Consider the following 134,055-nt stretch of genomic DNA (forward strand, 5'->3'; position numbering starts at 1 on the left):
TGAGCCGAGATTTCACCACTGCACTCCAGCCTGGGCAACAGAGTGAAAACCTGTCTCAAAAAAATTATATATATATTCTCAGGATGAATGAAAAAATGGAGAGGGAGAGAAAGAGAAAAAACATACATACAGTTGATTCTTTTTTTTTTTTTGAGATGGAGTCTTGCTCTGTTGCCCAGGCTGGAGTGCAGTGGCTGGATCTCAGCTCACTGCAAGCTCCGCCTCCCGGGTTCACGCCATTCTCCTGCCTCAGCCTCCCGAGTAGCTGGGACTACAGGCGCCCGCCACCTCGCCCGGCTAGTTTTTGTATTTTTAGTAGAGACGGGGTTTCACCGTGTTAGCCAGGATGGTCTCGATCTCCTGACCTCGTGATCTGCCCGTCTCGGCCTCCCAAAGTGCTGGGATTACAGGCTTGAGCCACCGCGCCCGGCCATACAGTTGATTCTTATTGTTTGTGGATTTAATATTTGCAAATTCACCTACTTCCTAAAATTTATTTATAACTTTAAAATCAGTATTTGTGGCCATTTGCAGACATGAGCAAACTGGTGAAAAATCTGAGTCATCCAACGCACACATTCACCACTGAGGTTTGACAAGGCAGTGCTCTGCCTTCTAGTTTTCTATTTTCAATCTACTTAATGACATGTTTTTCATAGTTTTAAGGTTTTTGTTGATTTTGCTGATTAAAATGTGCCCCCCAGACCAGGCGCAGTGGCTCACACCTGTAATCCCAGCACTTTGGGAGGCCGAGGTGGGTGGATCACCTGAGGTCAGGAGTTCAAGACCAGCCTGACCAACATGGTGAAACCCCGTCTCTACAAAACAAAAAAACAAAAAAAACAACAAAAAAACAAAATTAGCTGGGTGTGGTGGCGCATGCCTGTAATCCCAGCTAGTCGGGAGGCTGAGGCAGGAGACTTGCTTGAACCCAGGAGGCAGAGGTTGCAGTGAGCCAAGATCGCGCCATCGCACTCCAGCCTGGGCAATAAAAGTGAAACTCCATCTCAAAAAAAAAGAATGAGAGAAAAATTTGCAAAAATGATTAAGAACCTCAAAAATCTGTGGGGGTAAAATCAAAAAGTCTAGTAGGCATGCTACTGAATTCTCAGAAGGAAAGAATAGGACAGAAAAAAAATTTGAAAGAATGTCTAAAAACTTCCCAAATATGCTAGAAGACAATTATACAGAATCAAAAAATCTCAGGGAAACCCAAACAGGATAAATGAGAAAACTATGCCTGGGCACACGGTGATGGTTAATGTTATGCGTCAACTTGACTGAGTTAAGGAACGCCCAGAGAGCTGGAAAAACATTGTTTCTGGGTGTGTCGGGGAGAGTTGTTTCTTGAAGAGATCGGCATTTGAATCGGTAGACTGAGTAAGGTTCTCTTGCACCAGTGTAGTTGTGTATTGTCCAATCAAGTGAGGGCTTGGAAAGAACAAAAAGGTTAAGAGGAAGGGTGAGTCCTCTTCTTGAGTTCAGACATCCAACTTCTCCTGCCTTTGGACCTAGGAGCTCCCGATTCTTGGGTCTTTAGACTCTAGGACTTACACCAGCACCACCACTGCCACTGCCACCACTACCACCACCACCCCACCTCCAGTTCTCAGGCCTTTGGACTCAGACTGAATTACACCACCAGCTTCCTGGTTCTCCAGATTACAGATGGTAGATTGTGAAACTTCTTGGTCCCTGTAATCGTTTGAGCCAATTCCCATGACAAAACCCCTCATTTTTGCTGTGGGGAAGCTCAATAGAAAAAACAAAAACATATGTATATATATAATCACATATAAAAGTAATGTGATTATTTGCACAGAAGAGACGTATCTGTCTCCCCCCGTGGTTCTGCTTCTCTGGAGAACTCCAATACCAAAGCCAAACTGTCAAAAACCAAAGAACCAAAGATAAAAAGAAAATCTTGAAAGCATTTAGAGAAAAATAACAGGAAATAATGATCCCAAAGACTGTGAACTTCTCACTAGAAACTGTGAGGGCCGGAAGATAGGACATCTTAGGGACTTCCCTTTCAGAAGCCCCTCTCCCACAAGGAAGAGAGCTGTTCTCCTTTATCTTTTGCATATTAAACCTCTGCTCCTAAACTTAAAAAAAAATTTTTTTTAAGTGCTAAAAGAAAAAAATAAACCTGTCACACCAGAAGCTTATCTCCAGCGAACATATTCTTTAGGAATGAAGGCAAAATAGACATTTCCAGACAAAAAGAAAACTAAGATCATTTATCACCAGCAATGCTGCTCTATAAGAAATACTGAAAGTTCTTGAGGCAGAAGGGGAATGATGTCACGGGGAAGGCTAAATAGGCCAGGTGCAGTGGCTCACGCCTGTAATCCCAGAACTTTGGGAGGCCGAGGTGGGCGGTTCACCCCAAATCAGGAGTTTGAGACCAGCCTGGCCAACAGGGTGAAATCTCATCTCTATTAAAAATGCAAAAAGTAGCTGGGCATGGTGGTGGGCGCCTGTAATCCCAACTACTTGGGAGGCTGAGGTAGAATTGCTTGAACCTGGGAGGCAGAGGTTGCAGTGTGCCGAGACTGCGCCATTGCACTCCAGCCTGGGCAACAGAGCAAGACTCTGTCTCAAAAATAAATAAAATAAAAATACCTAAAATAAACCAGCAATGACTTGCAGAAAATGTAGAACATTGATACCCACATTAAGGTGCTAATGAAAGGGGAAAAAATGGCCAGCTAAAACAGCGTATTACCCCCAAATCCTTTAACTTCAGCTTCTGTATTACAGCATCTGTATCATCTTTTCATTCTTGGTTTGAGGCCAAAATAAAAGTACATTTTGGTTCATTTGTTAGTGACTCAAGAATTAAGTGTAGGAAAAAATACCAAAAGAAAGTATGCCTCCTAGTGGTGGGATTAAGGGTGATCATTTTTCTCCCTCTGCATTATACCTTTCTATACTTTTCCAAATTATTTATGACAATCAGTAAAACAGGTTGAAAAGCTGTTATAGCTAATATCACCTTAATGCAGGACAAGAGCTGCATCTGTTGTGACTACAACAAACTCAGCATAGAGCAGGGGCTGTGCGCAGGCTCAGTGACTGGAAGGTCCCCTCCCCTTAACAGATAAGCAGCAGCCCAGGCAGAAGGCACGAGGCAGGAGGCAGGGCCTGTGGGTCCCCTGAATCCCAACGAAACACTCCATGGTCATACTTTTGGTCAAAATTAGTAAACTTTATTTAAACTTCAAAAAAATAAAATAACAGACAAAAGGCAGCTTTAGCTTTGTTCTTCTCGAGGATCAGCTGTAACCACTCAGAGCAGGAACTACCCCTACGTTAAAATGCCCTTTACCCGCCCCCACATCAAGTCACTCACAGGCAAGGAAGGATCTTCAATTTGGGGACAGGCAGGGGGTGGGTGGGGTAGGAATGAGAACACCACTGGGCCAGTGGGTTCTGACAGCATGAGTGGAGAACGAGACGAGTCTGCATCAGAAACGGGATCCAGAAGTTCACCAACAGCTCTGCCACAAGGCGTTTATGTACAAGGGAGCTGGGCTGGGGGTGACACCCCACGAGGGAAGCAAGAACTGCACAGCAGCATGGGCAAGTTGCCCTGGACCCTAGCCTGCTGCCGCATCCCACGAGCCTTCAGTTCTCCTCATCACTGTCATCCGGGCTGATGGCCGGGCTGGTGAGGCTGTAGGTGGGGCTGGTGGGCGAGTAACCAGGGGAAGTGGGAGAGTAAGTCGAGCCTTTGGGAGAGGTGGGCGAGTAGGTGGGGCTGGTGGGTGAGTACTTGGGAGAAGTGGGCGAGTAAGTGGGACTAGTAGGTGAGTACTTGGGAGAGGTTGGGGTGTAGACTGGAGAGGTTGGGGAATAAGTAGGGGATGTTGGGGAGTATTTCGGGGTGGTGGGTGAATAGGTGGGACTGGTAGGAGAGTACTTGGGAGAGGTGGGTGAATATTTGGGACTGGTAGGTGAGTACTTGGGGGAGGTTGGGGTATACTCTGGGGAGCTGGGACTGTAGGAAGGACTGGTTGGGGTGTACTTGGGTGAGGTTGGGCTGTAGCTGGGCGAGCTGGGGCTGTAGCTGGGTGAGCTTGGGGTATAGGTTGGAGACTGTGGTGTGTATCGTGGGCTGGAAGGGGAGTAACTTGGTGAGGTCGGGGAATAACTGGGTGATGTTGGAGAGTAGCTTGGAGAGGTTGGGCTGTAGTTAGGGCTGGTAGGCGTGTAGTTGGGACTAGTAGGTGAATAGCTGGGTGATGTTGGGCTGTAGCTGGGTGACGTTGGGGTGTAATTGGGACTGGTTGGAGAATAGTTCGGGCTGGTGGGTGAGTAACTTGGGGAAGTGGGTGAGTAGCTGGGGGAGGTGGGTGAATAGCTTGGAGAGGTTGGTGAGTAGCTGGGGGAAGTGGGAGAATAGCTGGGTGAAGTTGGCGAGTAGCTGGGAGATGTCGGTGAGTAGCTGGGAGACGTCGGCGAGTAGCTGGGAGAGGTGGGCGAGTAGCTAGGGGAAGTGGGCGAGTAGCTGGGAGAGGTGGGCGAGTAGCTGGGAGAGGTGGGTGAGTAGCTGGGAGAGGTGGGTGAGTAGCTGGGAGAGGTGGGCGAGTAGCTGGGAGAGGTCGGTGAGTAGCTGGGTGATGTGGGACTATAGTTGGGACTGGTTGGAGAATATGATGGAGAGGTAGGGGAGTAGGAGGGTGAAGTGGGGGAATAAGAGGGACTCTGGGGTGTGTAGCCCCCAGGAGAGCGGGGCTCATAGGCAGGCGACGTTGGCGAGTAGCTGGGAGACATGGCACCACCTGTGGGGAAACAGCCAACAAAGGAGATGAGCCACGGACAGCTCACCCAGAACCGAGGAGAAAGCAAAGCTGGCCCGACAGATGGCGGCAACTCACCTGGTGAAGGAATGTAAGGGCTGGAGGGACCCGGGGACCCCGGAGAGCCCGGTGTGGGAGACCAGGCAGGGGAGTAACCTGGGCTGAAGCCACTGGCATCTGATGCAGCACTGGGAGAGAAGCCAGCTGCCCCTGGGGTCATTCCACTCCCTACAGAGTGGGAAAAGCAAGTTAAGGCCAGAGTTGAAGATCAAATGCCTCCAATTCTTCCTGCCCACCTTTCACCAGCCCTCTGCGGCCTTCAGGAGTTCCAACAACGGCTGCCGCTCACGATCCCAGCTCACCCACCTCTGAACCACCTGGAGGGCTCTCTTCCTGGATCAGGTTACTCACCAACGCTGGGGGACCAGGCGCCGTAGGCAGGGGTTGCACCCTGGTTCCAAGGCGTCATGGCAGGAGAGATTCCACCCATGGGACTGGGTGCTGAGCCAAAGAACATGCCGGTGGCTGCAAAGAGGCACACAGGAAATCGTGAGGAGCAAGAACAGCAACAACAGACTAGCGACACCCTCCCACCCACAGCCTGCCCCACTGCTTCGCCAACGCAGGCAGGTACCGGGCAGCCAGGGCCTCCTACTCACGTCCAGCAGCCCCCAGGCCGGGGATATTGGTGGGGATCTCCATGCCATACTTGCACTTCTCTGCATCAAGCAGTAGGTCAAAGCAACCAGTGCCGGCTGGAGCCAGCTGGCCCAGCATGATATTCTCAGAGACCCCCTTCATGGGGTCGCTCTCGCCATGTGCAGCTGCTTCCATAAGCACGTCCACCTGAACAGAGCAGACAGGCCCCATGAGACCCCCACCACACACAGCACCTGGCTGTCCCATCACCACAGCCCAGCCGCCCAAAGTGGGTGCCCTTCTTCCCACACTGCTCCCTCCTTCTGCCCTATTCAGAAATTCCACTGTTACCGTTTCCTCAAAGGAACACTTCATGAGTGGTCCTGTGTCCTGGCGGTTGACTCCATGTCGGGTGATGGCCATTAAATGGCCACGACAGGTCATGGTATCACACAAGAGAGCCAAGTGTCGGTAATTGACATAGGAGCCATCAAACGAGATGACGTGGTACAGCTCCCGCTCCAGGGCCTTCCGCACAGCTTCAATGCCCAGCACCTGGCACAGGGGAGGGAAGCAGAGGGGAGGGTCAGGACTGAGCAACTCTGCTCTCTTTCCTGTTTCTGCCACCACCCAGATCCAGGGAGGGGGTCAGCAGCCAGGACATCCCACACTCAGAAATGGATTCAGGCAGAAAAAGTCTGAGCCTGAGGAAATCCTGTGAGTGGACAGCACAGAATGAGAGGCCTGAGAGCCAGAGATCCATGAAAAGCCGCTGGGCAGCATACTAGGGCTCACCGTGAAGATCTCCACGATGTCATTGGACGTGGTGCGCACGGGGTCCACATCCTTCTCACTCAGCACCCGCATCAAGCTCACGCCGTCTGTCTCCAGGATCCACTCCTGCAGGGCCTTAAATTCCCCATCCTCCGTGATGATGATTTTCTTCTTGTTGTCTGTCTGTGGCAAGTGCATGTACACCTGTGGGAAAGACAGCATGCTCAGGGTGGGCAGGGCGGGGAGTTGGGGAGCAGGAGGAGGAAGGCGGTGGCGGAGGGGACAGCTGACCTTGCTGATCTGCTCAATGCCCTGCAGGGTCATATCTGTCAGCATGTTGGACTCAATGCAGCGCAGGAAGACATCATCATCCATCTTATCCACCACCTCTTCCTCCTGCAGCGAGAGTGAGGTCAGCACTCGGCATCCTCTGGTCTCTTCCCCGGCTCTCACCTCCAACTACAGCCTCCTTGAGGGCCTAACAAGTCAGTCACCAAGCTCTGCCCCTCACCGTTCCAGTGAGACAGGTTTTTTTTTTTTTTTTGAGACAGAGTCTCGCTGTTATCAGCCTGGGCTGGAGTGCAATGGCATGATCTCGGCTCACTACAACCTCTACCTCCCAGGTTCCAGCAATTCTCCAGTGAGACTTTTTATCCTGATTTTACAATATTAAAAGCAGCCTAAGGAAAGGCACCCAAATCCCACCAACCTATACAACTTCCACTCTGGTGCAGTCCTGCCTAGCGAGAGGCGGGCTCCATGAAAGTGTCAAGTCCTCCAACCGCTGTACCCAAACACACACCATTCCCTGCTCTAGCACTTAACCGCGTGTTCACCTAGGCTGCCGCTGGCATGACAGTGATCTCTCTTAATGGCCATATACTGTATTCCATCAAGACCTATCAATGCTTCTATAACTGTTTTCTGACAGCAGTTCAGTAGTGAGTGAGTTCTTCCGTTTTTTTTTTTTTTTTTTGAGATGGAGTCTCACTCTTGTTGCCCAGGCTGGAGTGCAATGGTGCCATCTTGCCTCACTGCAACCTCCGCCTCCCAGGTTCAAGCAGTTCTCCTGCCTCAGCCCCCCGAGTAGCTGGGATTACAGGCATGCGTTTCCACACCCGGCTAATTTTGTATTTTCAGTAGAGACAGGGTTTCTCCATGTCCATCAAGCTGGTCTCCAACTCCTGACCTCAGGTAATCTGCCCGCCTCGGCCTCCCAAAGTGCTGGGATTACAAGTCTGAGCCACCACGCCCGGCCTGAGTTCTTCAGTTTTTATTGCTAAAGCACCAGGCACCAACATGTGCTAAACAAGTATCTCAGGAGCCATGCCCAGGAGTGAAGTCACTGATCCAGCCTTTTCATGAGTCTTGTTATGCCTGTCACACAACTTCCCCTAGGACATAGCAATTCCTACTATGCAACCTGCCCCCAAGTCTGGCCCCTGCCTCAGGGCTGGGGTTTGTATTCCCTAAGCAAAGCAAGCTGCAGGAGGCTCGGGGGAGGAAAGCCAGGTGACAGGGCAACAGGGAGGCACTCCTATCTCCTATTTCAACACCATCTGTTTTATCTACTCAGCCGGTGCTGTGGGTTTTGAAAATCGTTGCTCATCACCATTCCCTATCCCGAAATTAGGTGGGTACGATCCATCCCTCAATGTCTATCGTTTGAGACGGAGTTTCACTCTTGTTGCCCACGCTGGAGTGCAATGGCATGATCTTGGCTCACCTCAACCTCCGCCTCCCGGGTTCAAGCCATTCTCCTGCCTCAGTCTCCCGAGTAGCTGGGATTACAGGCACGCACCACCATGGCTAATTTTGTATTTTTAGTAACACGAGATGGGATTTCTCCGTGTCGGTCAGGCTGGTCTTGAACTCCTGACCTCAGGTGATCCGCCCGCCTCAGCCTCCCACAGTACTGGGATTACAGGCCTGGGCCCCGTGCCCAGCCGACCCTCAGTGCTGGGATTACAGGCCCGGGGTCCCGCGCCCAGTCCCACTCAGTGCTGGGATTACAGGCCTGGCCCCTGCACCCGGCCCCCCTCAATGCTGGGATTACAGGCCTGGCCCCCGCGCCCAGCCCCCGTCAGTGCTGACTGCATCTTCTTTTCTTTGGTCCCTAACATGATTCATGAGTTTGTTTTACACACTTGACACATCAACTTCTTCCTGGATCCCTATTACCTCCTGCATCTTGTTCTCATCGCTGTTCATGATGCGAATACGGAGCACCAGCTTCTCTGCGTTGTCATCATTAAAGATGCAATTCAAGTCATCACCAAAACCTGGTGGGGCAAGGAACCATGAGAAAGGCTGCAGCTAACAGGACTGGCCCCAGGCACTGTCCATTCCCAGCTCCCTCTGAGCAAGGCTCTTTTGGCTCCCCACTCCTCCTCACAGAAACTTCCTCTTTTTTTTTTTTTTTTTTTTTGAGGCGGAGTCTCGCTCTGTCGCCCGGACTGGAGTGTAGTGGCCGGATCTCAGCTCACTGCAAGCTCCGCCTCCCGGGTTTACGTCATTCCCCTGCCTCAGCCTCCCGAGTAGCTGGGACTACAGGTGCCCGCTACCTCGCCCGGCTAGTTTTTTTGTATTTTTAGTAGAGACGGGGTTTCACCGTGTTAGCCAGGATGGTCTCGATCTCCTGACCTCGTGATCCGCCCGTCTCGGCCTCCCAAAGTGCTGGGATTACAGGCTTGAGCCACTGCGCCCGGCCTGAAACTTCCTTTTTCATAGAACCCCTCGGAAAGAGGAAGGGGGAACACTGAGAAGAGAAAGGGAGTGCAGAGGGGACCTGGAGAGTTGGAGGATGCCTTGGATGGGTGGAACTGGTACGTGGATGGGGTGAGGGTGGGTAGCTCTAGCTCTTCAGGGGCTCAAGTGCAGTGAACACGACAGGTGGTAGCACAGACAGTGGGGCTCCTGAGCGAGGCCTGCCCTCCTAGGCTTACCAGCATTGATCTTTTCAGCAATCTGCTCCATGGTCAGCTTCCGATCAGTCATGTGCTTCCGATCCAGCTCCACCCGCAAGAGCCAGGGGGAGATTCGGGCCACATCAAAGTCAGGCATTTCATAGTAGACATTCACCCACTCCTGATCCTCTGCCACCACCGTGCTCTGGGGGTTGGGGTCATAGTAGATGGCTGTGTTGGCAGTCACCTTCCTCAACGTTGTATGCTCCAGGCGGCACAGAATGTCCTGGGAACAGACAAAAGTCCAAGTCCATGACACAGGGACCCGGTAGCTCTCAAGGCCTCTTCTAACTCTCCTTACTTATCAAGGGAATCCAAAACCCTTTCTTCAACGGGAAGAGTTCTCCTTTTGTTTTTTTTTTTGAGATGGAGTCTCACTCTTGTCCAGGCTAGAGGGCAGTGGCACAATCTCAGCTCACTGCAACCTCTGCCTCCCAGGTTCAAGCGATCCTCCTGCCTCAGCCCCTACTAGAAGCTGGGATGACAGGCACGTGCCACCATGCCCAGCTAATTTTTGTATTTTTAGTAGAGACGGGGTTTCACCACATTGGCCAGGTTGGTCTTGAACTCCTGACCTCAGGTGATCCACCCGCCTTGGCCTCCCAAAGTGCTGGGATGACAGGCATGAGCCACCGTGCCCAGTTGAGTTGTTCTTTTCTTCCTGCCAAGAAGCCCAGCACCCCTGGATCCCCACCTTGGCTCTCTCAGCATCTCGAGCAGACTGGCCCAACAAGAAGACAGTAAGTGAAGGGGTCTTTGGCTTCTTGGAAATGTTGATGAGCTCCTTAAGTCGGGGCACACCCAGCGTCACATTCTTGGCAGACACACCAGCATAGTGGAAGGTATTCAAGGTCATCTGGGTGGCAGGTTCTCCAAGGGACTGTGCAGCCAGAGCTCCCACCATTTCCCCAGGATGGGCCTAAGGAAAAGAGGAAAAGCTAGCATCAGACAAAGCCAACGCCTCTCTTTCGGTTAATGAGAGCAGGATGTGGATCCGCATCTGGCTTATCACAGTCAGGGATAGAACTGTAACCTTAAAGGACATGGGTAGATGAGTTTGGAAAAGGCAGACAAACTCTAAAAGAAAAAAAAGAAACTCCTATTTGATCACCCCCTTCCTCACACAAGAGGTTCCATTTATAGGATACCATTTGGCACCTGGTATGCAGCACATCCAAAGAAAGCTACTATACCATCTGAGATCCAAATTTCTTTTTTTTTTTTTTTTTCCCTGAGATGGAGTCTCACCCTGTCCCCCAGGCTGGAGTGCAATGGCGCAATCTTGGCTCACTGCAACTTCTGCCTCCCAGGTTCAAGCAATTCTCCTGCCTCAGCCTCCCAAGTAGCTGGGATTACAGGTGTGTGCCACCACACCCAGCTAATATTTTTTTGTATCTTTAGTAGAGACAGGGTTTCACCATGTTGGTCAGGCTGGTCTCAAACTCCCGACCTCAAGTGATCCACCTGCCCGGCCTCCCAAAGTGCTAGGATTACAGGTGTGAGCCTCTGCACCTGGCCAAGATCCAAATTTCTAAACCTATATTAAAATTACTGGGTAAATATTCATTCTATAACAGCTAAATAGGAAGCTCCCCATATGTTTTATGAGATAGTCACATATGAAATTTAACTGTAATCACACAGTATCTTTTTCAGACTTCTTCCACTAAGTAAATATACATTTAAGGTTCATCACTGGTAGAAATAAGATTTCGTTAATGTTGCCCAGGCTGGTCTCCAACTCCTGGGCTCTGGTGAACCTCCTGCCTCGGCCTCCCAAAGTGTTAAGATTATAGTTACGAGCCACCGCATCTGGCTTATCACTGTCTTTCTGTGGCTTGACAGCTCATTACTTTTTTTTTCTTAGAGTCTCACTCTGTTGCCCAGGCTGAAGTACAGTAGCATGATCTCAGCTCACTAATGCAGCCTCAACCTCCTGGCCTCAGGTGATCCTCCCACCTCAGCCTCCCAAGTAGCTCTGATTACAGGTGCACTCCACCACACCTGGCTAAATTTTTTTGTAGAGATGGCGTTTTGCCATGTTGCCCAAGGGTGGTCTTGAACTTTTGGTCTCAAGCAATCTTCCTACCTCAGCCTCCCAAAGAGCTAGGATTATAGACATCAGCCACTGTGCTTGGCTGTTATTTTTTTTTTTTGAGATGGTCTCCCTCTGTTGCCCAGGCTGGAGTACAGTGATGCAATCTCACTCAGCTCACTGCAACCTCTGCTGCCCAGGTTCAAGTGATCCTCCTGCCTTAGCCTCCCAAGTAGCTGGGATAACAAGCGTGTACCACCACACCTGGCTAATTTTCCTATTTTTGGTAGAGATGAGGTTTCACCACGTTGGGCAGGCTGTTCTGGAACTCCTGACCTCAAGTGATCTGCCTGCCTCGGCCTCCCAAAGTGCTGGGATTACAGGCGTGAGCCACCACATCCAGCCTGTTCATTACTTTTTATTGCTGAATGATGTTCCCTTGAATGGATATACGATCTACCACATTTTACTTATACATTCATCAGTGGACACTTAAGTTGTTTTCACTGCTTAACTACAGTAACACTGATATGAACATTTGTGTATAAATGTTTGTGTGGCCATATGCTTTCTGTTCTCTTGAGAGAGAGAGAGAGAATGTGTGTGTGTGTGTATATATATATATATATCTAGGAATGAAACTGCTGGGCCATATGGTAACTCTATGTTTAACTTCCTAAAGCAGTTGTCCCTTTTCTACTAGCAATGTATGAGGGTTCTAATTTTTCCACATCCTTGCCAACACTTGTTATTATCTGTGTGTGGATTACAGTCACCCTAGTGGATGTGAAGCGGCACATCGCTCTGGTTTCATGTGCATTATCCCTGATGGCTAATGATGCTGAAGATCTTTTCAGGCACTTACTGATCATTTACATTAAGTAGTACTCTTCTTCGGGGAAACATGTTTTTAAATTTTATTATTATATTATTATTTTTTTGAGACAGAGTCTTGCTCTGTCGCCCAGGCTGGAGTGCAGTGGCGCGGTCTCGGCTCACTGCAACTTCCGCCTCCTGGGTTCACACCATTCTCCTGCCTCAGCCTCCCGAGTAGCTGGGACTACAGGCACCTGCCACCACGCCCGGCTAATTTTTTGTATTTTTCTTTTAGTAGAGACGGGGTTTCACCATGTTAACCAGGATGGTCTCTTATCTCCTGACCTCGTGGATCCACCCCCTTTGGCCTCCCAAAGCTGGGATTACAGGCGTGAGCCACCGTGCCTGGCCTTTTATTATTATTATTATTATTTTTTGAGACGGAGTCTCGCTCTGTCACCCAAGCTGGAGTGCACTGGCCAGATCTCAGCTCACTGCAAGCTCCGCCTCCCGGGTTCACGCCATTCTCCTGCCTCAGCCTTCTGAGTAGCTGGGACTACAGGCGCCCGCCACCTCGCCCGGCTAGTTTTTTGTATTTTTTAGTAGAGACGGGGTTTCACTGTGTTAGCCAGGATGGTCTCGATCTCCTGACCTTGTGATCCGCCCGCCTCGGCCTCCCAAAGTGCTGGGATTACAGGCTTGAGCGCCCGGCCTATTATTTTTGAGATGAAGTCTCACTCTTTTTTTTTTTTTTTTTTTTTTTTGAGGCGGAGTCTCGCTCTGCCACCCAGGCTGGAGTGCAGTGGCCGGATCTCAGCTCACTGCAAGCTCCGCCTCCCGGGTTCACGCCATTCTCCTGCCTCAGCCTCCCGAGTAGCTGGGACTACAGGCGCCCACCACCTCGCCCGGCTAGTTTTTTGTATTTTTTAGTAGAGACGGGGTTTCACTGTGTTCGCCAGGATGGTCTCGATCTCCTGACCTTGTGATCCGCCCGTCTCGGCCTCCCAAAGTGCTGGGATTACAGGCTTGAGCCACCGCGCCCGGCCGAAGTCTCACTCTTGTTGCCCAGGCTGGAGTGCAATAGCACCATCTTGGCTGACCGCAACCTCCACCTCCCAGGTTCAAGCAATTCTCCTGCCTCAGCCTCCTGAGTAACTCGGATGACAGGCATGCGCCACCATGCCCGGCTAATTTTGTATTTTTAGTAGAGATGGGGTTTCTCCATGTTGGTCAGGCTGGTCTCAAACTCCCGACCTCAGGTGATCCACCCGCCTCAGCCTCCCAAAGTACTGGGATTACAGGCATGAGCCACCACGCCCACCCAGGAAACAAGTATTGAAATCCATTGAGACTTTTTATTGTTGACTTGCTATATAGTCCTTTACATATTATGTATGTATGGCCCTTATCAGATGACTTCCAAGTATTTTCTCCCATTCTCTGTTATCTTTTTACTTTCTTGATAGTGTACTATGAACCATGAAGTTTTCAATTTTGATGAAGTCCAATTCATCTATTTTTTCCTTTGGATGCTTATGCTTTTGGTGTCATACCTAAGAATTCACTGCCTAAGCCACAGTCATGAAGACTTATTCAAGTTTCCTTTTAAGAGTTTTATAGTGTCAGCTCTTGAATTTAGGCATTTTGAGAGAGCTTTTGTACATGGTATGAGGTAGGAATCCAACTTCATTCTTCTGCATGTGGATATCTAGTTGCCCTAGCAGCATTTGCTAAAAAGAGTATTCTTACCCCATTTAATTAAATTGGGACTCTTGCAAAAAATCAAGTGACCATAAATGTGAGGGTTTATTTCTGGACTCTCAATTCTACTCTATCAGTCTTTATATGTATCTTGATGACAGAAGCACGCTGTCTTGCGTACTGTAGCTCTGTTGTAAGTTTTGAAATCAGGGAATGTGAGTTGTCCAACTTTTGTTACTTTTAAATATTGTCTTGGCTATACTATATCCTTTGCATTTCCATATGATTTTTAACATCCAGTTGTAAATGTCTGTGAAAAAAACCAGTTGGAATTTTGATAGGGATTATATTGAATGTATACAGCTCGCTTTGGGAAGTAATGCTATTCAACAATATTAAGTCTTCCAATCCATGAACACGAGAGGTCTTTCATTTAGGGTTTTTTTTTTTTTTTTTTTTTTTTTAAATACAGCCTCACTCTTGTTGCCCAGGCTGGAGTGCAATGGCGCAATCTTGGGTCACTGCAACCTCCACCCCCAGGTTCAGGTGATTCTCCTGTCTCAGCCTCCCGAGCAGCTGGGATTACAGGCATATGCCACCACTCCCAGCTAATTTTGTATTTTTAGTAAAGGTGGGGTTTCTTCCTGTTGGTCAGGCTGTTTCGAATTCCTGACCTCAGGTGATCTGCCCACCTCAGTCTCCCAAAATGCTGGGATTACAGGAGTAGGCCACCGCACCCAGCTTCATTTAGGTCTTTTTAAATTTCTTTTAGCCATGTTCTATGGTGTTCCCTAATACATGTTCAGAGGTACACCTATGACAGTGCTTTACCCTCTTATTATCCTATAAAATCCTTAAAGCCAGTGAAAGCATATTCCAATATCTATAAATCTTTTTTTCTATTTATTCCTTTTTTTTTTTTTTTTGAGATGGATTCTCGCTCTGTTGCCCAGGCTGGAGTGCAAAGACGCAATCTTGGCTCACTGCAACCTCCACCTCCTGGGTTCAAGCGATTCTCCTGCCTCAGCGTCCCGAGTAGCTGGGATTACAGGTGCGTGCCACCACACCTGGCTCATTTTTGTATTTCACCATGTTTGTATTTCACCATTGTCTCACCATGTTGGTTAGGCTGGTCTCGAACTCCTGACCCGCCCACCTCGGCCTCCCAAAGTGCTGGGATTATGGGCGTGAGCCATTACACCCAGCCCTAATTTCCTATCTTTATCTAAATTATCTAATTATCTAATTTATCTAAATTAGACTCTGCACACAGCAAGGAGTGTAGGGAAGAAAAAAAATAAAATTCTATGTCATATCCCAGTCACGCCACTTACTTCCTATATGACCATCATACAATCCAGTCTCTCTCTCCAAGCCTCAGTTTTTTTTTTTTTTTTTTTGACGGAGCCTTGCTCTGTCACCAGCGGAGTGCAGTGGCATGATCTCAGCTCACTGCAACCTCCGCCTCCAAGAGTTCAAGTGATTCTCCTGCCTCAGCCTCCCGAGAGTAGCTGGGACTACAGGCGCACACCACTACACCCAGCTAATTTTTTCTATTTTTAGTAGAGATGGGGTTTCACCATATTGGCCAGGATGGTCTCCATCTCTTGACTTTGCGATCCGCCCACCTCAGCCTCCCAAAGTGCTGGGATTACAGGCGTGAGCCACCGCGTCCAGCCCAAGTCTCAGTTTTTCTCTGCAACGTGGGACTAACAAACCCTCCCCCGCTAGGGGTGTTTTAAAGCCATGATGGTACAAAGGGATAATGGCCCAAACACAGGACTTGGTAAGGTACACAGTAGTCTCTCCATAAATGACAACTATCATTACATGATTGTGGACAAAGTGGGCTCTTCTTGGAAACCACAGAAGTCAACAAGTAAAAGGAGGAAAACAACACTCACAATAGCTTGGTTGAACTTGGACTCAATCTCCCCAAGCAGCCAGTCGAAGGCCTCCCCACTGAGCCGAAACTCCTCCGCCATGCGGCGGGAACACAACGTGGACCGCAGGTGGATGTTGAAGAGCAGCGTGGCATTTTCCTGGGCCTGCCGACTTAGTGGGTCATCCCCATTCACAATCACCAGCTTCTTGCTCAATTCCTTGACTCCTGGGGACCAATTAGAGGCGAGGAGATCATCAGACCAGGGCCCAGCAGTCTCCTATCCCCTAGCCTGGCTGGGAGACCCCTAAGCAGGTACTCACCCTCCACCACTTTGATGGGGTGCAGGTCAGAGGGAAGGCGTGGGTTGATGTGGAAGATTTTCTGAGCGTTCCAGATCATTCGCAGCAGGTTACAGGGGAGGACAACCTGAGGGAGGAGGGAATGGAGGGAGGGTTGTGTCTGGGGACAGCCATCCAGGGAGGCACATCGCTAGTGTTAGCACTTCCCACCCACACGCACCTTGCTATCTCCAGTTGGGAAGATGACCCTGAGCACCTCCCGATCCTCCCGCATCCGCTCAAATTCCCGCTCCAACTCGTTCTGTATGTGTGCGTTGCTCAGCACGTCTTTCACCAGGTCCTCCTGCAGAGTGCGCCGCAGGGCTCTCTCATTGGTATAATCAAAGCGGAACCTGGAAGTGCAAGGGGTAGCCAGTGGGCAGGTAGGCTCTGGGACTTTGGTCCCCACAAAACGCGCTCTAAGGTTCCCAAACGTGCACAGCCGACCAGGTACAGTAGTTTGGAGGTAAGAATCTTGGACAGAGAAAAATTCAGGCCCAAGGACTGCCAGCGGGACCTGAGTACAGGCCCACCCCTCTGCATCTTCTTTATAATATCGGCAGGGACAAAATGGGGACTGATCTTAAATCCACCTCCATCTACCTCCTCCCCTGTGTCACACAGCTGTTTCAGATAGGTGGGAAAAGGACGCTGAAAGGTAAGCTCTAGTGCAAGACACATACCAGGCTATCTCTCTGGAATAGGTATGGGAATCCTACTACTCAGGCCTGAGCCCCAGGGGCGAGAACCACCCGCCTGCCCGCCTCCTCACTTCTTCTCAAAAGCCTTATTGGAAGGTTTCAGCGTAGCCAGGTTCTGGAACTCAACGCTCTCGCCTGCCAGGCCGTCTTCGCCGTAGCGCAGCTGCACCACCTGGTTGATGGAGTTCCGCACAGTTGCATCATACTTCACCATCACTGACTCCATGGACTTGATCAGTCGCCGCTGGATGTATCCTGGAGGGAAGTAATCAGTTGCAGGACCCAAGGCAAAAAGGGGATGACAAAGCCCAAAGACCCAGGCTGGGGCCGTAACCTACCTGATTCTCTAAAGAGTCAGCTAGTACTCCCTTGTTTAAGGCCTTTGAATGAAAACTCAGTGTCTACCACTAGATGGACAAAAAGCCCAGCAGGGACCACCCCCATGGGACAGGCCAGCAGAGCCCCGGAAAGCTCTATCCCTGTACTGCGCAATGCTGAACAGCAATCCAAACAAGGGTGTTTGCCTACTCTTGCGTCTCTACTCTTTCCACAAGGGCCAGAATCATACCCTGGGAATAGGAGCCTGAGCATTTCCACTCCCCACCTATCGGGTTTCTCAGCCTGCAGCAGTCCCTGGTAACAGCCCAAGGAAAACCCCTAAGGAAAGCCTCACCAGTCTCAGCAGTCTTGACAGCCGTGTCAATGAGCCCCTCACGACCCCCCATGGCATGGAAAAAGAACTCGGTGGGTGTGAGGCCGGCTAGGTAGGAGTTCTCCACAAAGCCACGGCTCTCGGGCCCGTAGTCATCCTTGATGAAGTGAGGCAGAGTCCGGTGCTTGAAGCCAAATGGAATCCGCTTGCCCTCCACGTTCTGCTGCCCGACGACAGCAATGACCTGGGAACAGAAAGTTGGGGTGTACTGAATTCCCTCTGCCTTAAGAATAACAGTTCCCAAGATTTCTTCCCAACTCCCGTGATCCTCCTGACTCTAATACATGCAAACACCTTCCTTCCTCCTCCCGAACTTCAGTGTGGCCCCGTACGTGGAAAGACAATGCTCCTCACCTGGGAGATGTTAATCTTGGAACCTTTAGCTCCAGACACGACCATAGACTTGAAGTTGTTGTATTCAGACAGGGATTTCTGAGCAGAGGAGCCAGTCTTGTCTCGGGCATCATTAAGAATGCGGTTCACCTGATTCTCAAAGGTCTGCCGCAGAGTGTTCCCTGGGGTGGGCTCCAGCTCGTTGTTGTGTGCCTTCTCGATGACCTGGAGGCAGAGCTCTTGGTGAGACATCTATCCCTACTCCCCGCCCCTTCCCTCTCACTTTACACTCCCTTTGCTCTTGAGGATGCTAACTTCAAAGTCCCTGGAAACCCCTTATTCCGTCTCTGGTGGCCTTCCCTCTCACCTCTATTACATCCTGCTTAGCCTTCTTAATAGTGTTCTGAATGTCCTGGTAAGTCTTAGAATCAGCAATGGAGTCCCCAATGCCAATGGTATGACCTAGAGACAGGGAAAGGCATCAGCAAACCCCTTTGGACCTCTAAGAAACATGGAATGGAATTATAGCCAACAGTAGAAGCAGGGGACACCAAATCCAAGGAGGAAAGAAAGGGATGGAAGGACAGTAAGAAGTTAAGAGAATTCACAGAAAGGTCCTGGTACTCCATGCTCCATGCTCACCCTCGATGAGGAGCCAGTTGTTAATGACAGTCTGAATGTTGGAGTAGAAGAGGCGAGTGATGTCATGGCCCATCTCCAGGTAGGATATGTGGACCAGGGAGCCAGCTGACGTGCCCAGAGACTTCTTACACAGGATGCCCATGATCAGCTCCCCGTTCTCCACCACCACCTAAGGACAAGGCACCCACTCAGGTCCCCCGCTCTGGTGCTGGCTCCCGTGTCCAGATTCTGTCCTCACACAGCCACAAGCCAGGCCCTACCTTGGTGTCCCCAGGAGAGATGTGCTTGTAAGGGCCACTGTCTTCATCATCGGGATGGGTGCTGTGGGTACGGATACAATTGATGTGACCAGGTATGATGAGGGAGAAGATCTGCTTGCCTGTCCACAGGGGCCGGGGCTTCAGGATGGCCGGCTGTGGCACCTTCCCATCCCACGTTGACAGGAACATCAGGAGGTTCATCACTTCACCCTGTGAGACAAACAGTAACGCAGACAGGAAGTCAGACTGCAGGCTCCACATCTCAGGGATGAGAGAGAAATGTTGGGGAGGTTTTCCTGCCCAAGGGAGAAAGCCAGATTTTGGAGGCAAAAATGACAGAAGTTTTTTCCAAACTTTTATTTTTTTTGAGACAGGGTCTTGCACTCTGTTGCCCAGGCTGGAGGGCAATGGTGCAATCAGGTCTCACTGCAACCTCCGCCTCCTGGGGTCACGCAATTCTCCTGCCACAGCCTCTCGAGTAGCTGGGGTTACAGGCACCTGCCACCAGTCCGGCTAATTTTTGTATTGTTGGTAGAGATGAGGTTTCTCCATGTTGGTCAGGGCTGTCTCCAACTCCTGGCCTCAAATGATGTGCCTGCCTTGGCCTCCCAAAGTGCTAGAATTACAGGTGTGAGTCGCCCAGTTGCAAAAACTTTTAGTTAAAAATTCATTGTAATAGTGAAATTTTTGTTTTTGTTCTTTAACAATAAGCATAAATTTCTTTTAATAATTAGAAAATAAGTGAAAGTTACAATAGAAAAATAAAATTTTAACAAGGTCCTACTTATTTTTCCATTTACCTTTCCTTTACAGACAATACCAGGTATTACATGAAATTTTAAAGAATTAGCCAGGCGCAGTAGCTCATGCCCATAATCCCAGCACTTTGGGAGGCCGAGGCAGGCGGATCACGAGGTCAGGAGATCGAGACCATCCTGGCTAACACGGTGAAACCCCCGTCTCCGCTAAAAAATACAGAAAATTAGCCGGGCGTGGTGGCGGGCACCTGTAGTCCCAGCTACTCGGGAGGCTGAGGCAGGAGAATGGCGGGAACCCAGGAGATGGAGCCTGCAGTGAGCTGAGATCGCGCCACTGCACTCCAGCCTGGGCAACAGAGCAAGACTCTGTCTCAAAAAAAAAAAAAAAAAAAAAAAAAAGAAAAGAAAAAGAAATTTTAAGGAATTAAATGGGGGAATTAATGCCTTACACCTTTTTGGCCTCTGAGTTTTCCTAACCCAGAGGTTCGCCCATCAGAAAAGGCAATCTCACAGACCACTGCTGGGTAAGTCAGAAAAAAAAACACAGCTCTTCCTCCCAGCCTCCACCTTGCATCCAGGAGCCCCACCGCCCACTTGAGCCAGGTTTCCATCTGGACCACACACCCGCTCCAGGAAGACGTCTCTCTTGGTGAATTTGCGCACTGCTGTGAGTGTGTCCTGCACGATACCCATGACAGGCCGGTTGCTCTGGGGGGTGACAATCATGCGAGGAACCATGGCCAGCTCCTGGATCTCTGCCCGCGTCTCCAGAGACTGTGGGAGGTGCAAGTTCATCTCATCCCCATCAAAGTCTGCATTGTACGGAGTTGTCACACTACAGTGAAAGAGAAAAGTCAGGGTTGGGAAGATGTCTGCAGCAAAACCTCGAGGAGCCACCCGGCCTGGCACCCCCCACCGGCCTCCCCCCAGTTCCAACCTGCTTCCCTCAGCCAGAGACTGACCTCAGATTCAAGCGAAAGGTAGACCAGGGGAGGATGCGGACCCGATGCCCCATCATGGACATTTTGTGCAGAGTTGGCTGCCGGTTGAAGATAACAATGTCCCCATCACACATGTGCCGTTCCACCTAGGGAGGTGAGGTAAGGAAAAAGTCTCAGTGAAGGAGGTATCTAAGAATGAAAGGACAATGGACCTAAAATACTTTGCAGGTCAGGCGCGGTGGTTCACGCCTATAATCCAAGCACTCTGGCCCTTGAGGCAGGCACGTCACTTAAAATCAGGAGTTTGAGACCAGCCTGGTCAACATGGTAAAACCCCGTCTCCACTAAAAATACAAAAACTAGCTGGGCGTGGTGGCACGCGCCTGTAATCCCAGCTACTCGGGAGGCTGGGGCAGGAGAATCGCTGGAGCCTGGGAGGTGGAGGTTGTAGTGAGCCAAGATCACAGCACCGCACTCTGCACTCCAACCTGGGTGATAGAGCGAGGCTGTCTTCTTCTTAAATAAATAAAGTCCCTTGCAAACTGAGAGATGACACCATGGTGCTAATTCACTTGAAACACTTAATAACACTCCTCTGGACAAGGCCCCGGGCCAAACACCAGGTTATCAGGGATGAATGATACACAGCATCCACCAATCTCAAGGAACTCAGTCGGGGAAAAAAGACATTTCGAACATAAAGCCTTCTGCACTGTTGCTCCACAGATCCCTCTTCCCTGCCATGTGCACGCTGCCCCTGGGTTTATGCCACCCCCACCCTGAATGCCAGAGGCCAGCAGCTCCCTGTACACCTAGGCAGCAGTAGCCTTTAACAAGACAGTCAGGCTGGGCACGGTGGCTCAAGCCTGTAATCCCAGCACTTTGGGAGGCTGAGACGGGCGGATCACAAGGTCAGGAGATCGAGACCATCCTGGCTAACACGGTGAAACCCCATCTCTATTAAAAAATACAAAAAACTAGCCGGGCGAGGTGATGGGCGCCTGTAGTCCCAGCTACTCCGGAGGCTGAGGCAGGAGAATGGCGTGAACCCGGGAGGCGGAGCTTGCAGTGAGCTGAGATCCAGCCACTGCACTCCAGCCTGGGCGACAGAGCGAGACTCCGTCTCCAAAAACCAAAACCAAAAAAAAAACCAAAAAAAAAAACAAGACAGTCAAGTCTGGATCCCAATGAACAAGACAGACTCAGATGGCCTATCCCAGCCTGCCCCATTTCGAAAAGCTTTCTGTTCAGGTGGCTGAGAGAGGCCCTGGCCTGCTACGTGCCTTATAGCCGGTCTGCAGGTGAAGATCACTAGGCTTGGGGTGGAAACGCAAGTCAATGCGATCGCCATTGTCTCGGATGATGTACTTGGCCCCTGGGTACTGGCTGTTCCCCCTGCGCACTAGTTCTTGAAGTCTAGGAAGGAAAGAGGTGCAATGAACTCAATGCTTCCTAAAAAGCCCCTGCAGCCACCCTCACCCCAGAGCCCTGAGTGAAAGTTAAACTTCAGAACTTCAACTCCTCCTCGTTCCAAGCCCACGCCCGAGGTAGGATGAGCAGACTCTCGAAGCCTTGCCACTGAGGCCATGTCTTCCCTAGCCATTCTGGGAAGGGCTTTCCAACGGAGACACACCTGTCAATGTTGAAAGGGGTGACAATCTCCGCAAAGGTCATGTTGGCGGCAATGGAGCGGGGCACGCCGACCTGGTCAATGGAGAGGTTGGGGTCGGGGGTGATGACAGTGCGGGCCGAGAAGTCCACTCGTTTGCCCATCAGGTTCCCTCGCACACGGCCTTCCTTGCCCTTCAACCGCTGTTTCAGGGACTTGAGGGGACGCCCAGACTTCTGCATGGCCTGTGAGGAAAAAACACAGGGTGGGGGCAACCCAGAAAGTCAGCACTGGGCCCGCTTCCAGAGCTCTGAGGCCTCATGCTAGCCCCCACCCTGGCTCCAACCCACAGAGGGGTGGGGAGCATGCTGACTCACACGGGGCAAGCCAGGCAGCTCATTGTCCACCATGGTGGCCACATGGAACTGGAGGAGCTTCACATCCTCTGCGATGACATGGGCCGCAGCGCCGTTCTGCTCATTGCGCCGTAGCTGATTGTTGATCTTCACGATGTCAGCCAGTTTGTGAGTCAGGTCATCCTGAGGCAGGAAGTCAGAATCATCATGGTCCAGCCACCACTGCCAGCGCTTGGCAGGCATGTGCCAGGCACACAGCACAGCTCTCATCCTCACATGCCCCGGGAGGCAGGACTGCCCACTATCATTTATAGACTCAGAAACACCTTTGTGGCCTTTAACCACGTGAAGGGATTCATTAAAGATCATACAGCTAGTAAGTGGCAGGGGATTTTCAAACCCAGGTCCATCCATCCATCCCCCAGGCACACCCCAGCCCCACCTACAGCGCTTCCTCCCTTTAGACCTCTCACCCTCCAGCTAACAGGTAGAGCCCTGGAGCCACTGACCTGGTTACGGGCAGAGCCCTGCATCACAACAGCAGGCCGCACGGAGAGTGGGGGCACAGGCAGCACTGTGACAATCATCCACTCTGGCCGTGCATAGCGGGGCTCCATGCCCAGCACAAAACACTCCTCATCTGAGATGCGTTTGAAGATCTCATGCACTCGCTCTGGACTCAGCAGGATCTTCTTCTCCTGAGAGTCCTCATTAACGTGCTTCCATTCCGCATACAGCTCTAGGCCAGAACGCCGGATCCTGGGCTGGTACCGCCCACAGCCACCATGGCCCTTCCAAGGAGAGACAGGGACCATCAGAGTCCAGAGCTTGGGTCATTTCCCTCCACACCAGGCCAGCCCCTCCTGTTCCGCCGCATCCTTCCCTTCCAGTTTCCTCCCTCCGGGCCTCGGACCCCTCCTTCCCAAAAGTCTCTGCCAGTCCCAGCCACCTTTTCTTTGGTCAGATCCTCGTCACCCTCAGGTTGTTCCACACCAAACTTGTTATCCATCTCCTCCCCACCCTCGCAGATGTTTTTGCCCTTGCAAAGGTCGTAGACATGTGTGAGCCGCTTCTTGGGCTGTCCCTTGGACTTAGACAGGATGTCCTTGATCTTTGGGTTGTTCTGGGGACAGGGCAGAGCAGGGTCAGTTGAAGCTGTCCCCCCTGCCCCCTACCAAGCAGCCCCCCACCCAGACCAGAGCCTGTTCCCCACTCACAGAGTCCACAAGCAGTTTGGAGCAGAAGAAGCAGACACAGCGCAAAACTTTCATTGTCTTCACCAGGAAGCCCACGTGAAACACAGGCTTGGCCAGTTCAATGTGGCCAAAGTGGCCAGGACACTCTGTCATGTTTCCTGTGGGACACACACCCAGTGCTTTCCTCCCAGCTCCCACTCATCTCAGAGGCCTCCAGGTGTTGACCCTAGTTTTCTTTGAGGACCCAACCCACCTCCCCTCTGGGATCCCACCCAGTCCCCAGCACTTACCTGCACATGTCTGACAGCGGCCAGTCCGCTCAATCACCCCTTGCCTCGGGTCCATCAGCCCCCCAAGCTTGGGGCGGCCTCCCTCAGTCGTCTCTGGGTATTTGATGCCACCCTCCGTCACAGACATTCGCTTCTGCAAACAAAGAAAGGCCAACAATTAACAGCGTTCCTAGTTTCTAGCCTTTGTGGTTGGGGAGCTCTGGACTAAGGTCTGGGAAAACCCTGAACTACTTACAGAAGAACTAAGTTTAGCCTGGAGTGAGGGGAATGGGGGATTGGTGTGTATACACTTCTGAAAAGGCCAAAGTTGAATATTCCAAGTCAGAGGCTTATTCCAGTCACTGAGGCAGGAAAAGCACTCCTACTAGATAATGGTCGACCCAGGGTTCCACACAAATCACCTGCCACTAGGACATGAACCCCAGACTTCAATCTGGGTTGAATTCTAGGTCTCTGACATTCACAGGATTTAGCCACAAAAAGAAATAAAAGTTTTTCAGGGAAAACAAAAAAAAAAAACAATGCTTTATTTGTTCCTCCCAAGTAGAAATCAAGCTCATGAATCTGAGATCCTGGCAGGAGCCTCTCTGTACCTGTATCCTTGCCATGACAGCCCAGGTGTTCTGCACCAACACATGCCCCACCAACTCAAGCCCCTGATAAGAAATGAGGCACTCAGAGATGCAGTCCTGTCTCTTTACCCTCATCTTTGTCATGCCCTCCTTCTCAAGGCCAGACCTGCTTGAACCTTTTCGTGTCCAAATGGAGATTTTATTTGTTTTGAGATGGAGTCTCGCTCTGTCGCCAGGCTGGAGTGCAGTGGCTCAATCTCTGCTCACTGCAACCTCCGACTCCGGGGTTCAAGCAACTCTCCTGCCTCAGCCTCCCAAGTAGCTGGGATTACAGGTGAACGTCACCACATCCAGCCAATTTTCGTATTTTTAGCAGAGATAGGGTTTCACCAGGTTGGTCAGGATGGTCTCTTGACTTTGTGATCCGCCTGCTTCCGCCTCCCAAAGTGCTAGGATTACACACGTGAGCCACCATGCCTGGCCGGAGATTTTATTAAAAGACTGGAGAAACAGGTGCTAGTCTTTTGAAGACAGGTTGGTGGAAATGATTCGAAGCAAAAGTGAATAGCTGGAATCCCAAGAAAGGTAGAGCCAGGACTTGATGGGGACATTTCAGTGGAGGAAACAGAAGAACTCAGAAGCAGATACACTGGGTGTGGCAGCTCACACCCATAATCCCAGCCCTCTGGGAGGCTGAGACGGGTGGATCACCTGAGGTCAGGAGTTCAAGACCAGCCTGGCCAACATAGTGAAACCCCATCTCTACTAAAAATACAAAAAAATTAGCCGGGCGTGGTGGTGGGCACCTGTAATCCCAGCTACTAGGGAGGCTGAGGCAGGAGAATCGCTTGAACCCGGGAAGCAGAGGTTACAGTGAGCCAAGATCACGCCACTGCATTCCAGCCTGGGTGACAGAGCAAGACTCTGTCTCAAACAAACAAACAAAAAAAGGTGTAACGTTATCGCACACTTACACTTAGTAAACTACAGCACAGTATAAACATAACTTATATGCACAGGGCAACCAAAAAACTTCATGTGACTTGCTTCATCGCGGTGGGCTGGACCCAAACTCACAGTATCTCCAACGTATACTTAGATACTCATTCTCAACTCTCTAACTCCAGCCAGGCCTCACTTTTCTTCTGGACTTTGGGTTCACATATTTAACTACCTACTGAACTCCCTGCAAACATTCCACCAAAAAATCAAATTAAACATGTCTAAAAGCAAACTCCCTTTTCCACAAAAGCCTCTCTTTCAGTCTCCACCCCAGATTCAGAAACCTATGCTCACTTTTCCTTACCTTCAAGCATAAAACAGTTCAAAGAACATGGACTTAGCTCTCAGGGACCCTTGGTTTGGAATTCTGACTCTACTACTTATTAACTATGTAACCATTAAGGACTTAATTAGCTAGCTTAAGTCCAGGATGTAATTGGTGCTTTTTGAATGGACATTATTATTATTCAGTCATTCACCAGGTACTGGTCACTTTTACCTCCTTTATTTATTTATTTATTTATTTTTGAGAAGTCTCGCTCTGTCACCCAGGCTGGAGTACAGTGGCGGGATTTTAGCTGGGATTACACACTTAAGCCATCACGCCTGGCCTCCTAAGTGTTTCTTGAATCTTGCCTCTCTTCTCCATCCCCACCACCACTGCCCTAGTTCAGGCCTTTCCTTTGTAGTCTACAACAGAGCGTTCGTATAGGTCACCAGCCTGTCTCTCTCCAGTCCTTCTATACGACAACTGGGGTGCTCATTCTAAAATGAAAATGTGTGCCAAAAATAAATAAAATAAAAATAAATAATAAAATAAAATAAAAATGTAATCATGCATACCCTTTTGTCCTCAGACTGACACCCAAACTCAGCAGGGCAGCTTACCAAAGGATTTTATGACGTTCTCAACCTTCATTTCCCTGATGCTCCACACCTTCCTGTTCACTCCTCAGTACCAATCCCTTGGAGTTCCCTATCACCCAGCACAACCCATGCTGCACTCCTCTGGGTTTTTTGGTTTTTTTTTTGACAGAATCTCGCTCTGTCGCCCAGGCTGGAGTGCAGTGGCACGATTTCGGCTCACTGCAAGCTCCGCCTCCTGGGTTCATGCCATTCTGCTGCCTCAGCCTCTGGAGTAACTGGGACTACAGGCGCCTGCCACCACGCCCAGCTAATTTTTTGTATTTTTTAGTAGAGACAGGGTTTCACCGTGTTAGCCAGGACAGTCTTGATCTCCTGACCTCATGATCCACCCGCCTCGGCCTCCCAAAGTGCTGGGATTACAGGCTTGAGCCACCGCGCCCGGCCTCCTCTGGGGTTTTCATACCCTAGCGCCTCTCTCTGCTTGGAATGCTTTTCCCACTGCAAAACTCCTATTTCAAGACTTGGCTCAGGCACTGCTTCCTCCAGGAAGCCTTTCCACAGCCTCCCCAAAATAGACAGGCACCCCTCCTCTGTGCTTCCACAGCCCCTCTGTCACTGTACATACAACAATGCAATAAAATGACCTATAGGTGTCTGTCTTTCCTATAACTATAAGCACCTCTCCAGCAGGCAGAATCCCTCAACCTGAAACATGGCAGGCTCCTGATAAATGTCTGTTAAATTGACCTGCTGCTTAGGACTCCCCACTGCAGGGAGCTACCCTCAAAAAACCTGGAAAAAGAGAGGTTACCTTCTGACAGTCAAACCAGTAATCCCCTCATATCAGATCTGATTGGCCACTGCTGGGTAGAAACCAAAATGGTCTACAGATGCAAAGCTGAAGAAGTTCTGAACACCTCTCAGCCTCAGACAGGTTCAAAACTCTCATCAACATGACCTGACGAAATCTCAGGGAGACGTCCTCGTGTATGACATTTGCAAAGCTGGAACCTCATCAGCTGCTTTGTGTCTGGTGAGAAACATGAAGGGGATTGCTCACCTTGAATGAGAGACCAAAAGAAAAAAAAAAAAAAAAAAGCAGGTACAAATCTGGCCTCCAGAACAGACACAGCAAAGGGGCCTAAGAGAAATCACACTCAACATTTTCAACCTCTGTCTGCTCAAAGTCTAGGCCGACCAAGCCAACCACCCTTCTAATAACTAATTCTGCTTCCAGGCTTTCTGAGACTGGGTCAGGGGGTGACAGCAGACACGCATATCCTGGTTAACGAGAAGAGCTATCCTTCCACCACCAAGTTCATGAACTCTCATTTATTTATTTATTTATTTTTGAGAGAGGGTCTTGCTCTGTCACCCCGGCTGGAGTGCAGTGGCGCAATCTCGGCTCACTGAAACCTCTGACTCTCAGGTTAAGTGATTCTTGTGCCTCAGCCTCCCAAGTAGCTGGGATTACAGGTGCCCACCACCACGCCTGGCTAATTTTTGTATTTTTAGTAGAGATAGGGTTTCACCATGTTGGCCAGGATAGTCTCAAACTCCTGGCCTCAAGTGATCCACTCACCTTAGCCTCCCAAAGTGCTGGGATTACAGTCGTGAGCCACTGCACCTAGTCTCAAACTGTCATTTTAAATTATATACGAACTGCTTTAGCCCCTTATCCTTCAGCCAACACTGGTTCTCACTGCCTACAGGATAAAGGCTAAACACTTGAGGGGGTGGCCAGTCAGGCTGGGTTCTCTTTGGGTTCTGCCCCTGAGGTCACAGAACAAAAGGGCTGTCATTGAATCTCGGTAAATACTCATTCTCTTTCCTCTGCCTTTAGCAAAGCTAACAAGGTCCTTATTATAACTTGGCTTCAAGTCTCTTTTACAGCTTTACTTGGTACCACATTCTCCTACCCACCTCCCACATTTATGTTCTAAATACAATAGATTTCTCAAAATTCCTTTTGCTTCACACGCCCCCTTGGGAGTAAACTTCCATTTATTCTTTAAGACCCAGTTCAGAGGCCACCTCCTTATGAGTCTTCTCTAACTCTGCCTGGCCTTATGCACACCCCAGCAAGGTTCTCAGCCCAATTTTAATTACTTGGTGACACATCTGTCTCTCCCATTGGACTGTAATCCTTGAGGGCAAGGGTCATGTTTTCTCTTCATATCCTCAGCACCTAGCACAGTAACCAACATACGGTGAGGGCTCAGCAACTATTTGCTGCATACACAGGAAATCCCTCACAAGAAATAATTTGAACACAAGGATCATCTTCTGACTCATCAATGTAGCCCACACTCTACCTAAAAGAATACATTACTGGCCAGGCGCAGTGGCTCAAGCCTATAATCCCAGCACTGTGGGAGGCCAATGCAGGCAGATCACCTGAGGTCAGGAGTTCGAGACCAGCCTGGCCAACATGGTAAAACCCTGTCTCTAATAAAAATACAAACATCAGGCCGGGTCCAGTGGCTCACGCCTGTAATCCCAGCACTTTGGGAGGCCAAGACAGGCGGATCACGAGGTCAGGAGTTCGAGACCAGTCTGGACAACACGGTAAAATTCCATCTCTACTAAAAATACAAAAAAAAAAAAAAAAAACAAAATTAGCTGGGTGTGGTGGCACACTCCTGTAGTCCCTGCTACTCGGGAGGCTGAGGCAGAAGAATCGTTTGAGTCTGGGAGGCAGAGGTTGCAGTGTGCAGAGACTGTGCCACTGTATTCCAGCCTGGGCAACAGAGCTACACTCCATATCAAAAAAAAAAAAAAAAAAGGAAAAAGAATACTGCTTTAAATCCTTACTTAAATAAGTCAGGATATAAATCAGTTATGCATTCCATGGTAGACAGCCGTTTTTATTTATTTTATTTATTATTTTTTTGAGACGGAGTCTGGCTCTGTCGCCCAGGCTGCTCCAGTGGTGCGATCTTGGCTCACTGCAAGCTCCGCCTCCTGGGTTCACGCCTTTCTCCTGCATCAGCCTCCTGAGTAGCTGGGGCTACAGGCGCTCTCCACAGCGCCTGGCTAATTTTTTGTATTTTTAGTAGAGCCGGGGTTTCACCATATCAGCCAGAATGGTCTCTATCTCCTGACATTGTGATCTGCCCGCCTCAGCCTCCCAAAGTGCTGGGATTATAGGCGTGAGCCACCGCGCCTGGCCAGACAGTTGTTTTTAATAAATAGGGGTCAACTACTGTGAATGAAATCCAGCACCGTCTTTTAACAAAATTTTGTGCACAGCTGTACAAAGCTCTAGTACCTCCTTGCAACCTTACCCTCACCTAGCAACATCTAAATCCATCTTCTAATAGCAAGGACAACAGCTCTATCTCAAAGCCAATTCAAAGAGCCCTCTGTACCTCCACATACTCTGACCCCCAAGACTTCTGTAAAACATTTTAGCCTAAAATACCACCTATTTCACAACAGGAGGCCCCTTACTCACCCTCACCCATCCTTCTAAAATGCCACCTGTTTCACAACAGGAGGCCCCTCACTCACCCTCACCCATCCTTCTACCCAAAACTGAACCATCTGTTGGTCCCTCAAAATACAGACATCATATGAACCACAGACATGCAGAGCACTATCAAAGCCCAACAATCCTACACCCCAGAAATGACTCTGGTAGACCTTCGTCAACAGTGTCCCATACTTTTATTTGTCATTATTCAATCTCGGGTCAGTACAACCTCTGCCTACCAGGTTTCAGTGGTTCATATGCCTCAGCCTCCCAAGTAGCTGGGATTACAGGTGCCCGCCACTACACCCAGCGAATTTTTGTTATTTTTAGTAGAGATGGGGTTTCACTATGCTGGACAGGATGGTCTTGAACTCCTGACCCTCAGGGATCTGCCCACCTTGGTCTCCCGAAGATTACAGGTATGAGCCACTGTGCTCAGCTCATTTGTTATCATTATTTTTTAATTGAGATAGGGTCTTGCTCTGTTGCCCGGGCTGGTCTTGAACTCCAGACCTCAAGTGATCCTCCTGCTTCAGGCTCCCAAAGTGCTAGGATTATAGGCACGAGTCACAGCACCCATTTTTTTTCCACGCTTTAAAAAAAATGTAAATATGTTCCCATTTTTACATAAGGCCTTCACTCTGCACACTCTTGAGTAACTTTTTCATTTATCCATAGATTCCCTAACATGATCAGCCCACAGTGCCCTTCCATTTCAGTAACTCTCACAGCACTCACTAGGTCAAACGAGAGCCACGGCCAAGTGTGGTGGCTCACGCCTGTAATCCCAGCACTTTGGGAGGCCAAGGTGGGCAGTTCACTTGAGGTCAGAAGTTTGAGACTGGTGTGGCCAATGTGGCAAAACCCTATCTCTACCAAAAATACAAAAATTGCCGGGTGCCTGTGATCCCAGCTGCTTGAGAGGCTAAGGCAGGAGAATAGCTTGAATCCAGAAGGCAGAGGTTATAGTGAGCTGAGATCTCACCTCTGCACTCCAGCCTAGGCAACAGAGCAAGACTCCGTCTCAAAGAAAAGACAGCTACTTATTAAGCACCTAGGCACAAACAACTTAAGCATTTATGTCCTAGAAACTTAATTAGCCACAAAAAATTAGCCAGGCGTGGTGACAGGCGCCTATAGTCCCAACTACTCAGGAGGCTGAAGCAGGAGAATGGCATGAAACCAGGAGGCGGAGCTTGCAGTGAGCCGAGATCATGCCACTGCCTGGGCGAGAGAGCCAGACTCCATCTCAAAAACAAACAAACAAACAAAAAAAGAAACTAGCCACTTCAAAAAATACACATAAGTTGAAAATACCATTTTAATATATTAAAACAATGTAACATTTTTCTTTCTTTCCCAAATAACCATCTCACTCACTTATGGCGACTGTTAGGCAGTGCACCTCTCAAACCTTGGAATCGGACTAAACAGCACCACCTTTATTTCTTCTACAAACTGATTTTTGCCTGTACTTAGCAGCTGCTAAAAACTCAGCTTCACAAAAATATGACATCATAGAAAGGGATTTGGCACCATCTAATGTTGAAATGGAACTACCAGGAACTAGGAGTTCCAGGGTATCTGACAAATGTACCTGTGCTTCTCTTGGAAATTTAAAATACTTCACTGTACCCACTGTGAACATGTGCCACAGTGTCTCAGGGCATCAGCACGGTGTGGGACCCTATTGGGAAGTTCTTCTCTTACATGGTAATAATACATCCTAAGTTATTCACCAAGATTCCTATTAGTAGGGCCGGGCGCGGTGGCTCAAGCCTGTAATCCCAGCACTTTGGGAGGCCGAGACAGGCGGATCACGAGGTCAGGAGATCGAGACCATCCTGGCTAACACGGTGAAACCCCATCTCTACTAAAAAATGCAAAAAACTAGCAGGGCGAGGTGGCGGGCGCCTGTAGTCCCAGCTACTCGAGAGGCTGAGGCAGGAGAATGGCGTAAACCCGGGAAGCGGAGCTTGCAGTGAGCTAAGATCCGGCCACTGCACTCCAGCCTGGGCGACAGAGCGAGACTCCGTATCAAAAAAAAAAAAAGGCCGGGCGCGGTGGCTCAAGCCTGTAATCCCAGCACTTTGGGAGGCCGAGACGGGTGGATCACGAGGTCAGGAGATCGAGACCATCCTGGCTAACACAGTGAAACCCCGTCTCTACTAAAAATACAAAAACTAGCCGGGCGAGGTGGCGGGCGCCTGTAGTCCCAGCTACTCGGGAGGCTGAGGCAGGAGAATGGCGTAAACCCGGGAGGCGGAGCTTGCAGTGAGCTGAGATCCGGCCACTGCACTCCAGTCCGGGCGACAGAGCGAGACTCCGTCTCAAAAAAAAAAAAAAAAAAAAAAAAAAAAAGATTCCTATTAGTAAATACTGATTTATAATTGTCACTTTCAAACAATGTTGCAGTAAAATTCCTTCTACGTTATCTATGCATATTTGTCCCATTATTTCATTCACTTGTTTATTCAACTCATTTTTATTACATGTCTATGTGCCAGGCACTACTTGAGATACTGACGGAACATGAATAACACAGACAAAGTCCCTCATGAAATCCATTCTCTAGCAAGGAAGCAAAAAACAGAAAAACGAATCCTTTCTGAAGTGACAGGCTGTGAAGGAAAATATAGCAGAGAATGATCAGAGAAAGCAAGGGCAGGGCAGGGGATGCTATTTAAACAGAGTGGTCAGGGAAGCGCTCCTAAAGATATGACATCAGCCAGGCACAGTGGCTCATTCCTGGAATCCCAGCACTTTGGGAGGCCAAGCAGGGGGATCACTTGAGCCCAGTTCACCAGCCTAGCTAACACAGTGAGAACCCATCTCTACAACAAATTTAAAAATTAGACAGGCATGGGGGTACAAGCCTATAGTCCCAGCTACTGAGATGGGGCTTGGGGGTCTGAGGTGGGAGCATCTTTTTTTTTGAGACCAAGTCTCACCCTGTCGCCCAGGCTGGAGTGCAATGGCACGGCCTCGGCTCACTGCAACCTCCGCCTCCCAGGTTAAAGCGATTCTCCTGCCTCAGCCTCCTGAGTAGCTGGGATTACAGGGGTGTGCCAACACACCCAGCTAATTTTTGTATTTTTAGTAAAGACAGAGTTTCACTATTTTGGCCAGGCTGGTCTCAAACTCCTGACCTCGTGATCTGCCCACCTCGGCCTCCCAAAGTGCTGGGGTTACAGACGTGAGCCACTGTACCTGGCCTGGGAGCATCTATTGAGCCCAAGACCAAGAGGCTGCAGTGAGCTGTGATCGAGCCACTGCACTGCAGCCTGGGGGACAGAGGGAGACCCTGTGTCAAAAAAAAAAAAAAATTCCATTTCAACAGAGAACAGACATAAAGGAACAGGCATGCAGAGCAGTGGTCTGAGCAAGGAGGTTCCAAGCAGGAGGAATAGTGAATAATAAAGTCCTTGAGGTGGGAATAAGCTTGCAGTGTTAGAGGAGCAAGCAGTCAGCGTGGTTCAAGAAAAGCAAAGAGGAGACTAGTAATGAGATGGAGAGGCAAGCAGGAGCCAGATAAAACAGCACTTTATAGGTCAGAATAAGGAGTCCTGAAACCTCTGGAGAAGATTCCATGCAGGGAAGGGAAGGGAAGGGATGAAGAGCTCTCTCTAGCCTGCTCTAGCTGTTCTTGGAAACTGCAGGAAGACCAGCTAGGGCTACTATAGCACTCCACAGGAAAGACGACAGTAGGGTGGAACATGGTGGGACACAGTGGTGGAGATGGTCCTAAATGGCTGGATTCCAGGCATATTTTGAAAAGTAGAACTGACACTCTGGCAGATGGACTAAGTGGAGATTGTGAGAAAGAGAATCAAAGATGGCTTTTAGGTTTTTGGCCTGAGCAAATGGATGGAGAAACATTTACTAAACTATGCAAAACTGGGAAAGGGAGAATTAATCTTTTTTAACCTAAGGATGAATTTTTATAAGTGGTAATGCTTGATCAAACGATTCATATATTAAAAGGTTGATGAGGCCAGGCGCGGTGGCTCAAGCCTGTAATCCCAGCACTTTGGGAGGCCGAGACGGGCGGATCACGAGGTCAGGAGATCGAGACCAGCCTGGCTAACACAGTGAAACCCCGTCTCTACTAAAAATACAAAAACTAGCCGGGCGAGGTGGCGGGCGCCTGTAGTCCCAGCTACTTGAGAGGCTGAGGCAGGAGAATGGCGTAAACCCGGGAGGCGGAGCTTGCAGTGAGCTAAGATCCGGCCACTGCACTCCAGCCTGGGCGACAGAGCGAGACTCCGTATCAAAAAAAAAAAAGGCCGGGCGCGGTGGCTCAAGCCTGTAATCCCAGCACTTTGGGAGGCCGAGACGGGCGGATCACGAGGTCAGGAGATCGAGACCATCCTGGCTAACACAGTGAAACCCCGTCTCTACTAAAAATACAAAAACTAGCCGGGCGAGGTGGCGGGCGCCTGTAGTCCCAGCTACTCGGGAGGCTGAGGCAGGAGAATGGCGTAAACCCGGGAGGCGGAGCTTGCAGTGAGCTGAGATCCGGCCACTGCACTCCAGCCTGGGTGGCAGGGGGAGACTCCGTCTCAAAAAAAAAAAAAAAAAAAAAAAAAGTTGATGAAATTGTCAGACCAGAGGCTGGGCATGTTGGCTTAAGCCTGTAATCCCAGCACTTTGGGAGGCCAAGGTGGGCGGGTCCCCTGAGGTCAGGAGTTCAAGACCAGCCTGGGTAACATGATTTCCCATTCCAGAGTTACCGACGTTAAAGGCGATCAGACGAATCCTAGGGAGTCTTTACAAGTTTGGTTAAGAAGCCAAACCCCGGATAGCTACTAAATACAAAATACAAAATACAAAAATACAAAAACACAAAATACAAAAAATAGACGTCGTGGCACACACCTGTAATCCCAGCTAATAGGGAGGCTGAGGCAGGAGACTCTCTTGAACCCAGGAGGTGGAGGTTGCAGTGAGCCAAGATTGTGTCACTGCACTCCAGCCTGGGTGACAAGAGTGAGATTCCGTCTCAGGAAAAAAAAAAAAAGATTGTCAGACCATCCTCCAAAAAGGTTTTACCAATCTATCTTTCTACCAACAATGTATAAGCATGTCTATTTCCCAATATTTTTGCAGCAGGGAAAAAAAGTTGGATAAGAGAAATTATTTTAATCTGGATTTTTTTTATTAGAAAGCCAACTCTTTGTTGGCCATTTGCACTACTTCTCTGAACTGCCTATTCATCTCCTTTACCCCTTTTTCTAGTAGACAGGTACTTTCCTTACTGATTTGTAAGTGTTCTTGTACATCGATAAATTTAACCTTGTCTGCATAACTGCAAGTATTGTTTCCTGATCTGTTTTTCAGCTTTGCCACAGTGCCTCTATAAACAGAAGTGGCTCTTATTTTTACGTAGTGAAATCTGCCTTGGTCTTCCTTATATATAACGTTTAGCTCATTTTAGGCATTCCATAAAACTTACCTATAATTAACTACTATTAAGGGCTTCTGTCTCTGGTATGAGCCCTGCAAAAGCCTTCTATTTTTTTCTAGTATTTTATGGGTTTTTTTAGATTTAAGTCTTAACTTCATCTGGAACTGATTCTGTGGTATGGTGTGAGGTCAGGACGTTCTGACGCCTGACATAGCTGAATTCTCTTCCAGCAAAATGGTCTCCATCCACAAACAGCCACTTAACTCCATTCTTCCCAGCCAGTGGGCTCCCTCTACTTAGCTCCACAAGGGAAGAAGTCCAAATCACCAATAGCTCTCCCCTAGGACTGCCCTCCTCTCTCTGGTCTCTCCACCTCCTGTATCAGTTCTTCATAGAGCAACTACAACAGTATTTTTTCCAATGCGAGTTTGCTGTCACTCTCCTGTTTATAACTGTCCAAGGACTAGCTACTGAAAATAGAATTAAGTCCTGACTCCTTAACATAATATACAATATCCCATGCTTCTCCAGACAATTTCTGTAACACTCTTCTTCTCTCATCCACTAAACCTCAGCCACACCGGCCGCCTTTCATCCTCTAGGACAAGCCCAAGTTCATTTCTCCCTCAGGCCCTTTGCACTTGCTATTTCCTGTGCCGGAAAAGCTCTCGCCATAGAAAAACTACGGCTTCGATGACTGGCTGCCTCTCATCATTCGGGTGCAATCTTCTCAGACAGGCCTTCCCAGACCCTGACACCATCCCATCTGAAGTAGCCCCACCTAGGCTGGGCGAGGTGGTTCACGCCTGTAATCCCAGCACTTTAAGAGGCCGAGGCGGGTGGTTCACCTGAAGTCAGGAGTTCAGCCACTGCACTCCGGCCTGGGAAACAAGAGTGAAACTCCGTCTCAAAAAGACAAAAAACCAAAAACAAAAAACAAAAAAAGGGGGGGGGGGGATCACCTGAGGGCAGGCGTTCGAAACCCCTCCTCTACTAAAAATACAACAATTAACGGGGCATGGTGGCGCATGCCTGTAATCCCAGCTAGTCAGGAGGCTGAGGCAGGAGAATCGCTTGAACCCGGGAGGCGGAGGTTGCAGTGAGCCGAGATTGTGCCATTGCACTCCAGCCTGGGCGACAGAGCAAGACCCAGTCTCAAAGAAATAAAACAATATAAAAATAAAAAAATAAAGTAGCCCCAGCTCAGTGACTCTCCATGGCATTACCCCGTTTCACTCTATTCGAGACAATTGCCATTAACTGAATTATCTTGTTCATTTATTGTATTCGTGTTTACTGCCTGCCCTTTCCCACAGACAGTGCTCTTTAAGGTCCTGGTCTGTCGTGTTCACCTCTGTAACCCCAGAGTCTCTTCTGTCCACAACAGAACAGGCACTCAATATTTGTATTACAGAAGAGGAGGAAGCTATCCAGGGTTTGGCTTCTTAACCAAACTTGTAAAGACTCCCTAGGATTCGTCTGATCGCCTTTAACGTCGGTAACTCTGGAGTGGGAAATCAGTCACCCTTCTCTCTCTCCTTACCCTCCAGCCAGGCCCCCTGTCTCGGACAAAGCGCTAAGTTTGCTCAACTCTGCAAAATATAACTCTGGGAGGCCCGAGACTGGCGCCTGCACAGCCTTGGCGCGCTGAGCCATGCTCCTGGCCCGTCACCCACAGGCAGCGAGAAAGCGCCAAGTTTCCGCAGCCCCCGTTCGGCCCCGCCCGCCAGGGAAGGAGGGAGGAAGGGGAGGGCAGAGCCGCTTACCAGTTCATCCGGACTCAAGACTCCGAACTGGACTCTCTTGATGGTGCGCAGCGGGCATGCGCTGTCCCCCGAAGGGGGGCCACCCCCGTGCATGGCGGAGGCAGGCGCGCTGCGCAGGCGCAAACCTCACTACAAAAAGCCTGCGCCGCCTCCGCCTAGGTGCTCAGACCTCGTCAGGGCGGCCACCGGGAAGGACCTCCCCGAGTTGGGAGGAAAAAGCCGGAGGAGGGGAAGGTGGGGGAGGGAAGGAGGCGGGGAAATAAGGAGCGAAAGGAGCCCTTCTTTCCCTTACCGGAAATTGTTCAGCTCCCAAAAAGGAAAAAAAAAAAGAAGGGGGAAAGGAAAAGGTTTTTGGGGGAGGAAGAAGAAAAAGGGTAACGAATAAATAAGTAACCGGGCTCCTGAACGGCAGAGGTTACGGCAGTTTGTCTCTCCCCCTTCCGGGAGCCGCCTTCTTCTCCAACCGTCCCGGCCGCGCTCTCGGCGCTTCTGAGCAGCGAACTCGCCGAACGACGCCTCTTATAGATTCGCCCTCCCGTCCCCGCCCCTTCCTTTCCCGCCCTCCCTTGCGCTACGGGGTCGCCTGCGCAGGCCCGCACGGGGTGCGAGCCAGAGTCGTGGGTCCTCCCCCTGCTCGCTGGTTGGGAGACGTTTTGAAGTGACTGGGAGAGAGGAATTTTTTTCTGTAATCCCACCGCCTCTCCTCGCTGCCCCCTTCTGCACTGAGATTTAAGGTTTGAAGACTCGAGGGTAAAATTGGGCCGCTTTCATTCTAGTTTGGACAACGGTTTCATCTTCAGCAAAAGCCTCTCATTCGTAGCACCCCCCCAGCTGGAAAATGGTCTGCTCTGCGAATCGGTAATGGAGGCGGGGCAGGGCGGGTCCTCCCGAGTGAGCTCCCGGGGGAGGGCGGTTTCTCATGAATATGCAGTTCTCTTGCTGAATATGCATGACAAGCCAAGATGGCGGGACCAGTGGCTTGTCCGGAAGTAGCCGATGTTGGTCAAACGGCCCCCAGAGACGGGTGGGCATCTCCTGGCCTCTAATGCCGCGCCGTACCGAGCCATGGTCCTAGATCCATGGCCTGAGCCGCTCGAAGAGACTTCAGCTCCGAGGCCTGCTCTGGAAGGAGCCTGGCCACTGTCCGGGAGAGATCACGGGACCGCGACAATCCGAGAAAAGCAGATTAGCCATGGGGCGGGCCACGAAAGTCCTGGGGGATTTGGGGTCAAGGCATCTGAACATTAGGAAATCCTTCACTTTGTAGAATATTTCAGGAATAAAATGGGGGGGCGGGGATCCCAAGGGATTCTCCAATGAGAACGGTCTTAGGACTTCCACTCTCCCTCCAAAGCAGAGACGACACCACTGCACAGCCACATTCAGAGTAATCCTTGTTTGATGTCAATGTCACGTCACCACCCCAAGGAGGGGGCACAAGCACGAGAAAAGGAAACCTTAGCCGTGAGGGGAGGGGTGGGGAGGCACGCTCCCCTCCCCCAGCGCAGCTGCTGGCTCTGTCTTTGCGGGAACACTCCAGCCCCAATGCTCTTCTCTTTGCTGCTGAGTGAAGTCCTCCCCGTGGCCCACGGCCTGCCTGCCTCTGCCCCTTGGATCTGCTCCTCAGACTTTACCCCTTAGTTATGCCCTGATTCCCAGGACCCAGCTTGGACTCCACATCCCTTGGTCCCAGGCTGGCTCCAGGTCTTGTAGGTAGTCACTCTCCACCAAGTCCCCAAGTCACTCTTGACTCTGAGAGGTATCCCTCTCCCACACCAGTTCTTTTCCAGTCACTTGTCCTCCCATGTTCGTCTTCAGTCTTTGCCTCTTTTTACCCCTGCCCCTCCCAACCCCCAGGCTCCCAAGTTCTATGTCACTCCTCCACCTTCCCTTCCCTCTCACAGCTGAGGTTCCGGGCTGTGATGATGGCAATGCTGCCCAGCACAACCCCTGCCCCCATGATGTCAGAAGGTGCCACAGTCTCATGGAGCATATAATACTGCAGTATAAGGGCCACCACCACCTCAGAATTCAGGACAGCGCACACCAGGGCAGGGTGGGCCTTGGTGACCGCATAGCTCACACATGTGAAGGAGACCAAGGCGAGGATCCCCACTGCCCCCACACAACTCCAACTCAGGAGGTCACTGGGCAGCACGGGGGTCTGCAGCACAAAGAGGCCTGGCACAGAGCCCAGCAGCCCCACCAAGCCAAATAGGAAGGCCACTGTTGGGAGGCAGGAGGGAAAGTGCAGAGAACAATAGACCCGAAGCCCCAGGGACAGCATCAGGCCTCCCAGGAAAGCCAGCACATAACCTACGGCGGTGTAGAGACCTGTGGTCCCCTCCTGCAGTGTCTGTAGTCCAGGTCCTACAATGATTATTAATCCTAGGATGCTGCCCAACAGTCCACACCAGTCGTAGCCACTGAGACCCTGGCTCTCAAGGCAGAGGGCGAGGAGGGCAGAGCAGACGGTGGAAGAACCTTTGCGAACAGTGGCAGCGTTGCCAGTGGGCACCATCTGAAACGCAGTGTAGGCACATCCAATGCTGAAGACGTTGAGCACGGCATGGAGGCAGGCCCGGCCTCGGATGTCAGGAGGTCCCAGAAGTGGGTCGCCACGCAGTTTAAGTAGCAGGGCAATAGGGAGGTGGAAGAGACATCGATAGACGAGCAGCTCCAGCGAGGGCAGGTTTGAAGCCTGGTAAGCCATACGAGAAAGGGGGCCCACAAAGCCAGCAGGCAGGCCCCCACCCAGCAGGGCCACCAGCAGACCCTTGGTGGCATCAGAGGGCTGGCAGCGCTGGTGTGAGGGGAGGCTGGGTGGAGTGGAGGGCGGCGATGGCTGCGTGAAGTCGGGCAGGTTGAAGTAGGGGTGACTGCCAGCCTGTTAGGGAGAAAGGAGCTCAGGGTAGACAGCAGCCACAGCCCGGGTGACCTGGGGCAGGGCAGATGCGAGGATGGGGTCTGGGAGGAACTCTTGGGAGTTAGAAAGGGCCTAAAAGATGAGTGAGATGGTATAATGTGGGCCTGCAGCAGGAAGCAAGGAATGAGCAGTCCTGGAGTATCATTTCCTTAGGTAAGTTGTTCCTGGGAGGAGAAAAAGGAACCAGGATGCCCTCTTGGATTGAGGAAGGGGAGGAAGCCTCAGATGCGATGCATCTGTGTGATGCCACAAGTTCCAGAGACACCTGGGTACACTATTATGAATTCTATTTGTGGGTATCTCTGAGACAGCTAAGTTTTAGGAAAGGAGGGGAAATGGAGCAACCAGGAGCTATAGGGAGGGAGTATTGGGCCCCTGGCCCCCATACTCACCATCTTTCCTTGGACTTTCTCCTCTCTCCTCCTGGCTCAGGGAGCCTGGGCCCCTCAGAGCTCCAGCCATTGTGACCTGGTTGGAGTGGGGGTGGGGTTCTTCCCTGGAACCCTCCTGAGGTGGTAGTGCGCCTATTTTCCCACTGAGTCTAACTCTGCTTCTTTTCTTTTTTTGTTTGAAATGAAGTTTCCACTCTTGTTGCCCAGGCTGGAGTGCAATGGTGTGATCTCATCTCACTGCAACCTCCACCTCTCAGATTCAAGCGATTCTCCTGCCTCAGCCTCCCAAGTAGCTGGGATTACAAGCGTGCGCCACCACACCTGGCTAATTTTTCTTTTTTTTTTTTTTGAGATGGAGTTTCGCTCTTGTTGCCCAGGCTGGGGTGCAGTGGTGCGATCTTGGCTCACCACAACCTCCGCCTCCCAGGTTCAAGCAATTCTACCTCATCCTCCCAAGTAGTTGGGATTACAGGCATGCACCACCACACCCGGCTAATTTTTTATTTTTAGTAGAGATGGTGTTTCTCCATGTTGGCCAGGCTGGTCTTGAACTCCTGACCTCAGGTGATCCGCCCACCTGGGCCTCTCAAAGTGCTGGGATTACAGGCGTGAGCCACTGCGCCCAGCTAATTTTGTTTTTTGTTGTTTGTTTTTTTTTTGATAGGGATGGGGTTTCACCATGTTGGTCAAGCTGTTCAGGAACTCCTGACCTCAAGTGAGCCACCCCGCCTCAGCCTCCCAAAGTGATGGGATTACAGGCATGAGCCACCCTGCCCAGCCCAGGCTGGAGTGCAATGGCACCATCTCGCCATCTCGGCTCACTGCAAGCTCTGCCTCCTGCCTCAGCCTCCCAAGTAGCTGGGATTACAGGCGCCTGCCACCACGCCCGGCTAATTTTTTTGTATTTTTAGTACAGACGGGTTTCACCGTGTTAGTCAGGATGGTCTCGATTTCCTGACCTAGTGATCTGCCCGCCTCTGCCTCCCAAAGTGCTGGGATTACAGGCGTGAGCCACCGCACCCGGCCTCAGAGAGGTTTTAAGGCAAGGAGCTCTGAAGCCTGGCTCCTCCATCTCCTTAGTTTTTAATTTTCCAGAACCAGGGAGGAGTTCTTGGGATTGTCCCTGTGGAGTTTCAGGAATGTGTTTTTTTCTGTGTGTGCTTCCACCTGGTGTTTTGTTGATGCTGTCCCCAGAGGCGGACACCAAGGCTTCTGCATTTATGTTCAAGGATACAGATGTGGATCTATCTGCTGGTGGGGACAAAGTACCCAGCCAGCTTCGTGTGTTCATTTGCGCTGGTGGTCGTTAATGTGTGCCCCGTGTGCATGGCCAGGGCCTTCCTTTTCCGCGGCCTGCTGAGCGTTCCTGCGCATTCCTGGAGAGGGTGTGTGTGTGTTTGTGTCCAGGGCTGGCCCTCTTTGAGTGTGCTGACCCTGAGTCTGTGGGTCCCACTGGGCCTGATTATGAGTCTGCCATGTCATGTCTGCACCCTGAGAGCCTGTGTGTTAAATGCTTTCAGGCAGTGTGCACCGCTGAGTGAAGGGCGTGCAGGGGGAAGGGCGGAGGGGAGCCCTTTCCCTGGGGGTCGGTGGTGTTGCGTCCCTGCCGGGGTGCTGCAATCCGGCCCGCGCCCGGCTCGGTGTCCACCCGCCCGGTGGCCCAGCGCGGCGCGGTGTCCTGCCGCGGGGATCAGTCCCGGGGAAGGCCGTCGGGCGCTCGGAGCTTTGTGTCGGTGTCGGCTGCGCTGCGCCGGCCTCCTCTCGGCGGCGACGGCGGCGGCGCTGGGGGGGGACTGTTTCCGGGGGTGGGGGTGGGGGTAGGACCGGGGCGGGGGGAGCCGATGATGTCAGCGGCGGCGGCGGCGGCGGCGGCAGCGGGGCCGGGCCGGGGCCAGGCACTGGGGGGGCCGGGGCCGGAGCCGGAGCCGGAGCCGGAGCTGGAGGCGGGCGAAACCGGAGCGGCCGGGGGCGGCCACGGTGATGAGCCGGGCCTGGCGGACGCGGCGCCATCACAGTCAGGTGGGCCCCGGGGCGAACTGGGCAGGGCCAGGGCGGACCGGAGCCAACTGCCGGGCCCCCTCTCCGCTGCCCGGCGCCGCGGAGCCCCGGCCGCGCCCCGCGCCCAGACCGCTCTCCTTTGGGGTTGACCTGGGGGCGCAGGGGTCGGGGGCTGAGCCTGGCCCCGCCCCCGGGCGCACACGACGCTGGGGGGCGACTAAGGGGGCCCTGGTATGGCGTCCGAGCGAGCGGCGGCCGGGGAAAGCGATCGTCTGGGGCCGTGGAAGGGGCGGCGCTCACTCCCCCTTTGAAGGGTTAATTCTGCAGCCTAATGTCCCCCTCCCCCCGTGGGGCAGGTTGGGGGTGGGGTGGGGCGGGTGTGAGCCCGGGCAAGCGCTGCAAGCTGCTGGGAGGGCGATGGCGTAGGAGCCAGGCAGAGAGGGGGAGGGGTGGGCCGCCGAGCGCCCCAGAGTTGGGGTGTGCGGGGTGCGCAGGGCGAGCTGGGGCCCCGGAACCGCCGCGCCGTCGGGGCAGGGTTGTGGCTGTGAGTCTTGGAGATCGTGTGTCTCCTGCTGTGTGGTGGGGCAAGGTAAACCTCTCCTGGGCACCACCGTTTGCTGGCAGCCAGGGGTCTGGGTAGGGCCCTCCCTGGGCCATGGAGGTAGAAAGCCAGAAGGGGTGTCCAGTGTTGTGGGGCAGAGTTACAAGACGAGCCCTGTGGCTTTGGGTGACAGATGGGCATTCTGAGCAGGGCACAGCATGCTGGGTGCAGAGTTTGTTCGATGTGGGGCTGTGTGTTTTCTACAGCATGTGTTTTCTCGCATGTACGTCTTGTGCTGCACCTATGACCTGTTTATGAACTGTTTTCTGCAGAGCTGGCATGCTGTATGTGTTGCGGAGGGTGCCAGGATGCAGTGTATGTGCCCTTTTGGAGGGGGCGGTTGTGGGCCTTTTAGTCAGAAGGCGTCACGTCTGGGTCCCATTTCTGTTGCTCTGCTGAGGTGTGGTCCAGTGGTAAAGAGGGCGATGGATGGGTTTGCGTGTCCGTGATGAGCGTGTTGCATGGGGGCTGCGCGTCTAGAACTCAGATCCGGAAGATCTGGAGTGAGGAACCCCAGGGTGTGTCTCGGGCCTGTGGGTCAGCTGGCACTGGTGTGAGGGGTTCGGGGTGGAATGCGCCACTTGTGTTTGTGGGATCATGGGCAGCCAAGCAAGGGGAAGGTTGTGCGTTTGCAACATTCTCCACAGGATTCTTTTGTGACGTTGTTTGTAGGAGCCTGTCGGGGCTGCTGGGCTGGGAGGCAAGCTGGTCAGAAAACACATGTGGGGAGGGAGGTGGCGTGACAAGGGTAGTGTGGGCCTCAGACCCAAGAGGCCAGCCGCAAGCAGGCTGTGTATGCGTGCCTGCCGTCTGTGTGCTTAAGTGGTGGTGGGGCTGTGGAGGGGATTTGGTATGAGGAAGGCGGGAGATAAATGCAGGGTAGCGCATGGCGGCCGGCGGGAGGCATGGGTGTTGTCAGGCGGCCCAGCTAATCTTTGCAGGGTCTGTGTGTTTGCCCCTCATCAGCCTGCCCAGCATATCAGGGTCACCCGGAGGAGAGGCTGGGCGGCCACAAGGGAAGTAAGCTTAGACAGAGCGGCTCCTTGGCCATGTTTATGTAAAGGCTGGGTGTGACTCTTGTCACTAAAATGGAAAAAAGAAACGTGAAGTTTTCAGCCTCCTCCTGCTTCACCCTCTCCCTCTCTCTGCCCCCCTTGTGGGTATCTCTGACGCACACTGGGCCCCACTCCTGCGACAGTGGAAGGGCCTCGGAACGGAATTCGCTCACTAGGCAGATTCCTCAGAACAGGTTTTCCTCACCTTTGGGGCCTGGGCCCCTCTACGGGTGTGTGTGCAAGTGCATTCCAAGCCTGCACACCACTGTCTACTGTGCCTGGCCCCACTGGAAGGATGTGTGTAGGTAGGGGAAGGGAGGGTGCTGCGGACAGGCCCTCCGGCATGGGGGGCTGGGAGGGGTGGCCGCCTGGGGGAGCCTGCACAACAGGTGCACAGTGACAGCCTGGTGAAGAGAAAGGAGCCATGACCCAGGGCTGAGGAGCTCTGGCGTCTTTACCATTCCCTCACTGGCACTTGATCTGAAGGAAGCTCAGTTCTTCATCTGCGGAATGGGGCTGATTGCCTGCCCTGCATATCTTCCGAAAGCACGTGGGAGACGGACCCGAAAGTGGCTGCAGTCTGGGGGCTGTGCCTGTGCCAGCCCCTGTCAGCCCTCCGTCAGGACTGGGAATTCCCTTCTCGGGGCTTGGCTGATAATAATGGCAGCACACACTTGCTTAGTACTGACCGTGCACCAGCCACTGTCTTCAGGGCGCTTATGTGTGGCCACTCAGTCCTCCGACCAACACCGTGAAGTAGGCCCTGTAATTACCTCCCTTTTTCAAGTGAGGCAGCTGAGGGCCAGAGAAGTTAAGTAATTTGTCCAAAGTCACTTAGCTAGTGAGAGGTGAAGCTGTATTTGAACCTGAGCAATCAGGTTGCAGATCTTGTGCTCTTAACTACTGTACTCTGCTACCTTCTGGAACATTCAGTGGGTGGTCCTTTCTGTGCAATTGCCTCCAACACTCTTCTCCCCAGCTCCTGCAGAATTTAGCATCTGTGCAGCAGTCCATTTCAGAAGACCCAGATGCTCAGGGAGCCCCCGCTGAGAACATGAGAACCTGAGTCTCTGCTGCTGTATAAGGTGGATGGTGGCCATAGGGGCACAAAAGGTTGATGAGTCAGAGGAAGGAGAGATTGTCCTCATCCTGTCGGTCAGGGAGGGCCAAGAAGGAGGTGGCTTTGGAGTTAGATCTTAATGTTTTGGAGGGATTTTGGCAAGCTTGGGGAAAGAGCATTTCTGGCAGGACAAGCCAGCACAGGCAAAGGCGTGCAGGTGTGGGTCATGCAGAAGCTGGAGGGCACACTGGGTGTCTGGGGTTTCATTCATTTGTTTAGAGATGGGGTCTCACTATGTTGCCCAGGCTGGACTCAAACTCCTGGGCTCAAGCAGTCCTCTAGCCTCAGCCTGCTGAGTAGCTGGGACTATGGGTACGTGCCACCACGCCCGGCTCACACTGATTACTGTGTGTTTGAAGAGGATAACAAGGCAAGATTAAAAAGGAAGATTGGAGCTAGACTAGAGCCCTTGACTGCCTGGTAGAAGAATTTGAATTTTATTCTAGAGTCAGTGAGGACCAGTGGAGGTTTTGAGCCCAGGAGTGATATTCCTGAACTGTGGTTAGGGATGTTGACCCTCACTGGGAGGCGGGCTGGGTGGAGGAAGGTAAGCCTGGAGGCCAGGGGATAGCTAGGAGGCTATAGCCTTGGACCATGTGAGTGTTAACAAGGACCTGAGCTGTCGAAGGGAAGATTTCCAGAGCCATTCCCAAGCTCGGCCGCGGTTTCAGCCACACTTGATGACTGCTGGATGTGGGAGCGAGGGAAAGGGTGGAGTCAGACATGACACATTTAGCACTTAGCACGTGAGACCTTGTGCAGTGGTTTATGTAACCAGCTGGCGGGCCATAGGCCCCTTCAGGGCCAGGTCTAGCAGTATGGCAGAGGGAAAGACTGAACATCTGGGGTCAGCCGGGCCTGGATTCGAATCTTGACTGCTATTTACAAGCCATGCGATCTCGAGCAAGGTATATCCCTCTCTGAGCCTTGGTTTCCTCTTCTGTAAAATTAGAATAATATGACCGGGCGCGGTGGCACATGCCTGTAATCCCAGCACTTTGGGAAGCCAAGGCAGGGGGATCACCTGAGGTCAAGAGTTCAAGACCAGCCTGGCCAACATGGAGAAACCCTGTCTCTACTAAAAATACAAAAACTAGCTGGGCATGGAATCCCCGCTACTCTGGAGGCTGAGGTGGAGAATTGCTTAAACCCGGGAGACGGAGGTTGCAGTGAGCCGAGATCATGCCACTGCACTCCAACCTGGGCAACAGGATAATATAAATACCTACTGTGGGTGGCTGTACTGAGAATATCATTAAATGAGTCAGTGTGTGTGAGGTCCCAAGAAGAGTATGGGGCAAATTGTGAGGACTTCAGAGTGGTCAACTTATTTATGGTTTTTTAAAATTTTTTTTGTTTTGTTTTTGAGACGAAATTTTGCTCTTGTTGCCCAGGCTGGAGTGTAATGGCATGATCTCGGCTCACTGCACCCTCCACCTTCCAGGTTCAGGTGATTCTCCTGCTTCAGCCTCCCAGGTAGCTGGGATTACAGGCGCCCACCACCACGCCTAGCTAATTTTTTATTTTCGGTAGAGACCAAGTTTCACCATGTTGGCCAGGCTGGTCTCACCATGTTGGCCAGACAGGTGGTCAGTCTCTGACCTCAGGTGATCCACCTGCCTTGGCCTCCCAAAGTGCTGGGATTACAGGCGTGACCTGACCATGCCCGGCCTATATTTTTTTTTTTTTTTTTTTTTGAGGCAGAGTCTCACTCTGTCACCCAGGCTGGAATGCAGTGGCGCAATCTCTGGCTCACTGCAACCACCACCTCCCCAGTTCAAGCAATTCTCCTGCCTCAGCCACCTGAGTAGCTGGGATTACAGGCGTGCACCACCACACCCCGCTAATTTTTGTATTTTTAGTACAAACGGCGTTTCATCATGTTGGCCAGGCTGGTCTGGAACTCCTGACCTCAAGTGATCTGCCCGCTTCAGCCTCCCAAAGTACTGGGATTACAGGCATGCGCCACTGTGCCTGGCCCAGAAGTGGTCAAGTTATAATTGTCATCCCTATCTCTGGGCCAACTTAGTCCGTCATGGTTAATGGCTTCCTTCCTGGAGGATGGACTTTGAGGACAGGTTCATTCATTTACCTGTTTTTTTGTTTTGTTTTTAACCACCCATTATGTGCTAGGCCCTATTCTAAGGACTTGAGATACTGTAGTGAACAAAGCAGACAAAATTCCCTACCCTTGGCTGGGTGCTGTGGCTCACACCTGTAATTCCAACACTTTGGGTGTCCAAGGTGGTGAATTGCTTGATTCCAGGAGTTCAAGACCAACCTAGGCAACATGGTGAAACACTATCTCTACTAAAAATACAAAAAATTTGCTGGGCGGTGGCACATGCCCGTAGTCCCAGCTACTTGAGAGGCTGAAATGAGAGAATCACCTGAGCCTGGGGGAGGTGGAGGCTGCAGGGAGCTGTGGTAACACCACTGCACTCCAGCCTGGGTAACAAAGCAAGACCTCATGTCAAAAAAAAAGAAAAAGGGCTGACCACGGTGACTCACGCCTGTAATTCCAGCACTTTGGGAGGCTGAGGCAGGTGGATCACCTGAGGTCAGGAGTTCGAGACCAGCCTGGCTAACATGGTGAAACCCTGTCTCTACTACAAATACAAAAATTAGCCGGGTGTGGTAGCAGATGCCTAGATTCCAGGTTTTTGGGAAGCTGAGGTAGGACAATTGCTTGAACCCAGGAGGCGGAGGTTGCAGTGAGCCGAGAGAATTCACACCACTGCACTCCAGCTTGGGCAACAGATAGAGACACCATCTCAAAAACAAAACAAAACCCCAAAAAATCCTACCTTTTACCCCTTGGAGCTTACATTCCAGAGATAAATAAGAAATAGGAGCTGGGCGCAGTGGCTCTTCACTATAATCCCAGCACTTTGGGAGGCTGAGCTGGGCGGATTGCTTGAGCCCAGGAATTCAAGACCAGCCCTGGGGAACATGGTGAAACCTCATCTCTACAAAAAATACAAAAAGTAGCTGGGCATGGTGGCAGGTACCTGTAGTCCCAGCTACTCAGAAGGCTGAGAGGTAAAGGATCACTGGAGCCCAGGAGGTCAAGGCTGCAGTGAGCCTCAATCCCCCCACTGTACTCCAGCCTGGGCAACAGAGCAAGATCCAGTCTCAAAAAAAGATAAACAGTTGGCCGGGCTCTGTAATCCCAGGACTTTGGGAGGCCGAGGCAGACAGATCATCTGAGGTCAGGAGTTCGAGACCAGTCAGGCCAACATGGTGAAACCCCATCTCTACTAAAAATACAAAAATTAGCCAGGCCTGGCTGGGTATGGTGGCTCACGCCTGTAATCCCAGCCCTTTGGGAGGCCGAAGCGGGAGGATCATGAGGTCAGGAGTTCGAGACCATCCTGGCTAACATAGTGAAACCCTGTCTCTACTAAAAATACAAAAAAAAAAATTAGCTGGGAGTGGTCCCACTCCCAGGTAAAATTAGCTGGGCGCCTGTAGTCCCAGTTACTCGGGTGGCTGAAGCAGAATGGCGTGAACCCAGGAGGCGGAGCTTGCAGTGAGCTGAGATCATGCCACTGCACTCCGGCCTGGGTGACAGAGCAAAACTCCGTCTCAAAAAAAAAAAAAAATGTGGTGGCGGGCGCCTGTAGTCCCAGTGACTTGAGAGGTTGAAGCAGGAGAATCCCTTGAACCCAGGAAGCGGAGGTTGCAGTGAGCCGAGATCGTGCCACTGCACTCCAGCCTGGGCAACAGAGCTAGACTGTGTCCCTGCTGAAAAAAAAAAAGGGAGAGAAGCAGCTGGGCCAGTTTCAGTGGCTCACGCATGTCATCCCAGCACTTTGGGAGGCTGAGGCAGAAGGATCACTTGAGCCCAGGAGTTCAAGAAAAGCCTGGCCAACATAGGGAGATCCAGTCTGTACTAAAAATAAAAAATAAATTAACTGGGCATTGTGGTGTGCACCTGTGGTGCCAGCTACTAGGGACACTGAGGTGGGAGGTCACGAGAGCCTGGGAGGTTGAGGCTGCAATGAACCGTGATTGTGCCACTGTGCTCCAGCGTGGGCAACGGAGTGAGACCTCGTCTCAAAAAAAAAAAAAAGAATGGCCAGGTGCAGTGGCTCATGCCTATAATCCTAGCACTTGGAGAGGCAGAAGAGGTGGGCATATCACTTGAGGTCAGGAGTTCAAAACCAGCCTGACCAACATGGTGAAATCCCACCTTTACTAAAAATACGAAAAAATTAGCCAGGCTGGGCGCAGTGGCTCACGCCTATAATCCCAGAACTTTGGGAGGCCAAGGCGGGTGGATCACGAGGTCAGGAGTTCAAGACCAGCCTGGCCAAGATGGTGAAACCCCATCTCTACTAAAAATACAAAAATTAGCCGGGTATGGTGGCGGGTCTGTAATCCCAGCTACTCAGGAGGCTGAGGCAAAGAATTGGTTGAACTGGGGAGGCAGAGGCTGCAGTGAGCGGAGATTGTGCCGCTGCACTCCAGCCTGGGCGACAGAGTGAGACTGTGTCTCTAAAAAAAAGAAAAAATTAACCAGGTGTGGTGTTGGGCGCCTGTAATCCCAGCTACTCGGGAGGCTGAGGCGGGAGAATTGCTGGAACCTGGGAGGAGGAGGTTGCAGTGAGCCCAGATCACACCACTGCACTCCAGCCTGGGTGACAGAACTGGACTCTGTCTCAAAAAAAAAGTGTTACTAAGTGCTAAGGAGTAAAATAAAGTAGGGTAGGGAGATAGGAAGTTTTAGGAGGTGGGGAGTGGCCAGGGAAGGCCTCAGGGGAAGGTGGCTTCTAAGTCAAGGCTTAAAGGAAGTTGGGCTTCACTGCTTGAGGTTATCTGGAGGAAAGAACATTCCAGCCAGAGGGAACCACAAGACGCAGGGCGTGTCTGGTGTCCATGCTCAGATCCCCACCTCAGTGGCACCTCTGAAGTCACACAGGCATTGAAGAGTAGAAATGGTAAGAACAAACAAAAAACTTGAAAACCACAGAGCCACCAAACCTACCATGAAGCCCAATTTATGCCTTTTTTTCTTCACCACTTCTCCCCACCATTTTCCAGGACTGAGTTCTACGAACTAGATATTGCCACTTGTTGGCTCGCTTAATCTTTATGACAACCCCACAAGGTAGGAACTATTAATCGTCCCCACCATACGGACAAGGAAACAGATACAGAGAGGTTAAGTAACCTGCCTGAGGTCACATATCTAGTCTTTTCCACTTCCTATAAGGCCTTGCAGGGCAGTAGCCAGTCACAGGGCAGTTGAACTCAAGCTGCGTCCAAACGCTGGGTTGGCTAGCAATAAAATCTGAGGCAGATAACCCCATCACTACTTTCCCTCTACCTCAAAGGGAGGAGTTTAGAGTATTTGATTTCTCTAAGCCTGTTGCCTCACTGTGGCCATTTTGAGTGTTGAAATGAGATGACACAGATAATATGCTTAGCATTATACTTTGCACATGGTAAGTATTTCAAGCCTGGGCAACACGGCAAGACCCCATCTCTACAAAAGTAAATAAATAAATTAGCCACGCATTATGTCGTATGCCTATGGTCCCAGATACTCAGGAGGCTGAGGCAGGAGGATCATTTGATTCCAGGAGGTTGAGGCTGCAGTGAGCCATGTTCACACCACTGCACTCCAGCTTGGGCAACAGAATGAGACCCTGTCTCAAAAAAAAAAAAAATTCACAAATGGCAGCTACAGAGACCATGATGACGATGATTGTGTGTGACCCCTAAGGGCCAGTCCAGCATTGGGTGTCTCTGGTTCTTAGAAGCCCTGACAGGTCTTGTCCGAGTACTGTGGCAGTCAGCACACAGTCACACATGCATAGGCTCCAAGCCCACTAATACGGTTGTGCAGGTTGGCAGGCCCAGCCAATGGGGTGAATGAGGACTGGAGGCAAACCTTGACTTTGCTCACCTACACAGGGCTGCTGCCTCCTGGAGGAAAGAACCTTGCTTCTAATTTTCGGAAAGGCACCCAGGTAGGCTATTTGAGCCCTGGTGGGTGCCATAAACACGTCCTTCATTAATGTGTGGTGAAGTCGTGAAGTCATCAGGAACATAGGCTTTGGAGCCAAACTTCCTGGGATCAGATCCCAGCCCTGCTACTAGCTGCTTCTATGTCCTTGGGCCAGCTACCTAACATCTATAAGCCATAATCTGACATTTATTTTATTTATATATTTATTTTGAGACGAAGTTTCATTCTTGTTGCCCAAGCTGGAGTGCAATGGCACGATCTCAGCTCACTGCAACCTTCGCTTCCTGGGTTTGAGTGATTCTCCTGCCTCAGCCTCCTGAGTAGCTGCGATTACAGGTGCCTGCCTCCATGCCCTACTAATTTTTTATATTTTAAGTAGAGACGGGATTTCACCATGTTGACCAGGCTGGTCTCGAGCTTCTGAACTTCAGGTGATCCACCCACCTCGGCCTCCCAAAGTGCTGGGATTCCAGGCATGAGCCACCACGCCCAGCCTATTTTATTTTTTTGAGACAGGGTGTGGTTCCGTCACTCAGGCTGGAGTGCAGTGGCACAATCATAGCTCACTGCAGCTTTGAACTGCTGGGCTTAAGGGATGCTCCCACCTCAGCCTCCTGATTAGATGGGACTGCAGGCACACGCCACCACACCTGGCTACTTTTTGTATTTTTTGTAGAGACCAGGTTTCTCCATCTTGCCCAAGCTGGTCTCGAACTCCTGAGCTCAAGAGATCCACCTGCCTCAGCCTTCCAAAGTGCTGGGATTACAAGTGTGAGCCACTGCACCCAGCCCATAGTCTGTCATTTTATTTATTTATTTTATTTTTTGAGACAAAGTCTCGCTCTGTCACCAGGCTGGAGTGCAGTGACTCAATCTAGGCTCACTGCAACCTCCGCCTCCTGGATTCAAGTGATTCTCCTGCCTCAGCCTCCCCAGTAGCTGGGACTACAGGTGCCTGCCACCGTGTCCGGCTAATTTTTGTATTTTTAGTGGAGATGGGGTTTCACCATGTTGGCCAGGATGGTCGCAATCTCTTGACCTTGTGATCCACCCGCCTCGGCCTCCCAAACTGCTAGGATTACAGGCGTGAGCCACCATGCCCGGCCTGTTTTTTATTTATTTTTATTTTTATTTTTATTGTTTGAGACAGAGTCTCACTCTGTCACCCAGGCTGGATCAATCTCCATCCAGAGCGATCTCGGCTCACTGCAGCCTCTACTTCCCGGGTTCAAGCAATTCTCCTGCCTCAGCCTCCCAAGTATTTGGGATTAGAGGCACGCACCACCATGCCTGTCTAATTTTTTTTTTAAATTTCTAGTAGAGATGGGGTTTCTCCACATTGGCCAGGCTGGTCTGGAACTCCTGACCTCAGATGATCCACCCACCTCGGCCTCCCAAGGCGTTGGGATTACAGGTGTGAGCCACAGTGTCTGGCCTTAAGGAGGGATAGTGGCCGGGTGTGGTGGCTCATGCCCGTAATCCCAATACTTTGGGAGGCCTAGGCGAGCGGGTCACAAGATCAGGAGATCGAGATTACCCTGGCTAACAGGGTGAAACCCTGTCTCTACTAAAAATACGAAAAATTAGCCAGGCATGGTGGTGAGTGCCTGTAATCCCAGCTACTCAGGAGGCTGAGGCCAGAGAATCGCTTGAACCCGGGAGGCAGAGATTGCAGTGAGCTGAGATTGTGCCACTGCACTCCAGCCTGGGTGCAGAGCGAGGTTCCATCTCAAAATAAATAAATAAAAATTTAAAAAGCAGGAAAGCTAACTGCTACCTTTCAGGGTAGTGATAAGGAACAAATGAGGTAATTCAAATAAAACACTGACTCTTGGGGTCCCAGTGGGCCAGTGGTTATCATGGAAGTGAGTGGCAGGCCTGAGCACTAGCCCACGAATGCAGTGAGGCCCTTTCCTCGGGATGCCTGACCTATCTGAAATCTACCAATTGACAGGGTAACACTTGACCTAGAACCTGATCTGTCCCTGGCAGACAGGGTTGTTAAAACTTTGGACTATCATCCCTGTTTACCATCTTCCTTCTTCCCATCCAGGAGAAGTGTCAGGAAAATATTTTGGGGAATGCGAAATGGGGTATATGTGGGGAAAAGGCCTTTGAGTCCAGATAGTATGAGTGATAAATGGGAAAGAACATTTTTCAGAGGATGGGAATTGTATGAGGAACTCCTGATGCCGAACGCCTCTGAAGACACGTGTGGCCCATGGCATATGGAAGGACACCCTCAAAGATGGGTGACGGCTCCCAGGCTTTGTGGAGGGCAGAGGAGAGGGTCTGGAGAGCTCTGCTCTCAATTCTGCAGGCCTGGATCTCTAAATAGGTGCCACCTGTCATTGTCAACGCTGTGTGACTTTGGAGAAGTCTGGCTTTCAAACTCAAACCTTCAACTGAAAAGAGTCCTCAAGGCCCTGATGGTGCCTGCAGGGGAAAGTGGCTGTGCGGTACTTTTTTTTTTTTTTGAGACGGAGTTTTGCTCTTGTTGCCCAGGCTGGAGTGCAGTGGCGTGACCTCGTCTCACTGCAACCTCCACTTCCCAGGTTCAAGCGATTCTCCTGCCTCAGCCTCCCAAGCAGCTGGGATTACAGGCACGCACCACCACGCCCGGCTAATTTTTTGTATTTTTAGTGGAGATGGGGTTTCACCGTGTTAGCCAGGGGTTTCATCCTGTTAGCCAGGATGGTCTCGATCTCCTGAACTCGTGATCTGCTCACCTCCGCCTCCCAAAGTGCTGGGATTACAGGCATGAGCCACCGTGCCTGGCCTTGATTATGCTGCTTTTTCAGCCCAAATCCCTAGGGCATCAGGTCTCTGAGTGAGCTGTGGGACCAGGCCTCCTGGTCCTGTGGCCTTTCCAGTGCCCTCCAGAGACTGGAGCGAGCTGGCAGTTGTGTAGGGGTCAGTGGGCTTCAATGGTTGCCTGGCAGCTGGGCCAGAAACCCCCTCTGAGATTTATGGGGCTGGGAGGATATGAGGAGGTCCTCTCCTCATTTGAATATCTACCAGCTTAGGTCCCATTTTTTAAAACTCACACATTATTTTGACATGTAAATGAGACCATCGTGATAAATGACAACATGCAAATCTTTGACTTCCTCTGAGCCCTGGAAATTGGGCCAAAGGGACTTGAGAGTGCTGTGACAGGCTTCCCTGAACTATGGGCTGGACCTGTGCTACTATATTGTTTGGAGGTGAATTGGGAATATGCAAATTATCTTGTCACTGTACTTCTCTGGGCCTGCAGAACAAGGCTCTGTAATAACCTGCGTGGCCTCCCAGGTTTGACCGGACGCAGCTAAACAAATAACCTGGCAGAGGCTCCGGGGAGGGGTCCGGGCTCACCCAGATGTCCTCTCTGGCCACAGTCCTGCACCCCTCCCCACTTCCTGGGAGCTTTTCCTCCCACTTCCCTCCCTGAGGACCCTCTCCTGCTCCTCCTCTAGGTTCCCCTGACATGGTTTCTGTTTCTCCACAGAAGGAAGAGGCCCAGCAGAAGGGACTCGCTGAGCCACCCCCCGCCCCACTCCATGTTGGCTGTGCTCTCAGGTGAGAAGGTACCCAGAGGTCTACAGTGAGGGAAAAGTAGACCCAAGGCAGCAGGCCAGCGGGGGCGGCCATTTTGTCTAGGCTGGGGAGTTCTGTGAAATGGCTATCAGGAGTTGTGGCGCTTCCTCCTTCTTCCCATGAGAGAGGTTTCCCTCGCTTACCTCTCTAGTCTGTGACTTCAGAGATCATGACCCCTTGACCTTCACCATGACCTGAGGTATCGCTGGCCTTTTCCAGCCACAGAAGTGAGTTAGACATACTGGTCTTGGATACTGGCCAGACTTGGGTGGCTAAGGGCCAAGCCCTGGCTTCTGTGGCCTGAAGTGATTCAGCCTTCCACTGGCTTCTGACCAGCAGCTCCTGACCCTCTCTTTGCCTGACCTGAGAAGCCTCTGCCCTCTGCCCAGCCTCCGAGACTCTACCTGGCCTCCTCTCCCACTGTCTAGGCTGGCACCATGCCCCCCCCTGCAGAGGTGACGGACCCGTCTCATGCCCCCGCCGTCCTGCGCCAGCTCAATGAACAGCGGCTCCGTGGCCTCTTCTGTGACGTCACCCTCATAGCCGGAGACACCAAGTTCCCTGCTCACCGCAGCGTCCTGGCTGCTTCGAGTCCCTTCTTCAGAGAGGCCCTGCTCACTTCGGCCCCACTGCCCCTCCCGCCAGCTACAGGGGGCTCCGCACCCAACCCTGCCACCACCACAGCTGCCTCTTCCTCCTCCTCCTCTTCCTCGTCTTCTTCCTCTTCCTCCTCCTCTGCTTCCTCTTCTTCCTCCTCTTCCTCTTCCTCTCCCCCTCCAGCCTCTCCCCCTGCTTCTTCCCCGCCCCGGGTCCTGGAGTTGCCAGGGGTCCCAGCAGCTGCGTTTTCTGATGTCCTCAACTTCATCTATAGCGCCCGGCTCGCACTGCCTGGTGGTGGAGGGGACGGGGCAGCTGTAGCAGAGATTGGAGCTTTGGGGCGCCGTCTGGGCATCTCCCGCCTTCAGGGCCTGGGAGAGGGAGGTGATGCCTGGGTACCTCCTACCCCAGCCCCCATGGCCACCTCGCAGCCTGAAGAGGACAGCTTCGGGCCCCGGCCCAGGCCAGCTGGGGAGTGGGAGGGTGACAGGGCTGAGGCCCAGGCCCCTGACTTGCAGTGCTCCCTACCCCGGCGGCCCCTCCCCTGCCCCCAATGTGGAAAAAGCTTCATCCATCCTAAACGGCTGCAGACCCATGAGGCCCAGTGCCGACGAGGGGCCAGCACTCGGGGGTCTACAGGGCTGGGAGCCGGGGGCGCTGGCCCTGGTGGTCCTGCAGGGGTGGACGCCTCAGCCCTGCCTCCACCGGCGGGCTTCCGAGGAGGCCCCGAGCACGTGGTGAAGGTGGTGGGCGGCCACGTGCTGTATGTGTGCGCAGCTTGTGAGCGTTCCTATGTGACCCTGTCCAGTCTGAAGAGACACAGCAATGTACACTCGTGGCGGAGGAAGTACCCCTGCCGCTATTGCGAGAAAGTGTTCGCCCTGGCGGAGTACCGCACGAAGCATGAGGTGTGGCACACGGGGGAGCGCAGGTGAGTGGTCCAGGCTGGCAGGGGGAGCGGCCGGAGGCCAGCACTCAGAGATCACAGGGACAAGGGCAGCAATGGGTGGGGCTTGGGGCCTAGAAAGTTATCCTGAGACTAGGCTAGCTGCAGTAATCCCAGCACTTTGTGGGGCTGAGGTGGGAGGATCCATTGAGGCCAGGAGTTTGAGACGAGCCTGGACAACATAGAGACCCCATCTCTACAATTTATTTTTATTTTTTTCTTTCTTTTTTTTTTTTTTTTTTGAGATAGAGTCTTCCTCTATAGCCCAGGCTGGAGTGCAGTGGTGTGATGTCGGCTCACTGCCACCTCCGCCTCCCAGGTCCCAGTTTAAGCAATTCTGCCTCAGCTTCCCGAGTAGCTGGGATTACAGGCATGCGTCACCATGCCCAGCTAATTTTTTTTTATTGTATTTTTAGTAGAGTCGGGGTTTCACCATGTTGGTCAGGATGGTCTTGAACTCCTGACCTCGTGATCTGCCTGCCTTGGCCTCCCAAAGTTCTGGGATACAGGCGTGAGCCACCACACCTGGCTTTTTTTTTCTTTTTTTTTTTTTTGAGGCGGAGTCTCGCTCTGTCGCCCGGACTGGAGTGCAGTGGCCAAATCTCAGTTCTCCTGCCTCAGCCTCCCGAGTAGCTGGGACTACAGGCGCCCGCCACCTCGCCCGGCTAGTTTTTTTTTTTTGTATTTTTAGTAGAGACGGGGTTTCACCGTATTAGCCAGGATGGTCTCGATCTCCTGACCTCGTGATCCGCCCGTCTCGGCCTCCCAAAGTGCTGGGATTACAGGCTTGAGCCACCGCGCCCGGCCTTTTTTTCTTTTTTTTTAAGACTGAGTCTCGCTCTGTCCCCCAGGCTGGAGTGCAGTGGTTCAATCTCAGCTCACTGCAACCTTTGCCTCCTGGGTTCAAGTGATTCTCCTGCCTCAGCTTTGTGAGTATCTGGGATTACAGGTGCACACCACCATGCCCAGCTAATTTTTGTATTTTTGGTAGAGACAAGGTTTCACCATGTTGGCCAGGCTGTTCTCGAACTCCTGACCTCAGGTGATCCGCCAACCTCGGCCTCCCAAAGTGCTGGGAGTACAGGGATGAGCCACTGCACCCAGCCTCTACAAATAATTTGAAAAGAAAAAAAAAAAGCCATCCTGAGGCCCCTGCTCACCACCACTCACCTGTCTGCCTCCCTCCAGCCCCAGTTCCTTCAGCTGAGGTTTTTTTTTGATTTTTGTTTTTTTGAGACGGAGTCTTGCTCTGTCACCCAGGCGAGAGTGCAGTGGAGCAATCTTGGCTCACTGCAGCCTCGCCTCCAGGGTTCATCAGCTGAGGTTTATTAAGTCTCTTTGTGCCATGTCCTGGCTTGCTGCTCTGGGGAAGGGCTAGAGGGAAAGAGAAAGCTCCCTTCACCGGAAAGGACTGCGGCGGCACAGGCATGTCCAGGAATCATTACACTATTCTGAGCAGGGCCTTGTGTTTCCACGCGGTGTCCCTGTTCATAAATCGTTTCCCCATTCTGTCATCCGGACTTGAGAAGAAGGCTCTGTGAGTTAGGCTGGGTCCCAAGTGGAACAGCCGAGGCCTAGAGTCTCACAGCCGGTGGGGGCACTGAGCTCAGATGGGCGCCCCGCCCTGAGGCTGGCTGGGTGAGGGAGGCAGCGCAAGGCGGCGGGAGTCACAGGTTTGAGTGCAGGGTGCAGGAGGACCTGGGAGACTTCCGGGCCCTCGACTCAAGTGGCTGTGTTCCTGCCCTATTCCCTGCTATGCTGACCCAGGTACCAGTGCATCTTCTGCTGGGAGACCTTTGTCACTTATTATAACCTGAAGACCCACCAGCGAGCCTTCCACGGCATTAGCCCGGGCCTCCTCGCCAGTGAGAAGACACCCAATGGAGGCTACAAGCCCAAACTCAATACACTCAAGCTCTACCGCCTGCTCCCCATGCGGGCAGCCAAGCGGCCCTACAAGACCTACAGCCAGGGAGCCCCAGAGGCCCCCCTTTCTCCAAGCCTCAACACACCGGCCTCTGTGGCCATGCCAGCCAGCCCGCCGCCTGGGCCCCCACCTGCCCCAGAGCCTGGCCCTCCACCCTCTGTCATCACTTTTGCCCACCCAGCCCCCTCTGTCATTGTCCATGGGGGCAGTAGCAGTGGTGGAGGGGGGAGTGGGACGGCCAGCACAGGAGGGTCCCAAGCCGCCTCGGTTATCACTTACACTGCTCCCCCGAGGCCACCCAAGAAACGAGAATACCCACCTCCTCCCCCTGAGCCTGCAGCCACACCCACCAGCCCAGCCACAGCAGCCAGCCCAGCCACCGCTGCAGGGCCAGCCACGGCCACCACCACGGAGGAGGCCAAGGGCCGGAATCCACGGGCCGGAAGGACTCTGACTTACACGGCCAAGCCAGTGGGCGGGATTGGTGGAGGTGGGGGTGCTCCCGCAGGGGCTGGCCGGGGTCCCTCTCAGCTGCAGGCTCCACCTCCACTGTGTCAGATCACTGTGCGAATCGGGGAGGAGGCCATTGTCAAGCGCCGCATCTCAGAGACTGACCTGCGTCCTGGGGAGCTGAGCGGAGAGGAGATGGAGGAGAGTGAGGATGATGATGAGGAGGAGGACGAAGAGGAGGAGGAGGAGGAGGAGGAATCAAAGGCTGGTGGGGAGGACCAGCTCTGGAGGCCCTACTACTCCTACAAGCCTAAACGCAAGGCTGGAGCTGCTGGAGGTGCCAGTGTGGGGGGCAGTGGGCCGCCCCGAGGCCGCCGGCCACCACGCTGGAGGCAGAAGCTGGAACGGAGGAGCTGGGAGGAAACCCCAGCAGCCGAGAGCCCAGCGGGACGTGCCCGCACAGAGCGGAGGCACCGCTGTGGGGACTGTGCCCAGACCTTTGCCACCCTGAGAAAGCTGCGAAAGCACCAAGAGGCCCATGGTGGGGGCTCCCACAGCTCCCGGGCCGGACGGAGGCCCTCCACCCGCTTTACCTGCCCCCAGTGCGCCAAGGTGTGCAAGACCGCAGCTGCCCTGAGCCGTCACGGGCAGAGGCATGCTGCTGAGCGGCCCGGGGGCACCCCGACTCCTGTCATTGCCTATTCCAAGGGCAGCGCTGGCACCCGGCCCGGGGATGTCAAGGAGGAAGCCCCCCAAGAGATGCAAGTCTCCTCATCCAGCGGTGAGGCAGGCGGCGGGAGCACTGCTGCTGAGGAAGCTTCCGAGACCGCCTCACTCCAGGACCCTGTCATCTCAGGGGGTGAGGAACCCCCAGTGGTGGCAGGCGGGGGCAGCTATGCATATCCACCTGTGCAGGAATTTCCACTGGCCCTGATTGGGGGCGGCCGGGAACCTGGTGGTGGCAGGGGAAAATCTGGGAGTGAAGGGCCAGTGGGAGCTGGTGAGGGGGACCGGATGGAGGGGATAGGGGCTGCCAAAGTCACTTTCTACCCTGAGCCCTACCCGCTCGTCTACGGCCCCCAGCTCCTTGCCGCCTACCCTTACAACTTCAGTAACTTGGCCGCTCTCCCAGTTGCTCTCAACATGGTCCTACCTGATGAGAAGGGTGGGGGGGCCCTTCCCTTCCTACCAGGGGTCTTTGGCTACGCAGTGAATCCTCAAGCAGCACCCCCTACCCCGCCAACACCACCTCCCCCAACTCTTCCTCCACCAATTCCCCCTAAGGGAGAAGGGGAAAGGGCAGGGGTTGAGAGAACCCAGAAGGGTGATGTGGGGTGAACCTTGGGGCTCAATCCCCCTTTCACCAGATGCCACCCTCCCTGAACCCCCCACCACTACCAGCTCCCTGGCCTCCCTGCCCCTTGGGAGCCCCTCCACACTCTTGTGCAGGGACTTGGGGGCCCCTGGAGCTCAGGGGTCAGGCTGCTTTGTGTGAGATTGTAGTTTTCCCATCTCCTGGGAAGGGATCTTTCGAGGTTCCCCTCTCAATCTTCCTCCAGGGAATGGCCTCCATGAGGGGCAGGGCCAGCTTCCATCCCTTCTCCAGCCCTTGGGGCAACTGAGCAATATACTTAACCTGAATCTCTACTCACGGCCCCCACCAGCTCTGAATGTCTAACCTGCTCCCCTGATTCGTAAACCTAGGGGGAAACCATCTCTCTCTCCTAATGACCCCCCTTGTTCTGAAGCTTTCTCTAAGCCCTTCCCAGATGCTTCCTAGCACATTCCATTCATTGTGGCCCAGGGCCTGGACCAGACCATTGTGATACCTGACCCCACCCGCCTGGGAGTGTGGCTTTGGGTTCCATCCTTCCCAAGCGTGGGTCTCTACGTCCCTGTTTCCCTTGCATCAAGACGCCTTCCTTGGTTTCCATGCCTTTGGATCTTCCATGTTCCTCCCCATATTCCTGGACTTCGGAGATGGCCTCTCCCAAGCCAGGTCAAGGAGGTTTGGGGGAGGGCTGCCCCTCTGTTCTGTGGCTGAGCACGTTCCCAGTCCAGGGCAGGGAAGTATTGGCCCTATCTTGACCCCCAAATCCAGTGAGCTCCAGATTCTTCCAAGGCAAAAGAGGTGAGCAGATCACACCTCTTTCTGCCTCTACATACGGCCTATTCTGGGCTAAACCAGATTTGGGGGCCAGGAGGGAAGAACTCCAAATGGGATGGAGAAGGGAATCTACTTTCTCCCTGTTTTTTTTCCTGATGGTTTCTCCCAGACTAGACCAAATAGCCAGAAAAATGATAGGGGTGGGATGGGTGGGTAAGCCCAGGATTTGCACATGACCTTCCATCCTTACCTGTATTCCCATCTCCCCAGTGTCACTCCCCTCACCAGTCACTCCAGATGGTTTTGGGGGAACCATTCTACTCTTCTGGTGGGCTTTGGGGTATCCCCACCAGCTTTCCCTTCAAAATAGCACCTTACACCCCATCTTTGACTCAGTTCCCCTCACCCAAAGATCCCAGCCTAGGGATGGGGTACAGGGACTTTAAATAGTCCCTAATCCCTAATTTGCACTAGTTAACCCTGGTCAGGGGTCCCTGTATTTCCTTCCAGTGGGGGAGATGAAGAAATGTTTGCTCCTAATTCTCTTTGAAAACTGGGCCTCCCTGCTCTGTGATTGAATAAACGTTTCCCATCCCACCCACCTCCCCCCAGAAAATAGCTCACAAGGGGAGAGCCAGTTTGGGGGAGCAAATTTGACAAATGGGAATTAGAGGAGTGCAGTTTTAAAAGGAAAAGTTGTTGTCATCAAAATGGCAGCCTTTTCCCCAGCTACTGTTTTTGGGGCCAAGATGGCTGCCCTAGCAGCAATCACTGCCAAGGGCAAGATCATGGCTTTTGGAGGGAGGTGAGTTTAGGGAGGGCCAGGACCATCCTCCTACCCCTCATACCCTCCCAGCATATATAAAGGGGGAGGTTTTAGACAGGCTCCCTGAATGTTAACCATAGAGGAGTCACTCCTTCATTCCTCCTCTGTCTCTTTGCACTTTTCTTGGTCTTGGCCACAGCCTGAGTGATGAATTTCCTACTGAATGTACCAAGTTCCAATTTTTAAGAGGGGGGAGTTTCAAATGGGGAAAAAATGCAAAAAAAAAAAAAAAAAATCACTAAAAATTCCACAAATCTTGTTTCTGGCACTTTAGAAAAACTGCAAAAAAATACATAATAAAGAATACATATATATATCTACACACAAATTATATATCTATCTATCTATACAGCGGAACCACAAGAGAGACTGAGGAAGGCCTGGAGGCAAGGGCAGAGGTTATGACAGTGCCCCTATATCCTTAACCCGTACTCCTCTGAGCAAACAGGCATGGGAAAATGGAAGGGTTGAGGATGGACCGGAGAATTGGAACTTCAGAATAGGTCAAAATTCCAAAACCATGGACTTTTTTTTGGGAGAATTGAGATTGTAGACATTTATTTTTTTTTAAATATGATTAAGGAAAATAGCTTCCAGAATGTGGTGGTTCTGGGCAACAAATGAGATTGTGGCGACGTGGAGATTAAAATATATGTATTTGAACTGGGGAATTTGAATATTGTGAGTTTCAGATGTTGGAAATTTGGGATTTTGCAGTTTTGTCTTTTGAAAATGATCAAGTCTTGTTAGTTCGTGCCCTCTTTCCCCATGTTCCCTGGAAAGAAGGGTGGTGGCAGAGTGGGAAGGCCACTGGTTCTGTGCCACAGCACGCAAGATTTAGAATTCTACAGACTCTAGCTCTCTACGTAGTGAGGACCCAGATTTAGAGAAACTGACCAATATTTATCTCCGCATTTGTGTGTGTGTCCAACTCTGTAGGCCAATAAACCAACAAGACAAATGAACTGTGCTCCACAGTGGGATGCCAGGTGCAATTATTTGCGTGGCTGGTGGGTCTGGGGAAAAGGAACATGCTAACTTTGTCCCACAGGGATCCCTGCGAGTTGTGGCCCAATGCTCTCTCTTTGGACAACAACTTCCAGCAATTGAATAGTTGAGGGGGAGGGCTTGTTGACTGTTAGCTCAAGCTGACTTTGGCCCAACCTCCAGCCAGAAATGTTAACAGTCTAGTTCATACAACCTGCTGAGCGCAAGATCTCTATGTCCAAAATGGCCCTGACTTAAACCAGGTCTAACCTTCCTTCCACATTGAAAGAAAACTGAGGCACAAAATGTGTGATGCCCATAAGAGACACAACCTTTCTTTTTCCACTGGTAGCTTCCCCGCTTCAACTCCTTGCCCCCTATATCTTTTCTAGTGTTATGGAAGAATGGGCAGGTAAACTAAGTGACGTCGGTCAGGCGTATAGGGGCTTTGAGGAACTGTGGTATGAATAACTTGACCAGACAGAGTGGGCAGCCACTAAGCTCTAGCCAAGTTGTTGCCAACAGGGGAATCAGGCCTGGTGTTACTATATTTATTTATTTATTTATTTTTGAGACACAGTCTTGCTCTGTTGGCCAGGCTGGAGTGCAGTGGCGCAATCTCGGTTCACTGCAACCTCTACCTCCTGGGTTCAAGCGATTCTCCTGCCTCAGGCTCCTGAGTAGCTGGGATTACAGGTGCATGCCACCAAGTCCAGCTGATGTTTGTATTTTTAGTAGAGACGAGGTTTCGGTATGTTGGTCAGGCTGGTCTCGAACTCCTGACTTTGTGATCTGCCCACCTCAGCCTCCTAAAATGCTGGGATTACAGGAGTGAGCCACTGTGCCTGGCTTACTATAGTTTTTAAAATTATTTTTGGGCCTGGGTGTGATGGCTCACACCTGTAATCCCAGCATTTTGGGAGGCCGAGGCAGGTGGATCACTTGAGCACAGAAGTTCAAGACCAGCCTGGGCAACATAGTGAGATCCTGTCTCTATAGTTTTTTTTTTTTTTTCATAAAATTATTTTCAAGAGAAGACAGGAAGTCAAATTTCTCATGAAATAGCCACATTTTAAAAGCTGCCGGGCATGGTGGCTCACGCCTGTAATCCCAGCACTTTGGGAGGCTGAGGCAAGCGGATCACCTGAGGTTCGGAGTTCCAGACCAGCCTGACCAACATAGAGAAACCCTGTGTCTACTAAAAATACAAAATTAGCTGGGTGTGGTGGCGCATGCCTGTAATCCCAGCTACTTGGGAGGCTGAGGCAGGAGAATTGCTTGAACCCGGGCGGGGGCGGAGGTTGCAGTGAGCAGAGGTCGTGCCATTGCACTCCAGCCTGGGCAACGAGCGAAACTCCCATCTCCAATATATAAATAAATAAATAAATGGCGGTGAACTAGTGGCTGGACGCGGTGGCTCACGCTTGTAATCCCAGCATTTTGGGAGGCCGAGGCAGGCAGATCACGAGGTCAGGAGTTCGAGACCAGCCTGGCCAACATAGTGAACCCCCATCTCTACTAAAAATACAAAAATTAGCTGGGCATGGTGGTGTGTGTCTGTAGTCCCAGGTACACGGGAGGCTGAGCCAGAAGAATCACTTGAACCCGGGAGGTGGAGGTTGGGGTGAGCCGAAATTGCACCACTGCACTCAGCCTGGGCAACAGAGCGAGACTCTGTCTCAAAAATAAAAAATAAAATCAGTGAACTAGTGCAAATTTAAGACTCTGCAGGCCAAACAAAAAACACACCGTTGCAACCTCTGATACACACCGCATAGTGCTTTTTTCCCATCTTCTCATGTGATCCCCAGACAGTCCTATAGGGCATATGCTATCATTAGTTTCATTTTACAGATGTGGAAACAAGTACAGAGCAGTCTAGTGGCTTGTGTGAGCACCAAGGCTGGAACTTGAATGAAGGTCTTTAAAATGCTTCTTTTTCTCATTACCAATGCATGCTTGTAGAAATAACTTTTTTTTTATCCTAAAGATAGTACACATTACAAAACATAATAAATTACAGAAAGTTAAAAAGGAAATGACCACAAGACCCAACATGCAAACAATAAGCTACTTTATTTCTATTTTTATTTTTTTAGAGACAGAGTCTCACTATGTTGCCCAGGCTGGTCTCCAACTGTGGGGTTCAAGTAATCCTCCCACCTCAGCCTCCCAAGTCACTGGGATTACTGGCCTGAGCAACCATGCCCAGCTTATAAACATTACTAATTGCTGTATTTACTTCCAGAAATTTATTTCCCCTATTCAACAAATGTTAAGCACTTACCTATGTTACAGTGAGCAAGACACATTTCTTGACCTCATAAGGCTTACAATCTAGTTCCTGTTCTTTGTTCTATTTCACTGGCAACCTAGGTGTTGATACCCAAAAGAGCTTCTTCAAGATCCCAAAGAGTAAATCAGATGATAGTGCATTTCAGGTGGGTCCAAGACACCTGCCTATCCAGCCCTCAGTCCAGTGCAGTCCCCAGAAACGAAATTAAGAAGCCCGGATTCCTAGTGAAGGAGTTAAGAGGCAGAGAAGGATATGGCATGACAGTATCACCAGACTCTCACTTCAGCTGGTAGAGGGCCTGGGTCTCGACCCTCCAGTCTTCAAGGAAAGGGATCTGGAGGGGGCAAGTGGTATGTGGCGTCCAGGAAAATGACTAGGGTTCCAACGCTGGTGAAGATGATGAAAGTCCACAGGAAGAGGCGGTCCACTACCATGGCCACAAACTGCCAGTCCTCCTTCAGCTGTGGGTAGGCAAAGGAAAGTTCCTGAGCTCTGGGCCCAGACCCCGAGGGAAACCCTCCCATTTCCCCAACCGGTACCCGCCTGGGTCCTCCTACCATCGGTTTGAGGCAAGAGCCAGCAGAGCAATAGCGGAGCAAGACTGCAGGCAATGCATGGGCATAAAGAACCAGTAGGTAAGCAGGGGGTGGGACCAAATTAGGAAGATGTCCAATCAGAAACGAAAGCAAGGCCGGGCGCGGTGGCTCACGCCTGTAATCCCAGCACTTTGGGAGGCCTAGGCGGGCGGATCATGAGGTCAGGAGATGGAGACCATCCTTGCTAACACAGTGAAACCCCGCCTCTACTAAAATAGCAAAAAAAAAAAAAAAAAAAATAGCCAGGCGTGGTGGCGGGCGCCTGTAGTCCCAGCTACTCGGGAGGCTGAAGCAGGAGAATGGCGTGAACCCGGCAGGAGGAGCTTGCCGTAAGCCGAGATCGCACCACTACACTCCAGCCTGGGTGACAGAGCGAGACTGTCTAAAAAAAAAAAAAATTAGCCGGGCGTGGTGGCGCGCGCCTGTGTCCTAGCTACTCGGGAGGCTGAGGCAGGATAATCCGCTTGAACCCGAAAGGCGGAGGTTGCAGTGAGCCGAGACCGCGCCACTGCACTCCAGTCTGGGCGACAGAGTGAGAGTGTCTTAAAAAAAAAAAAAAAAAAAAACCACACACGACAGAAACGAAAGCGAGTGCTGATGCGGAATTTGGGGGTGGGGCCAAGGTCGCCTACGCCTGGCCCTGTTCCACTCCCGTTGGACATACCGCATCGTGGTCCTCCTGTTCCTGCAGCTGTCGAGCGATGTAGCTGATAGAGGAGACGACCTCCCGTAGCTCCGGAGGCAGGCCCACAGGCCGGTTTGGACCATCGATAAATCGCCGCAGATCAGGGACAGACAGTTCAGGCTGGAACCTGGAAGAGGAGTGACTGGCCACGCCCAGATGCAAAGACAGCCAATGCCAGCGACCCAGGCCCCGCTCCAGCTACCTCCAACAACTTGCCAGTTCTCAAAACCCGAGAGTGCCCTTCACGCTGTCCCCGACAGCAGTGATCTCTCTAACCTTGTGCAACTTCTTCCACCGCCTCCGTTTTAGTTCCCACCTCCCCTCAATGTGAGCAGCAGGGGTACTACAACTCCCATGATGCTCAACCACAGCATCTTCCGGGAGCATGAGCCGCTTCTTCCGCACATTCTTCTGGGAACTGTAGTTCTCCCTCTCCCTTTTATGTGGGTAATGGGCGTGGTCCTACCTGTTGGGTTTGGGGAAGAGAAAATCACTTGGCGGCTTCCGGATGAAATATTCATCTGTTCCTCGACCCCAGCCACTTCCTGGAGAAGAACAGTGAGGGGGCTCCGGCATCAGTTCTCTCTCGGGCTTGGGCCTTTTTAAACCCAGGTACGGCGGCAGTTTGTGAATGAATATCTGCAGAATAGAAGAGGCGTATTGGTGGGGGCTTTCATGCTTTCAGACCAGAAGGAAAACAGCCAACCACGCCACTCCACATGCCCATTCCCGCGCGTATGTGCGTGCACCTTCTTCCACAAACGAGCTACGCAAAGAAATGCAGCCTTACAGACCTAAGAGCTCTTTAGTGGGTTGGGCCAGTCGCGGCGGCTCACGCCTGCAATCCCAGCACTTTGGGAGGCTGAGGCGGGAGGATCACCTGAGGTCAGGAGTTCGAGACCAGCCTGGCCAACATGGTGCCACCCTCTCTCTACTAAAAATACAAAAATTAGCTTGGCGTGGTGGCGGGTGCCTATAATCCCAGCTACTTGGGAAGCTCAGAAGCTCAGGCAGGAGAATCAATTGAACCTGGGAGGTGAAGGTTGCAGTGAGCTGAGATTATGCCATTGCGTTCGAGCCTGGGCAACAACAGCAAAACTCCATCTCAAAAAAAAAAAAAAAAATAAGCTCTTCAGTGGGTTGGGAGGTAACCCAACTGAAAACAGTGGGCTTCCAATCTGATAGTACCTAACCCTAAGAATATTTCCCTGGGACCCGAGATGAGCAGTACTGATGAAGAGAGGAAGGGATCTGTGAAATGATAATGATGGGGGCCAGCTTAACTGTGCAACATTTCAACACCTAACAGGCTTGGGCACTTCAACACTCTACCACATAGCTATAGTTCTCCCTATGGTCTGTAAAAGGAAAGTTGGGGTTGGAGGAGGAGATCTTTCTTACCTGACGGACCCAAAGGGGCATTTGGTGGGTGTGGGGTGAGCGGTGGTGCAGGTTGAGAACCACGACACTAAGGATGACTGAGAAGGTGACGAGGACCATGGTAAACATGAGGTACTTGATAATAATTGGTACCGACAGGGAGGTCTCAGGTACTTTGTCAGCCAGTAGCAGCAGGAACACAGTAAGGGTCAGCAGGGCAAAGATTGAGAGCCCCATCTTCTCTCCTTGGAGGGCAGAGAGGAAGAGAGAAGGATTAGACTTTGCCAGAAGGAAAGCTCTATGGTATAATCAGTGACCATGTTTCCAGGCCATTCAAAGACAGGTTTCTGCAGCCAGGCATAGTGGTTCACACCTGTAGTCCTGGCACTTTGGGAGGCCAAGGTGGGAGGAGGGATTGCTTGAGCCCAGGAGTTTCAAACCAGCCTGAGCAACACAGGGAGAACTCATCTCTGCAAAAACAAATTTGAGGCTGGGTCTTGCTCTGTCACCCAGGCTGGAGTGCAGTGGCATGATAATGGCTCATCAAAACCTCCACCTCCCAGGCTCGAGTGGTCTTCCCACCTCAGCCTCCTGAGTAGCTGGGACTACAGGTGCACACCACCATGCCCAGCTAATTTTTGTACTTTTTTTTTTTTTTTTTTTAAACGGAGTCTCGCTCTGTCGCCCAGGCTGGAGTGCAGTGGCCGGATCTCACTCAGCTCACTGCAAGCTCCGCCTCCTGGGTTCACGCCATTCTCCTGCCTCAGCCTCCTGAGTAGCTGGGACTACAGGCACCCGCCACTTCGCCCGGCTAGTTTTTTTTTTGTATTTTTTAGTAGAGACGGGGTTTCACCGTGTTGGCCAGGATGGTCTCGATTTCCTGACCTCATGATCCGCCCATCTCGGCCTCCCAAAGTGCTGGGATTACAGGCTTGAGCCCCCGCGCCCGGCCACACTTTTTGTACTTTTTGTAGAGACAGGATTTCACCATGTTGCCCAGGCTGGTCTCGAACTCCTGAGCCCAAGTGACCCACTCACCTTGGCCTCCCAAAGTGTTGGAATTACAGACGTGAGCCACTGTGCCCAGTCTCTACAAAAAGAAAAAATAAAATAAAATTAGCCAGGCACAATGGCGCATGCTTGTGGTCCCAACTGTTTGGGAGGCTGAGTTGGGAGGACTGTTTGAGCATGGAAGAGGGAGGCTGCAGTGAGCTGTGATTGCACCACTGCATTCCAGCCTGAGCAACAGAGCAAAACTCCGTCGGAAAAAAAAAAAAAGAAAGAAACAAGCTTTTGAAAGAGCCATCTGCGTGCAAATCATTCCTACATTTGTATGTCCGCCCTGGAGTTCCCCCCTGAATGCCAGATGTATATCCATCTGCCTACTCAACCTCGCCTGGATACTTGGATGTCTAATAAATATTTCGAGCTTAACATGTCCAAAACTGAGCCGGACACAATGGCTCACACCTGTAAGCCCAGCACTTTGGGAGTCCGAGGCGGTTGGATCACCTGAGGTCAGGGGTTCGAGACCAGCCTGGCCAACATAGTGAAACCCCGTCTCTACTAAAAATACAAAAAATACAAAAAATCAGCTGGGCATAGTCATGGGCACCTGTAATCCCAGCTACTAGGGTGGGTGAGGCAGGAGAATCACTTGAACCTGGGAGGCAGAGGTTGCAGTGAGTCGAGATTGTACCATTGCACTCCAGCCTGGGCATCAAGAGTGAAACTCTGTCTCAAAAAACAAAAATAAAAACAAAATAAAACAAAATTACCAAAACTAAATTCTCTTACTACCAAAGCTACTCCTCCCATAGTCTTCCCTATCTCTTATTTATTTATTTTTAGACAGAGTCTCACTCTGTCACCCAGGCTGGAGTGCAGTAGCGTGATCGTGGCTCACTGCAACCTCTGCCTCTTGGGTTCAAACAATTCTCCTGTCTCAGCCTCCCGAGTAGCTGGTATTACAGGTGCATGCCACCACGCCTGGCTAATTTTTTTGTATTTTTAGTAGAGACAGAGTTTCACCATGTTGGCCAAGTTGGTCTTGAACTCCTGACCTTAAGGGATCTGCCCGCCTAAGACTCCCAAAGTGCTGGGATTACAGGCGTGAACCACCACGCCTGGCCTATACCTACTTTTAATTGCATGCAGATTAAGCAACGGATTAGGCAGAACTTTCTAGGGAAAGGGTAGTAACTTCTGTGTCATCGGTTGATTGCCATGGAAAGGGGTGGTAACTCCAGGTGTTCCCATGGCAATGGTAAACTGACATGGCACACTCGTGGGTATGTCTTATGGAAAGCTGCATCTTCCCTGTTCCTGTTCTAGCTAGTCCTCAGTTTGGTCTGGAGTCGAGTCCCACCTCCTACATCACCACCTTGCTCCAAAGCACATTACCTTAGGTCTGAATTATTGTAAAGCCCTCCTAACTGGTGTCTTTGCTTCATCCTTTTCTCCCATGCTGACTGTTCTCAACCGAGCAGCCAGACTGATTTTGTTAAAATATAAATCAAGCTGGGCATGGTGGCTCACGCCTGTAATCCTAGCACTTTGGGAGGCTGAGGTGGGCAGATCACCTGAGGTCAGAAGTTCGAGACCAGTCCAGTCAACATGGCAAAACCCCATCTCTACTTAAAGTACAAAAAATTTAGCGGGGCATAGTGGTGTGTGACTGGAATCCCAGCTACTCAGGAGGCTGAGGCAGAAGAATCACTTGAACCCAGGAGGCGGAGGTTGCAGCGAGCCAAGATCGCGCCACTGCACTCCAGCCTGGGCGACAGATCGGGACTACGTCTAAAAAAAGACAGAAATATAATCAGATCATATTACTCCTCTTTCCAGAACCTTCCAGTGGCTCCCCATCTCCTGCATGAAAGCAAAGGCCTTATTAGGGTCTATAGGTCCTTCCCATGAGCTCCTGGACTTCATCTCCTACTGCTTTCCCCTCTGCTTACTTCATTCAGTTCCACTGGCCTCCTCTCTGTTTCTTGAGTACTCCTGACCTCAAGTGATCCGCCAGCCCCAGCCTCCCAAAGTCCTGGGATTACAGGTGTGAGCCACCATGCCCGGCCCACTCTCCTTCTTTAGACAAAGGATTTGATGGCAGAGAGGAGGAAAACATGTTTTGAATACTAGAGTTAAGGATATCAGGTCTCTGAATCAGACTGCCACTGACCCAGGTTGGAACTGCAACACTTTCCCTCTCTGTGTAATGATTTCAGGCAAATGACTTAAACTCTTTCAGCCTTTTTATCCTCCACTGTAAAATGAGAATGACAATCTGTTACTTACCTCACAGGATTGTTGTAAAGATTAGAATTAGTACATGTACCATGTTAAATGAATTACCTTATAGCAACTGTTCAAAAAAGAAAAACAAAAAACAACCCAAAACCCAATGCTTACATAGAACTTACTGGGTGCCAGGCGGAGTTCTACTAACTCAGTCAATCCTCAAAATAATTCTATGCAGTAGGGACAATGGTTGGCCCCCTTCCAGATCAGGAAACTGAGACACATAGAGATTAAGGAATTTGGCCAGGTGTGGTGGCTCACGCCTATATCCCAGTACTTTGGGAGGCCGAGGCAGGTGGATCACCTGAGGTCAGGAGTTCAAGACCAGCCTGGCCAACATGGTGAAACCCCGCCTCTACTAAAACTACAAAAATTAGGCGGGCATGGTGGTGGGCATCTGTAATCCCAGCGACTCAGGAGGCTGAAGCAGGAGAATCGCTTGAACCCAGGAGGTGGAGGTTGCAGTGAGCCGAGATCACGCCACTGCACTCCAGCCTGGGCAACAGGGCGAAACTCTGTCTCAAAAAAAAAAAAAAAAAGATTAAGGAATTTGCCAAAAGTTATCCTATTATGCTGCCTCCTAAAGAAACGTTGGCTATTACTATTATATATTTCCCAGGGAGATAGGAGGTTAAAGGACTAGTGGGAGCCGGGCGCGGTGGCTCATGCCTATAAGCCCAGTACGTTGGGAGGCTGAGGAGGACAGATCACTTGAGTTCAGGAGTTGCAGACTGGGCTGGGAAACATGGTGAAACCCCTTCTCTACCAAAAATACAAAAAAATCAGCTGGGCATGATTGTGGGCGCCTGTGGTCTCAGCTACACAGGAGGCTGAAGTGGGAGGATTGTTTGAGGCTGTAGCAAGCTATGATCACCCCACTGCACTCCAACCTGGGCAACAGAGCAAGACCCTGTCTCAAAAAAAAAAAAAAAAAAGATCGGGCGCACGCCTATAATCCCAGCACTTTGGGAGGCCGAGGCGGGTGGATCATGAGGTCAGGAGATCGAGACCATCCTGGCTAACATGGTGAAACCCCGTCTCTACTAAAAATACAAAAAATTAGCCGGGTGTGGTGGCGGGCACCTGTAATCCCAGCTACTCGGGAGGCTGAGGCAGAAGAATGGCGTGAACCCGGGAGGCAGAGCTTGCAGTGAGCCGAGATGGCGCCACTGCACTCCAGCCTGGGCGACAGAGCGAGACTCCATCTCAAAAAAAAAAAAAAAAAAAAAAGGCGAGGAAAAAAATAAAGGAGTAGTGGGGTTCTGACAGTGGGCAGGGGATGTTAGGAATAGGGAAAGGCAATGGAGAGTTATCTAAGCCTGGAGGTTTGTGGTTCAGAGGAGTAAACGCTTTATGGATTAGAGGCTAGGACTCCTATTGGGAAAGAATTCCAGTTTCACTGAGCGGAGGAAAGGTGGCAGTCAATGGGAGGCAGAGCCTGGGTGGGATTGCTGGAGCCCAATCTATGATGCTTAGGATTGGCAGGAAAACCTTGCCTGGATTAAGGGTGAAGAGGAAGAAGCTGAGCCAATGACAAAAGGGTAGGAACCCTTCCCCCATTACCTGCATCTGGTGGCAGGTAGAAGACGAAGATGGCCAGAAGAGTGATGAGGATGCATGGGGCGATGACGTTGACCAGGTAGAAGAGAGGCTTCCGGCGGATGATGAGGTAGAAGATGACTTCCTGGCGCTGTCCTTCCCTCCCTTCCCTAGGATCACCTGGAGGCTGGATTAGCCGAGACGGCTTGTGGATAATCTCCCACTGGCCATTCTCTGGGGAGGAGGAGAAGGAGGGGGACACAGATATGGGAGCTGTCCTCGTTAGTGCCAAGTATGGCTTGCTCTGCCACAGCCTAGATCTGAGAGGGTTGACTTGATGAGACTAGCTGTGGACACTGGGCTGAGTAGCCCATCTCAAATAAACTTGGGCAAGTCTCAATTTCTATATTTTTATTTATTTATTTTGAGACAGAGTTTCGCTCTTGTTGCCCAGGTTGAAATGCAGTGACGCAATCTCGGCTCACTGCAACCTCTGCCTCGCAGGTTCAAGTGATTCTCCTGCCTCAGCCACCCAGGTAGCTGGGATTACAGGCGTCCACCACCACACCCAGCTAATTTTTTGTATTTTTAGTAGCGGTGGGGTTTCACTATGTTGGCCAAGGTGGTCTCAAACTCCTGACCTCAGGTGGTCCTCCCACCTCGGCCTCCCAAAATGCTGAGATTAAGGTGTGAGCCACTGTGCCAGGCCTATTTTGTTTTTTAATTTTTTTTTTTTTTTTTTGTGAGACGGAGTCTCGCTCTGTCGCCCAGGCTGGAGTGCAGTGGCACCATCTCGGCTCACTGAAAGCTCCGCCTCCCGGGTTCACGCCATTCTCCTGCCTCAGCCTCCCGAGTAGCTGGGACTACAGGCGCCCGCCACCACGCCTGGCTAATTTTTTGTATTTTTAGTAGAGACGGGGTTTCACTATGTTAGCCAGGATGGTCTCGATTTCCTGACCTCGTGATCTGCCCGCCTCGGCCTCCCAAAGTGCTGGGATTACAGGCGCGAGCCACCGCACCCCGCCTTTTTAAAATCTTTTTGAGATGAACTTTCACTCTGTCACCCAAGCTGGAGTGCATCTCAGCTCACTGCAGCCTCCGCCTCCCCGGTTCAAGCAATTCTCCTGCCTCAGCCTCCCGAGTAACTGGGATTACAGGCGTCTGCCACCATGCACGGCTAATTTTTTGTGTTTTTAGTAGAGACAGGGTTTCACCATGTTAGTCAGGGTGGTCTTGAACTCCAGACCTCAAATGATCCGCCCGCCTCGGCTTCCCGAAGTACTGGGATTGCAGGCGTAAGTCACCTCCCCCGGCAATTTCCATACTTTTAAAATGTAGATAGCCATACCCATCTTGCTGACCCCACAGGGCTGTATTGGGCGTCCCTGACAGGATATTTATGAGCCTGTTAGAAGCTGGAAATCATAGAGCCCATGGATGTAGGAGCCATGCCCACTCACCAATGAAAGTCCCTTCATGAATGTGGATTTCCTGCTGCTCTTGCCCGTCAGGACCCAGGCCTGTCTGCAGGCTGACCTCCGAGCTGTCGTAGCTGTAGGAACTGAACACCATAGTGCAGTTCTGCCAGTCGAAGGGGAAGTAGGTGACCTGGACGGAGGGGAGAGTCACTAGAGCTGCCAGAGAATCAGTCAGCGCTGATGGAGTTTGGGAGGCCTTTGGGGAGGGCACAGGGAAGGGGAATCATGGAGGAATTGGAGGGTTATGAAGGGAATCCATAGAGAAAATGGGGGTGGGGAGAGAGGTCACTGAGTAAGACTAGAAGCCAAAGAAAGTGTACAGAACACTCAGTGGAAAACCAGGAGGGTAGACAAGAGGTGAGGGTCATGGGGATTAGATAACGGGGGAAGGATGAAGGATGGGAGTCGCTGGAGAGTCAGGATGTCTATGGAAAGGGAGGGTTTCTAAAAACTCCTTCAGCTTCCAATGTAGAGCCGGGAAACCTGGATGCTGCAGCTGCTGCGGTAGATGCCCGGGGGTTGCCAACGCACGGAGCCGTCGGAGGACGCCACGACGTTAATGTCCAGAGCCACGTCAAAATTCCCATCATTGCTGCAGAGAAGAGATCTCATCTGGGATCAGGCCCCGCGCCCGGAGGCCCCGCCCTGCGAGGCCCCGCGCCACCTCCCGGGCTTTGGAAGGTCTCCTACTTGTTCAGTAGCACCAAGTCAGGGAGCCACACGGATTCCGCCGTGATGCGGAGCAAATCGATGCCGTCGTGCTCCGCAGGGTCCCAGCTCAGCCTGTAGTCAGTCCACTCCTAGTGAAGCAGAGGCTGAGGGGCTGTCCCGGGTTGGAGGCCGGGAGGGGAGGAGGGATTTCCAAAGGAAGCCCAGGAAGGGAGTGCAAGGAAAGGGAGCAGGGCAGGCATAAACTGTGGGTCAAGGGGCCGGGGTTCTGGCTCTGGCTCCGCCTTCACTCTCTGGGATCCACATCAGCTAATTTCCCTTCCCCCGCACCGGGTTTCAATTTTTTACTCTGTAAAAATGAGGAGACTGCACCAGCTAGCCTCTAAAACAGTGGTTTTCGAACTGCAGTTCGCAATCCTTTAGTGGATGGGAAATCAAATTAGTGGTCCTAAACCATTGTTTCAAAAATTAGAATGGGCCAGGTGCAGTGGCTCATGCCTGTAATCTCAGCACTTGGGGAGATTCCCCCTGAGGCTGGTGGATGGCTCAAGCTCCCGCGTTCAAGACCAGCCTGTGCAACACAGTGAGACCGCGTCACATACACACACACGCACACACACACACACAATTAGAATAAAAAATGCATGGGGTGCAACTCCTGTAGTAAAGTTAAGTGTTGTTTCCTCGAAGTTTGGCTTCAGTTGTAAACGTGTTATCTAAAGTCATGATGTAAAAAATATTCTTACTGGGCTGGATATTCAAGGAAATTGTCAAGGCAGCAGGAGGCCCTTTCCCACCCTGCGGGGTCTCCATACCAGGTCTAAGTACACCTTTGTGCTCATCTCTTCATCCTTCTCGTTCTACAAGGGAATAATTTAAGGAGTAAAGGTGAAGTAGGGTGGAGAGAAATGAGGGGGCTGGGAAGGCCAACCTCTCCTGGGAACCCCGCCCCCTTTTTCTGAGCCCCATCCTCTTGGGTCCAAGTCCACATCCCAGAAGGGGCGTTAGTTTAAGACCTGCCTCTATCTCAGAAACATCCTTTCCGGCCATCTACACTCCCAGCCTATCAACCTACCAGATCCGCTCCTGCCTAGTCCTCTGCCTTGCTCTATGCCGGGCCCTGCCCTCAGCTCTTAATCCACCCAGCCTTGAATCTCCACCCGCTGCCATTTATTGACCCCTGAGTACCAAACACCCTGGGCACTCAGGACCCATATGGCCCTACCTCAATGTCCATCCCCCAGCCCCTGCCTCATCCCCAGCTCCACTTTAAGGTCCGGTCACAGGTCCGTCCATCACCCTACCCGGCTCTACTCCAGGCCTGTCCACCAGCCACGGCCAGAGCTGGTCCATTTGTCTGATTTCGACCCAGTCTTCACTGAAGGCTGGTCCCTCTCAGCCTGGTCTTGTCCCAGGCCCCGCCCCCAGTCTGTCCCTGGTCCGGCCTTGCCTAAAGTCACGCCCCCCGGCCGGTCGGCAGGCCTGACCTCTATCCCCACCCCCGCAGTGCGCCCTCACCAGGCTGATGAGTTGTGCCAGGATGAGACCAACGCTGACCCTGACACGGTCTCCCACCTCCCGCGCTGGCCGCACAGAGCTATCATAGCCAGAGAAAAGTTTCTCCCGGAGGCGGCCCTCTGCCTCCGAGCCGCCGACGCCTGGGGAAGGAGAGACTAAGTGCAGCCCTGGTGTCTGGCCACAACCGCTGGACCCGTCACTGCCCCTTCGGGGCCTACACTTACCTGGGGCGAGCGGCGCCCCCAGCGCCCCCAGCAGCATCAGCAGAGCCCCTGGGATCATAGCCTGGCGGCTTGTTCAGTGACTTCACTCGGAGAGCCACTGGGACCGCCAGCACAGGGGAAGTGACGAGGAGCCCGGGAATGTGCACCTGTTGCTGGGGGCAGCCGCCAGCCCACCCGCCCCGCCCCTGGGACTTGATCCTGCCTCCAGCAACTGCCAAGCCCGCCACCAACAGATGACAGATAGCACTTTAGTTGTATACATTGTCTTTAATTGAGAAAGCGTGGAGTGGAGACCCGATCCCCTGGGAGCAGTTCCAGGAGTTGGGTGGAGCCTGAGCGGGGTTTGTGTGGGTGAGGGGACATCTACTCCTCTTGCAACAAGCCAGAAGTAGAACAGCCTAAGGAAAAGTGACCTGCCTTGGAACCCTAATCCCTCCCTTAGGGCCCCCTCAGCCTACCCTATCCAAATCTGAGGCTATGGGAGTCTCCCTCCTAGTTCACTAGCAGGTTCCCAGTTTTTTCCAGGCTGCCCCTAGCACTCCATGTTTTTCTGAAAAAATCTAGACAGGCCCTTTTTGGGTATCTAAAACTCAGCTAAGGTTCTAAGCTGTAAGGTAAAGCAAGTTCTATCCAATTAGAAGCTGTCGGGGCATATGAGGTCTGGAGTGCAAGAGGCCTTCACCCTCCTTGGCCTGACCTATAGGGGAGAAGGGTGAGACTTATTGCTGAATTGGGGTCTCCTCACTGGGAGGGTCAAGGCTGTATCCATTTGTCCTTTTTATTCAGGACACATTACTTTAAGGACCTCAGCTTTAAAGGGCACCTGGAAGGAATTCCTGCTGAGGTAGCTAAGTATTCATATCCAGCCAACACAGAGGCAGGTTCAATCATGCCATAATTTTGACCCCTCCCCCATCCCAGCTTCCCTACTATGAGCCAGGGATCTTTCCAAAATTCCTCTGCCCTTCTCCAGACTCTGTCTCCCTGGCACGACCTCATCTGGGTTGAAGTAGCTAGAAACTGCATGTAAAAATAAGCTTAGCATTCTATATGGAAGAATCATATTTTTAGAGAATTATCTAGGAAAAACAAGAAGTGGTTCTTGATTCATCCAGAACTGTTTTTATGAATCATAGCTGGGTCTTTTCCAGAACTCATCCGTAATAGGTATCACTCAAGAAGGTGGGAGGGTGGGGCCAGAACTTACTGAGAGCAATAATATGGCTATACAGGCCCCCGCTCCATCCTGGGTAAAAGGGGTGAGAGTCATGATCTATGTCCTAGAGCTGGGATTCAGGAGGAAGTATAGCTCCATAAAGCACTAGAATTGGGTGTCTCTGGGATAAGAAGGTTAAACCCGTGGTCATCTGAGACTGGTTCCAGTTCAGGCCAAGGCCAACAGCTAGACAAGGCTCAAATCTAGCCTCTTTCTACTTGGAAACCAGGGATCCATCTGAGTCAAGGACAGAAGCCTGATGGATCCAGAGCAAAGGCTGGCAGCATGCCTGGGTTCCAGCACAGAGCCCTAGTGCAGAAGTGGCCCTGGCTAGGGTGTCCAGTGTTCCAGAATGTGTCCAGACCAAGGCAGAAGGTAGAGTAGGGAAAGAAGGACACATGAATCCTGAGCTTCAGTGAATCTAGAAATGGCTCAGTGGCAACAAAAATGGGCACGGGACTCCAGGAACTGGCTGAGCCGGCGTGGGAAATGTTTGCGCCCTGGCTGTCCATTTGGGAACTCCCAGCGCCATCTCAGGAAAAGGCATGGCGTTGTGTGAGTGTGGAAAGAAAGAAGTGATCAGCCAGGACCATCTTCAGACATCCCCCTCTCTGACTCCCTCCTAGGCCCAAGGATCTAAGGGTCTCAGCAGCCTCAGAAGTCACAGCCAGCCCCTAGGCTCCCTCAGGGTAGAGCACCTGGTGGGACCTGGCTGCTCAGGGCATGTGTGTGGCAGCAAGGGTGACAGCAGGACTGGGAGACAGGTTGTGGTGGTGGCTGGCTCACTGGGAGTGCAGGGAACCTCCAGTCCAGGGACTACATTTCAGGGGGCAGGGGGACTGGAAGGGGAGGCCTCGGGGACACTGTGGAGAGAAGGCTCCCGGTACATGGCCACTGTGAAGGGGAGAAAAAGAGGAGCAGGGAAGGAGAGTTAGGCACAGAGGGACCAGGCAGAACCAGTGCTCTGAAAGGGCTCCCTTCCCGTACATTCACCCTCCCAGAACCCCAACCCACAGGAGGAGAGCACCCCAAACCCCCAAAGGGCAAAGCCTTCCTGGCTTGATCTGTCATAACAGGATCCTCTTATCACTTGTAGCCTGAGCTGTCTGCCCCTAAATATCTATATCAAGGTCAATACCCTCTCCTGTGGGCCACATTTTCTTGAGTCTATACCCACCCTCCATGAGCTTAGGCAGAAAGTGGGCAGCTGCCTTGGTCTTCTTAACTCGGTTTCCCTTCATGACCTGGCCCTCCTTGTCCAGGCCGAGGTACCAGGCCCGGCCAGAACGACGCTGGCGGTAGAGAGCAGAGGCGTACAGGACGTAGTAATTCTCAAAGACACACTCCTTAAAGCGACACTCAGCTGTGAAATGCGGCTAAGGAGACAAAGACCCAGAAAGGCACACAAAGACAGAGAGATAAAAAGACGCATCACTGGGCAGAAGGGAGCTCATAGAAAGCACAAGCCAGGATAGATAGACATAATCCATATGTTTTTTGGGGGAGGGGGAGGGCAACTTCTGAGTCCATGTAGGACCTGGGAGCAAAGGGAGGACAAGGAAGAGGCCTGGTAGGCCCCTGAGGGCTAAGAACTAGGCTCTGGGCCAAGCGCAGTGGCTCATGCCTGTAATCCCAACACTTTGGCAGGCCGAGGCGGGTGGATCAGCTCAGGTCAGGAGTTCGAGACCAGCCTGGCCAGTATAGCAAGACCCTGTTACTATTTTTTTTTTAAAAAAAGAACTAGACTTTTAGGGGTCTTGGAATAAGATTCCTTCTCTCCACTGTATTCCCAATTTCTCACTATCCCCTATCCTGGATGACTCTAGGGAAGTGAGTAATGACAAAATCTGGAGGAGATGGGATGAGAAGTAGGGGCCCTAAAAGGCAGAAAGAGTTGGACATTCAAAGAGCCTGGGGCTGTGTTGGGGGTATGCAAGGAGTGGGCATTGGAGAGACCCTAGAGGACTTGGTCCAGGACGGGCAGTGATGACAGGCCATGAGCAAAAGCTGGAGGGAGGAGTCCCAGGCAAAATGTCTGTAGTTGAGGAAGACTGTCATTCCCTCAAGGGACAAATTGAGGAAGGGGAGTTCCCAGTATTCCCCGGCCACTCAGCCTCATTGTCTCACCGAACTATAGAGCAGTCCGTCAGCATTCATGGCCATGTAGTGACCCAGCTTGGCGCTCTGGATGGTGACCACACGGAGGCCTACAGGGATCAGGTTGAAGTGGGCTGGCGTGGAGAGAGGGAGCATCAATACCCAGGCCTCTGACCCTCACCTGAGCTCCCCTCATCCCAGCTCCGCTTTTTCCCTTAGGGGTCAGGAAGACGGACCAATGGCAACAGAAGCTGAAGAGGGAATAGGATTGTCATCTGCTGTCCCCATTCTCCCCCTTCCCACCCGGCGGCCAGCTTCCCCTCTCACTGAAGGAGCTGGTATCCTCTGGGGTGCCCTGGATACTTCCGTCGGGATTCGCCTGGAGGTAGAAACCCTGGCGGCAGAACAGTTTGGTGACGATGCCTTTGAGCTGAGGCTCTGGAGAGAGAGACATTCATCTTTGAAAATGACATCTCTGTTCCCAGAAACATTCCTACACTTGGCAGGATCAGAGGATGCAAGGAGAATGAAAGGAAGGAAGAGGGTCCCAGGGCCCCAGCTCTCTTACCCTCCAAGCACGCTCTCTCCCACCTCCCTTTCACTCCTGGGAAAGCTGGTGTGGGTCCCTTCTGTTTCCTATAACCAGGAGCTTTCAGTGTAATTTATTGAAATTTATTTAAATGGCTTAATTCCTACCCTACAGCTTAACCAGAAGCGGGGAGGAGTGGGGGAGGAGGGAGGGGAGAGATATATCAAAAGGCAGGGACAGAGGGAGACCAGCAGGGGTACTGAAGGGGCAGCGTGTTTGCGAAGGTGGGGGACGGTGGCAGCAGCAAATTGACCACAGGGTAGGGGCTCTCCCTCAGGGGTGGGGGTGGGACTGGGCCTGACGCTGACTCAGCACCTGCTGCGGCTGCCGCTAGCTTGGCGAGAGCATTGCCTTGGCCCAGCGCCGGCCTGTCTGACACTGACCCGTCTGTTTGTCTGTCTGTCTGTCTGCTGGCTTGCGGGGGCCCAGCTCTCCCTGAGGCTCAGCCTCTCCCTTTCGGCCAGGTAACCCGCCTGGGGTAAGGGGGACATAACCAAGGATATGGGGGGGTGGGAGCTGAGGAGATGGAGAGGCAGGCTGAGTCACGTGGGGGCCCGGTCCCACTCAGAGGGTGGGCTGCGGATTGTACCACTATGGGCAGCCGGTGGCGCGGGGAGGAGGGCGCGAGGGGGCTACCCTTAAGGGAGTTGGGAGCGGCCGGGAGCAGGGCCAGAGGGACTCCCTGACTGTCGCACCTGGACGGGGACCACACTCTAACTCTCACAACTCTCCTCCCCCATCGCTTGCTCTCTGCCGACCTCCCTGTCCCCCCTTGTAGGTGGTACGACCCCCAAGAGTCTGCGCCCATCTCTAGCCGTGAACTGTATCTGAGTTCCTCCCAGCGTAGGGTCCCCTGAGCCTACGGGACCCGATTTCGGAGTGGCGCGGGGGTTAAGGGAGGGGGTGCCCAGCTCCGTTCTTGAAGCACAGGTCACGGGAGGAGGGCGCATAGAGGGCTGGCCGGTGAGGTAGCTGCAAGGACACCCGAGGGAGAGCTAGGGAGATTGGCTCGGAGCCAGGAGAGCTGGACCAGGAGGAACCGAGTCCAGCCGTGGAGGAGCGGGAGAACCGGGGCGGGCAGGGGCTGGGGGGGCGTGCTGCTGGAGCTGCAGAAACCCTTCGGGTGACCCAGGCGTCTGGAAACCCCCAGGCTTCTCCGCTCCAGATTGAAAGAATCGCGAGAACCGGCACGTAGGCGGAGGACGATGGGGGTGGGGACTGCTGTGTTCGGAAGGGGGGACGAGCAGGAACTCCGAGGCTTTCGGGGAGCTAGACTTAGCCCCTCAAGCCTTCCCCTTGACCTCGAAAATAAGGAGACTCCGGGTTATGGACTAAAGAGAAGGGAAACTGAGGCACAGTCTGGCAGGGACTTTGTCGTCCTGGCCCACCCCCTTCCACTTCCGAGGAGCCCCTCAGCCGGGCCCTTTCCTTCAGAGTCCCTGGCCTCAATCTCCCAGGCAGAGAAACCTCTGGCCGGGAGACCCCGCCCCAGCCGCACTCACCCGGGCCGCGGTCCGGCCGCGCGGGCCGCCCCCCGCACAGTCGCACCTTGGACAGCAGGATGAGGAGCTGCTTCTGGCAAAGGGACTTGGTGCCGCGGGGACACACGCGCCGCTGTGCCGACACCGGCCGGCTGCCCCCGGGCTCGCGGACCTCCCGCTTCTGCCGGATCAGGCTACTGGCCAGCGCCGCCATGGCGCCCCGGGAGGAGACACCCCCAAACCGGCCGGCGCCAGGAGCGCGCTGGGCTCCAGCCCGCTCACTAGGGCATGCTCTTGACGCTCAGGCCCCGACTCGCTGCCCCACCCACAGGACCTGAGGATAAGCCCCAGAACCCCCCCCCCCCCCACGTAAGCCCCTCCACAGCAGACAGTTGCCACCCTTGGGCCCAGTACTGGCTCCACCAGATCCAGCAGCCTATGTACTCCTCAGTGGATCCCACCCTCGAGTTTTGTCTCCTACTGAAAATGTCCCCTTTCCCTCCTCTCCAGTGTCTGTCCCCACTTCACCTATCCCAAAACCAAGACCCCCCAAATTTCCAAGACGTGGTTAAAATATCTCCAGGCACCTTTCCACTGTATTTTGGGGCACACTCCTACCAAATCCACTCTTGTAATCTACAGGGTGTGGGACTTTAGCTTTGGGGATATTCCCTCATCCCACCCCTACTGGGGCACTGCCAGTGTCAAGAAGGAACCCAACCTTGGTGTTTTTTCCTTTGCTACACTCTAAATGGAGGGGATCCCCTACTTTTTTCACTGAAATCTCCCCAAAATATGTCTCAGAATATCCAGGTTGCCCAGATTCAGTAAGACGGGGCTCCCAGACCCTCTGGCTGGATAACAGCTTTTTCACCAAGTCACCCCCGTGTCTAGTAGCATAGAATTCTAGCGGCCAAGACCCTTTCTTCACCTTCACACCCTCCGCTCCTTTTGAAGTCACCTCCAAATCCACCCTTCCTAGTAGATACACCAGGTAGTTGTCTGGAGGGCCTTCCGCCACCTCAAAATGAGGAGCATCCGTGTTTGCTTTTTTTTTCTCCCCTGGCTGCCCCTTAAATTTTCTTGGAGACAGCTGGTGCTGTTTAGATCCCACGCCCTCCAATCTAACCAGCCCCCCGAGAGAGGAGTGCACCCACGTTGTCACCAGTCCCCAAATGTGAACAGGCCCCCTACAAGTCAGAGCGGATCACAGCTTCCTGCGACAGGACTTCCTCGTCCTCCCCGGGATTGCCTATAGCACCCCCTCTTCCTTTCCCCGACGCCCCTCAACCTGTCCTGTCCTGTTGATCCGGCGACGGGTGGCGCTGGCTTCGGCTCCAGGCTCCTCCCTCCCTGTCCCCCGCAAACGGAGCTTCCCCCCACGCCCGGCTAGGCGTCCCGGACCCTCGGGAAGGAGTGAGGGTGTCTCTGCAGAGCTCCCCGGTCCGGCGAAGTCAGAGCACTGGGCCGGTGGCTGGACCAGGCAGAGCGGCGGCAGCGGCGGCAGCGGCAGCGGCTGTGGGAAGCTGAGGCGGCGGCGGCGGCGACAGCAGTTCCCCCTCCTCGGAGAGCCGGCCCGGGGGCGGGGCAGGGGGCGGAGACGCTGGGAAATAGGAGGGTGAAGCCGGGCAGGAGGAACCCCGGGGTTCCTTGGAGGTAGAGAGTGCGGACTGTGTCTTACAAGCAGGCAAAGCCGAGGCAAGGCCGCACGTCTCAGCCTTCAGAGGAGGGACAACAAGGCCTCCCGAACGCACCTCTGGATAGGAAGGAGAGGTTGGGCCCAAGGGAGATGGAATGGCGGACGCTGGGAGAATGGAGAGGGACCCTACTGGCCGGGATGTTAGCGAGGACAGAACAGCAACGAGGAAAGTGGGGGAAGAACTGGAGAGATGGAGGAGGGGTGGTGGTGAGATCCAGCCTCGGGCGAAATCCGGCCTCCTTCATATCTCTGCCTTTGTGTGTGAGCCAAATTGATCAGACCCTGGTCTCCATAACTCCTTTCCGCGTTTGGTCAGCAAATGTTTCTCCCATCTCTATTGACCCTTAAGAGAAATGACCAAAAGAACTGGGGACAGACGGTTTCTGGAAGCTGCCCCTGGGCGGAGTGCTGGCCACAGATGTGGAGAGTAGCGAGGCTGGAATGCGGCAACCTGTGCCGGGGCAGGCGGGTGGTCCTAGAGGAGCAACCAACAGGGAGGCCTTCCGGAAGGGGAGCTTCAGGCCCAGGGCACACAGTCCCCCAGGCGAGGGGCGAGCTGTGCCCCCCACGTCTCGCTCGCCCTCAGAGGCACTTTCCACTGGTAGGAACAACGTCTTTAATGGGCCCCGCCCCCCACGCCCGCCAAACCACCCCCTTTGCGGGCCACCTTGGCCTCCTCCACCGCGGCACGGAGGGCCCGGGCAGGGTCCCCGCGGAGCCGGACCAATTCTCCGAGCAGCGCAGCGGAGCCGTCCCCGGTACGGAGCTCTCGGCCGTTCAGAAAATAGTGAGGCAAAGTCCCGGCCTCGAGCACTCGGCCCAGCTCGTCTAGCAGCCCGAGGCAGCAGGCGCCCGCATTTTCTGGCCGCGCCAGGTAGAGCGCGGGCAGCCGCTCGCACGCCCAGTACAGCAGCGTCCTCAGGAGGTAGGGCGCCGCTGCCCGGGTCCCGGCCACCAGCGGGCGCAGTAGCGCCTGGGCCGCCGCGTGCGCCTGTAGCAGCGGCGCTGGTATGCGCGCTTTGAGCGCCAGCTCCTGGCGGGCGAAACAGAGCTGCCAGGCGGAGGCGCACGGTCGCTCGGTGCCGCCACCGGGCACCAGGTAGAAGGAAGCCGACTCAGAGGCCAGAGGACCAGCCCATGAGTGGCTCCGAGCCCCCTCGGGCCAGCCGGCCACGGATACCACTGGGATCAGGTCGAAGAGCAGGAGGCGGCGAGGGGGATCAGGGGTAGCCAGGAGGACGGTGGTGAAACCCGCGTGGCGAGCTGCGTGCACCAGACGCGGAGCACCCGGGACAGGGATCAGAGACTCGGCGACCGCCGCCAGCGTAGCAAAGAACCAGGCAGCCACCTGGGAGGGACATAATGTGGGCCACGCTTCCCGAGCCTCGGTCGGCTTTGGGACTGGGCTTTCGACGTCTGCCTTGGTGACGTCACTACTCAGTGTTTTCAAAGGCGCGGTAGAGCCAAGGTCGACTACGTCATGCTGAGGCAACTCGGACGATGAAACGTCACTAGGTGATTTTTTCAAAGACACTGGCGCCTCGTGCTCAGTGACGTAGCTGTGCGGCTGGTCTACAGAGCTTTGCCAATCCTTGGAACTTTCTTCGCTCTCCGTTCGGTGGATCGAATCACTTGCTCCTGGGACTGGGGGTCCTAAGCAATCCTGCCACATTTCCCGGATGGGGGTTCCGCAGACCAGCTCTGGGAGGCAGACCTGTGCGTAACAGGATTCCAGGTCCAGTTGCAGTTCAGTGCCGTCCAGTGAAAACATGGGCACTAGGAGTGTGAAGCCGGCATCGTAGTGAGGTCCTCGGGCGTAGGGACCCAGGGGTGCAGGCCCCAGATCCAGGGAGCCCTCGCGAATCCCACCACGAAGCAGCAAGAGCTCTGCCTGGGGAGGAAAGCGAGGGTCCCGGCGGTGAACTAGACCTAAAAAAAAGGGAACGGATCGGGAGGGTGTCGCCCAAAGCCGGGGCGGGGACGGGGGCGTAGTGAGGCTGAGAGCTGTGAGTTCCCAAAGGCAAGTAGGGTTACTTACCAAGCAAAGAGAAGACAAAGTCCTTGGCCCGGAGGAGATCGGCTCCGGGCTTGGGGCCGTCACTCCAGCTCTCCTGCACACCCAGCTCCTGGATCAGCTGGGTCAACTCCTGCAGCTGCGCCCCGGAGCAGAAGTCGATGTCCGTGAGCGGCCGAGCTGGGGCCGGGGGCGGCGGGCCCCACCAGGGGGCACTCCCCCAGACCGCGGAAGCCATGCGGTTCTATAGGGAAAACACGGAAGGGAGGTGGCCTAGACGGGCCTTTCCTTTGCTGCCAAAAAGTCGTCCCCGTTCTTCCCTCTTTCTGAGGCAGAGAGAGTGCGCCAGACACAAGCTACAAATGGGTCTGTAGATGATGGATTCTAAATTTAGTCCTCAAAATGAACAAATAAATACCTCCCCTATCCTGGACCTTTTCTCATATGCAGTTCCCCGCCCGCATGAACTGGTTCACCGAACTCAGCAGGTAGAAAGTAACTGTTGCGTCTCCCACGGAACGCAGTAGCCAGGCTCCGCCACCGCCCCTTGTCTACCTCCCTTTACTTCTTTTTTGGAAGAGGCTTATTGGTCAGCGGCTTCCCCCTTATGGGAAGCAGTAAGGGTGGGGAGGAGAAATAGATTCAACAGGTTACTTCTTCCTGATGCCCACGTGGCCACGCCCCTACATTTTCGGCCACGCCCCTTTCTGGAGGCTGTCGGGGTGGTTTCTGCCGGGTCGGGTCTCCAGTCAGAGCTCAGTCACTCCTTTAGCCCTGCTGAGATCCCGCGTTATCCTGGGAGTTGTAGTTTCCCGCTCTACTAGGGCGTAGGAGCCACGCCCCCACATCCTTTCCTGTTCGGCTGAAGTAGTGCCTGATGGAAGTTGTAGTTCCTCTGGAGATAGATGATTCTGTCTCTTTTCATGCCCATGTCAACCCCACTCAAACATTCCTTGGGGTTTGAGACCGGTAATAGGATGGCTCTGAGTCGCAAACAATAATGAGGGATGGGCCGGGTGCGGTGGTTCACACCTGTAATCCCAGCACTTTGGCAGACTGAGGCTGGTGGATCACCTGAGTTCAGGAGTTCAAGGCCAGCCTGGCCAACGTGGCGAAACTCTGTCTCTACTAAAAATACAAAAGTTAACCGGGCGTGGTGGTGGATGCCTGTAATCTCAGCTACTCGGGAGGCTGAGGCAGGAGAATCACTTGAACCCAGGAGGCAGAGGGTACAGTGAGCTGAGATCGTGCCATTGCACTCCGGCCTGGGTGATAAGAGCAAAACTCCATCTCAAAAAAAAAAAAAAGTAGGTCCCCAGCTAATCGACGCCGGAAGTAGCAATTGCTAGAGAAGCATTCCGCCGCCAGCTTCGCTATGGCGGCAATTCCCCCAGATTCCTGGCAGCCACCCAACGTTTACTTGGAGACCAGCATGGGAATCATTGTGCTGGAGCTGTACTGGAAGCATGCTCCAAAGACCTGTAAGAACTTTGCTGAACTGGCTCGTCGAGGTTACTACAATGGCACAAAATTCCACAGAATTATCAAAGACTTCATGATCCAAGGAGGTGACCCAACAGGGACAGGTCGAGGTGGTGCATCTATCTATGGCAAACAGTTTGAAGATGAACTTCATCCTGACTTGAAATTCACGGGGGCTGGAATTCTCGCAATGGCCAATGCGGGGCCAGACACCAATGGCAGCCAGTTTTTTGTGACCCTCGCCCCCACCCAGTGGCTCGACGGCAAACACACCATTTTTGGCCGAGTGTGCCAGGGCATAGGAATGGTGAATCGCGTGGGAATGGTAGAAACAAACTCCCAGGACCGCCCTGTGGATGATGTGAAGATCATTAAGGCATACCCTTCTGGGTAGACTTGCTACCCTCTTGAGCAGCTCTTCTGAGATGGCCCCAGTGGACCAGCTTCCAGATTACATAGAATGACATGTAATGCTAAATTTCATTTTGGCTTTGCAAATCATGAAGCTTAGGAGGCCTGGGGTCTTGGGTGAGTTAGAGATGGAAGTACATTTTAATAGGATGCTTCTTTTCTCTTCCCCCAGTGCCTAGGTTGCCAGAGCATTTGCACAAATGCCCCTGTTTATCGATAGGTGACTACTTAATACACGTGACTCATAATGCTGCTTCTTGTGCATGTCTGCTCTGATATACTTCAAACAATGTAGCAGACACTGTCATTTCTCAGTGGTTTTGCCTAACCAAACTTCTTCCTAAGGAGATTTGTATTCTGGCCTACCCTGCAGTCCTTCATTGTTGACAGCCACAGAATTCCAAACCAAGTAGTGTCTATCAGCCCTTTTAACTCTGTGCACACCCTATTTCAGTCTTATATTTGTTCTTCTAGGGAATGTATGCATCTCTCTATATATTTTCCCTCTCAAAACCAGAACATCAACACTGCTGTTTCTGACACTTCAGATATCCCACGCAAAGCCACATTGAATTTTTGCCAAATGAAAAATGCATCCAACAATCAAGTTTCTAAGAAGGTGTCAAGTGGGGAATAATAATGTATATAATCAAGAAATTAATTTATTAAAAGGAAGCAGAAGCATTGACCATCTTTTTCCCAGAGAAGAGGAGAAATCTGTAGTGAGCAAAGGACAGACCATGAATCCTCCTTAAGAAGTAGTCCTCTCAGAAAGGAGAAGCGCCACTCAAGTTCTTTTAACCCAAGACTTTAGAGAAATTAGGTCCGAGATTTTTATATGTTCAGTTGTTTATGTATAAAAATAACTTTCTGGATTTTGTGAGGAGGAGTAGGAGAGGAAGGAAGTTAATACCTATGTAATACATAGAAACTTGCAAAATAAAATGCCATTGGTGGTTGAAAAAAAAAAAAAAAAGTAATGAGGGACACACTCTAGGGCCTGGGGAGAGATAGGGACCCCTGCATCCCTGTGTGATACAGGAGCCCTGGTCATTTAGATCTACTAGAGTTTTTCCATGTAATTATAACTTCCTCATTTTGGGGATGAGGAAAGTACCACCTAGAAAGGTTGCACAGCTGAGCCAGGGAGGTGCTGGAAAGGGGTTCCCTGACTGGGTGGGATGGGGGGTGCATCTTGGAATCCCAAAGGTGGTAGTGTTAGGCAGGAGCACACAGATAGTGACCCAGAAATGGACGTTTGACTCATAGAAGAGACATACATGTTAGTGATGCCCACCTCAGGCCACTGCTACCTGAGTCATGGCAGGGATCTCAAAGTCTTGTTTTGTTTTGTTTTTGAGACGGAGTCTTACACTGTCACCCAGACTGGAGTGCTGTGGCGTGATCTCCACTCACTGCAACTTCTGCCTCCCGGGTTCAAGCGATTCTCCTGCCTCAGCCTCCCGAGTAGCTGGGATTACAGGTGCCTGCCACCACACCTGACTAATTTTTTGTATTTTTGGTAGAGACAGAGTTTCACCATGTTGGCCAGGCTGGTCTCGAACTCCTGACCTCAGATGATCCTCCCGCCTCAGCCTCCCAAACTGCTGGGATTACAGGCATGAGCCACTGTGCCCGGCCTGGACTTCTTACATTCTTTCTGCCCTTGGTCTGTCTCCAGGACGGGATAGGCCTAAGTCCATGGATAAGAAAATTAAGGAGGAGGGACACCTAGGAAAATTAGAGGCCTGTAAAAGAAGAGACTCCCCAGCTCTAGAGATCAGTTTGGGAAGCCCAGACCTCAGGGGTTCCTAGCCACTGACAGAGAGCTTTTCTCCCTCGGCAACCAGAGCTGGGGTCCCTGGGAGAACCGAGAGCAGCAAAGCAGCCCAGAACTGCACAAGTAGGTTCCCATACACACACATCTGGCTGTGACCCAAGAGACCAGGAGAACTGGAGACTGGGCTCTTTCTCACAGTCTGGAGTAACCAGGCATCAGACATCCCTGCATCTCACCTCCTCCCCAGAGGGTGGCTTCCGAGGCACTCTAAAAAGAACTAAGTTCTCTGGACTCATGGAAGCCTTGAAGATGTTAAGAATGGGTGACAAGGAATAGTTCATCTAGACTCTACTTTTTTTTTTTTTGAGACGGAGTCTCGCTCTGTCCCCCTGGCTGGAGTGCAGGGCCTAGTTCCTCTAGACTCTAAAGCATGGCTCTCCAATATAATTTTCTGTGATGATAGCAAGGTCCTGAGTTGGTCCTGTCTAACACAGTAGCCACCAGCCACCTGTCGCTGTTGAGTACTTGAAACATAGATAATGTGGCCGGGCGCGGTGGCTCATGCCTGTAATCCCAGCACTTTGGGAGGCCGAGGCAGATCACTTGAGGTCGGGAGTTCGAGACCAGCCTGGCCAACATGGTGAAACCCCATCTCTACTAAAAATACAAAAATTAGTTGGGTGTGGTGGTGCACACATGTAATCCCAGCTACTCAGGAGGCTGAGGCAGGAGAATCGCTTGCTTGAACCTGGGAGGCGGAGGTTGCGGTGAGCCAAGATCACGCCACTGCACTCCAGCCTGGGTGACAGAGCAAGACTCTGTCTCAAAAAAAAAAGAAAAAAAAAGAAATATAAATTAAAATTAAACAAAATTTAAAATTCTGTTCTGCAGAAACATCTACTTTTTTTTTTTTTTGAGACAGAGTCTTGCTGTGTCATGGAGGCTGGAGTGCAATGGCACGATCTCGGCTCACCACAACCTCCGCCTCCCAGGTTCAAGCGATTCTCCCTGCCTCAGCCTCCCGAGTAGCTGGGATTACATGCGTGCACCACCATGCCCGGCTAATTTTTGTATTTTTGATAGAGACGGGGGTTTCACCATGTTGGCCAAGCTGGTCTCGAACTCCTGACCTTGTGATCCGCCCACCTCGGCCTCCCAAAGTGCTAGGATTACAGGTGTGAGCCACTGCACCAGGCCTAATATACATTTTAATAGCCACATTTGGCTAAAGGCTAGTGTATGGGACAGAGCAGCTCTAGGGCCTTGAGGATAATGGGCTTAGCTATGCAGCTACAGAGGAGAAACAGGGACCTGTTATCAGCTCTGTGAGTGGCCAGCATCAGGGATGGGCTGGGGTGGATGTCCTCAAACAAACACAGAACATTTCTCTCGCCTTTTTATTCCTGATGCACTTTTGTCCCCTCTTTGTCCAAGGTTCTCATCACATTCTGATATCCCCACTCCTTGATGGTTTCCCCTGAGTTGCTGGGTGCCTCTTGACGAAGGCGCCTAGGAGACAGAGCTTCACACTTGTCATTGCCCACTGCCAACTGTCTCTGACGGGCATCAAAAACCACATGCCCTGCCCGGGTGTCTGGTCCAGGGCAGTGGGACTTCCAGTTGATTTGGGAAGGCATAGACATCTGACGATAGTTCTGGTAGCCTGAAGGAACTGGATCCACAGGGCGGTCCACCCCGTGCTGGCTGCCTGCCCGCCGGGAGGATGACTGCAGCTCAATTAATACAGGTACCTCTGAGAAGGTCTGCAGGTCACTGGAGACCACTTGGACCTTGGAAGAGAAGGAGTTCTGATTGAGTTGGACAGGAGCCCAGAGGACGTGCCGCTGTGCGTCCTCCTTCTGAGCAGCCTTCTTAGGCACAAATGACTTCATCAGGGACAGTGTGGACTTTGGGGTCTGAAGTGGGGATAAAAGCTGGACAGAATCAGAACCTAGAGCAGGGCTTGGGTTCTTGTGGAGGCCAGGATCTGGGATGAGGCATGAGTTCTTGTAGGGGCCAGATTCCTGGGTAAGGCCTGAAATCTTGGGGAGGCCAGAGTCTTGGACAAGGGCTGGGTCTTTATGAGGGCCAGGATCTTGATTAATTCCTGGGCACTTGTGGAGATTAGAGTCTTCTCTATGTTCTGAGCTCCTGTAAACTCCAACATCTTGGGGAGGGCTAAATCTTCTTTCATCTTTAGTGGCTTGGGTAAGGCTTGGGAGGTTGGAATCTTGAGTAAGGCCTTTAACTTTGTGGCCACCCCAATCTTGGATAAGTCCTGGATTCTTGTAGTCTCCTGAGTCTTGGGTAAGGCCTGAGCACTTTGGGAGGCCAGAGGTTTGGACAAGGCCTGGGCTCTTGCGGAGACAAGATTCCTGGATAACTCCTGAGCTCTTGTTGACTTCAGAGTCTTGGGCAACATATGGACCCTTCCGTGATCCAGAATCTTCAGTAAGGCCTGGGGTACTACAGACTCCTGGATCTTGGACATTGCTTGTATCCTTGTGACCTCCAGAATCTTTAGAAGAGCCTAGGTTCTTTTGGTGATCAGTTGCTTGGGAGAGATCTTGATTTTTATAGACCACAGTCTCTTGGTTTGGTTCAGAATTCCTATAGACTCCAGAGTCTTGTGTAAAGCCTGAACTCCTCTGAAGATCAGAAGTTTGGGTAAATGGTGTTTTCTCGTGGAGGCCAGGGTGTTGGGTGAGACATGGGCTCCTAAGGATACCAGCTTCTTGAGTCAGACCTGTGTTCTTTTGGGGGTGGGTATCTTGATTAATGCCTGAATTCTTGTGGAGGCCAAAGTCTTGAGAAGGGCTTGGATTCTGGCATAGATAAGAATCTTGGAGAAGGCCTGGGAAATTATGTAGGCCTTGATTTTGAGCAAGACCTGGGTTCTTGTGGAGGCCTGGATCTGGGGTAAGGCCTGGGTTCTTGTGGAGGTCTGGGTTTTGGACAAGGTCCAGATTCCTGGGAACTCTGGAGTCTTTTGAAGGGCACGGGGTCCTTTGAAGGCCAGAATGTTGGGTAAGGCCTAGACTCTCACGACATTCAGGGCATTGGGGTTGGATCAGGGGTTGGGAAATGGTGGCGAACAGGGAAGGGATGGGGAAGTGGGAAGTGGGGATGGACTGAGGAGACTTGGAGGTTGCAAGAACAGTAGGGGTTTGTATTAAGGTGGAGGGCCTCTGATGGTTGGTGGGTTGAGGAGGAACAAAGGATCTGGGAGGAACGAGAGGCAGGGAAAGAGTGCACGGTGGAGGAAGGGTGCACACTGAGCTCTGGGCAGTGGTTTCAGAATGAAAGCAAGGCTTGACACATGCAGTATCCTGGGAGTAGACAAGGAATTTGGAGTAGACTGGAGCCTGGGAGTCTGTGTTCTTCTCAGAACTGCAAGGATGGAAGCTGCAATAAGGGGAAGTCTTGGTCTGGGGCAACTTATCTTTGGCGTCATCTGAGATCTTCCATTCCATATTCCCTAACTCCAGGTAGCCCAGTATGGATCCTGCAGGAAGCTTGGCACTATCCCCACCGCATTGCTTTGTTTGCTCAGATCTACCAGAATTCCCCAGGTCCTGACCCTCTTGGGGCCTAAAGAGGGTAGCCAAGTCTTTTCTTGAATACTCAGGGTTCTGGGGGCCGGACATATGGAAGAAGTTCTGCTTTGCCCTGCGGGCATCATAGACCACATGGCCAGTGGAGAGGTCATGGCCGAAGGCAGGTCGGGGAGAGGGTATAGGAGTTATGATAGGGGCAGGGGTGGTGCCAGGGACAGGATCAGGGACAGGAGTGGTAGTCAGGGCCATGACCCGTGCTGGGGCAGGGGCGGGGGCAGAGGCTGGGACAGGGGCTGGTGTAGGAGCTAGGACAGGAGTACTGTGTGGGGCAAGAGTTCCGGGAGGAGCTGGGGCAGAGGTTGGGACAGGAACCGAGCTACAGACTAGATGAGAGTGGTCTGGGATATACGCTGGGGCATGGGCTGAAGTGTACTCAAGGGCATGGGTCTGGGGGTGGGCTGGGGCAGGCATAGAAGCATGGGCTGGGGAGTGGGCTGGGGCATGGGCTGAGGTGTGTTCAGGGCTGTGGGCCTGGGAGTGAGTATGCTCAGGGGTGTGGAGTGGAGCGTGGGTTTGGGCCTGGGCTGACGTATGGGCTCCAGTGTGAGCTGAGGCCTGGGCTGGGGTAGGGGCTGAGGTGTGAGCTTGGATATGGGCTGGAGTCTGAGCTGGGGTAGGGGCCGAGGTATGGGCTTGGATGTGGGCTGGAGTCTCAGATGGGGTAGGGGCTGAGGTGTGGGCTTGGGCCTGGGCTGAGGTGTCCTGGGCCTGGGAGTGGGTGCCCTCGGGGGTGTGGGCTTTGGAGTGGGTCCAGGAGTGGGCAGGGGTGTGCACAGAGGTGTGGGCCATGGCATGGATCCCGGGGTGGGTGAGGGTGTGCACAGGAGTGTGGGTTGGGGAGTGGACCTGGGCCTGAGCTGGAGCCTGGGCTGGGGCACAGTCTGGGGTCTTAGTCTGGCTCTCTTGGGGCAGGTGGCATGGACCCATGTCCAACTTGCTCATCTTTGGGAATTGGGAAGATGTCTCTGGCGTGGAGAGCAAGGAGGCTTGAGCCTTTAAGGCTGTGACCTGAGGTGCCTCCCCAACTCCCATCATCTCCTCCTTGTACAGTCCCCATGGAGACTCCCTGGGAACCCTGGCATGTCCACATTGAGGTGGCATCCAGCAGCATGCAGAAACCTTCTCATCATTCGTGTCTGGTATCCAGGAGTCAAGATGGTTAACGTGCCTGGGCAGGAAGCCTGGGCGATGATGGACGCGGGAAGAGACTTTTGAGCACAGGTTCTTGGGATCCACGGAGGAGCGAATACATATGGGATGGCTGCCGCTGCGTTGCTTGTCTGCAGGGAGAGGTAGGATGGGACAATGCTCTGGTTCCCTAGGGACTGAGAACTGGGCCAGGGATAGGAGAAAGGGGACAGGCCCATATCCCTGGGAGCCCATACAGGGGCCTACTCACCTTTGGGAAAAAAATGATGGAAAAGAATCCGCAAGGAGCTCTTCAGATGCTTCCAGAGCTGAGGGGAGCGGGAGGGCGGGTGAGTCCAGAAGCAGGGTGAGCCCCTAAGTCCAACTCTTGTCTGGCCACACCCCAACAGCCCTCCCACCTCAGCCCCTTCAAGACCCCAGGGCTCCCCCAACCCTGCTACCCGGATCCTGCCCTGACCAGAGTCACCACATTGATCCACACGTTGAGCAAGATGAAGCTGCCCAGAAGAAGAAGAATCGAGTCTCCTAAGTCTTGGCACTTCCTGGGGTTGGTGCCAGAGCACACCTGGGCCCCATGATAGGCTCGCTCACCCATGGCCTGGGGTCCCAGGACTGCCTGGGCCCCCGGCCCTCACACAGTCACTAGGAGGAAGACTCCTGTTGTTGGGGAGGGGGTGGACTGAGTCATAATGAGGCAGGTGGTCAGGATCACAATGAGGAAGGCCGAGGAAGAGGAGGGCCCAGGGTGGAACTCTCTGATAAGCAGGTTTGAGTAACCAGGTATAGACAGTCAAACAGGGTCTGGAGGCCAGTGATCCTCTCCTGTTTCTCCATTGTTCTCTACTGCTGGGTGACTCACTCACTCATTCACTCATTCCATCACTCCCTCCCTCCCTCCTTCCTTCCTTCCTCTCTCCCTCCCTCCCTCCTTTCCTTTTTTTTTTTTTGTGATGGAGTCTCGATCTGTTGTCCAGGCTGGAGTGCAGTGGTGCGATTTCGGCTCACTGCAATCTCCACTTTCCAGGTTCAAGCGATTCTCTGGCTCAGCCTCCTGAGTGGCTATAGCTGGGACTACAGGCATGCACCACGACATCCAGCTAATCTTTGTATTTTTCGTAGAGATGGGGTTTCTTTCCTTCTTTTTTTTTTGAGATGGAATCTCACTCTGTCACCCAGGCTGGAGTGCAGTGGCGCGATCTCGGCTCACTGCAAGCTCCACCTCCCGGGTTGACGTCATTCTCCTGCCTCAGCCTCCTGAGTAGCTGCGACTACAGGCGCCCACCACCATGCCCGGCTAATTTTTTTGTATTTTTTAGTAGAGACGGGGTTTCACCGTGTTAGCCAGGATGGTCTCGATCTCCTGACCTTGTGATCCACCTACTTCGGCCTCCCAGAGTGCTGGGATTACAGGCGTGAGCCACCGCGCCTGGCCGAGATGGGGTTTCTTTTTTTTTTTTTGAGATAGATTCTGTCTCTGTCACCCAGGTTGGAGTGCAGTGGTGTGATCTCAGCTCACTGCAACCTCTGCCTCCTGGGCAAGCGATTCTCTTGCCTCAGCCTCCCCAGTAGCTGTGACTACAGGTGCGTGCCACCACACTTGGCTAATTTTTTTGTATTTTTTTAGTAGAGACGGGGTTTCACCGTGTTAGCCAGGATGGTCTCAATCTCCTGACCTCATAATCTGCCCGTCTCAGCCTCCCAAAGTGCTGGGATTATAGGCATGCACCACTGTGCCCAACCAAGACGGGGTTTCATCATGTTGGCCAGGCTGGTCCCGAACTCCTGGCCTCAAGTGATCTGCCTCCTCGGCCTTCCAAAGTGCTGTACAGATGTGAGCCATGTGCCCAGCCACTCCTGCAGTTTCATTTCAGAATCCTGAACACTTCACCCCTTGACTACACCAGAGACTGGGAAGACCTCTGCCTCAGAGCCCTGGGGGAGGCCTGGCTGGAATCCAGAGCCTCGGCCTGGTCCTGTACCATGAGCTAAGTAAATCCCAAAGAGCCCCACTTGAGACACTGACTTCAGAATCCAGACCTGATCCTTTCTGGGAACAGGGAGACTATAGAGCCTGGGTGGTTGTCATCAGCCAGTGCAGGATCTATGTAGTGCTTGGTGCAGACCAGGAGGGCCTGCTCGCAGCCACATGGCCGCTAAACCAAGGGGTGCCTCGCACCAAGAAGGGGACACTGGTTTCTCATTTCAGGAAGCCAAGGGCAGGGACCCAGGCTGGCCGAAGGAGTGGCACTCCCATGCAACAGACCACCACAGTGCTTCTGGGACTCTGTTTCCCTTTATTCTTCTCTCTCCATGCCCTGCCCCGCGCCCCATATCCGCCTGCTGGTCAGTTGAGTTTCTCGGTCTGGCTCCTGTGCAGAGAGGGCCTTGAGGAGGAGGTGGAAGCCGGTGGCAGTGAGCTGGACCTGGCTCCGCTCTCCTGCACCTGCCGCTTCAGCTCCAGGCTGTCGTACACCTGATAGTTGGCGTTGCCCCCTGGATTCCGGCTGAGTGGGACGAACGTGGTCGGGGTGGGACAGGATCTGCAACCTGGACTTTGGGCCGGGGCTGGGAGGAATGGGGGACCCGTACTGAGCCTGGAGCTGGGGTCCGTTGGTGGGAGGCCTCGCCCAACACCGTGAGGGAGGCAGAGGTAGTCAGAGGACGCCGGGCAGGCAGAGCCTCAGCCCAGTCGGCTGCCCAGCGCGGCACTTCATGGGGGTCCCGGGAGCTGTAGCCCAAGGGTTCCGTGGATGGCTGGGGGCTGCGGTGGGACTGGCCGTGAGTGTGACCAAGCAGACTCCGCCGGTGGGACTGTGGGGAGTGGTGCTCCCGGCAGCCTTGGGCCTCTGGCCGGGCGTTCCGGGACACCAAGGTAGGGGGGCGCTCAAAGCCCTCCATGCCATGCCGCCGCTGATCCCAGGAGTCATACGGTATCCGGCTCACTGAGGGGTAAGGGCTGTGCCCCCTGGGGACCCAAGATGGGTTAGGGGGCAGCCGGCGGGGAGGTGGTGGAGACGAGACCCACTGCTCAGCCTCCACATTGCCCCACAGTCGGGACTGGGAACCGTGGGGCCCATAGGACTGCAGCCTCAGCTCAGACTTGGCCTCTACACGCTTGGGCATGCAGCGCAGCTCAGGTGACAGGTAGAGAGAGGGTGGTGGCAGACTGGCCAGGATACCACCCTGGTGGCCCCACAGTCCCACATTGGAGGGCAGACCGGCTCTCTGATAAAACCCACCCCAGCCGTGACGTGGGTACTTGGGATACGGGAAGGGCAGGTCGTCCTGCTCCTCCAGGTAGGAATCCAGGTCCTCCCGATCAAAGAAGGGCACTCGGTGTCGTTGTGACATCTTTTGGCTGCGATGTGGGTGATGGAAGACTGAGCGGCTATGGGGGATTTGTCTGTAGTTCTGCGGCTGCTGCTGGTGGTTGTAGCAGCGACGGCGACCACGGCGGGGGTGGGGGCGGCGGCGATGAAGACAGCGAAGACTGCTGCTGTGATAGCTGGAGAAACGGTGGCAGGAGAAAGTGGAGTACCGTGTGGGTCGGGCCATCTTCACCTGCACAGGGTCCAGGATGCAGTGGATGTGGACGTCCTGAGCCTTGTCTGGGGGACCACTGGGGGAACTTTCGCTGGCCTGAATTTCATCTGGGGAAGGCAAGAGTCTATGAAGTCAGGGCAATTGTCAGAAGAGCTCAAGGTTGGGAACACTGGGCCCTGGGTTTCTAGGGCCATTGTCAGGGGCGGGGATGGGGGTCCCCTACCTCTCCAGCAGCCACACTTACTTTTCCGAGTAGTCCAATCAATCATCTTGTCTAAGGCGTTCTGGAGTCCATGCCACATCTGGGGCAGAGTGGCAGAGAGTGAAGGCCAGGCCCTCCACGCCCAGCACCACCAACCCTGCCCCTGCCCCAATCTAGACTGCACCTGCAGGTGGAGATGTAGGCTGCAGCTGGCTCCCACCCTCAGCCCTCTTCACCCCCAGAGATGGTCCACAATCATCACTGACCATAGTTGTCACATTGATGCCAATGTTGACAAGAACGATGAGGCCCAGCAGCAGGAATAAGACGTCCTCGGCATCGTGGGGGCTTTCTTGGTATTGATTGCAACATCCCAGGGTGTTATGCCATAGCTGGTTTTCCATGGGGGGGGGTCCTAGGGCCACCTGGGCCACCCCCCTCCACCCCCACCCCCAGCCCCAACCCACACTGCACTCATACCAATCCCTGGAGATCACTACAAGCTGGTAAGGGAGCCAGGTCACAATGAGGCGAGCTAGCGAGAGTCACAATGTGGAGGTGGCAGCTTTTATCCATTCTGCTGGTTCCTTCTACCACCATCTCCAGCCGTGGCTCCTACTTGGTGGAGCCCGGTCCCCAGATATCCCAGATCTTAGTCTGTTCCTCTGTCTCCATGAGGCTTGCTTAACCCCACACCTGGTTCCTGAGCTGAAGACAAGGTAGTTAGAGGATGACACCGTCATCACAGGGGTTGAAGCATGCATAAGATATGTCCTGTTTCATTGTTCTTTTGAGACATTATGGCAACTTACATAGCCTGTTGGTGTGCCTTCCCCCATGGTTACTTTGGGGCCAGCAGCTAGGGTGACTAGATGGGCGGGTGACACTAAGAGTCCCCTCAGGCATCACCCTGCTGTACCAGTCCCTCCCTACTCTGCCCATTTCCCTGTCAAAATTCCTCTAGCTCCCATCTCTGCCCAACTCTTCCTGGCCACAGACTCCAGCCCTAGGTGTTGGTGGTCCGTGAGCCCACCCGCCCCTTCGTCACACTGACGTCTGCCTCACTGAGGTTGCTGGGTCTGCTGGGAACCAACCCCAGCCGTGGTTTCTCCATCCTGACCACCTGCACTCCCACCAACCCACCCTTACAAGGTGAAAAATATTTAAGCTACTACCTTAAGAAAACCCGGGCTGGGCACAGTGGCTCCTGCCTGTAATCCCAGCACTTTGGGAGGCCGAGGCAGGTGGATCACCTGAGGTCAGGAGTTCCAAACTGGCCAGCATAGTGAAACCCCATCTCTATTAAAAACACAAAAATGAGCTGGGCGTGGTGGTACATGTCTGTAGTCCCAGCTACTCGGGAGGCTGAGGCAGGAGAATCACTTGAACCCAGGAGGTGGAGGCTGCAGCAAACTGAGATCCTGCCATTGCTCTCCAGCCTGGGTGACACATCAAGACTCTGTCTCCCGAAAGAAAGAAAGAAGGAAGGAAGGAAGGAAGGAAGGAAGGAAGGAAGGAAGGAAAGAAAGAAAAAGAAAGAAAGAAAGAAAGAAAGAAAGAAAGAAAGAAAGAAAGAAAGAAAGAAAGAAAGAAAGAAAGAAAGAAAAGAGAGAGAGAGAAAACCCGCCAGTGCACTGGCTCAGGCCTGTAATCCCAGGCAGGTGGATCACCTGAGGTCAGGAGTTGGCCACCAGCCTGGCCAACATGGAGAAACCTCTACTAAAAATACAAAAATTAGCTGGGCATGGTGACGGGTGCCTGTAATCCCAGCTACTTGGGAGGCTGAGTCAGGAGAATCACTTGAACCTGGGAGGTGGAGGTTGCAGTGAGCCGAGATTGTGCCATTGCACTCCAGCCTGGGTGACAGAGCTTAACAGTCTCAAAACAAACAAACAATCCAACAACAACAACAAAAAACACATGCAATAAACAAAGCACAAAATAGATGTAATTGTTAATATGCCAAAAAGAGTGTTTGACTTAAAACAGGTGCATCACTGGGGTCTGTGGCACCCTGGAGACTGCAAGCCATTTGTTTACACAGTGAACCACTCAGCAGCAAGAAAGGCCAGTGAGCATTTCCCATCCAGCCTCCAAACACATAGTAGATGTTCAATATATATCCACTGAATGCAATCCATTGAAAATGATCAGTAACATTAGTTGAATGAGAGAAGCAGGGCCATTTGCAAATGGTCCATCTGCTCACATTCCAGGAATCTGTCTAGAGTGAAAGGTGAAGTCCAGTTCCCTCAGCCCGGGCTTATGCATCTGGCTGCTTGTTCCCAAGTGGTGTGTGTGTGCATGTGCTTGTGATCCCAGTTGTCTAGGAGAAGGGCAGGGCCTGAGTTTGAGTTTCTGAGTTCACACGGCGAACTGGGGAAGGTGGGAGATTCCGGTGGGTCACGCTGGCTCTGCAGCAATGGGATGGAGCATCTGAGGCCATGAGCCTGATCCTCAGTGTCTGTGTAACCATGCGCAAGACACTTAGCTTCTTTGAACTTAGTCTCCTCACTGGTGACATAGTGAGTTAATCAAAGGAGTGAGGTCACAGAGGGCTGTGATGTTACAGTGAGGTACCTCTTGAGGGGGGTCCCCAATACTTTTTTTTTTTTTGAGATGGAGTCTTGCTCTGTCACTCAGGTTGGAGTGCAACGGTGCCATCTTGGCTCACTGCAAGCTCCACCTCCCAGGTTCACGCCATTCTCTTGCCTCAGCCTCCCTAGTAGCTGGGACTACAGGCGCCTGCCACTATGCCCGGTTAATTTTTTTTTGTGTATTCTTTAGTAGAGACAGGGTTTCACCGTGTTAGCCAGGATGGTCTTGATCTCCAGACCTCATGATCCACCTGCCTTGGCTTCCCAAAGTGCTGGGATTATAGGCGTGAGCCACCGTGCCCAGCCAAGGGGCCTCCCAATATTTCATCCTCTGCTCCAGTCCTTCTTAAGGGTATAGGATCTTCAGTGTGAATGGGGAACTGTGAGGGACTAGATGCCCTCTCAGCCATCCCTCCCTAAATAAATAGGGCTTACGTGGGAACCAGGCCTCACCTGTGGCTGCAGCCTAACCCTGGGCTCTGGCAGGCACCAGCCTTCTGAGGAGCTAGGGCCATGAAAATGGAGATCTCTCCGTAGTGCAGGACTGACCTACAGGACCTGGGGTAGAATTTAGGGGCTTCTCCGTGCACTAAAGAAAACAAGGTGTTTTTTTTTTTTTTTTTTTTTTGAGACGGAGTCTCCCTCTGTCGCCTGGGCTGGAGTGCAGTAGCCAGATCTCAGCTCACTGCAAGCTCCGCCTCCCGGGTTTACGCCATTCTCCTGCCTCAGCCTCCCGAGTAGCTGGGACTACAGGCGCCCGCCACCTCGCCCGGCTAGCTTTTTGTATTTTTTTAGTAGAGACGGGGTTTCACCGTGTTAGCCAGGATGGTCTCGATCTCCTGACCTCGTGATAAGCCCGTCTCGGCCTCCCAAAGTGCTGGGATTACAGGCTTGAGCCACCGCGCCCGGCCTGTTTTTTTATTTTTTTTTTTGAGACGGAGTCTCGCTCTGTCGCCCAGGCTGGAGTGCAGTGGCTGGATCTCGGTTCACTGCAAGCTCCGCCTCCCAGGCTCCCGCCATTCTCCTGCCTCAGCCTCCCGAGTAGCTGGGACTACAGGTGCCGCCACCTCGCCCGGCTACTGTTTTTGTATTTTTTTTAGTAGAGATGGGGTTTCACCAGGTTAGCCAGGATGGTCTCGAACTCCTGACCTCGTGATCCGCCTGTCTCGGCCTCCCAAAGTGCTGGGATTACAGGCTTGAGCCACCACACCTGGCCAAGAAAACAAGGTATTAACGGGGCATGGTGGTGCCTGTTGTCCCAGCTACTCAGGAGGCTGAGGCAGGAAGATTGCTTGAACTCAGGAGGTTGAGTCTCCAGTGAGCCATGATTGCACCACAGCCTGGGTGACAGATCAAGACCCTGTCTCAGAAGAGGGGTAGGAAACAGGCCCGGCACAGTGGCTCACGCCTGTAATCCCAGCACTTTCAGAGATTGAGGTAGGCGGATCGATTGAGCCCACGAGTTTGAGACCAGCCTAGGCAAAGTAATGAAACCCAATCTCTACAAAAACTAGTGGCGCGGCCAGGGAGGGGTGGCTTATACCTGTTATCCCAGCGCTTTGGGAGGCTGAGGAAGGCGGATCACCTGAGGTCAGGAGTTCAAGACCAGCCTGGCCAACACATGGCGAAACCCCATCTGCACTAAAAATACAAAAATTAACCGGGCATGGTGGTTCACACCTGTATTCCTAGCTACTTGGGAGGCTGAAGGCAGGAGAATTGGTTGAACCTGGGAGGCAGAGGTTGCAGTGAGTCAAGATTATGTCATTGTAGTCCAGCCTGGGTGACAAGAATAGGACTCTATCTTTTTTTTTTTTTTTTTTGAGACGGAGTCTAGCTCTGTCACCCAGGCTAGAGTGCTGTGGCCGGATCTCAGCTCACTGCAAGCTCCGCCTCCCGGGTTCACGCCATTCTCCTGCCTCAGCCTCCCGAGTAGCTGGGACTACAGGCACCGCCACCTCGCCCGGCTAGTTTTTTGTAGTTTTTAGTAGAGATGGGGTTTCACCATGTTAGCCAGGATGGTCTTGATCTCCTGACCTTGTGATCCGCCCGTCTCGGCCTCCCAAAGTGCTGGGATTACAGGCTTGAGCCACCGTGCCCGGCCAGGACTCTATCTTAAAAGCAAAAACAACCACACACACACACACACACACACACACACACACACACACACACCAACCAGACAAAAAACAACAACAAAAACAAACAACTAGTGGCCCGTGCCTGTAGTCCTAGCTACTCAGGAGGCTGAGGTGGGAGGAAGTTAGGACTGCAGTGAGCTGTGATTGCACCACTGCACTCCAGCCTGGGCAACAGAGCAAGACTCTGTCTCAAAAAAAGAAAAGAAAAGAAAAGAAAACAAGGTAGAGGCAGCTGACAGCCTTGAAACCCAGAGGGCCTGGGAAAGGCTGAGGACAGGGACAGGCCTTTGGAGCAAAAGGTTGATGAGGGTCCTCAGGGCTCAGGGCCCTGTGGCCAGGGACAGCATTCTCTTCACAGCCACAGCTTCTAGATGATGTGTAGGCCCTGGCACCCCAACATCACCACAGATCACCTCCTCTCTCCTTTTTATTTTTTTCCATTCACCTCCCAGTCAGGGAACGGTACACCCAATTCTTGCTTGTCCCCTCGGCAGTGCTGGATCCAGAGGCCAGAGGGTAGCAGCGGGACAGGGCCTCCACCTCCCGGGTCAGTTCCCGTAGCCGCCGCCTCACGTCCCGGGCATCATACACTATTCGGCCTGAGGAGCGGCACCGGGAAAATTCAGGGACGACTGCTGGGCCCAGGATGGGAGCTGGGACAGGCTGGTACTGAGCCACCTCTGCCTCTGGCACCGCCCCCTCCCCACTGTTCTTGTGGCTAGGAGCCTCAGGGCTGGGAGGTGGGGGGTTCACAGAATACACATAGGCCCTTAGGCCCAGCTCGGACCGCATGTCTGTTCTGAGGGGCCTTTCCTCTATGGTAGGCTGGAAGCGGATGGTCTGGGGAGGGGGCTCCGGGGGGTCCTGAGTCCAGGGAACCCAGGTCCCCTGAGTGTGTTGGAAGCCTTCCCAGTCCTTAGGGCCATCCCAGTGGTAGGAGCAGATGGCTGGGTACTGATAGGGCTTCTCGTCATCAGTGTCAGGAGCCCAAGCTACTGGGCAGTGAGCACAGTGTGTGGGACAGCCTCGACGGCGATGGCGGCGAGCTGGGGGCGGGGTCACGGTCATCTTCACAGGGTCCATGGTGCACCGAAGATGGACTGCAGGGGAACTCTGCTTCTTAGAGGGCTGGGTCTGCTTTCCGAGTGAGGATGACTTAGGAGCTTCTGTGGATGGGGAGAGGTGAGACTAGTGGGGAGGCCAGCTCCGACAGGCATGGAGAGGCAGGGCCCAGGGAGGGCAGCCGCACAGCTATGGTGTCCGAGAGGGGTGAGCAAGAAGGGAAGGGGCTAATTTAGGGCCGAGGCTAGAGCGCCTGACTTCTGCCCCTCCTGTGCCCCAGTCCCCACACCTGCTTACCTTTCTCACAAATGGTATCATGGAACACTTGGTATAAGATGCCACGGAATCGGCTCCAGAGCTAGGTGGGGGAAGACACAGTGATGCCAGGCAGGCCCTGGCCGGCAGGCCTGCCCCCACCATCCCACCAGCTCCCTCCCACCCGGCCCCACCCTGACCAGGGTCACTATATTGATGCTAATGTTAATGCAGATGATGAGGCCCAGCAGCAACAGGACAGAGTTGCCCAGGTCCTGGCAGCTGTTGGTGTTGCAGTTGTGATACGAGGCCCACTCGGGCCTCGGCCGCTCAGCCATGGCCATGGGGTCCCTAGGACCACCAGGGCCCTTACGCCCCCAGCCCACCGTGCCCACAGTGTCCACTGACTGCCTGTCTGTCCCTGAGGGTCTTGGGAGTGAACAGGTCACAATGGTGCCAGGCCACTCCCCTATAGTGTGCCAAGGGACTACCCTGAGTCCTGGACCTGTGGCTGACCCTCTTGCCTGAGCCCAGGCCTTGGCAGAGAACACACCTCTCACCTCATATGCCTCTGCTAAGTTAGCTGCCTACACCAGCCCACCGGGCCTCCGGCCTGTTTGACATCTGCCCCCATCAGCCCTTGTCCTTCCATTATAGAACGACCCCAGGCTCCAGTCTCGGCATAGACACGAGTCCTGACGTTCATTTGCCAGACACATTACCGTGGCAACCAGACCCCAGCACCCACTCCCCCTTCCTCTCAGACCTCAGAGCTGGTCACTGAAAAGAAGGGCTGGGGGTCAGGACCCCTCCTCCCTCGTCACTTCCCCAGGGCTTGTTTCTTCAGAGACCGCCCTCCCCACAACAGAGCAGGCACAACCAACAGTTAAACTTTTATATTTACAATATTCTCTTCATCTTTTGCCAGGTTTAAAAATGTGTACAGAGCCGCAAAGGGTTGGGGTAGGGATAAGGGATTGTCGGGATTGTTTTGGGGAGAGGAGCTGGGCATTGGAGTCCGTGGCTGAATCATGGGGTCCCCCAGCCCCCCTCCCATGCCCCAATTTGGGGGGCATCTGTCTACAGGGTTCAGGGCCCAGGTCTCTAGCATTTGGAGGGCATGGCTGTTTGGAGAGGAGCTAGACCAGGCAGGGGAAAGGATCCAAAAAGAACTAATTTTCCATGGATGGAGGTAGGAGGAGAAGGGATAGTCAGGAGGCAAAGTTCTGGGGACTCAAGACCAGGGATTCTGGATTTGGGTGTCAGTGGAAGACAGCACCCCAGCCCCTATTCAAGTTTGGCACTAACACTCCACAAAATGCCAGCAGATGAGGACTCTCCCGTCGTCTACTGTGTCCCTTACGCCCTTCCAGACATCATTCTTTTCCCAGAGGTCCTCTGGGGAGTCACCTCACACATTTCAAATTCTTCCTGCTGGTGTCTGCCCAAGCCCCATCCCCACTGCCCCCTCCATCTGTTCCTCAGCACCGCTGACCTCATTCTCCCCAACCTGTCCGGTGAGACCTTTCTCCCTGCTGCCTCCCCTCCGCCCTTCAAGACTCCTTTCTTTCAGCCAAGGAGGGGGGGTGGGTCAGAGAAGGGTGGTCAGCTGAGGAGAGGGATGGTCCGATACTGAGATGGGGACAGCTTCAAAGAGTGACGGAGATGAAGGGGAACGGGGAACTGAGGCAGGGCAGGGGAGACATGGTGAGGAGAAGGGGCACAGGCGGGAGCCCCCTCACCTGCCACATCCCTCACCCTGTATCCTGCTTGCCCTTAGTTTCCCCTGCCCTGCCTGGGACTGGGAAACTCTTGGCACATTTTGGGGGTCTTTCCGTTCAAATCCACCTACATAGTTTGGCACGGATGAGCAATGCTCTGAGGCCTGAGGGAAAGGCTGTCCTCGTACCCCAGCGAGGGCTTTGGTCAAACATGCATGGCCTCTGCGGTGGGTACATTGCCACGCCCCCTACCCCCAACTCGGGAGCAAGGGCTGGGCCTCCTGCAGGTTTGTTCACCCTCCTCAGCTCCTGCCACCTAGAAGCCTGTGCTCACCTGCCATGTGAGGAGAAACTGAGTGCCGGGCCTGAGGCCTGGGGGAGGCAGGGAAGTGCTGGGAAGAAAGGGGCCGTCTGCCTGGGAAAACACACATCCACATGCAGGAACATGTTTCCACTCAGAGAAATGCGTCCTGGACCACAGGAAAATAAGCTTCCAGGCAACACCGGGATGCGTGGACGCCTCCCTCCCCCGGCAGGAAATCTGTGTCTGTCCTCTCTGGAAGGTGAGGGCCTCCCTGGCAGAACGTGCTTCATCTGACTTGTGCCAAGGCGGGTGTGGGGGGAACATGCTTCGCTGGGGTGCGGGCAGGGGTGGCAGGGGCGAGGGGACTGTGATTTCCTCGATGCTTCCCAGGCTCCATCCTCTGCGGTCTGGTGGCCAAGGGTCACTGTTCGTGAACACACCACTTCCAGGGTCTCCAGGGGGAGGGAGAGGGGAGGAGGTGGGAGAAGGGATGAGGGAACAGGATTCTGGGGTACAAATCCCCACAGAAATTATTTGAGGGGGCCAACATGTGTCCAGGGCGGCAAAAAAAACCTCACCCTGCACATGGGAAAACACACCCCGTTGTGAGAAAGCACACCTCCACGCGGGAAAATACCACATTCCACACACCGAAGACAGGTGTCCCAATGGAGGGGAGAAAACGCCCCCCAGTTGTTCAAAGGCCCAGGTCCAGAGAAGAGACTGGGCTTCTCTGCGTGGGAAAGACACGCACCCCAGGGAGGAATCCCATGTCCACCTTAGTGCTGCTGGATGGCGTGTGACGACTCCACAGGAGAAAAGCCAGTTGCCAAGTCCTCCTCCCTGCCTTCGGAGTGGCCGGGCCAGGGAGGGCCGGGGAGGAGGGCCTCCCCACGCCGCCCCCTATACCCGAGTGGTGGAGTGGGGGTGGGGTAGCGTGTTGTTGTGGCTGGTAGCAGTGGGAGGGGGCGGGGGGAAGGGCCCAAAGGGGTGAAGGGAGGGAGGCGGTGGGGGTGGCGGTGGCCCCAGGCCACTGGGCAGCAGGGTCAGGGCCCCGGGGGCCAAGAGAGGCACATCGTCCGGTGCCCGGCGCAGGGCCAGGGTGTAGTCGGGCGGGCAGGCAGGGCGCAGAGCCTCTGCAGGGTCCGCCCCGACGCCACCACCTCGCTTCAGCTGCAGTGACACCAGCTCCTCCTCTGGTGGCAGCTCACGGCCCGCAGCGGGGAGCAGGGGGCCCCCACCGGGCACGCCAGAGCCTGAGCCGCCAGGTGGGCTAAGCCGCCTGCACCGCAGCTCCTGCCGCCGGTCCCGCTTGTAGTAGAGGGCAGCAAAGGCCAGGATGTTGAGGAAGAGGAGGGAGGCACCCACGGCCACGGTGACGCTCAGCTCCGTGGAGTAGTCCCGCGAGTCCCCGGGGAAGCGGTCGTAGGCCCTCGGGCCGGGCTCGGGCTCAGGCTCAGGAGGCAAGGTGGCGGGCGGTGGGGGCCGACGTGTGCCCGGGGCGCCGGCGGGGGGACGAGGCGGCCAGCGCGTGGCGTAGGGAGGCAGGCGCGTGGTGGTGGTGAAGAGCTCCGTGTGCAGGTTGTGCAGGTGGGGCACGAGCTCCAGCCAGAAGGCCACCTTGTTGGCTCGGTAGTTGTCACGTACACGTGGCTTCAGGCCTATGTGCAGATACTGCTTCTCCTTGCTGTTGAATTTGCTCCATACCACCTCCTCAAAGCGATTGGGCTTAGTGTGAATGAACTTGGTATCCTGCGGCACTGGCTGGTTGGGGTCCCTGTGGGCACAGGAGGGCAGGGAAAGGAGGAGTGAGAGCAAGGCTCTGAAGGAGGGTGAGTGGCAGTGGGAAGGGAGCCAGACAGAGATGCAGAGACACAGGGGGACGGCAAGAAAGCCAGAGAAAAAGTCACAGAGGCAGAGAGACGTAGATGGAGATGAAGAGACAGAGAAACTGCAGGAGACAACGCCAGAGAGACAAATAGGGATGGAGACAGACTGCCAGAGACAGCCAGAAATGCGGGTAGAGGGGCAGGGACAGACACAGAGATAGTCCCAGAGAAGCAGAAGCTGAGCCTGAATGAAACAGAGACAGGGTCAAAGACATGGGAGGGACAGCCAGAGACAGAGACACAGCGAGGCTGAAATCAGCCGGCAGCCGGAGACAGCGAAAAGTAAACAGACGTAAGAGAGCAGCAGAGGGAAGGGGGAAGAGCTGTCAGTGGATTTCCAGAGAGAGACAGAGACAGAAGTAAAGAGACAGACACAAACTCTTGCACACACTCAGACACACACACCTGAGCAGTCAGCCAGAGGTGCAGAGCCCTAGGGGGGTTGGGCAGGGGGGATCAGGCAAGGAGGAGGGAGAGATGGACACCAAGCCAAAACCACCGAATGGGCCCCCTACTCCCCAGAAAGGACAGGGGCCTCTCTGTCTGATACTGCTGAGTCTCCAACACTCAACTCAGTGCCTGGCACAGAGGTGTCTGGGTTGCTTTCACTCGAGCAAGAGAGCAGGCCAGAGTGAGTGCCTTAACAGAGGAATGGCAGCCATGTGAAGGAAGGAAGGAGGGCCCACCCAGCCCCACCCAGCCCCACCCAGCCCCTCTGGCCCTCACCCAGTCTTGGCGAAGTTGGTCCAGTAGGTCATGACCACGGCACTGAGCATGACGTCATTCTTGGAGAAGTTGCAGGGGAAGAGGTCAGTGGCACCCACCATGGGCACGCCAAAGACATAGGGCAGTTCATCCCCGTGAGCCGCATCTGCCCACTCAGGCCGGCCCTCCGCCTGGCAGTGGTGGTAGAAGGTGTAAAAGTAGACAGGAGACTGGTAGTCGGCGTGCAGCTTGGCGGTGGCCACAGCTGGTGCCACCCATTGGTGGTCAGTAAAGAGTGCCAGCAGGGTTTTGCGGCGCATTTCACCATTGTCCCGGTCGGCCCAGTCTGTGTACATAAACTTGATGGTCTCCCGAAGCACATCCTTGCCTTCCGGGTAGCCATACAGGTTGTCCACAAAGTTGGAGACAGTGAAGTCGAAGGCGCTGGCAGACACCCCGTCCTCGCTCTCTGCAGAGTCCTCCACGAACTTGAGGCCCTCTCCCTGGTTGACGCCGATGAGCATGTCATAGTTGAGGAATTCTCCCTGCTGCATGAGGATCTCAGGGTCATCGGGGACCACGTCGCCGTCCACCACGGGCCCAAAGGCGATATGGTAGCTGGGGAGAAGCGGTCAGGGTCTCACCACCTGCTCACTGGCCTCCTCTCGGCCCTTGGCCTGCTAAGCCCACACACAGATGCTTCCCTCCACCTGCAAGACCCTTCTTCCCTACTTGAAATCCTCCAATGGGTCCTTTGGGGGATCTGGCCACTCCAGAAGTCTTCCCAAAGCACTTCACGGCACCCTGTGCTCACCTGCTCTGTCTGAGCCCCTCCACTGAAGGAAGGCTTGAGAGAGGAGGCCACCGACTGGGGGCCTGAAGCCCATTTCTCCTTGCCAAAGGGGATGCCCACAGGCACCTCTCACCTCAGCCTCCTTGGAACCAGCAAGGAGAGTGAAGGCCTGGACCCAGCCCTCTCCCATCCCATACCGGGCAGGCTGCACGTCCTGGTCCACCAGCTCCCGGGACGGCTTCCGGCGCAGACACTCCACAGCTTCAGCGCTGTCCTCTCGGTCACAGCCCACCTTGGCTGCCAGCAGCCGCGTGTACTTGAGCGGCTGGTAGTTGACAGACCAGCTGGAAATGGCGGTGCCACTCTGGGCGATGGCCTTCTGGAACAGCCCTGGTGGGACAGGCGGACCTCAGGCCAGGTTGTGAGGACTAGCCTGAAGGAGAAGGGGGAGCTGGCAGGGTCAGGAAGGGTGGGACAGGCTGGGACACTGCTGGTACCTTCTGAATGGTGGGAGAGGATCAGAAGGTTGACGCAGGAGGCCCCTGCCCCAGACCCAAAGATGGTGATACGCTCGGGGTCGCCCCCAAAGTGGGCGATGTTTTCACTGAGCCAGCGCAGGGCCTGGATCTGGTCCAGGAGCCCATAGTTGCCTTTTGCAGCCTGGTCCCCGGTGCTGAGAAAACCTGGGAGTAGAGAAGAAGAGGGCTCCCTGGAGGTGTCACAGCGCCCCTGCCCTCTTTCTGGGCAGCTCAGTCCAGCCCAGAAGCCATTCTACTGGATGTGGACGAACCCTGCCCACCAGGCACACCTCCCAGACTCCCCCGATCCCCAGAGTTGGCTGCCCACCCTCACCGAGCACCCCAAGACGGTAGTTGAGCGTGGCTACAATGACGTTGCCGTAGGCGGCCAGGACTGAGCCATCGAACATGTTTCCGGTCCCCTCCATGTAGGAGCCGCCGTGGAGAAACAGCATCACAGGCTTCTTCCCAGGGTCACGGATATCTGTGTGGGGAGGGGGTGGGCAGGTGGGCCAGGGGGTCAGGGACAAGGACACAGTCAGACCGGAAGCAGCACCGCCCAGCTCCCAGGCCTGCTGAGGACTGGCCTGGAGCTCAGGGGACATGTCACTCCCATCCCTGGGGGGCAAGACCGGATTCCCCTCCTCCCTCCCCAGCTAGCCCTGGCAGACGGTCCCTCCCCACCCTCTGCCAGCCTTCCCCGCAGCACTTCTCCAATGCAGACCTTCCAAGAAACCCCATAGAGGCTGGGGGTGGGCAGTGGCCCTCCTTAGGGTATCTGCTGGATCCAGGGAACCCCCAACACCCCCCCACATAGCACATCTCCTTCCTGTCCCTGAGACGAGCAAGCTCCCGAGGCTAGAACTGGAGCTGGAGCTGCTGGCAGGGTCCTGGCATCTCCTCCAACTCAGGCCTCGGGCCTCCACTCCACATGGTACCCTGGTCGGTGGGTGAGGGGTGTCAGGCCTAGGGTCCCTGGTCTGTGGGTGAGGGGTGCCGGGCCTAGGGTCCCTGGGGCTTGGTCTCCTCCCCGCCCTAATTCCTTTCTAGGTCACCTCCCCAGTCACCATGGCAACCCCCAGCCTAATTACTGTGGCAGGAGGAGGAAGAGCCTGCTTAATGAAGCCAGGGTGCAGCTTAGTCTTGGATACCCCCAAACTGGCCTGAGCCCTGGGTTCTGCACTGGACTCCTTCCCGCCATACCCCCAGAGGATCCCCTGAGCCCTGCCACATGTGATCAGGTCCTTGGGTCGCTCCAGATTGGACTGAAGGGTGACTCATTCCAGAGGAGGTGGGAGTCTGAGAGTGCTTGCCAGGGTCCCCGAGGCTACAGTACCCTCCCCTGCCCCTGCAGCTCCCCATGATTCAGCTATAGTGCTAGGGCTGGGGTCACCCCTGGCCCACAGGTCCTCCTCTTTCTTGACACTGGCCCTCCCCTGCTAGCCTGGACACTCAGCAAACCAAAGCCAGGCCTGGCCCTCCACAGCTGGTCCCAGCACCTCTGCCCACCTCCCTCATCCTGCTAGAAACATCCCTCCTGCCAGAAGGTCAACCTGCAGGTCACTAAGACATTCTCCTTGACCTCACAGACAGCTTCCTGCCTCCCATCCCTAAGACCCCCTCTGCAGCCCCCATGCTCCTGACTGCTTCCACCAGAGCTCCCAGGTGGGCAGCACCCTTGCTGTGTTCTCCCCAAATCCTGTCCTCTCCTTTGCTCCTGAACCTCCAGTGACCTCCCAGCAGTTTCAGGCTGGAATCTCCTTCCCTCCAAGGTCCTGTCCTAATTGTCCTCAGTTCTCCCATCCTCACCCCACCCCTCTCCCAGTGTGGGGGGAGGAGGGGTCAGAAAGGGAAGGAGGCAGGAAGAGGGGCTGGGGCAACAAGAATTCAAAACCAACAACAAAAACAGGATCAAGAAAGAAGAAAGAAAGAAAGAAGAAAAAAAAAAACAACCAAAAAGCAAGAAGCTCTCGGGGCAGATTCAACAAGAAAAGAAAAAACAAAAAGATCCATTTTGGAAAAAAAGAAAAAAAGAAAAAAATTCTTTGCATTTTTTTTTTCAAAATTTTGTGGTGAAACTTCAAGATATTGGGCCCTGCTTTCAAAAATTGTCAAATTCTTTCATTCACTTCAAATGTTTGCGTTTTCTGTGTCTGACAGGCTTTTGGAAATTGCAACAGGCTTCTGATGTTTCAATGGTGTCATCAATTTGCCAACTTTTACATTTTTTTTGAACTGTTGTTTTGCTCCAATTTCAAATTGTTTTTTTCAAATGTTACATTTCACAAGTTTCAGAACCGTCCAGATTTATTTCCAATTCTAAACATTTTATCCAAATCTTTTGAATTTTTTTTCTCTGACATTCCAATTTCTTTTTGTTTTTCAGCTTATTTTCACCATGTTTAGCTTTTCTGGCAGGTTTTCTAGTGGGTCCAACATTGTTCAAATTTCGTTTGAAGTTTTCATAATTCTTTTTTCCAATTATTAAAAATTTTTCTTTTCTTTTCTTTTTCATTTTAGTTGGGAGAACGACTGAGGGGCCTTGAGGGCTATGGGGACATTTAGTGAGGGGCAGGGCCATGAACTTCCTCTTATAAGCAACCACATGCAGCAGCGGGATTTTTAAATCTACCTGTGTCTGGCGGATTGAGCGTCGCCTCGTCACGTTTTTTTGTGAGCGGACCTAAGACCGGGAACACAAAACAGAGAAAAAAGGACAATTTTGTGGGGAAAGATGGGGGTCGGGGGGAGGTGGTGGATGGGGAGGGGAGGAGAGAAAGCAGAAAAGGGGAGGGTGGGGGAGGCAGAAAAAATAAGCCAAAAAAAGCAAAATTTGTTTGCAAGAAAAAGAAACCAAGAAAAGAGAAAAACGTTCTACAACCCAATTTGTTCCCCTCCCCGGAAAAAGTCATGCCCCAAAGAAAAGGCTGGTTTTGGGGGGGTGGGGTGCCTGAGTGGGCTGAGGCCTGTCTTAAGACATATCCACTTGGCTGGAAAGGTTTTGGCTTGTCGATGTGTTTGCTAATTGCTGGAAATGAAACAGTGTTAGAGGTGGGGTGGGAGGGGAGAGGAAGCCCACCCAGAGCCCCTGGGAGACCAAGGCCAGCTTGCCACCCAGGCCACCTCTCAGAAGGCCCCCTTCAGGGCCAGCGAAGCACCTGCCTGCCCCCACAAGGCTGTAGGGAGGAGAGACTGCAGCAGAAAAGACTCTGCTTTCCTCTGGACCACTCTGCAGGGCAGCGGGCAGGACAGGGTTGGGGGGGCAGCCTGCCCCACAGCTCAGCCCCAGAAGCCTTCCGCTCCCCACTGGGGGGCTATGGGAAGGTCAGCTGGGGCTGCCTGCCCGCTACCCAGCCTCACCACCAGCACTTCTCATCTATCCGCACTCACAGGCCTGGCTTCTCACCCCAGTTCCCCAGTGTGGGCAAAGCAGGGAAGGGGGTCATCAGGTCTTGCCCTCCGCTCCAGCTCAACCCTCCGCACTCCCCACAACCTCGTCCCTTACCCAGGCTTCCTCTCCTCCCGGCAAAATGGTGAATTTCCCACCAGGGCCACCAGCCACCGCCTCCCCTGCCCCTGCTCCACTGCCAAAAAGCACCCCCTTCCCCAACGGCCGAGTGGATGGTTCAGTCCACAAACAGGGAACAAGAAACACAGTGCCCTGAGCCAGCCTGGCACACAGGTGCCAGCAGGTACCGGGAGCACCAGGTTCACCCAGTGTCAGGGCTTCTTCCAGATTACGGGGTTGGTCAGGGGCGAGCTGGAGCCCAGAGGCCTGGGGGTTCCCCAAGGCCGATTGGTTTTTCCTCAGTGACACAGGGACTGGCACATGGGTCAAAGCCAAGGATGGGTCAAGGCCAAGGCAAGCTCTGGAAGGCATCTCCTAAGTGGCAGTGATCGCCCCATGGGGACCCGCTGGGAACAGGACCTCTTCTTTGTGAGAGGATGGGGTGGGGACAAAGTCAGCAGGGCATGTGTGCACGTGAGTCTATGAAGCGCGTGTGTGAGCACGCCTGAGTCAACCTCTTCCTCCCAGAGCTGGTGTGAAGATTCAGTGAGATCACCTGAATGTGTCAGGCCCCAAGCAGGTCTGCAATAAGCAGTGGCTAAAAATACAGAAGGTGTGGGCAAGGGTGGTGTGGGGGCAGGGGCGGACAACTGTGTAGAGGTGTTGGGGTGGACAGTCCATTGGTGGCAAGTTCAGGGTGGATGTTTCACATGGGGGGTGACGAGACAGCACCCATGAGGGGGCTCTGGGGTGTGCAGAGCCTGTGTGAGAGTGGGGAGTGCTGGGATGGGCAGCCCGCATGGAGGTGCTGAGGTGAAGGACTCACAATGGGGCAGGCGCTGGGATGGCAGAGGAGTGTGGCATGTACGGCTCTCCTGTGGAGGGTGTTGTACTGGGGGGCAGATGGGGTATGTACTGGGATAAATGGCTTATGGGGAACTAGGGTGCTTCAAATTCGAATAGGATTAGAGTAGATGACGCTCCGTGCATTGTGCATATGGGTTGTTGGGAGGCGTGGTTTATACGGAGCTGGGTATGGCTAGGATGGGGGATACAGGGTGAATGGTCCATTTGGGAGGTATTGGGACAAACATGGGTGGGTGGAGGTGCATGAGATGTTCCGTGCTTGGCAGGAGCGGATTCTGGGTGCAGGGGGCACGGTGTTGGAGTACTTGTTCAGTGAGTAGGGTGCAAGGTTGCCAGATGTGTTTTCACCACCTGAGGTCGGGTGCAGATGATCCCTAGGTGGGAGTGGGGTAAACAATGACTGAGGAGTGTTGGGGGTGTTGGGGACTATGGTGTGAGGGGCCTGCTGAACACACAGCCCAGGCGTGTGGCGTTACTGGGGTGTAAGGTGTACATGTGGATGTTCTTAAGGCACATGATCTGTATCCAAGGATGCTGGGGAGCACGGGTGTGTGTGGGTGACACGGTACGCAGTTTCAGAGATGTGCTGGGGGTGTGTGTGATATGAAAGTATTGGGAATTGTGACTGTGGGGTGCTGGAGCACAAGGTCAGTGTATAAGTTGGTTGGGTGATGATTTAAGTGTGGAGTAGCTGGGATCTGCAGTCTGTTTCGGGACTTGAGCACGTGCCGTGGAGGTGCTGGGTGTGTACAGGGTACATTAGGGGCTCCTGGGTACCAGGCCTATGTGTAAGGTTGCTGGAAACATGGCCGGTGGGAAGCGTGGTGGCAGCGGATGGTCTCTACGCAGATGCTGCCATGTTTTGGAGCGGTGAGATGGGTGTCAAAAGAGCCACGGGGCGGGGGACGGGGCGGTGTTTGTGAAGCTGGTCTGTTGTGATGGCTGGAATCCACCTATTGCAGTGTTCACTGGTGAACACTGGAAGGTGTTCTGATTAGTCTTGGAGTGCTGAGCATGGAAGGTGGAGAACTGCACAGAGGGAGTGTGCCAGGGGCTATGAGCAGTCCTGTAGTGAACAAGAGTTCATTAAGAACAGAAGTTCGAGAGTCCCAGGGAAGATGGGTGGGCTGTGCTGTGAGCGGAGGGGCCCTCCACAAGGAGCTTCCCTGATCCTTCAGGGGAGAACAGGGGTCAAGGGAGAAGAGAAGGGCATCAGTACCACTGCCAAGGTGCTCAGCTCAGGCAAGGGGCTCTGGACATGATGTGATAAGGTGGAAGGCAGCCCTCGCCGGCCAGGGGGAGAGGGAGAGCCTGCGTTGTCCTGAAGTGCAGATGTAGCTAACCTGGGTATTCTGCCAGGAACAAGCTCAGGTCTGGCAGCGGGAGGTGGGGCAAGGTTGGAGTGGGTGTCTGAGCAGAGGGTGGATCACCTGATTCCCCCTCCATGTCCAGGTTGAGATTAGCTGGCAGACTGTGCCTCTTTGGGGAGAGAGTGGGTGAGCCTAGACCAGTGCCTGCTATCCCTACCATGACCCCCTGTGGGCACAAAGAACTTATGGGGCAGCTGTCTGCAGGGTGTGTGCCTGGGACTGCCTGGAGGCACCCTTACAATCCTCAGGGGGCACGTTGAGGCTGCAGGGACACTCCGTCCCTCACTGCCCCCACAAAGGCCCAGCTCTGAGCCCGAGAGCGGTGCCAGTGCCTGAGGGTCTGCATGTGCGTTTGTGGGCTGTGTCCACGGGGTGCCCGGCTTTGTGCCCGCGCCCTTACCGTCCTCGGTGGGCACGTAGAGGTTGAGGTACAGGCAGTCCTCGCTCTGGTTCTGCACGTAGGTGGCAGCCGCCTCCAAGTTATCGGTGAACCACACAGGCAGCATGATGGCGGGCAGCGCCCCGTGCAGGTTCTGCGGGCAGGCGGGCGGCAGGGTGGTGGCGTTGCGCACGCCGGGCCACGAGGCGGGCGCCTCAGGCGGCTGGAAGCGGCGGGCGCCCAGGGGCGGCGTGGCGTAGGGCACGCCCAAGAACTGCACGACGGGGCCCAGGATCTCGTTGTTGAGCTCGCGCCGCACACCGCGCACTCGCCCGTAGGCCGTGTGCACCACCGGGAAGCGCTCCTCCCCGAGGCTGCCGAGGCCCAGGCCGGGGCCGCCCGGGGCGCCGCCGCCGCCGGGACCCCCTCCCCCCCGTTGAGCCCCCGCCAGCCCCACCAGACACAGCGCCAGGAGCCACATGCTGATCGGGGGACCCCCCCTCCCTCCCCGGGACCCCCCCCCTCGGAGAGAGAGAGAAGGGGGGGGAGAGGGAGGGAGGCCCCCCTCGCCCCAGGAGGGAGGAGGGGGTGGGGGAAAGGAGGGAGGAGGGGGGTGGGGAGGGACCTGGGTTAGACTGGACAGAGAAGGGGTCTGTTCCTCTCCATGGAGGGGGCACGGGGTGGGGAAGGGGAAGGAGGTGGGAGAAGGTGAAGGCAGGCCCGACCTGCGGGAGGTGGAGCAAGAAGGGTAGGGTGGCAGGAGACAGACAGACGGACAGACAGAAAATACAGAGGTGGCCCAGGGAAAGGGAAATTGGAGGGGGCAGACAGAAAGGAACGGGGAAACAGAAGAGAGAAGTGGTTAGTGACCTGGAATTCAGACCAAGTTGCCCCCTTCTCCCACCCACAGGCCCCCTGACACCTCCCCACTCCCACCCAGCAGCTCTTCTCCCCTCAGCAGGTGCCTAGGCTGGGGGTGGGGCCCAGATGTGGTTCAAGTCCAGGGCCCAGCCAAAGGAGAGGCGGGTCAGCTCCCCAGACCCAGCATGCACCCTTCCAGCTGATGTATCCCTCCCAGGCAGGCTCTCCTCAGGGACTCAGGAGTCCCAGATCCCACCTCCCTGGGAGGGAATGAGATAGACAAGGAAGAGAGAAAAAAAAAAATACCAAGTCATTAATTAGCAGGAAGTAGCAGGTTTGTTTATATGTGTTAATTACTCCTGAGCTGTAATTTCATGGTGCTGAACCCCCACCCCAGGCCAGACTCAGGCCTTTCTTGGGACTGCACAAACCCAGCACCTTATCCCCATTTCAACACACCATTCGTTAAGGATTTGTGCTGCCCAGGATCCCTCTCTCCCCAGACTCTCTCCATTTCCTCCCTCAGAAGTTGGGGTACCTTGAGACTGGGGTTAGAGTAGGGAGGGGACGCTGGAGGGGCAAATCCAGGGACAGATGCATGATCCTGCAGCCGGTTGCCGGGTGACGGGATGCTGCCCCGCAATGTTACCTCGGCAACGGGCTGCAGCTTTAACCCTGGAGGGGGGGTCTGGAGGAAGACGGGAAGGGGCTGGCTTGGTTTGGGGGTCCATTCAGGGCGTGAAGGGGAGGGCAGAGGCATGAGTCAGAATGCAAGAGTTCCCCCCAACCTTAGCATAGAGGAAGAAGTACATATGTTGAGAGGAAGGGGAGATTGGGGGCACTAAGAACGCTAAAAGCCCTGCCTGTTGGCCAATCAGAGCCTAGCATTAGTGACCAGGCCTCTGGCTGGGGAGAGGGGGTGCTGAGGTGGGCTCCAGAGGACATCAGAGGAGCCTACTGACTGCCCCCTCCAGCAATTTCAAGCAACCTTGGACCCCACCACCTCTTCATCTTTGCAAGCCATTGTGACCCATGTCCTGGGGGCAACCCTTAGCTTTCTTCTCTTCCCATCCCAACCCATTCATTCACTTACCCTTCCCCTTGCCTGCCCCCCCACAGTTGCTGCTCTGATGCCTGGGTACTCAGGGCAGCAGGGGCCAGCCAAGGGAAAAGATCAGACCGGAGGGGCAGACACCCAGGTCATTTCGGCAAGCCCCCCCCCCCACCCCGTCCCCCCACCAGCCGCCAGAGCTGTTTGCTGACGCGGGGTTTTCAGAGCCAGGCGCCAGCCCGCGGGTGGCTCTCTGCAGGTGTCAATTTATTCCAGAGATGAGGACACAGGAATCCTTACCACACACACCCAGTCATGCCCCCTGCCTTTCAGCTTCTCTAAGGCTCCTATTCCCCCATCACCTGGAGGTGGCTCGGGGCTGATTCTCCCAGGATCTCCTTTTCCTGTGCCAGACTGGGCCAGTTACCATGGCCTTGCTGCCCCCTCCCCCTCCCCACAACAAGATCTGCTTCAGTCACCCTCTCCTCCTGAAGGTACTCTGGGCCCCTGGCCTCCTCCCACCAGCCAGCTCCGCTCCCTCCTTCCCTCCCACTGGAGGCCCCCCATCTCTCTCCTCTCCCTAGCGCTCCCTGGGAGCATCTTTCCTGGGCCTCTTCCAGCTTGCTCCAGGTCTTGCCTTCAGTCTCTCACCCTCGGTCTTTTTACATCTTTCTCTTCTGTATCTCTCTCCTTGGTGTTTCTCATTTCTTTCTCTCTCCTCCAAATACCTTCCCCAAATTCCCCCCTCAAGCCTTCTGTCTCTCTCTCCTGTCTTTCCCCATCTCTGTCTCCCCCATTTTCTCTCCCCATCTCTGTCTGCCACATCTTGCTCCCTCCTCCTTCTCCCCATCCCTCTGCCTTCTCTCTCCATTCCTGCCCAGGCCTGACTCCCCCAGCCGGGGAGAGTTGAGGGACGGGGGCTCAGGCCGCAGGCCCCCCCTTCCTGCAGTGGTGAAAATGGCTTGGCCGGGAAGGGGAGAAGGAGGGGGAGGGGGAGATGGGAACACACGGGGTCTGTGGGCCCATTCAAAGGATCATTCATGGACTGGAGAGAGGCAGAGACAAAGAGACCAAGACGCAGAGACACTGCGAGAGCATCCCTAGGCGGAGACACGCAGACAGAGCAGGCTGAGGGAAACCAGGCGCAGGGAGGGAGATGGGGAGAGGGAGACCCCAGTGGACCGCCACGCAGCCCCCTCCACCGGCCCGGCTTAGGTCCTACCTGGCTCAGCCCTGGGGCCGTGGTGCCTCCATCCAGGGCTCCGAGTGGGGGCGAACGGCCTTCGGGAGGGGGCGGCGGCCTCTGAGCCCCCGCGGCCCCGCAGGCCCAGCCCCCGCCCGCAGCGCCTCACCCGGCGGGGGAGGGGGATCGCCCCAGCCCCGGGGGGCGGGGCCGGGATCCAGTCGATCCTCGGGAAAAGGAGGGCTAGGGGATGGGATCAGGGGGAGCCCGAGAACAGGGAACCCCGCAGTAGGGACGATAGAGAAAGGAGGGGACAACGGGACAGGACTAGACTGAGGATCCACTGGTTCCGTGGGCCGGCTTCCAGGGACCAGAAGGCGGTCCAGGCGGAGGATCCTAAGGATCGGGTGCTGGAGGAAGAGTCCACGGCAATCCCCAGGGGCCCGGGGCCCGGGAGCGCAGGATCCGCGGTGCAGGGGCAGGGATCCAGCCGGAATCCTCGGGGAGGGGGAGGGATCTAGTCGATCCCGAGGGCGGGCGGGAGGGGGAGGTCCGGGGAGTCAGAGGAGGGCGGGAGCCGAGTCCAGAGCCCCGGGGTGGGGGGTCAGCGCGGCTCCTAGGAGGGAAGGCGGGGGTGAGGGGTGGCTTCGATGGATGCTCAGCAGCCGGGAGGCCCGGACTCCTGGCTCCGCGCGCCAGGGCCCGCCCGCCCCGCGTCCATCCCAGCCCGAGAGTGATGATCCGCCGGCGGAGCAGCCGCAGCAGCCCCGCGCGTCACCGCGCGGCCGCCTCCCCCGCCCCCTGCCGAGAGAGCGGCGCACACCCCCCGCTCGCACCCGCCTGCCCGCCCGCCCTCCGGAGAGTGGGGGGCTTGGAGATGGTGGGAGGGGGCGAGAGTGGACAGACGGACAGATGGACGTAGCGGGCCAGGGCAGGGTGGAGACATTCCCCCGGATCTTCCACCCTCGGGGTTCTCTCGGTCTCGGGGGGTAGGGGGAGAAAAATCTTAACTACAGGGGGCGGGGCATCATACAAAGAAGGAGGAGCCTTCAGACATGGGGAGGAGCCATCTGTGCAGTGGGCGGGGCTTACTGGCAATAGGTGGGGCTTTGCTACCTTTGGGGCCGCCTCTTTTTGGGAGTGGGTTTGATTTGAAGCTGAACAGGAGGAGCCTGTGGGAAAGGGGGCGGAACTTTGAGAGAAGACCGGGATCTTTGGAAATTGGCCGGAGCGGGGGGGTGGGGGGGTTCGAAGACGCGATCAACTTGGAAAGTGGGCCAATCCGTGACGCAAATCCCCTAGTCCCGCCCTCAACCCCGCCCCCCACTGCTTAGCTCCTCCGCTCCTAATTGGTGCTGGTTTCTCCGCCCGCCAGACGTCTTCGCCACTCTGCAGCGGTTTTACAAAGGCGGGTGAAGAGCTCAATGCTGAAATGAAAACGGCCCGGATTGGGCGCATGTGAACCTTATTTGCATGGACGGCCGGGATTGGCTGGCCTCTTGGGTGGCCTAGGCGGTGTTGGTGTGGTGCGTCCTGTTCTACAGCTATGGCCGGGCCAGCTGCAGCTTTCCGCCGCTTGGGCGCCTTGTCCGGAGCTGCGGCCTTAGGCTTGGCCTCCTACGGGGCGCACGGTCAGGGGGCTGGGGACGAAGCTGGGACTGTGCTTGGGGCGTCCTCCGGGGTCTGTTGCAAGGGCGCAACCTATAGGAAGTGCCCAGCCTCCCGTTTATCAGCCTGCCCGCGGAGCCCTAAACCTTTTCAAGTCCCCCAGCTGGGTCCAATTGGTTCCCAGTACTGCCCGAGCGTGTTCCTACCAATCGGAAGCTTCCTGGGAGGGGGTGGTGCCGTTTCTCGCCAATGTCCACCTAGGTCCCCCCGGATTGGGGGCGGTCAGGGCTGGCACTAGGACCGGTAACCTTTGCTTCTTTTCTCCACAGGCGCCCAATTCCCAGATGCCTACGGGAAGGAGGTGAAGTAACTGCGCTGGGGCTCCCTGACTCGTGGGTCTACGAAGGCATAAAGTCTGGGGTCCCTGGGGGAAGTGGGCGGGGAGGGCGGGGGCGAGCCGCGGATCTCTGGAGCAGCAAAGGCCAAAGGCTCTGTAAGCCAAAGGCCTGAAGTCAAGCTGGGACTTCAAGGGTGGGGCGGGGGAATGTACTTTGGTCCCTTGTGTCATCAGGGGATTTCAGACACCCGTATTGCCTACGATATCCCTTCGTTTCTCTTTTTCTTACAGCTGTTTGAAAAGGCCAACAAACACCACTTCTTACATAGCCTGGCCCTGTTAGGGGTGCCCCACTGCAGAAAGCCCCTCTGGGTAATCTTTCCCTGTGCCTAACCCTGACCAAGCCACACACACTCCCTCTCAGCCTGCCCCGTTCTTACAATCCCGTTTTCTGTGCTGTGTCTCCTTCAGGCCGGGTTATTGCTAGCTTCCGGAACGACCTTATTCTGCACCAGCTTTTACTACCAGGCTCTGAGTGGAGACCCCAGCATCCAGACTTTGGCCCCTGCAGGAGGGACCCTGCTGCTCTTGGGCTGGCTTGCCTTGGCTCTTTAAGCTCCCTTTTGCTTAATTACTGGGTTTTCTGGGCAGATTTTTTTAAACAGCTGGAGTAAGAAGAGGATTAAAAAGGAAAGGCAAATAAACTTTGGAGTCTTTGTTCATCTAACCTCTTGGAGGAGGAAGAGTAGGCATTTAACCTCTGAACTCCCTCCATTTCCTAAGATTTAATCAGTGAGGCTTAGGTCTGGGGATTCTGTTCACTTCAAGTTAACTTATAATGTTCTTACCCTGGTGGGCATCAAAATCATAAAGAATGCTTGAAATAATGCAGATTCCTACTGAAGCACTCTTTTGAGCCTGATAATCTGTATTTTAATAAGCTCATTTTGTGGTTCTGATGCATACTAGGTTTTTAATTTTATTATTATTATTATTTTGAGATGGAGTCTTGCTCTGTCACCCAGGCTGGAGTGCAGTGGTGCGACCTCGGCTCACTGCAACCTCTGCCTCCTAGGTTAAAGCGATTCTCCTGCCTCAGCCTCCTGAATAGCTGGGATTACAGGCGCCCGTCACCATGCCCAACTAATTTTTTGTATTTTTAGTAGACACGGGGTTTTGCCATGTTGGCCAGGCTGGTTTCGAACTCCTGACCTCAGGTGATCCGCCTGCCTTGGCCTCCCAAAGTGCTGTGATTACAGGTATGAGCCACCATGCCTGGCCTGTTTTAGTTTTTTTTTTTTTTTGAGACAGAGTTTCACTCTGTTGCCCAGGCTGGAGTGCAGTGGTGCGATTTTGGCTCACTGCAACCTCCACCTCCTGGGTTCAAGTGATTCTCCTGCCTCAACCGCCCAAGTAGCTGAGATTATAGGCACATGCTACCACGCCTGACTTATTTTTGTATTTTTAGTAGAGATGGGGTTTCACCATATTGGCGAAGCTGGTCTGGAACTCCTGACCTCAAGCAATCCACCCGCCTCAGCTTCCCAAAGTACTGAGATTTTTAAAAATTACTATAGGGTCGTGGTTTTCAGCCCTGTTGTTATCAGCACCCTCTTACTCTGGAAGTGAGGATTAAGGCAAGGCAGGATAGGAGTATCATTAGTTACAAAATACTTTGGGGTTCAAAGCAGGGATAGATCATGTATTGGGGATCAGAAAATGTGTCACAATGCTTGAGATGATCCTTAAAGGAGCTCTATTGTGTGGAAAAAACAATGAACAAAGAACAAGATGGAGAGGGGAGGGGTTTGGAGAAGCGGGAGTCTTCAGTGTGGGCTGAGTTTAAGTTAGGCAGGAAAGAAATGAGAAAAGGTGGCAGGGCAGGCTGGAGTGGCAGTCACAGCATGTAGAGAACTGGAAGACATTGAGTGGGGACAGTGTGTATTTATTTATTGTGACGGAGTCTTGCTCTGTTACCCAGGCAGGAGTGCAGTGGCACCATCTCAGCTCACTGCAACCTCCGCCTCCTGGGCTCAAGTGATTCTCCTGCTTCAGCCTCCTGAGTAGCTGGGATTACAGGCGCCTGCCACCACACCCGGCTAATTTTTGTATGTTTAGTAGAGACGGGGTTTCGCCATGTTGGCCAGGCTGGTCTCGAACTCCTGACCTCAAGTGATCCACCTGCCTCAGCCTCCCAAAGTGCTGGGATTACAGGTGCGAGCCACTGCTTCTGGCAGGGACGGTATTTATTAAACCAGTGTTGATCGTGCGTCAGACACATTACAAGGAAGATCAACCATGAGTGAGACAGATACCATCCCCGCCCTTATGGAGTTTCCCATCTAGTAGTGGAAATAGACCTGAAATAACTAAACACATATATCATTGCAAGTTGTGTCGTATGCTTAAAGGAAACGAACAGAGAGGACCCTGTGCAATGGCTCAAGCCTGTGATCTGAACATTTTGGAAGGCGGAGGTGGGAACATTGAGCCCAGGAGTTTGAGAACAGCCTGGATAACATAGGGAGACCTCTGTCTTTCCAAAAAAAAAAAAAAAAATAGCCATGGCCGGGCACGGTGGCTCATGCCTGTAATCCTAGCATTTTGGGAGGTGGAGGCGGGTGGATCACGAGGTCAGGAGATCAAGACCATCCTGGCTAACACGGTGAAACCCCGTCTCTACTAAAAATACCAAAAAATTAGCCAGGTGTGGTGGTGGGTGCCTGTAGTCCCAGCTACTCAGCAGGAGAATGGCGTGAACCCGGGAGGCGGAGCTTGCAGCGAGCCAAGATAGCACCACTGCACTCCAGCCTAGGCGACAGAGCGCTACTCTGTCTCAAGAAAAAAAAAAAAAAAAAAAGCCAGGTGTAGTGGCCTGTGCCTGTAGCCTGTAGTCCCAGCTACTCGGGAAGCTGAGTTGGGAGGAACACATGTCTGGTTCCTGACTCATCTTTTTTTTTTTTTTTTTTCAGTCGGAGTTTTGCTCTTGTGGCCCAGGCTGGAGTGCAATGGCGTGATCTCAGCTCACCGCAACCTCCGCCTCCTGGGTTCAAGTGATTCTCCTGCCTCAGCCTTCCCAGTAGCTGGAATTACAGGCATGCGCCACCACACCCGGCGAATTTTGTATTTTTAGTAGAGATGGGGTTTCTTCATGTTGGTCAGGCTAATCTCAAATTCCCAACCTCAGGTGATCCGCCCACCTCAGCCTCCCAAAGTGCTGGGATTACAGGCCTGAGCTGCTGTGCCCGGCCTCTGACTCATCTTTAAAATGAAGAAATATTGTGATCTATGAGTGTACCTCAAGTTATGCCACCTCCCTGGATATACATGATTCAGTGGCTCCCCATTGCCCTCAGAAGACAGTCCAACATCTCAGCACAAGGCCCTTCACCATTTGGCTCTGTCATCCTTATCTCTTTTCTAACCTTCTCACAATCCTCAGGCCAGGCCCTAGGAATTCCTTCAGGTCTCTAACACACTCTCTTGCTTCAGGGAAGCCTTGAAAACTGCTGTTACAGGAGTTGGGAGCTCAGTAGAGACTAGTGTTGGTGATAGAAATTCTGGGATTAAAAGTATGCAGATTATAACTAGAGACACGGAATGAGATGGAATTACCTAAAATCTTCTTGCCGGGCGCGGTGGCTCAAGCCTGTAATCCCAGCACTTTGGGAGGCCGAGACAGGCGGATCACGAGGTCAGGAGATCGAGACCATCCTGGCTAACATGGTGAAACCCCGTCTCTACTAAAAAAATACAAAAAACTAGCCGGGTGAGGTGGCGGGCGCCTGTAGTCCCAGCTACTTGGGAGGCTGAGGCAGGAGAATGGCCTAAACCCGGGAGGTGGAGCTTGCAGTGAGCTGAGATCCGGCCACTGCACTCCAGCCTGGGTGACAAAGCGAGACTCTGTCTCAAAAAAACAAAACAAAACAAAAAAATCTTCTCATTAGAGAAAGAATCTGCACACTTTTAAAAATGCATACTGGCATGCCTGGCGCGATGGCTCACACCTGTAATCCCAGCACTTTGGGAGGCTGAGGCGGGCAAATCAAGACAACAGGAGTTTGAGACCAGCCTGGGCAACATGGTGAAACCCTGTCTCTACTAAAAATATAAAAAATTAGCTGGGCATAGTGGTGGGTGCCTGTAATCCTAGCTACTCAGGAGGCTGAGGCAGGAGAATCGCTTGAACCCGAGAGGTGGAGGTTGCAGTGAGCCGAGATCACACCATTGCACTCCAGCCCAGATGACAGAGTGAGACTCTGTCTCAAAAAAAAAAAAAAAAAGGCATACCTTCAGGCCTCCCAAAGTGCTGGGATTACAGGCTTGAGCCACCGCGCCCGCCTTTTTTTTTTTTTTTGAGACGGAGTCTCGCTCTGTCGCCCAGGCTGGAGTGCAGTGGCCGGATCTCAGCTCACTGCAAGCTCCACCTCCCGGGTTTACCCCATTCTCCTGCCTCAGCCTCCCGAGTAGCTGGGACTACAGGCGCCCACCACCACACCCGGCTAGCTTTTTTTTTTGTATTTTTTAGTAGAGATGGGGTTTCACCAGGTTAGCCAGGATGGTCTCGATCTCCTGACTTCATGATCCGCCTGTCTAGGCCTCCCAAAGTGCAGGGATTATAGGCTTGAGCCACCGCGCCTGGCCAGTTATTACTTTTTTTGTAGAGATGGGGTCTCGCCGGGCGTGGTGGCTCATGCCTGTAATCCCAGCACTCTGGGAGGCTAAGGTGGGCAGATCACAAGGTCAGAAGTTCGAGACCAGCCTGGCCAGCATGGTGAAACCCCATCTCTACTAAAAATACAAAAATTATCTCGGCATGGTGCTACTTGGAAGGCTGAGGCAGGAGAATTGATTGAACCCAGGAGGTTCAAGAAAGAGATGAGATGGGGTCTCACCATGTTGGTTGCCTAGGTTAGTCACAAACTGCTAGGCTCAAGCAATCCTCCTGCTTCAGCCCCCTACCCAGTTACTTGAAAGGCTACAGTGGGAGAATAGCTACAGCTCAGGCATTCAAGAGCAGCCTGGGCAACTTAGTGAGATGCTGTCTCTAAAAAAAAATAAAAATATCCCAGCACTTTGGGAGGCCGAGGCGGGCGGATGACCTGAGGTCAGGAGTTCAAGAACAGCCTGGCCAAAGTGGTGAAACCCCATCTCTACTAAAAATACAAAAATTAGCCAGGTGTGGTGGCAGGCACCTGTAATCCCAGCTACTTAGGAGTCTGAGGCAGGAGAATCGCTTAAACCTGGGAGGCCATTGCACTCCAGCCTGGGGAACGAGAGCTAAAACTCCATCTAAAATAATAATAATAATAATAAAATAATAATAATGTGGTGGTATATGCCTGTAGTCCCAGCTACTTGAGAGGCTGAGGCATGAGGATAGCTTGAGCCTAAGAATTTTTTTTTTTTTTTTTTGGAGATGGAGTCTCGCTCTGTCCCCCGGCTGGAGTGCAGTGGTGCGATCTCGGCTCACTGCAAGCTCCGCCTCCCGGGTTCACGCCATTCTCCTGCCTCAGCCTCCTGAGTAGCTGGGACTACAGGTGCCCGCCACCGTGCCTGGCTGATTTTTTGTATTTTTAGTAGAGACGGAGTTTCACCGTGGTCTCAATCTCCTGACCTTGTGATCCGCCCGCCTCGGCCTCCCAAAGTGCTGGGATTACAGGCTTGAGCCACCGCGCCCGGCCTTTGTTTTGTTTTTGTTTGAGACGTAATCTTGCTCTGTTGCCCAGGCTGGAATGCAGTGATGCGATCTCAGCTTGCTGCAGCCTCCACCTCCTGGGTTCAAACGATTCTCATGCCTCAGCCTCCTGAGTAGCTGGAATTACAGGCATGTGCCATCACACCTGGATAATTCTTTTGTATTTTTAGTGGAGACAGGGTTTCACTGTGTTGGCCAGGCTGGTCTCAAACTCCTGATCTTCAGTGCTCTGCCTGCCTGGGCAGAGTAGGATTAGAGATGTGAAGTGCTGGAATTAGAAATGTGAGCCACTGTGCCTGTCCGAGCCTAGGAGTTTGAGGCTGCAGTGATCTCTGATGGTGCCACTACACTTCATCCTGGGTGACAAGAGCGAGACCTCAGTCTCATAAATAAATAAATAGGCTGGGTGTGATGGCCGACACCTATAATCTCAGCAATTTGGGAGGCTGAGGCAGGTGCACTGCTGGAGCCCAGGAGTTCAAGACCAGCCCAGGCAACATGGCAAAACCCCGTCTCTACAAAAAATACAAACATTAGCTGGACATTGTGGCACATGCCTGTAGTACCAGCTACTCGGGAGGCTGAGGTGGGAGGATGCCTTGATCCTGGGAAGCAGAAGTTGTAATGAGTGGAGATCATGCCACTGCATTCCAGCCTGGGCAACAGAGCAAGACACTGTCTCAATAAACAAATAAACAAACCCTCAGAGGGGACCTCCAGAGTGACCTAAAGGGGCTGGGTGTGGTGGCTCACGCCTGTAATCCCAGCACTTTGGGAGGCCAAGGTGTAAGGATCACTTGAGGCCAAGAGTTTGAGACCAGCCTGGCCAACATGGCGAAACCCTGTCTCTACTAAACATACAAAAATTAGCCGGGCATAGTGGCTGTAGTCCTGGCTGCTTGGGAGGCTGAGGCAGAAGAATTGCTTGAGCCTGGGAGGTGGAGGTTGCAGTGAGCCAAGATCGTGCCACTGCACTCTGGCCTGGGCGACACAGTGAGACTCTCAAAAAAACAGAAAAACCAGAGTGACCCAAAGGTCCAGTGGCAGAGCCAAGGCTGGGTCTGCAGGCTCCTTCCTCCCAGTTCACTGCTCTCACTGCATTTCCATCCTTCATCTCAGGTGGCATCTAGGGCCCAGGGGGAACTTCCACATGGAGAACCACTGTTGCAGTACGTCTCACATCTCTTCTCTGTCCAGACCCTCCAACACTTCCCATCTCAGGGTATAATTCAGTGAACTAAAAGGCCATGTGTGATCTGGCCTCCTGTGACCTCTCTGACCTTCCCCTTGTTAACTCCATTCCAGTCTCACTGGTCTTCTGCCTCAGGACCTTTGCCCTTGCTGTTCCCTCTGCCTGAAACACTTACCCAGTAATCTGCACAGCTCAGTCCCTCACCTCCTTTAGGTTCTGGGTCAACTATCGCCTTCTTTTTTTTTGAGACAGAGTCTTGCTCTGTCCCCAGGCTGGAGTGCAGTAGCAAGATCTCGGCTCACTACAACCTCTGCCTCCCAGGTTCAAGCAATTCCCCTGCCTCAGCCTCCCAAGTAGCTGGGACTACAAGTGCCCGCCACCACACCTGGCTAATTTTTTTTTGTATTTTAGTAGAGACGGGGTTTCACCATGTTGGCCAGGATGGTCTCCATCTCCTAACCTCGTGATTCACCCGCCTCGGCCTCCCAAAGTGCTGGGATTACAGGTGTGAGCCACCGCGCCCGGCCTAACTATTGCCTTATTGGTGATGCCTTCGTAGCCTGACCTTATTTATTTATTTATTTATTTAGAGATGGAGTCTCGCTGTGTTGCCCAGGCTGAAGTGCAATGGCGTGATCTTGGCTCACTGCAACCTCTGCCTCGCGGGTTCAAGAGATTCTCCTGCCTCAGCCTCCCGCGTAGCTGGGACTACAGGCGCCCGCCACCACGCCCGGCTAATTTTTGCATTTTCAGTAGAGATGGGTTTTCGCCATGTTAGCCAGGCCTGGTCTCAAACTCCTGACCTCAGGTGATCCGCCCACCTCTGCCTCCCAAAGTGCTGGGATTACAGGCATGAGCCATCGCGCCCCGCCACGATCTTTCTAAAACACACATTTGAACTTCTTTGTTCTAAAAATGTCTCGGTGGACTCCTTGCTGCCCGTGGGGCCAAATCCCAGCTTCCGCACAACCCGCCGTGTATGTGGACTGCACTCTGTCTCTAAACTCATCTCTTGCGCCACTGAGCCAGTGCTCCCCAAGGCCAGGACTGGTCCTGGCTTAGGATCCAGTCGAAGAGACTCGTCTAGGGGGTCTTTTCTGACCGCGCGTCCTCCTCTGGCCCTCTAGGCGCCCAAGCACGCTCACTGACACCGTTTGGCGGCTTGTCACCTGCGTGGCTTGGGCACTTGCAAAAACTGCTGTTGCTGCGAGGTGCCCGTGTGGGTCACCGCTGCGCCAGGGAGAGAAGACGGCGAGGTCGCCCCTGGGAGGCAGAAGGCGAGCCAGGAGCCAGTACTGGAAGCCAATGAGTGAGTGTGAAGGGTGTTCCGCTGCGTCAGCGAGGCCCGACCGCCCTTGGGAGGAGGAGCCCAGGGGCCAGCGCGGCGCTGGCCGCCCTCGCCTCCCACCAAGGGCGCTAAGCACGCACGCCGCCGACCTGGCGGGATTCGCGGGGCCCGGGCCCAGCCGCCGCCTCCCACAGGCGCTCCTATTGTCCGGGCATCTGCAGTACGAGCGGAAGAGGCGGGAACGCCGGCGACGCTGAGGAGCAAAGCACACGCTCGGCTTCCCGGGGCAGCGGACGGCCTCCTTCTTCCCCGCGCAGACTCACCGCCCAGGAGGGGGCGGGCACGGCGGGTCGGGGGGCGGGGCCGGGGTCGGGGGGCGGGGCCGGCGTCCGAGCTCCGGCCCGCCTCCGCCTCCGCCTCCGCCAGCTCCTGTGAGCCGCCGAGTGCTAGGCACCCGGGCTGTTCTGGGGGCTCCAGGTGAGCGGGGGCACAGAGGGGTCAGGGAGACCGCCCTCGAGGTGGGGCTGTCGGTCTGACTGCGAGTCCATCTGTCCTGCCGTCCGCCCACAACCTCCTCCGCAGGATGAGAGAACAAAGGGAGGGGGCGGTTCTGGGGCCCCCGAGGGAATCCTGGGTCCCAGGTACCCAGCCCCGCCCGCTGACACTTGGGTTTCTCCCCGAGTCAGAGGCGCCGCCCAAGAGACCCTGGGCCGGCGCTGGGCGCAGCTGCCTCTCCGCGTTTTCCTGTCCGTCTTTGTGTCTGTCTCTGTGTCTGTCTGGCTATCTCCGAGTTTGCCTCCGCTTCCAGAACTAAGCCACCCAGACACCATCATCCCGAAACCTCAAGCCCTTCTCCCATGGCAGGTAAGTGTGCGCGCAAGTCCGGGGGTCTCCGTTATCCCCCCACGGACTTGAGAGCCGGGTGCGAACACATCCTCCCGGAATGTGCTCGGACTGGCTGGGTGGGGCCCCTCCCTTCCTTCCGGGGAACCTCCACCCTGCTCCCCTGCCCCATCTTTCTCTGCGTCTTGCCACCACGTTTCTCCTGAAGCCTTGCGACCCATGGGCTGATGAATAAGGGGATGAGGCCGTGGGTCCCTTTCTCATCTATCCTGCCCCCACCGCTTCACAGGCTACTTGCCCCCCAAAGGCTACGCCCCTTCGCCCCCACCTCCCTACCCTGTCACCCCTGGGTACCCGGAGCCGGCGCTACATCCTGCGCCCGGACAGGCGCCAGTGCCCGCCCAGGTACCTGCCCCAGCTCCCGGCTTCGCCCTCTTCCCCTCGCCCGGTCCCGTGGCCTCGGGGTCTGCTGCCCCCTTCTTGCCACTGCCTGGGGTGCCTTCCGGCCTCGAATTCCTGGTGCAGGTGAGTGGGAAGGAGTGAGGGCGGATGACTGGGAGGGGACCTGGGCGTCCAGATGGGCCAGCTGATGTGCGCGCCGCCCCTCTTTCCAGATTGATCAGATTTTGATTCACCAGAAGGCTGAGCGAGTGGAAAGTGAGTAGAAGGAGTGGGAGGTTGGACCTCATGATGGTGGCCTGGATGGTGGGCTCCTGGGCGCGCGAGGCTCTATAAGTCTCTCCGTGTCACCCCGGGCAGCGTTCCTAGGCTGGGAGACCTGTAACCGCTATGAACTGCGCTCTGGGGCCGGGCAGCCCCTGGGTCAGGCGGCCGAGGAGAGCAACTGCTGCGCCCGTCTGTGCTGTGGCGCCCGCCGGCCGCTGCGTGTCCGCCTGGCCGACCCCGGGGACCGCGAGGTGCTGCGTTTGCTCCGCCCGCTGCACTGTGGCTGCAGCTGCTGCCCCTGTGGCCTCCAGGAGGTGGGAGGAGGAAAGGGGCCGGGAGGGCGGGCCTTGGTGGGGCGGGACAATGATGAGGTCCACCTGAGATGAGGCCTGGATCAGGTGGGAGTGGGCAGGTGGGGATGGGAGGTTTAGTGAGGGCCAAGTAGACACATGATAGAGCTGGGACCCCTGCCTCCGCAGTGACCCTGTCTGCTTCCCACTCCAGATGGAAGTACAGGCTCCCCCAGGTACCACTATCGGCCACGTGCTACAGACCTGGCATCCCTTCCTCCCCAAGTTCTCCATCCAGGATGCCGATCGCCAGACAGTCCTGCGAGTGGTGGGGCCCTGCTGGACCTGTGGCTGTGGCACAGACACCAACTTTGAGGTATCAGGAATACTAGAGGTTCTTGGGACCTTCGTAAACCTAGATGATGCTTCCATGAGGCAGGGTAGTTAACACTAAGGTCAAGACCCTGAGCTCATCAATCCAAATCCACTGTGACTCCGACCACATTTGCAGCATTCCTCCATTTGGAAATAGAATGGCCCCGTGGTCTTACAAAAGCATAACAATGAGGATTTCATCTTCAGGAGCAATGTTGATTATTACACGTGGCCCTGAGATGGGCAGAAAAAAAAAATCTAAGGCCAGCCTGGATTTGGGGTGAAGGATGCTTAAGTCTGTGTGGGCTGGGCCCATGTGGCTGCTGTGTATGAGTTTGTGAGCCCAGGCCCTGGAGCAAGCACGATTTTAACATGTTAACATCCTGTGGCCTGCCCTGCTAAAGTAGAATCCACATGCCCCTGCCATTCTGAAATCCAATATATCCTTCTCACTGTGTATTCCTGTCACCAACCTGGAAGCTGGAGATCCCAAGTGGTGAGAATTTCAGAGAAAGGTGAGGCCTGGGAAGCACCTTGGTTTCTAGAAGACAGACCCTTGAGTTCTTTTTTTTTTGTTTTGTTTTTTTGTTTTGAGACGGAGTCTTGCTCTTGTTACCCAGGTGGGAGTGCAATGGCATGATCTCAGCTCACCACAATCTTCGCCTCCCAGGTTCAAGCAACTCTCCTGCCTCAACCTCCTGAGTAGCTGGCATTACAGGCATGTGCCACCATGTCCGGCTAATTTTGTATTTTTAGTAAAGATGAGGTTTCTCCATGTTGGTCAGGCTGGTCTCAAACTCCTGACCTCAGGTGATCCACCCGCCTCAGCCTCCCAAAGTGCTGGGATTACAGGCATGAGCCACTGCACCCTGCCGACCCTTGAGTTCTTTAAGGGATAATTCCTTGTGCAGATAAGGGAGAAACAACGGGTATAATCCAGTAGACTTTCCAACGCTTCTAATGAGGTACCCTACCTAAGGTTACTTTGCAAAAATGAGTCACCTTGGTAGCCAGAGGGAGATTCCGTGATGAGAACCAGTTGGGAATAAGATGTAATAACTGTGATCTCCGGATGGGAATGTATAGGCTGTGGGGTTCTCATCGGGCCAGTGTCCCTTTTACATAATTATAAATGATCCATACTTGAGGCTGCACCCGTAGGACCACGGCAGGAAGTGCCCCAGAGCTGTAGGACAGTGCAGGAAGGGGATGGGAATGACACAAAAGGAAATCACTCCAGTTCTAATCCTGGAGAATGAGCACAGGAAAAGGACCAGGAAGTCACGGGGAGTAACTACCCACATTGGCAGGGCCTGTTGCTGTGTGGCTCAGAGAAGCCAGTGGAAATTGTGGTCCTCAAAGGCTACTTACTGCTGCCCCTCCCCACAGTGGATAGGTGTGTATCCCCTCTAGATGAGGCTCTCATGCAGTGCTGGGCAAGGCCCTCCCCTACTTTGCAGATTAGAGAAAAGGTACTCTTTGGGGTAGACAGCCTTCTAGGAGCCTTCTTGGCTGGTGAAGTACAGCCAGGATTCTGGTAGCTTTCCTTGCCCTTTTGGCCAGGTTACTTTGTGCAGGGCATAAACTGTGCCAATTGTGGGTGGCAGGGGCATGGAGAACCAGAGCAAACCTAGCAAACGGCCATACCCTAAGGGGGTTGGATTATATCATGCTTCCATTTCTCCCACCACTGATGTTCAGTTCTGTCATGCATCGCCTTTGGATAGCAGCAGATCTGAGTCTGAATCCTAATTTTGGGTATAGACTCGCAGCGTGATCTAGAGTGCCTCAGTCTCCCCAGCTGTCATGCTCTGTGATGGGAACCAGTTGGGAAAGCGATCACTGGGTGACCTCTAGAGGGGAAGATTCACTGAGTGGAGACCCTGCAAATCCATACATGTGACTGTGGGAGTGAGACTGGAGCAGGTGAGACTGGCTGCCTCCTCCTTAGTTGGGTCCTTCCTCCCTCCCGGCTAACAGGTGAAGACTCGGGATGAATCCCGCAGTGTGGGCCGCATCAGCAAGCAGTGGGGAGGCCTGGTCCGAGAAGCCTTCACGGATGCAGATGACTTTGGCCTACAGTTCCCGCTGGACCTGGATGTGAGGGTGAAGGCTGTGCTGCTGGGAGCCACGTTCCTCATTGTGAGTTGGCTGCCCCTGCCCCCACCTCCTGTCTGTCCTTTGCTGTTATTCGAAGCTTTATGCATGACCTGGCCTCTTGCTAGGGGAAAGTCAGGGATAGGTGTTGTGGGGGTTGAGGTTCCAGAGCTGGCCTGTGACAGCCGAGCTGGCTGGCCCAGCCGGATCTCCCGTTGACCATGGCCTCCTCTTAGGACTACATGTTCTTTGAGAAGCGAGGAGGCGCGGGGCCTTCTGCCGTCACCAGTTAGAGGCCACCATGGTGTGAGGAGACCATCACCTCTTCGAGAACTCCAGATGGTTGCCTGCACTGGCCCCTCCTCCGGGCGGCCCCTTTCCTCCATGTACACTGCAGGGGACAGAAGGGGGCCCCCACCCCTACCCTACTCCCTGGCCTCCTGCCCCTGTGGTACCCAAGGAGGGGTATGTATGAGAGCCCCTCTCCTGCTACCTCCCACCATTGTCCCAGCAGTCCCTTGGCACACAGGCATATCAGCTTTCACGCTTTCCCCACGCACTCCCTCCCACCCCCTTCCAGGGCCTCTGCTCCAAAGGCGGCCTCTGGAACCCAGGACTCTGGGGTTTTACAAGAGGGCTGGGGTGGGGAAGGGCAAGCTGCACCAAAGATGGTGGACATAGCCACCCCCCCAGCATCTGCTTGGCCAATTAGTTCAGCCTCAGACCATGGCACTTCAACGGGGTCTCCACCTGCCCATCAACAGCTACAGGGGGACCCCAGTGCCAGCTTCCTCTCCCACTAGGGCCCTGCCGTCAGCTGGTGCTTGCTGCGATTCCTGTGCCTTATGTAACCGCCCTTCCTTCCCTTGCCCTAGGAAAAAGGCTGCATCTTTATATGTTACATTCATATAAACTTTGTAACTTTTTGGACATTGAAAGATATATGTAATAGGGGAGGGTAGAAGGAGTTGATATGGGAAAAAACAAAGGGGAATGTGAGAGCTGGGCTGGGGCAGGGGCTAGCCCATCTCATAATCCATACTACCAGCATCAAATGTCCTGGAGTTCAAGAGAGCAATCGTCATCACCCACGATGGCCCTGGACCAAATGAAGGCAGTTTGGGCCTATACCCCAAGTCAATATGGCGGCTTCCATCA

The 134,055-nt window shown here is 53.7% G+C and overlaps 14 protein-coding genes across 27 annotated transcripts in view; 4 read left to right on the forward strand and 10 right to left on the reverse strand.

Annotated features, from left to right (window-relative positions):
* Nucleotides 1–3,190: 3,190 nt before the first annotated feature.
* Nucleotides 3,191–37,341, reverse strand: POLR2A (RNA polymerase II subunit A). The gene is made up of 29 exons (XM_033184754.1): nt 36,847–37,341; nt 23,758–23,890; nt 23,489–23,625; nt 23,221–23,394; nt 22,781–23,062; nt 22,293–22,454; nt 21,940–22,160; nt 21,590–21,722; nt 20,328–20,452; nt 19,990–20,200; nt 18,608–18,817; nt 18,348–18,516; nt 18,073–18,167; nt 17,727–17,930; nt 17,334–17,556; nt 16,732–16,915; nt 16,141–16,312; nt 15,942–16,047; nt 15,641–15,846; nt 9,879–10,103; nt 9,164–9,410; nt 8,400–8,500; nt 6,510–6,614; nt 6,240–6,422; nt 5,796–5,999; nt 5,465–5,651; nt 5,217–5,330; nt 4,884–5,033; nt 3,191–4,787 (listed from the first exon to the last, which is right to left on the reverse strand). The coding sequence occupies exons 1-29, from the start codon at nt 36,937–36,939 to the stop codon at nt 3,631–3,633; spliced, it is 5,913 nt and encodes a 1,970-aa protein (XP_033040645.1). The 5' UTR covers nt 36,940–37,341; the 3' UTR covers nt 3,191–3,630.
* A 109-nt stretch (nt 37,342–37,450) lies between these two features.
* On the forward strand, nt 37,451–62,322 carry ZBTB4 (zinc finger and BTB domain containing 4). Of its 5 annotated transcripts, none has more exons than XM_033184756.1 (4): nt 37,451–37,704; nt 54,406–54,476; nt 54,923–56,022; nt 57,805–62,322. In XM_033184756.1, the coding sequence occupies exons 3-4, from the start codon at nt 54,932–54,934 to the stop codon at nt 59,750–59,752; spliced, it is 3,039 nt and encodes a 1,012-aa protein (XP_033040647.1). In that variant the 5' UTR covers nt 37,451–37,704; nt 54,406–54,476; nt 54,923–54,931; the 3' UTR covers nt 59,753–62,322. The 5 variants fall into 5 exon arrangements, with proteins under 5 accessions (XP_033040647.1, XP_033040650.1, XP_033040646.1 ...); XM_033184759.1 differs by lacking the exon at nt 37,451–37,704 and adding an exon at nt 41,984–42,183 and having other exon boundaries at nt 54,834–56,022; XM_033184755.1 differs by lacking the exon at nt 37,451–37,704 and adding an exon at nt 41,984–42,183.
* Nucleotides 37,668–40,342, reverse strand: SLC35G6 (solute carrier family 35 member G6). The gene is made up of 2 exons (XM_033184760.1): nt 40,165–40,342; nt 37,668–39,733 (listed from the first exon to the last, which is right to left on the reverse strand). The coding sequence occupies exons 1-2, from the start codon at nt 40,165–40,167 to the stop codon at nt 38,720–38,722; spliced, it is 1,017 nt and encodes a 338-aa protein (XP_033040651.1). The 5' UTR covers nt 40,168–40,342; the 3' UTR covers nt 37,668–38,719.
* Nucleotides 62,323–64,883: 2,561 nt separating the features above from the next.
* On the reverse strand, nt 64,884–80,631 carry CHRNB1 (cholinergic receptor nicotinic beta 1 subunit). Its single transcript, XM_033184763.1, has 12 exons — nt 80,617–80,631; nt 76,020–76,116; nt 75,796–75,935; nt 75,093–75,137; nt 74,299–74,408; nt 74,092–74,200; nt 73,591–73,738; nt 72,155–72,364; nt 67,313–67,536; nt 66,378–66,550; nt 65,891–66,038; nt 64,884–65,091 (listed from the first exon to the last, which is right to left on the reverse strand). Exons 2-12 carry the CDS (start codon nt 76,075–76,077, stop codon nt 64,951–64,953), a joined length of 1,506 nt encoding a protein of 501 aa, XP_033040654.1. The 5' UTR covers nt 76,078–76,116; nt 80,617–80,631; the 3' UTR covers nt 64,884–64,950.
* Nucleotides 76,270–82,683, reverse strand: FGF11 (fibroblast growth factor 11). Its single transcript, XM_033184764.1, has 5 exons — nt 81,424–82,683; nt 79,660–79,770; nt 79,363–79,466; nt 78,413–78,611; nt 76,270–78,129 (listed from the first exon to the last, which is right to left on the reverse strand). Exons 1-5 carry the CDS (start codon nt 81,614–81,616, stop codon nt 78,059–78,061), a joined length of 678 nt encoding a protein of 225 aa, XP_033040655.1. The 5' UTR covers nt 81,617–82,683; the 3' UTR covers nt 76,270–78,058.
* Nucleotides 76,270–85,888, reverse strand: TMEM102 (transmembrane protein 102). Its single transcript, XM_033184761.1, has 7 exons — nt 85,534–85,888; nt 85,140–85,359; nt 82,694–85,030; nt 79,660–79,770; nt 79,363–79,466; nt 78,413–78,611; nt 76,270–78,129 (listed from the first exon to the last, which is right to left on the reverse strand). Exons 2-3 carry the CDS (start codon nt 85,351–85,353, stop codon nt 83,718–83,720), a joined length of 1,527 nt encoding a protein of 508 aa, XP_033040652.1. The 5' UTR covers nt 85,354–85,359; nt 85,534–85,888; the 3' UTR covers nt 76,270–78,129; nt 78,413–78,611; nt 79,363–79,466; nt 79,660–79,770; nt 82,694–83,717.
* Nucleotides 85,889–86,431: 543 nt separating this feature from the next.
* LOC117067781 (peptidyl-prolyl cis-trans isomerase-like 1) lies at nt 86,432–87,984 on the forward strand. Its single transcript, XM_033184765.1, has one exon. It carries the CDS (start codon nt 86,491–86,493, stop codon nt 86,989–86,991), a length of 501 nt encoding a protein of 166 aa, XP_033040656.1. The 5' UTR covers nt 86,432–86,490; the 3' UTR covers nt 86,992–87,984.
* Nucleotides 87,985–90,229: 2,245 nt separating this feature from the next.
* Nucleotides 90,230–94,194, reverse strand: SPEM3 (SPEM family member 3). The gene is given in 4 exon segments (XM_033184766.1): nt 90,230–90,265; nt 90,267–93,685; nt 93,805–93,862; nt 94,012–94,194. Coding segments are annotated over 4 exon segments (3,651 nt in total). The 5' UTR covers nt 94,150–94,194.
* Nucleotides 94,195–95,834: 1,640 nt separating this feature from the next.
* SPEM2 (SPEM family member 2) lies at nt 95,835–97,776 on the reverse strand. The gene is given in 4 exon segments (XM_033184767.1): nt 95,835–96,083; nt 96,086–97,204; nt 97,342–97,399; nt 97,566–97,776. Coding segments are annotated over 4 exon segments (1,500 nt in total). The 5' UTR covers nt 97,704–97,776; the 3' UTR covers nt 95,835–95,898.
* A 4,670-nt stretch (nt 97,777–102,446) lies between these two features.
* On the reverse strand, nt 102,447–103,762 carry SPEM1 (spermatid maturation 1). Its single transcript, XM_033184768.1, has 3 exons — nt 103,555–103,762; nt 103,397–103,457; nt 102,447–103,203 (listed from the first exon to the last, which is right to left on the reverse strand). The coding sequence occupies exons 1-3, from the start codon at nt 103,696–103,698 to the stop codon at nt 102,479–102,481; spliced, it is 930 nt and encodes a 309-aa protein (XP_033040659.1). The 5' UTR covers nt 103,699–103,762; the 3' UTR covers nt 102,447–102,478.
* A 473-nt stretch (nt 103,763–104,235) lies between these two features.
* Nucleotides 104,236–119,479, reverse strand: NLGN2 (neuroligin 2). Of its 4 annotated transcripts, none has more exons than XM_033184772.1 (8): nt 119,340–119,479; nt 115,430–119,119; nt 111,917–111,967; nt 109,619–109,768; nt 109,264–109,449; nt 108,964–109,156; nt 107,995–108,591; nt 104,236–107,156 (listed from the first exon to the last, which is right to left on the reverse strand). In XM_033184772.1, the coding sequence occupies exons 2-8, from the start codon at nt 115,887–115,889 to the stop codon at nt 106,283–106,285; spliced, it is 2,511 nt and encodes an 836-aa protein (XP_033040663.1). In that variant the 5' UTR covers nt 115,890–119,119; nt 119,340–119,479; the 3' UTR covers nt 104,236–106,282. The 4 variants fall into 4 exon arrangements, with proteins under 4 accessions (XP_033040663.1, XP_033040660.1, XP_033040662.1 ...); XM_033184769.1 differs by lacking the exon at nt 119,340–119,479 and having other exon boundaries at nt 115,430–116,133; nt 118,543–119,326; XM_033184771.1 differs by lacking the exon at nt 119,340–119,479 and having other exon boundaries at nt 115,430–116,529; nt 118,543–119,326.
* A 497-nt stretch (nt 119,480–119,976) lies between these two features.
* Nucleotides 119,977–121,152, forward strand: TMEM256 (transmembrane protein 256). Its single transcript, XM_033184783.1, has 4 exons — nt 119,977–120,134; nt 120,441–120,472; nt 120,740–120,820; nt 120,920–121,152. The coding sequence occupies exons 1-4, from the start codon at nt 120,050–120,052 to the stop codon at nt 121,061–121,063; spliced, it is 342 nt and encodes a 113-aa protein (XP_033040674.1). The 5' UTR covers nt 119,977–120,049; the 3' UTR covers nt 121,064–121,152.
* A 7,545-nt stretch (nt 121,153–128,697) lies between these two features.
* Nucleotides 128,698–133,835, forward strand: PLSCR3 (phospholipid scramblase 3). Of its 5 annotated transcripts, none has more exons than XM_033184779.1 (8): nt 128,698–129,103; nt 129,309–129,490; nt 129,759–129,994; nt 130,084–130,126; nt 130,229–130,449; nt 130,712–130,801; nt 132,781–132,942; nt 133,134–133,835. In XM_033184779.1, exons 2-8 carry the CDS (start codon nt 129,484–129,486, stop codon nt 133,188–133,190), a joined length of 816 nt encoding a protein of 271 aa, XP_033040670.1. In that variant the 5' UTR covers nt 128,698–129,103; nt 129,309–129,483; the 3' UTR covers nt 133,191–133,835. The 5 variants fall into 5 exon arrangements, with proteins under 5 accessions (XP_033040670.1, XP_033040668.1, XP_033040672.1 ...); XM_033184777.1 differs by having other exon boundaries at nt 128,701–129,103; nt 130,640–130,801; XM_033184781.1 differs by having other exon boundaries at nt 128,701–129,103; nt 129,435–129,490; nt 130,640–130,801.
* TNK1 (tyrosine kinase non receptor 1) overlaps nt 133,792–134,055 on the reverse strand; it is a 10,076-nt gene continuing 9,812 nt past the window's right edge. For all 3 annotated transcript variants that reach the window (XM_033184776.1, XM_033184774.1, XM_033184775.1), the window contains one exon: nt 133,792–134,055. This exon is cut by the window's right edge and continues 536 nt beyond it. The gene's annotated coding sequence lies outside the window, so the exon portion shown is untranslated.

The sequence above is a fragment of the Trachypithecus francoisi genome, unplaced genomic scaffold, assembly GCF_009764315.1.
Source record: "Trachypithecus francoisi isolate TF-2019V2 unplaced genomic scaffold, Tfra_2.0 Lachesis_group20, whole genome shotgun sequence".
In the NCBI taxonomy this organism is placed as follows: Eukaryota; Metazoa; Chordata; class Mammalia; order Primates; family Cercopithecidae; genus Trachypithecus; species Trachypithecus francoisi.

Bases quoted from the DNA above. Each gene is read 5' to 3' on its own strand.
- POLR2A (XM_033184754.1), bottom strand. From the start codon at position 36,939: ATGCACGGGGGTGGCCCCCCTTCGGGGGACAGCGCATGCCCGCTGCGC. The intron at 21,723-21,939 runs GTGTGTCTCCGT...TTTCCTTCCTAG, and splicing joins ACCCCTTTCAACATTGACAG to ACTTCAAGAACTAGTGCGCA. The intron at 6,423-6,509 runs GTCAGCTGTCCC...TCTTTCCCACAG, and splicing joins GCATTGAGCAGATCAGCAAG to GTGTACATGCACTTGCCACA.
- ZBTB4 (XM_033184756.1), top strand. From the start codon at position 54,932: ATGCCCCCCCCTGCAGAGGTGACGGACCCGTCTCATGCCCCCGCCGTC. The intron at 56,023-57,804 runs GTGAGTGGTCCA...ATGCTGACCCAG, and splicing joins TGGCACACGGGGGAGCGCAG to GTACCAGTGCATCTTCTGCT.
- CHRNB1 (XM_033184763.1), bottom strand. From the start codon at position 76,077: ATGATCCCAGGGGCTCTGCTGATGCTGCTGGGGGCGCTGGGGGCGCCG. The intron at 67,537-72,154 runs GTAATGGGGGAA...CTGCCCTCCAAG, and splicing joins CTACCTGCCACCAGATGCAG to GAGAGAAGATGGGGCTCTCA. The intron at 65,092-65,890 runs GTATGTCCAACG...GCCTACCCACAG, and splicing joins AACAGGAGGACCACGATGCG to CTGAAGGAGGACTGGCAGTT.
- FGF11 (XM_033184764.1), bottom strand. From the start codon at position 81,616: ATGGCGGCGCTGGCCAGTAGCCTGATCCGGCAGAAGCGGGAGGTCCGC. The intron at 79,467-79,659 runs GTGAGAGGGGAA...TCTCCACGCCAG, and splicing joins AGAGGATACCAGCTCCTTCA to CCCACTTCAACCTGATCCCT. The intron at 78,612-79,362 runs GTGAGACAATGA...TTGTCTCCTTAG, and splicing joins ACGGACTGCTCTATAGTTCG to CCGCATTTCACAGCTGAGTG.
- TMEM102 (XM_033184761.1), bottom strand. From the start codon at position 85,353: ATGGCTTCCGCGGTCTGGGGGAGTGCCCCCTGGTGGGGCCCGCCGCCC. The intron at 85,031-85,139 runs GTAAGTAACCCT...CCTTTTTTTTAG, and splicing joins CTTTGTCTTCTCTTTGCTTG to GTCTAGTTCACCGCCGGGAC.
- LOC117067781 (XM_033184765.1), top strand. From the start codon at position 86,491: ATGGCGGCAATTCCCCCAGATTCCTGGCAGCCACCCAACGTTTACTTG.
- SPEM1 (XM_033184768.1), bottom strand. From the start codon at position 103,698: ATGGCCATGGCTGAGCGGCCGAGGCCCGAGTGGGCCTCGTATCACAAC. The intron at 103,458-103,554 runs GTCAGGGTGGGG...TCCCCCACCTAG, and splicing joins GCATCAATATAGTGACCCTG to CTCTGGAGCCGATTCCGTGG. The intron at 103,204-103,396 runs GTAAGCAGGTGT...CCCCATCCACAG, and splicing joins TGATACCATTTGTGAGAAAG to AAGCTCCTAAGTCATCCTCA.
- NLGN2 (XM_033184772.1), bottom strand. From the start codon at position 115,889: ATGTGGCTCCTGGCGCTGTGTCTGGTGGGGCTGGCGGGGGCTCAACGG. The intron at 111,968-115,429 runs GTAAGGGCGCGG...TCCCGGTCTTAG, and splicing joins CTACGTGCCCACCGAGGACG to GTCCGCTCACAAAAAAACGT. The intron at 109,157-109,263 runs GTACCAGCAGTG...CTGTCCCACCAG, and splicing joins CCTCTCCCACCATTCAGAAG to GGCTGTTCCAGAAGGCCATC.
- TMEM256 (XM_033184783.1), top strand. From the start codon at position 120,050: ATGGCCGGGCCAGCTGCAGCTTTCCGCCGCTTGGGCGCCTTGTCCGGA. The intron at 120,473-120,739 runs GTGAAGTAACTG...TTTTTCTTACAG, and splicing joins CAGATGCCTACGGGAAGGAG to CTGTTTGAAAAGGCCAACAA. The intron at 120,821-120,919 runs GTAATCTTTCCC...TGTCTCCTTCAG, and splicing joins ACTGCAGAAAGCCCCTCTGG to GCCGGGTTATTGCTAGCTTC.
- PLSCR3 (XM_033184777.1), top strand. The intron at 129,995-130,083 runs GTGAGTGGGAAG...CCCTCTTTCCAG, and splicing joins GCCTCGAATTCCTGGTGCAG to ATTGATCAGATTTTGATTCA. The intron at 130,450-130,639 runs GTGGGAGGAGGA...TTCCCACTCCAG, and splicing joins GCCCCTGTGGCCTCCAGGAG to ATGGAAGTACAGGCTCCCCC.